The following is a 144,179-nucleotide window of genomic DNA, read 5'->3' as shown; positions in this document are numbered from 1 at the left end:
TGATATCCACAGCCACTAGTAATAACTTGGTAATAACCATGTAAAAACACACACAATCCCCCATCAAATTCTTCTGAATGTCATGCCTATAGTAGCATAGATTGTAACTTTTCATGTGTGTATATGTCTGTAATGTGCTTCTTATAGCTATAGCCTATACTTTGTCCAACATAACATCAAGAGTTAACAGTCCGGGGAACAAGGTGTCCTCCCCTTTTATTTTAAAGACAAAAGCAGATCTTTATTCGCTGCGGGGCTGCAGCTGGGTGCACAACAAGACATATAGGCGTCGCTCGCCGAAAATAGCGGATCTACAAGCTCACAACGCGTCGCTTGTAGATCGGCTATTTTCGGCGAGCGACAACGCCATGGGCTACGATTAGGTTGAGTAGACAGCGGACTGAAGTGGACTCGAGTCAGTGGAGTGGACGGGGCATTCCAGCATTCCAACACAACCTGTTGCATGTTGCTTTGCGCAACTTTCAGTTTGTATTTGTTTTTCTTGAACCTTTTCCTATACAAACTTATAATAAATTCTTCAATCAATCAATCAATCAATTTTCCCCTAAAAAAAATAACTACAAAATAACGGCCAACACTCCTCGGTCCAAAAAAGAATAGCCTACAAACATTAGTTTGAACAGCATCTTAATAATAATCATTATGAGGTGTCATTAGGCTGTAATAATAAGCTGTTAGCCTGTTATGATGATCAATCATCATCACTCACCACAAGCAGCAGGCTGAGACAGAATAGTAACGCTCCGCCCGGGGCCATGAGTGGATGAATGGATGGATGGAATGATGGAAGGATGGGGAAATCAAACGGTTCTTAATCCGAGCCAAGCCTCTTGCCAGCCGGGCACAGCACGTCTCCTGTGTCCCCTCCTCTCTCCTCCAACAATACACCCCTTACCACCACCACAGATCAAGAGTAGGGTCCATATGAGCGGGTCTGTCACTCACTGCTATAGTAGAGGTGGTTATTAGCCTGTCTAGATGCGGTAGGGAAAGGGAAACACAACTGTCCACAACTTTTCACTAATATCTTTCAGTCACTTGCACCGCCCCGCCCCCTCCTGTTGCATGCTCTGTCCTGAGAGAGAGAGAGAGAGAGAGAGAGAGAGAGAGAGAGAGAGAGAGAGAGAGAGAGAGAGAGAGAGAGAGGGGTGGGGAGGGGAGGGGGGTAGTGTGAGTGAGTGGACTCCACCCACACGAGCCAGACACACTTCTGGCCGTGCCTGTGTGTGTGTGTGTGTGTGTGTGTGTGTGTGTGTGTGTGTGTGTGTGTGTGTGTGTGTGTGTGTGTGTGTGTGTTTAATATTAATTACCATATGTTACTTTAAAATATTGATAAATAAATAATGAATGAATGAATACATGAATATAAATGAGTAATACGACCAGCAGGGGCTGACACAGGGGTCATGACCTGTGACCCCACCTCTGTCAGTGGACAGGACAGACAGTAGGAGAGAGAAAGCGTCAGACGTAGCAAACCACTTTTAACCGGCTATTTGAAATCCAGATGCATTGTGAGCTTGTAGATCTGCTATTTTGAAGGGAAAACATTTCTTGAAAGACATGTCTAGAGAGAATTCTTTTTAAACATTCTAACTACTTAACTCTTGTATGGCGGGGTCCCTGGCACAAAATAATTTCGTACGGGGGTCCCCGAACCCCGACCAAATATGTATTAATTTGGGGGTCCTTGACGGACATTTTTGAGAACAACTTCTCGTCAGGTCAACAGGAAGTACTGTGATCAACAGGAAATAGCCTACCACGGCTGCCAAAACAAGGGCGGTCAGACTTCACATAGGGCTGGACTGGAGTCATGAGAGAGACACAAACTTAATCAGGGTGGATTCACTGGCAGTGGAAGTGAAATAAAAACATCAACAGCATCACATTAGACCACACCTACTGTATAGGCTGGACACGCACGCTAGTCTTGCTTTTCCAGACAACTTATTTATTCCACAATCTCTGATTGCTATAGAGTCTGGATCGGGGGGTCAGCGGCTCTTTAGCGCTGCCCTAGTGGCTCCCTGGAGCTTTTTCAAAAATGTATGAAAATGGAAAAAGATGGGGGGGAAAATATATTTGTTGTTTTAATATGGTTTCTGTAGGAGGACAGACACAAACATTCTTAACGTTTTCCAATGCTGTAAAGATGTAGAATAAATATTACATTTCAACATTCTCTCCAGGATGCGCTGCAGGGAAAATAAACATTTAATCATGAATGCTCATTATGTATTTGTAGCCTACTTAGTCATTTTGATAGTAGGCTAATATAGCTAATATACACTTAAAGCATGTGTTGCCTTCATTATAAGGCTTGTATAAGGCTTTTAATTTTTTGCAGCTCCAGACAGATTTATTTTTTGTTTCTTTGGTCCAATATGGCTCTTTCAACATTTTGGGTTGCCGACCCCTGCTCTGGATACACCTCCTGACATCCGAGTAACGGAAGCTGGCATTTCTGAAAATATATTTTAAGATATCTTGAAATGTATTTATTTATTTTTTCCATTTCTGCTAAGCAGAATGATTTAGATTCACACGTACAGTAACAGTACAGCCCATTTAGACATGGAACCACTATAACCATTATTTTATGTTTTAACTATTCTGATCTGCAAAGATTCTGGCAAATCTTTGAATATATATTTTTAAAAGCGAACATTTTTACTCACATATTTGCTTCTGGGGGCCCGGGCCCTGGGGGGTCCCTGGAACAACATACTTTGAGATGGGGGTCAGCAGCCAAATGTAATTTTAGAATACATTTATGTAACTGTAAAGATGGCACTGAAGTGTAGAAGAGGCTTCACATCTGCTTTATATTTGACTCCTGATCAGAGCTTCTGTTGCTCCAGTCCAGACTGTATGACCGTCCTGATCAGAGCTTCTGTTGCTCCAGACTGTATGACCGTCCTGATCAGAGCTTCTGTTGCTCCAGACTGTATGACCGTCCTGATCAGAGCTTCTGTTGCTCCAGACTGTATGACCGTCCGGAAGCATTTTGAGAAGAGTGGGAGCCAACGGTCTGGCCACGCAAGACTACACAAGGGGCGTCAATTGGGTATGGCAGGGGTATGCAGCTGCCATACCCTGGGTCCAGGGGGGGAAATAAAAGTTACTTTGAAATATAAATCCATGTCTCTTTGTCTATCTGCGCAGTAAAATAACTACAAATGCAAAATGGTCACTTTAACAAGGTATTATAATTAGGCTATATTCTCCACACTTGTATTCTCCCTATCTTGACAAAATGGTATATTCCCAGGTTCCGCAGGTCAGCTGCACAGGAGCAATGCATTATTTAATTGTGGCACGTTTACTAACATGCTAAGTTTAGCTGCACTTGAACAACCATTCCAGGCTGCCATTTCCAGCCCAAGAAACCGTAGAAACCTGTGTAAAAAACAGACAAAACTCGCTTTTTTCTTTTTTAGATATTGTGAAAATAGCCAATCTACATGCTCACAACGCCTTGCGCTGCGAGGCGTTGTGAGCATGTAGATCTACTATTTTCACAATAGAACCGTGTCAAAATGTAATGCCTCTTTTCCATGAGGACTCCCATCTTTGCCATACCCTAGCTTTTGCTGAACTGACGCCACGCGAGACTACACGCACGTTAACCGTGTACGTGCACGTCAGTGTGTTCGTGCGGGACACATAGTTAGGTCATGACAGGCCATGTTCAGTAGTTTTGGAATCGGAATTTTTGAGAATCGAGAAAAGGACAATTTAGGGAAATAATTGAAACATGAAAATGTCACACCTTTTTGAAATGTGCTGAAAATGAATGAAAATTACCAAATATTCCAAAATGAAAAATGACTTGCCCAAAATAGCAAAATAGGTCGACAAGGCATGCAGCCGATGGGTGCAACGTTTTGAATGATCTGAGTCATGCATTTCTCTCTATTCTCTATCAGATAAGAGCTGATCATGTCCTGTCCTGTCCTGTCCTGTCCTGTCCTGTCCTGTCCTGTCCTGTCCTGTCCTGTCCTGTCCTGTCCTGTCCTGTTCCTCAATGCTCCATCTCTGCTATCAGGACTCTCAGCCTCAAAGCAAAACCACATCCCTGAAATAATCCTTTCATGTAAACATGGATGTTTAAGTGAGTGCTTCTCACACCTTGTTCACATCGAGTGTCCTTAAAATCAATAATATGCACTTGAGAATATTTTTTTCGCATTTCTTTTTTTGAATGGTGCTCCTGGAAGGAGCTAAGCTTCAACATCTGGCTTTGTCCGGGATGCGAAGCATGGTCTACATCTGGCCTACATCTGGCCTACATCGTGGCACAAAGCGTTTCAGGTTTGTTGTACGCCCACTAAATGTCCGGGCTCTGAAGAAAGTACATCGTGGCACAAAGCGGCAAGCGCTCAAAGTTTGTTCTAAGCCAACTAAATATCTATAAAGTGTGGCCTGCATCTGACCTACAATCCTACATCTTGGCACAAAGCGCAGAAAGCACAAACAGTTTGTTGTACACCCAGGGTCACATTGGACAAGCTTCACAGGACGATTAATGAAATTAATTCATAACCAGCACCGCTCACTTCACACTAGGTGCGATTTTTTTTACGATTATTTTGCAAATAACAGATCTATAGGTATAGGGTTGAAATGGTTAAACTGCATTTTGATGCTCACATTCAGCTGGGGACCCAGCCCTCAAAGACCCCTGGGGGTCCCTGTATCCCTACTTTGAGAACTCCCTTGGTTTGGTTTATGTTAGCCAGTGTTATTGCCCTATCTTTCTCTCTGTCTCTCTGTGAGTTCACTGGCCCGATGGAATTCCATCTGCAACATATTATGGGCCATCACCACATAAATACTGTTCCCTACTACTGCCTTCACTGCGTTTCATGTTTGTTTGTTGCGACCGTCAGGGAGCAGTTTACTATGAAAACCTCCACCGGCCGTCCGTCCGTCCGTCCGTCCGTCCGTCCGTCACACGTCACACGTCACACCTTTGTTTGTGTACGGTGTGATGTCATATATCTTCAGTATGACATCACACCACATGTGTACACAAACCTTTGTGTACGTTGCTGTGGCAACAGTCTGTTGTTGCTGGTCTGTTAGTGTACGTTAGCAACCACCTTAGCAACCATGGTTTTACCCTAGCAACCAACTGTTTACCCTAGCAACCAACTGTTTACCATAGCAACCATGTTTTTTTACCCTAGCAACCAACTGGGCATAAAAGGGATTCTGTTAGGGATCTCCATATATGGGCATAAAAGGGATTCTGTTAGGGATCTCCATATATGGGCATAAAAGGGATTCTGTTAGGGATCTCCATATATGGGCATAAAAGGGATTCTGTTAGCTGTTAGTGATCTCCATATATGGGCATAAAAGGGATGCTGTTAGGGATCTCCATATATGGGCATAAAAGGGATTCTGTTAGGGATCTCCATATATGGGCATGAAAGGGATTATGTTAGGGATCTCCATATATGGGCATAAAAGGGATTGTATCCCAGATGATGCCCTGTACTTGGGATTTGTTGATGTAAATGTTCACATAGAGTGTAATAATTGGTAAAACAAACTTTTGGCCTATTTGTGGAGATAAGCGACCAACGGTCGCTTATCTCCCGATTAGGGAGTCTTACTGGTCTCTCTCTGTGTGTGTGTGTGTGTGTGTGTGTGTGTGTGTGTGTGTGTGTGTGTGTGTGTGTGCGTGCGTGCGTGCGTGCGTGCGTGCGTGCGTGCGTGCGTGCGTGCGTGCGTGCACATGTGCTTGCGTCCAATCTCATCTGGTAGCGAACAGGAGGGGCCAAATTCCACAACAGGACAGAGGCTGAGGAAGCAAATCACACCGTCAGGGGTGTGAAAAAGTACTCCAATTTATTTCTCTTTTTTTTTTAAGTAAAAGTATCAAAACTCTGTTACAAGTAAATTCCGATTATAAAAATGTACTTGAGTAAACGTGCAAAAGTATTGGCATCAAAATGTACTTAAAGGAGTAGTTCACCCCCAAAATGACTTTTTTTCTATTGATTAGTCATGCCATGGAGAGTAGAGTTCAATAATATTTTTTGGTTTTTGTCGCATTCCTAAGACAAAAATGTGATAACAATAAATTTACCCCCATTGATTCCGGATGGTGACCCGTTTCGAAATGGGTCACCATCCAGAATCAATGGGGGTAAATGTACTCGAATCAAAATTTTGGCTTAGGAATGTGACAAAAACCAAAAAATATTATTGAACTCTACTCTCCATGGCCTGAATAATCAATAGAAAAAAAGTCATTTTGGGGGTGAACTACTCCTTTAAAGTAACAAAAGTAAAAGTATTCATTATGCAGAATGCCCCGTTTCACAAGCCATTGTGTATAAAATGTATTCAAATATTTTGAAAATAGCAGACCTACAGTAAAAGATCACAACAATGAGTAAATATACTTTATTGCAGTTATACCGGTACTTTCCACCACATCAGATGTTTGCTTTGCATGCGTGTGCATGCAATCTGCATGCGTGTGCATACATTCTGCATTCTGCATGCGTGTGCGTGTGCACAGCATTCTGCACGTCCAGACATCTTGCTCTGGGTGCAGGGTGTGACTCCACGCACACCAAGAATGATAAGAATGAGGGCCTGGAAGAGTCTCAGTGGAGAGAGGGAGGGAAGAGATGGAGCTGAACAGAGGAGAAAAGAAGATTTACTGCCATGTTTGCTCCCAGTCCCAGCAGAACAGTCTGTTTCACAAACACTGGGTCGGGACCCGTTAGTTTGGTCGCCGATGCATTTCCATGGGTCGCTATACATTACATCCTGTACATTAAATATGTTTTTATTTATTTTATGTTCCCCACATTTTGTTTTTAATTATTATTTATTATTATTATTATTACAATATTCTCAATAATTCATAAATTAAATGCAACTTCAAACATTTATCAATAGAATTTCATAAATGAATGAATGAATGAAAATCTAAGAAATTCCATGAATTAGAAGCAGGTAAGTCAAGGCGAGGCAATTAAGGCAGTTTTATTTGTATATTGTACAACAAGGTAATTTAATGTGCTTTACATAGGACAAGCAAAAGCAACACAATTATAAAATTATAACGTTACATTGTAAAATGCATAAAACGAAAGAAGCAAAAATGTATAGATACATGCAGTTACTGTGCAGAAAATATGTGAACATAGCCAATCTACAAGCTCATGGCTGTATATCACGCTACAATATTCTCTAGTTTTGGGCCCCGCGGGAAGAATAAAACGTTTGGGAACCTAAATAAGATCTTAGTATCAGTGCCACGGCAGTGAGTCTGCAGCGTGTGTGAGCACAGCTCTGGAGGCCTCCGCGAGGCGCACACACACACACACACACACACACACACACACACACACACACACACACACACACACACACACACACACACACACACACACACACACACACAGCGCTCTCTCTGGGAGCATGGAATGTTGCACCGAGATGATGTTGGGTGGAGACCTGCCCCACCCTTCCAGCTCCACCTCTGTCTCCACCTCCCATCTTCATTACTTCATCCTTCTAATCTAAGCCACACAGTGCCTTCACGCTCTACTAGTACGTGTGAATGGAGGCGAGGGAGGAGTAGGAAAGTGGGACTGAGTTACCAGGGCCCAAGGTGGAGGGAGCAAATCTTTGAATATGTATTTTTTAAGCGAACATTTGTAACTCAAATTTTGCTTCTGGGCCGGGGGGTCCCTGGAACTAAATATTTTGAGATGGGGCGTCTGTGGCCAAATACATATCGTCTTTGGGGTCCTCGACATGAAAACGTTTGAGCACCACTGACATAGAAACCTAAGTTTTTTGCACACATTTTTCACGATTTTTCAAAAATAGCAGATCTACAAGCCCCGCAGTGAATCCTTGTACCCAGGGCCCGGAGTTTGGTGTGACGCCCCTGCTCGAGAGAAGCTATATTTGGACGTCTTGTTCTTGTTTTTTCATGTTGCAGGTCTCAGCACTGTGCATTCAATGAACTGAGCACAAAAGACCCCAATGTAAACACGCGATAGAGCTTCCTTTCATGGGTTTAAATCCTATTAGTTGACCTTGTATCTGAACTTTGCTGTTTTGTGCTTTTTCCCTTGCAAACTGCTAATTAAGTATTCACTTACTTGCAATCAATCAATGATACCTAGTATCCATAGTCTTGCGCTATTGGACAGACATATCCATCACTTTATACAATCTGTCTCACAATCTCGAAGCTCATACCTGAGTTCTTTGCACCTGAAAGACTTGATTGATTCTCAATACTCCAAAACAGGTTTTTATCTTTTTCATAACTCACGCCATCAACGTTCAAAACAGCTACTGTACCTCCTCCCTGAAGCAGGTGTGGAACAACAAAGAGACCTCCGCGCGCCTCAAGCACTGCAATACTTTATATACTGTACAGTACTGTATATACAGTATTACCCCCTACCGCAGTCTGTACAAGGTTCAAGGTGCAAAGGCTTTGTGTGTGTGTGTGTGTGTGTGTGTGTGTGTGTGTGTGTGTGTGTGTGTGTGTGTGTGTGTGTGTGTGTGTGTGTGGTGGGGGGTGGGGGGGGAGGTTTACTAGTTCTTGTTGTATGGACTTATTAGTGGGAGAAATATGTGAAAAAGGTGTTCACTTCCGGCAGAAAGCGTGAAAATTTGCACCTAGGGGTATTTTTGTGCGCTGAATTCAAAAATTGACGGTCCCAAGCACTTTTCTCAAATTCACTTTTCTCTAATTCACTTACCATAGGGTTAGGGTTAGGAAAAAAAGACCCCCCAAAAATCTTCTTTAAGTAGCATGTGAGGGGTCTATCTAGGGGGTGTTCATGATTCTGAATCCATTCCAAGCATTAGTTTTGCACAAAAACATTCCTTGGGCAAAAAATGGACCCCACAAAACTATGATTTAGTGATGAGTCATCACTTTTCACAGTTGTGTAGGGTCCATTTCTTGCCCAAGGAATGTTTTTCGTGCAAAACAAATGCTTGGAATGGATTCAGAATCATGAAAACCCCCTAGATAGACACATGCTATTTAAAGAAGATTTTTTGGGTGGTCTTTTTTCCCTAGTATGGTAAGTGAATTAGAGCCACCAGATCCCTATTGTAGATTGAGATTGAGATTAAGGTAATAAAGGTAATAAAAACGCTAGTCTGGAATTCACCTTTAAGGGCCTGGCAGGTCTAAAGGCCAACAGCCAGGATCTTGGGACTGTATGCCGAACTTTCTCTTGACAAAGTGGAGGCGTTGTTCCTTCCTCACCACCCTGTTCAGTGTGCGTGTGTCCCAGGTTTCTCAGTGATGCCAACTCCCAGGAACTTGTAAAACCCTATACTAGTATTACTGTATATACTGTATGCACAATGCCCATATAGCTGAGTCCTGCAGTGATAGGTAGGCTGGCTGCCACTTCATCCATAGCCCTCACTCTGACTGACTGACTCACAGATAGTGTATAATCGTCTCTGTCAGGAGAAAACTGTTTTACTCTTCAGCAAAACACGTCGCTTCACGCTGTGTTTCAAGCTTGCAGATCTGCTACTTTTGTGTGACGCTGTAATATGATCAAGTCGGGCATTAATTGTGTCGACAGGAGGTATTCCACCCTTCCAGAAACGATATACGGGTAAGTGCAAGCCTATAATGACAGGCCCAAAATAGGCACTCCAGGTTCAAAGAGGCTCATACCTTCCTCTCCCCTCCTCTCCTCTCCTCCCTGTCTCTCTCTGTTAGCTGTCACTCATCATCTCCTGGCACTCTCACCTATACATCCTACAATCCTACCTCCTTCTCTCACTTACCTCCTTTCTCCTTGCCTCTCACCAGTGGTGAAACGAATGTGTTCGTGGCAAAGACTTACGCATTGTTATTGTTCTTATTTTGATCATAATACCCAAATTACTGTCAAGTATCTGGATTTTCTTCAGGTGACACTTTTACACATTTATTACGACACTATGGCACATTACATTAGTTAGTTACCTGTTACCTATCCACTTCGTGCCTTATGGCACATATGGCCTTCACAGAGCGCTTCCACCTCTCACGGTCAGCTGCTGCCGTCCTCACTTCAGACCATGATGTCCATCCTGCTTCTACATTACATTAGTACTCCACTTGTACCAGTGGTTTTCATTTCAAGATCTTATTTGCAAGGGCCCCATTACTCTGAGAGTTTACAAACAGAACCAAAGTGTCCCATTTGTACACTCTCAGAGTTACAGACCTGTTATGGCTATTCTCTTCATCTGCTTCTGGTAACAGGCCTATTATTGTTCGCTCATGTTCTATGTCCGTGGCATAAATGGAATTCTGACAAAAATGTCCACCACAAGCCAACATGGCGATGACCCCTGGAAACAAGTAGCCTACTCTGGGATAAATACTCAAGTATACTCAAACTTGACTAAATATACTACTTCCCACAATTGAATTCCAGCCGGAGAGAAGGAAAGGAGTGGAGGAGAAGCTCTCTCTCTCTCTCTCTCTCTCTCTCTCTCTCTCTCTCTCTCTCTCTCTCTCTCTCTCTCTCTTCGCTGCTTCTGTTTTTTATTCCCAGAGGGAGGAAGTCACTTCCAGCCGACAGGAACTTGGCATCGATGCTGAGAGAGAGAGAGAGAGAGAGAGAGAGAGAGAGAGAGAGAGAGAGAGAGAGAGAGAGAGAGAGAGATAGAGAGAGAGAGGGCCCCCAGGGGGAAACCGGAGGACGTGCATGGGTGTGTGTGTGTGTGTGTGTGTGTGTGTGTGTGTGTGTGTGTGTGTGTGTGTGTGTGTGTGTGTGTGTGTGTGTGTGTGTGTGTGTGTGTGTGCGCGTGCGTGCATGTGTGTGTGCGTACGTGCAGCAGAAACTCATTCCTCCACTGTCTGTGTCATTTTTTTGGGTTGTTGTTATGTTTAGTTGTATTCAGAGGAGCTGACAGGCCCGGGGGTAACGAGTTGTCTCCGCTCCTCAGGGTGTGTCTGCCTGTCAGCGACATCGCCCCCATCCCCCCCTCCTCGCCACACCTCCAGACGGTGTGTCTGGAATCGATGTGAGATCATCAGGCCACGTTAATAACGCCTGGTCGCCACCAGGTCGCAGGATTGTCACACTGTAATGTAACGGAGCTGAACGATTATAGACCTGAGCACTGTCACACTCTATGCTGGGACTCTCAAAGCGTTTATAGACCTGAGCACTGTCACACTCTATGCTGGGACTCTCAAAGCGTTTATAGACCTGAGCACTGTCACACTCTATGCTGGGACTCTCAAAGCGTTTATAGACCTGAGCACTGTCACACTCTATGCTGGGACTCTCAAAGCGTTTATAGACCTGAGCACTGTCACACTCTATGCTGGGACTCTCAAAGCGTTTATAGACCTGAGCACTGTCACACTCTATGCTGGGACTCTCAAAGGAGCTGAACGTTTATAGACCTGAGCACTGTCACACTCTATGCTGGGACTCTCAAAGGAGCTGAACGTTTATAGACCTGAGCACTGTCACACTCTATGCTGGGACTCTCAAAGCGGCGTCCATACTGTCTCTGACCACCAAACCTTTCGTGTTCCAACTTTCTGACGTGCAGCTTTCCGAACTCTAATTTGCGGTAATGCTTTTCAGAAGATGCGAGTGACGTCATTTTGTAGTTGAACAGGACCTTTCTGACGAAAAGTTTGGTGGTCGGAGACACTATGGACAGGCCTTAAGTTAAGGCATAAGAGCTGGTACTTAAGACAATCAAAATAGAGCCCTTTGTGTCTCCTTAGGAAACCACTGCTTCCCATCAAATTATTGTCTTAGGAATGCGGCAAAAACAAAACACATCCATGAATTCAAGTTTCCATGGGGTGAGTAATCATAGAAAAAAGTCATTTTGGGGATGAACTATCCCTTTAACCACTTTATCCATTCATACATTCGTTGTTCAAAAATAGCAGATTTACAGTAAGCTTGCAACGCGGCACAAAGTGACGCGATGTGAGATTTGAATTAACTTTTTTAAACACACATTTTCTCTTCAGGGGTTCCTCGGCCAAACACGTCATTTGTGAGTGTATACTGTAATGTAGGCCTACCAGCAATATTGTTAGTAGGCCTACTCTCGACAGACTCAGGCTACCTAGACTTCATATTACATAGCGAGGCACCTCTGCCTGTTTGTCATATTATCTTTTATATTGACATAGGGAACATGTACTGTAACACCATCATACAATAAGGAACACTCCAAAACAAGGAAAAACTAACAAAGTATCAAATATAAAGCAACAGTGTTGTGTTGTTGTTGTTAGAAACATGACAGAGATTCACAAGAACGCTCTGATATCTAAGTCCTCATTAAGGCCTGTAGAGGTCACAGTGTCCGCTTGTCGAGGTCATGTTTTAGAAGGATATTATGATCTCTCCCTCTGTATGTGTGGAACTGTGGATGTAATTAACTCATTCCTCACATATTATCTGACAGTGGATGTGTTTGTCTTTGCCTTGGCAAAGTGTGCTGGACTAGATGCTACAGCGTTTACGATAGTAGATTAAACTGTTCTGTTCAGTGATTTGAGTTTCTAAGTGTTCTCATCTGTTAAATATCCCTATGCTGACACTTTATTTTCTTCAGTATTGTACTAAACGTAATTGCAACAATGACCAATCTTGTGCGAAATGAAAACAGGACCGCCTAAAATTCTAAACTTACCTCCATTGTGCCAATAATCAATCATATTCTTTGAGACACATCCAAGTTTTTGCAGAGCCAAACAATGAATCACATTGTGACATTGATCCTCTTCCCCTATTCGCTCATAGGACATGATGTACAGTATGTGTATCCAGAAGAATAGTGGTCCTATCCATGTTCTCTGTCGTGCAATTATGCCAGCCTACACGGGCATTTGAGCCTGAAAAAATTTTCGTCGTAGTGTTGTGTGGTGAAAAAAGCAGATATACTGTTAAAGCCCAGCAAGCACGGTCAGGACCTGGACCAATCAGTGACGTCTCGAATGGGGCCAGATCAAGTCAAACCATGACTAGTCAGATCTGGCCTAGAATATCAACTGATTTCAACCAACATAAATCCTGCCCATGGAACGGACGTCCTGCCGTCCTGGATTAATCAGAGAGGGTCCAATCGAGGCCAGATAAATATCATAACTAGTCAGATATGTCCTAGAATATAACTTTATATGTTCATATTTCAACCAACATTACAAACAACAACAATAATCCTGTCAAAAAAAAAGTCCATAATGACGTCTTGGTAATGACGTGACGTCAAGATCATCGTCATATGAGGTGTGATCTGGCCGAGTTCTGAACGTCACCAGAGTCACCGGAGGACGTTATCATAACATCATAATGTAAGGCCATGGCTACACGGAGCTGGATTTTTCATATATCCTGGATTTTCAGATATCCACATAGAAAAATATCTAGGTCCACACAGAGCTGGATATTTCATATATCCCGGTTTTTCAGATATCCACATAGAAAAATATCTAGGTCCACACGACAAAGATATCTAGGTCTAACAAGCACACACACAGTAAAGTCTTCAGAGATATCCGGGTTCCCTGTCTACACGGATCCAGTGAATCGGATATTTTTCAATCTCTCCACTTATTTATCCGGTTTAAAAAATATCCAGCTTCACGGCCGAAATATCCAGCTTTGTGTGGCTGCAAGCCCCAACAGCACCAAAAAATGTCTAGATTCAGAAATATCCAGCTCTGTGTAGCCAAGGCATTAATTTGGCCTGCAGGGAGCTCACAAATGCTTCGCGATATTTTGTTAGATCAGCTGTTTTCAAGATGAAGAAAAACAAATCCCCTACTGTAAATATACATTATGATTCTACTGAGCTTTATTCCATTATGTTTAGTATTGACACCCTCTTGTCTGTACTATATGTATTGAGTTATGAATTGACTACAAAGGACCTTTTAGCATAACCTTTACTACTGTACCTGTACTGTCTAAAAACTGCCTAAAATAGGGACACCGGATTGAAAGTGGTCATGCATGACATTAACAGTAGGCCTACATGCTAACTTGGAACTAGACTAAATGTTTATGTTGTATTATGGGGTCAGTTGAATGAATTAGTGTTAATTGGCAGTGGTTGACAACGTCCACATAACGTCCACACTGGTCTCTACGTCATTTCCAGAAGGGAAAGAGTTAAATAAATGTGAGAGCGATACCGGCTGAAAGTCTGCTCTCACCAGCATGAGAGAATACTCCCTCTTCTATCCCTGAGTCTGGCTTTAGGCCAAGTATAGTCTATACTTTTTATTTTATTATTTTCTTTCCATAGTTTCACTGAGCTTTATTTACCTTAAACGGTATGTATCTTCAGTGGTAATCACTGGTAAAAAAAAAAATCTAATTTGATCTTAACTCTGACAAGCCAAAGTCATTTGTGCAGAACAGCCTGTTTTGTGGTTTCGGGGGGAGAGCTGAATAAATAGATTGTGGTTTTGTGATCTCTATAAATAATAGGGCTCAGAGGCGGTGTTACAGTGGTACAATGGCGCCCCCTGTTGACCACACCAGGCTGAATGTAGTCTGTGGTATGGCTGAACACGCTCTAGGGTGGAGTGTGAGTCACTTCACAACTTGCAGTAATTAGGCTACTCACACATTACTGGAACTGATTAACACACTCTCTACTGAAATATTATTCACATATGAATATGATATAAATGCTCAGCTGTTTTGCATACTGTTGATTGCAAAATAATAGAACAGTAGTTATAGCGTTACTGTTTAAGGGTGGGTGACGTGACGTAACGTTTTTGCTGTCCTCGGTGTCAAACATGTATAAATAAAAAATATATTTGTCAAAAACCTTCTGAATATTGTGCAGGACCTTAAGCTTTATGTGAACTTACTCAAGATTAAAACATTTCATTCCTCATTTCTTCAGAATCTTCAACCAAACATGGCAAAACTCATATGGTGTGACTGTCCTGACCTTGTTTCTCAAAGTGGGAACTTGAATAAAACTAAGAAAAAGAATTGCTAAAAATCATTTGAAAATGAATTTAGGCTAAAAACAATGTCTATTTTGAGCCTATATCTTTTCAAAGTCAAAGCATAATGTTTTCAGTCATTTCTGATCAAAAACATTTTGTCCCCCAACCCAAAATCATTTGGTGTGACACTAGTTTGGAAAAATTAAACAGGCAATTATTTGGACACCTATTGGCTAGAGAGGTCCTTCTTCTGTAAGGCTATTCAGCACTCCCAGCACAACTGCAAGACAGGTGTCTGAGGTGAGTTATGATTTTAACATTTTCATGAAATGCCATCTTGTTGAAACGTTGACAAACTCACCATTCTGGATGTCTTTTGGTGTGACACCTTTTCTTTAAAAAAAGCTTAAGTTATTTGAAGTTTTGGTCATATTTCCATGTAGATCTAGGCTGCTTTGTTATAGCTAGCATGCTGTTAGCATGCTAATGTGTACATAGTAGCCTCAAGGTAAACCTAAATGGAGAAAACAGTAATATGGTGTGACACTTAATCATATGGTGTGACATGTCTGCTTGTCACACCATATGACTTGACTGTCACACCATATGATTTATACTGTATTTAACTACAGATATAACAACAAATAACAAAGTTCCATGTTTCTTTTGTACATTTAAACATTTGTTTTAAACATTTTTACATAAAATGTAATTTAGCTTCATTCAGTGATACTTCAAATTCATCAGACAGAGCAGAAACCCCTTCACAGAAACCTTAACATATTGTTTCAATCTAAACAATATTTTCTCTTTGTCTTAAACTATACATTCCATTTTCTTTTGTCAGCTGGAAAATGACAAGTGCTGAGAGAACGAGAAAGTACAGGGAGAAACTAAACAATGACCCAGCAAGGAGAGAGGAGCCAAAGGGGCGAGACTGCATTTTCTACGAAGAGCAGGAGGTTGTCTGTGGCATAGCAGAACCGCAACAAGGCAGCCGGTTTGCTACCCTCACCAAATACGACTGGCTGATGTACAATACAGTCTAAATGTATAATCTAATCTGATCTAATACTTTTGTACTTTCACTCACTGGACTGGACAGTGGACAGTGTTAAGGTAGGACCCGAGACAAAACTAGCGAAAATAGCTGATCTACAAGCTCTCAACACGTTGTGCTGCGAGAGCTTGTAGATCAGCTATTTTCGGAGTTGCGCAACCCAGCACTCTTTAGCTAGTGGAGATGTGGTGTAATGTCATGATTCCTAATTACATTTGTTCAACACAAAAAAATGCTGTGTTCAAGTTCAGGAGACTTTTTTTTTTACCTGAATGCTGAGTTCTGTTTCCACTAATTGGTGTTAATAAAATGTTGCCTTCAATGCCTTGGCTCCAAGTGTGGCTATGCGCCTTATTGTCCCTTTAGGATCCTTCTGCCGTGAAGACTTAGGTGTGCGTAGCATTCCTGTGCACATCCTCATCATCCATCTACTACTACAATTCTTTCTTATCCCATGTTAAAGCCCTACAATAATATCCTGTTCAGAAATATTAAGGCCATGTTATCCTGGGTAATTGTTTAATCAATCAGTAAAGTTCAGTACTCACTAATAGGTAGGTTAAAACACAGTTTGCTTTGACACATGAAGATATGATCATACGGTGTGACACTAAATCATTTGGTGTGACATTCCAAATAGTGAGAAATCATACCTTTATTAATGATTAAACCAAAAACATGTTTATGGATTACATAGAGAATATTATCAGGAAGAGTCACAAATATTTGTGTAATTTTAGAGAAAGTTTTGACAGAATACATTTAAAATATGTTGTAAGATCATGAACATGGGCCTCACACAGAGTGTCGATTATGAAAAAAATATACAGATATAATTAATTTTCAAAAAACTATAGTGGATCACTGGTTAGTTATGATAAAGGACTTTGATAAAGTGAGTAACTTAAGAAAGATGTACTCCATTTTCATTTTATGAACAATTATTTTCATGTCACACCATATGACGATTTTAGGCACAAGTACAACAAACTGCTGAATAAAGTCTGATTCCAATAAAATATCTAAAAACAAAATGTATTTCCATAAGGTTGAGAGTGAGTAGAACAAAAGTAAATAACTTTTATGCCTGCAATTTAAAGTTTTTTTAAAAACACATTTTTTGGGGCGTCACGTCACTGACCCACAATCACTGTTATACACAGTAGTACCCAAAAGGTAGATTGTGACTGAGCTACCTTTTGATTTACTGTAGACCACAAAGGCTGTGATGTTGACCACATGACATGGCCCTAAAGAGAATCACACCTAGTATAAAGTGAGTGGTGCTATATATTATATATATATATATATATATATATATTTTAGCTCATTTCATTAAGCGTCCCGCTGGCCAATCACAGCGTGTCCTGCGAAGCTTGGCCAATAGGACCCTGGGCATACAACAAACTTTGAACCTTTTGTGCCAAGATGTAGGCCATATCTAGGTAGGTAGGTAGGTAGGTAGGTAGGTAGGTAGATAGATAGATAGACAGATAGATAGATAGACAGACAGACAGACAGACAGACAGACAGACAGACAGACAGACAGACAGACAGACAGACAGACAGCAGTGAGTCATAGCATGTGTCACTGTCCTCACCTGCATCACTCTAATATAAGGTGTGTTTGTATCATCATGGTGTGAAAGTGATGACTCATCACCATGTTTCTGATGAAGAGAAGAGAAAACCTGTTTCAGGAGGAAGGTGTGACCACGGTTTACACAAATACTCTGAGGATGTGTTGTTACAACAATGTGAGAATGATAACGGAACAAGTTTTGTTCGCTCAAAATGTACAGGATTGTATTAACAGCAGTAACAAACCTAGAGTAACATACTGATTCGGTGGGAAAACATTCTGCAAAAAATGCCGATCTACAAGCTCACAACGCATCAGGCTGTGACATGTTCTCAGCTTCTAGATTGACTGTTTTCAGAGATAGATATTTTGTTTTTCAAGTGAAAACAGGAGGGGGCTTAGTGTAGCCCACCGGTCAACTAAGTATATAGGGTGTGAGCAGGGGTCATCAACATGTCCGTACATGGACAAATGTGTCTGTGGTAAGACTTGGTTTTGTCCATGGCAAATTCTAGATTTTCCATTATAATGTTCTCATTTTTATCACAAGACCCAATTACTCTCAGTAGAAGTCAGTCTCCAGGTTTTGTTCAGAATATGTATGACACTTATTTACTACGACTCTATGGCACATTAGGAGTCTGTTGTTCTTTTTATACTGTTGTCTGTAATGTGTCTTCCTCATTGCTTAGTCTTAGGGTTTGCTTTACCCTTGTGTACCTTTGTTTTGCCTGCTGTGCTGATTGTCAGTTTAGTTCTCCTGCATGTCTAGTTAGTCATTGTGTATTTATAACCCCCGATTCCCAGCATTAACTCGTAACAATGAACACTAGTTCATTGTGAAATGTTATGTGTGTTCATATGACCAATGCAGACTTAAGGCCCAAAGCACCAGACCTGGTCACATATGTTTCGACTCCAGTTCCTTAGTTCCCTCTTGAACATTTCTCAGTGCTCCCAGTGATTTAGTTGTTTGTATTTCCTATAGTTCCCATTGTGTTTGTGTCATTAATTACTTCTGAATCAACCAGCTCTGCTGTCTCTGCCTCATCCTGCATTTGGGTCCTACACTTTCTCCTGACTTATACCGTGACAAATTGTTCATTGAAGACCAGTGTTTCTCAAACTTCCAAATTTCAAGGTCTCCCCTTAACTCTGACAGAGCACAGATGGAACCAAATGGACCTGTTGGGGTTCATTTGGTTCCATTTGTACACTGTCAGAGTTACAGACTTGTATGGGTCAATTTAGACCATTTCTACAGGAACCCACAGAGTCCCTGGAATCCACTTTGAGAAACACTGCTTTAGACAGTAGACGTTCAACAACAGAAGCTGCTTAATACTGCAGATATGTTGTATCACTGACAGACATTGAGAGTTTTCTCAGCAGGTCAGTAGTACTGGATAGAGAACAGGATGTTTTAGGTCCTGCCTTTTACTAGAATCGACAGCAAAACAACTCCAACAACCACCAGAGGACTCAGTGCATCACTTTGTACCTGTGCTAGTTCCTCTGTTCTCCTGCCAAGGTGTTTGGCACAGAGCCTGTACCACACACAGCATATCATCAAACACCATCAAACTATAATAAAACATGAAAAAAACAGGACGGAACAGGACTGTCTTTATACAGTATGCAGCACACAATCCACCCCACCTGTGTAGGTGGTGGTACAGATGTGCAGGGGATTTGCAGAACACTGCGCTTGTAGATTAGCTATTTTTGCTATTTGTATGGCCTTCTCTGACTTCGAAAGAATGCATTTGCAGGACATTTGCGGGAAAAGAGCAGTAAATGCAGAAGAGTTGAAACGGATAAGACTAGAATGCATTCACACTTCAACCACCATAATGTTATAGAATATATCATATTCATATTGTTGCAATGCATGAATATAGAAATATCCTTCATGAAGGGAAACATTATCATTACAGTACGTCCCTGGCATTTTCTTAACCACTTGGGCCCTACTGTATATACTTTGTCATACAATAAACAGCAACAATAGATGCTCTAGAACAGTGGTTCTCAAACTTTTTAGCCTGTGACCAATGTGACTATGTTGGATTATTTACCGTATTTACAGAGAAAACAAATGGACATTAACCCAACCCCAAGTTTGAGAACCACTGCTTTAGTAGCCTGGGTTTCCGAGGCTACTGCCCTAGAAGCTCACAATGCTGTTTGGGCTGTGTGTGTGTGTGTGCGTGCGTGCGTGCGTGCGTGCGTGTGTGCGCGCATGCGTGCATGCGTGTGTGTGTGTGTGTGTGTGTGTGTGTGTGTGTGTGTGTGCGTGCGTGCGTGTGTGTCAGACGTGTGAGTGCCGTGCATGTGTGAGTAAGTACAATTGTTTGCATTGGTTAAACCAGGTAATAACAAAAAGTTGAAGTTGGCTGCAAATCATTAACATGTTGTATCTTTTAGGTAATTGCAACAAGTAAGAAGGTTTAGCAGTCCTCCTAGATAACGTTGCAGTGTGTCATTCCTTATAGCTGGTCAATGAGGACAAACAGTGCTGCTGAATGTGAACAAGTCCTCTTTATGTCCTCCTCTTCACTCTGACCAGAGGCTCTCACATTACAAGCCTCCAGCTTCACTGTGAGCAGGTTACTGGAGCAACCAGCTAGTGTTACTACTGAGCAGGGACGTGCAGAGAATGTTAGAGAGGCAGGGGCTGACATTTCTAAAAGGGCCTTTTGGTGAAGATATTGAAAAATAGACCTCCAAGCGCACAACTCGCTGCGACGCGTTGTGAGCTTGGAGGTCGACTATTTTCGGTACTCGTTACCATACTGAACTATGCATAATCAAGTCAATACTGGAGATGTGGCGTAAGGGCATGGATTTCTACACAGAGATCATTTATTATTATTTCAACATAAGATGCTGCATTCAAGTTCAGGAGAGGACGAGGCAATTCTCTTGAATGCTGCCTTCAGGCGAGCATTTGCATTTCTTTCACCATTGTGAAAACTGCATTCATGTTCTGGAGAGGGCACTTTTTTACAGACGGACAAAAGGGCAGGGGCTCAAGCCCCCTTTGATGTCAACGTGTACACATGCCTGTTACTGAGAGAGAGAGAGAGAGAGAGAGAGAGAGAGAGAGAGAGAGAGAGAGAGAGAGAGAGATGATTGAATGAGAGCGGGTGGAGAAAAGAGTCTGGAATGTGGCTGAAAAAGGCCAAGGTGAAAGCACACACTACAAGAAAGAAAACAAACTTGGGAGTTACCTCTCTCTCTCTCTCTCTCTCTCTCTCTCTCTCTCTCTCTCTCTCTCTCTCTCTCTCTCTCTCCCTCTCTCTCTGTTCAGGCATTCCATCCCCAAGCATACAACAACTGCCTCTCTTTGCTCTCTCTTATTCTGTCTATAAAGTGTAAAGTACAGCTCTGTGTTGTGCTGCGCTGTTGCTTTCGCTGAAATGCATTTCATGGCTGTACTATTATGTATTTATGCTTTTCAGCTGGGTTTGTACTGTCTGTGTTGCCATAATGCTAAGGTTTTCTTATCTCAACAGTTGAATATCCCTGTACTGAAAAATAAAGTTATACTGTGTATACTTTACCCACTTCATTTCAATTCATCCCAACATAGAGTACGATGTTTATCCTTGTGTGGCGGAGAGAGTCGCAGCCCCAGCCAGAAGCCTCAAAAGTCTAGTATCTGCTCTCGTTCCATAGGGATGTACCTTTGGAGTGATGGTTAAGATATTGGACTTTCACGCGGGACACCCGGGTTTGAAGCCGAGTGGGGAGGTTCGGATCACCTCTGTTACACTCGAATAAAAGACTATATAAGCAAGTAAATATGCAAATATGCGTTTCACTGTGATTCACTGTGCACTCCACTCTGGTAATGGCAAGACAAACAGAAGATGATGAATAAATGGATTCTGCACACTGGTATTGTTTATTGCAATATCAATGTTTCGATCATCTATAAATCTTTCATCGTGTGAACCAGTGGTTCTCAAGGTTTTTTAGCTCAGCTCACCCCTGTAAATAAATACGTTCAACTATTATCAAAGTATTCTGCGGCGCCCCTGGACTTGCATCAGGGCACCCTAGGGTGCCACGGCACCCACTTAGAGAAACCCTGCTCTAGAGCCTGGCAGAGAGTCTATTTTATTCATGTTCTCTCTCCACTATAACTGTCGAATAAAGGCTCCGGAAAGCAGCAAAAATATGTAAATAAAACTGGGAGCAAGTCTGACAGTGGACAAACTCCACTCCATTGTTTTATTTCATGCAATTATACATAAAAAGAATGCCAAACGGTATGCATTATTATCTTATGTCATAAAGGAAACCTGACGCAGGGAAGCAATGGAAATGATCTGAAAAGTACACAGATTACATCAGTGGTTCTCAACCTTTTCAGGCTGCGACCCCCCAAAATAATCATATTTTAACTGGGGACGCCCCCACCCTGCACAAGCACTTGGAACTGTAGGAGTTGGCATTAAATTTAGTTTGACTCAATCTATTTCATTGTGAAAATCGCAGATCTATATGCTCACAATGCCTCGCAACTCGAGGGGTTGTGAGCATGTAGATCTGCTATTTTCACAGTTTCTGCCTCTATTATTTGACAATTTGACCAATGTTTGACCAGAGGTACTAAAATGTATTTAATAATAAGTCCTTAAATTGTCACTTTAGAAATGTGCAGATACCCTCACTTATACGGTATGTTGGTCTGTTTACTGTTGAGTGAGAAAACAATGTTAACATTTAGCTAAAAATAATTTGGGGACCCCTCTGGGGTTCCCGACCCACAGGTTGAGAACCTTTGGATTACATGACAGAGCATGTCTAATTTAAGTGTTTTAGTTTTAGTGACAGAATGACATCATGGGATTAGATCCATTTACAGGAAGGCATTCAGCCAACTGTAATGGGGAAACGTTTGGAAAGTAACCATGACAACCATGTCACGCTTTGCTTATGAACAATCAAAGATACTTGAAAACTGCAAATATTATATTATACAATGGTTGTATCCTGAGTACACAGTTACTCCCAGTTCATGTATTCTATGTGTCAGACTTAAATGAATGAAGGACTGTGGGGCTGTGAGTGTATAGTATAGGGCAGACAGAGGTTAGATATGGGGTGGCAGTGGCTCAGGGGCAGAGTGGCCACTTGGCGCCCGGAAGGTTCCCGGTTCGATCCCGGGCTCTTCCAAAAGGTTAGTGTTGAAGTGTCCTTGAGCAAGACGCTGAACCTCTAAGGCCGGATTTACACTGGCAGTCAAATCGAACCTGAATCAGATCTGTGCCACATCTAGATTGGATTTCCATGTGACTATATAAACCAATTGGATTCCAATCTGAATGTGGCATAGATCTGATTCAGGCTGGATTTGGCGGCCAGTGTAAATGGGGCCCAATTGCTCCCGACGAACATGGTTTCCTCCGCCATTGGGGTGTGAATGTAATACTCTATATGTAAAGCGCCTTGGATAAATGCCATGGCGCTATATAAATGCATCATTTAGCTAAGCTAAATTATTATTATCTAGTTTTTTGAGTTTGGTGTTGTGGGTCAGTTTTAGTTTTAGTTCGAGGAATCGATTTGTTTTTATATTTTCAGTTTTTAAAGAATGTCATGATAATACAAAGACTTATTTACCTTGCAGTTCTATTCAGTTTTAGTTCGTTTTGCATTGTTCATTTTAATATTTGTTTTAGTTTTGTTTCAATAATGTATATTTTTTTAACGTTAGTTTCAGTCTTCAGTCCTCCTAACCCTGGAGCAGCAGGGCGTAGTCACCTGGCTGGCAGGGAGGGAGGAACACATCTGTTCCTCTCACAAGATCATTGTTTCATGTCTGGAGATCAACCACACCTTTCTCTCAAAATACTCTGAGCATGTTTAGGCCGGTGTGTGTGTGTGTGTGTGTGTGTGTGTGTGTGTGTGTGTGTGTGTGTGTGTGTGTGTGTGTGTGTGTGTGTGTGTGTGTGTGTGTGTGTGTGTGTGTGTGTGTGTGTGTGTGTGTGTGTGTGTGTGTGTGTGTGTGGTGGGTGGTTGGGTGGGTGGGTGTGTCATGTGTACAACATGCATGATCTGTGTTTATCGCCTGCCTGACATCGATGTGCAGTGTATATAATAAAATAATACATGCATACGTTCAGGTAGACATGCATGATAGAATCCCTCATTGTCATCGGTGTTGGGTCGGTGACAGTTGTGTGACTTTCCTGAAGAACCCGTTCTGTGTCTCCGCCTCGGGCCACACCCTAAGCAGAGCCTGCACACTCAGCTTTAATGCAGCATTCATATCAAGGACCTGGGCAGTTTGAAAGGACAATGACATGGTATGGTATGGGTTTATTGCTTAGTCCCCGAAGGGAAACATCTTTGACACCAGAGCGAATACAATACACAAAATCAATGACAACATCTATACTATAATTTTGCGAATGTCTGAGTGAGTGAGTGAGTGAGTGAGTGAGTGAGTGAGTGTCTGTCTGTCACAGCGTTTCTCCTCGGTGGCTGGAGCAATTGATCTGAAATCGCATCACCATCAGCATATGAACACACCTGACATAACTGTGAAGCCCGTTTGTCACTTTCACAAATCGTATGCTGTATATTAGCATTTTTATGGTGTATCTACTATCTATTCTGCATCTAGCTTGAGGCGTTTCTCCTCAGTGGCTGGAGCAATTGATCTGAAATCGCATCACCATTAGCATATGAACACACCTAACATAACTGTGAAGCCCGTTTGTCACTTTCACAAATCATATGCTGTATATTAGCATTTTTATGGTGTATCTATATCTATTCTGCATCTAGCTTGAGGCATATCCTAGCATCTAGCATGAGGCAACATGTTTAACCAGTCTGTGTGTGTGTGTGTGTGTGTGTGTGTGTGTGTGTGTGTGTGTGTGTGTGTGTGTGTGTGTGTGTGTGTGTGTGTGCAGGCAGGTGGGTGTGTGTGCAGGCGGGTGGGCGGGCGGGCGGGCTGGGGGGGGGGGGGGGGGGGAACAGTATCTCTGTAGCCATTAAACGAAACGGGTTTCTTACATTGATGCTCCTACATCATGCAAGCACCAGTTAAAGTTACTTTCCATCCCTCATATACTGTGTGCACAGTGCACATCCCATAACCCACACACTGCACATCATTTTGGAGCTCATATCTTTGAACGGGTAAGGGCTAGTATAACAAACATACAAATACACAACAAGTAACAATAACAGACTCTACAAATGACATGCCACCCTCCCAAAACAAAGCTAGCGGTGTACGTTAACGTTAAGGAGTCTAACAGCAGCAGGAACAAAGGATTTCTTCATTCTCTCAGTAGATATTATTAGGCATCAAGAACCTGTTGCTAAACTTACTACGCAGATCCTTAAATACCTTATAGAGAGGATGGCCTTCGAAGGAAAGAATAGTGTTCAATTTGGTCCTCATTCGCTTGGCTATAGTGATATCCAAAGTATCCTGAGGGAGGCCAATCACTGAGCCAGCCTTTTTAATCAATTTATTGATTCGGTTTTTATCATCAACCGTGATGTTGCCCCCCCAGCAGAGCACAGCATAAAAGAGGACACTAGCAAGGATACCTTGGTAGAATACATGAAGGAGTGGCCTACTGATCTCAAAAGATCTGAGCTTTCTCAAGTGGAAAAGTCTAGACTGGGCTTTCTTGAACACAGAATCTGTGTTCATCTTCCAGTCCAGCTTCCTGTCCAAGTGGACACCAAGATACTTATAGGACTGAACTATTTCTACATGTTGGGCTTTTAGTCTCTAGACGGTTGTGTCTAGAGCAGACCTGGGCATTGTGCGGCCCGGGGGCCGTATGCGGTCCTTTGGTTCACTCTGACCGGCCCTTGTAGAGTTAATGGCAAATTACAAAATAAACTTTTTCAAATTTTACCCCATGCATGGATTAAAGCTACAATTCTTTTATTTTTACGTTTTTTTATTCACGTACATATGGACGCAATGCGTATGTCAGCACGTGTGCGTGATCATTGGATGTTGTCTCAATAACAAGCAGGTGCATGGTCAGACACAAGTCAAAATGACCTGCCTTACCTTACCCATCAAAAATGGCTAAAGTGGCTAAAAAAAGAAAAGTCGATGCCGAATGCCGGGTTTTCAACAAAAATTGGACTGCTAAGTATTTATATACTGAAGTCGGAGGTATCCCGGTATAGCCGTGTGTTTAGTTTGCGGGGAGCACTGCCTTTTGGCCTGGCCCTCCACAATATTTTCTGTTGTCCATGTGGCCCCATGGAAAAAATAATTGCCCACCCCTGGTCTAGACTAATAGAGCACACATGGGCAACATACGGCCCGGGGGCCGGACCCGGCCCTTTGACCATCTCAATACGGCCCTCGAATCCTCAAGAAAAACAAAATGACCCCCATAAAATCTACATCTTAAAAAGCAGCATCATGTTTTTAGGGAAATCAATTGAACGTAACTCCAATTAATTATTGGTAATTAATACGTAGGCCTATGTACCATTTGAGTATATTCCATTCGTATGTTCTCAAATGTTAAACGTTTATAACGTAACAGTGAAACAGTCTGCCATGGATCCATATTCATAAAATAATTCATAAGCCTTAAAGACACCACACACAATTGGCAATATGTTTGTCTGTCGTGTCTATCAAATTCATGCAGTTTTAACTTCATTCAGCACTATGTGTTTCAAGTTTCAATTGTCCAACGTGGACAAGTCAGTATGGCCCGTGGAAAGAGATGTTGCCCACCCCTGCAGAGTCATGTGATTAGCTGAGAGGGAGACAGCGTAGGACAAGGGTGTCCAAAGTATGGCCCGGGGGCCAAATGCATCCAGAAGATAAATCTTATATGGCCCGGGGCTTCATTCCTAAAGTGTATTATATTATAAGTATTATAAACGGCCTGCCAGCAACCGTCAAACAAAAATATTTTCCCAGAGTAAAAAATTGTCTCATTCTGATGGGGTTAAAGAACGTACATGTCAGGAGATATTTGGCCCTTGGGTGTTTTCATATTTTCTAACGTGGCCCCCTTTGAAAAAAGGTTTGGACACCCCTGGCATAGGAAGAAAGTTAATATGAAAAAAGCCTGAGAGTGTCGGAGAGAGAGATGGTAGGAAAGCTGAAAGGGAGACAGTGTCGGAGAGACAGCTAGAGCAGGGGTTCCCAAACCTTTTTGTCTCAGGGCACCCCATAAATATATTTTTAAATCCGAGGCACCCCTGCATTATAATTTTCACTCCCAGCACCTTATATTTATAGCATATCGTCGTTGTCGGGTGGAAATCTTGTATGTCCAAAACCGTTCGTTTTGTATTTATCATCTATCTATAAAATGTACTAAACTAGTGAAAACAGCAGATCTACAAGCACACAACGCCTCGCATCGCGAGGCGTTGTGTGCTTGTAGATCGGCAGTCCCCCAAAGTTAACAGGTAGAAGGACCAGTCCTGGAATGTCAGCATTTTAGGCTACTTGACATTTGGAGTGGTAAATGTTTTGAGGGCACAAGGGCCAAATTCCAGGGCAGGAAAGACAATCAAATACTATTATTTTAAGTTAACTGAAATAATGAATTAAATTTGGAAAGTGGTAAAAAGAAAAGAAAAAAAAGAGAGAGAAAAAAATTAATAAATAAATAACAAGATAAAAGGCAGATTGTCACTCATGAGAACAATGCTAAGCAGCATCTCATAAAGCCAGGTAAGGCTTTCTGCTATGAAGCATAGTGTTCTCATTATGTAATAGGTGTTTATGGGAATGTGATTCCTGACAATGCATGTGTGGACAGGACACAGTCTAGGGCTGTGAGAACCTGTGATGGTGGAACCATGTGTTTGTGTTATTTTAACCTCTTTCCGCCTGGCCTCTCTATTTTTTGAATTTCATTATATGCAAAAAAATATTAAAAAGAAAAAGAAAAGAAAAAGTTAAAATTTTCAATGTGGAATTTTGAGTGGATTTTCATAAAACGTGGTGGGAATTACTTTTGAGTCAAAAACATCGAACGCCACTATATCAGCCATATGTATCAAGTGAAGTAGAAGTTTCATATCTTGACAATTGCATAGCATTGGCAGTGGTACAGTATATGTAGGCTATACTCTTCTGAATTACCTTTTTTTTTTCTTTTTCTTTTTCTGCTGTTTTGTTATTAGACATGTTTCACTGCAGAGCATCAGTCACTGTCTGGTGCTGCCTTTTGCTGTCTGTCTGTCTGTCTGTCATACTCTGGATAACATGTACAGTATATAACCTAAAGTAGTGGCACTCAAAGTGGGGTCCAGGTCATCCCCGGGGGGTCCTTAGGGGGGGTTCCCCGGGGGTCCTGGACATATATTATGTCCAAAAGTGTTACTTTTCAAAAACTTCAAAAGTAACTTTTGATGCTTTTGTGTGATGCATTAGGATGATCAAGTAGGGTGTTATTTTACGGGAAAACAGCAAGACAGCAACTCTATCTGAGATGGAGATGAAACTATAGGAACCAGGTTGGTTTTGCTGGCAGTTTCCAGGTTGTTGCACAGGGCGGGGAAAGGATCAGTGATTCATCCAGCACTCCACCCAGACACATGCATGCATGCCTTGATGCCTACCAGCTAGGGCTGAGAAACACACCACACCACACCACACCCTGCACACACGCACGCACACACACACACACACACACACACACACACACACACACACACACACACACACACACACACACACACACACACACACACACACGCGCACGCACGCATGCACGCACATGCACACGCACACATACACACACGCAGCATTTTTAAACAATGCTAAGATGTGTTGTTATAACCAGTAATGAAGACATTAAAGACATTATACAACAACATCAAATTCATGGATGGTTCTATACACTCTTAAAATTGTTGGGTCAAAAACAACCCAAGTTGGTTATTTATGTAACCCAACACGTAACACTGTTTTGGACCAGCCCAACATGGGTTATTGCAGACCAACAGGGTTGGGTTAAGGCTGTGACCCAGCATGTTGGGTTGGGATTGTACAACCAAGTAATGGGTTAAAAGTGACTTTGCTGTTGGGTTAATGTGATACTGCTGATGGGTTGGAATCTAACACCCAAAAATGGCTTAGAAGTGACCTTGTTGTTGGGATTGTACGCTCATTCACATTAAATCTATTCATTTTTTTTTTTTTACAACATTTTCTTCAATGACATTTTTCATGCTTGATCTACTCAAGGAAGAATGCATGCGGAGTAAATTATGCATTTAGTCTTGGCAATATATCACAACTTTGAACACAACAGATTATGTGGTGCTTCACATTAAAAGAACAGCAAACCTGTTTGTATGTGTCAGTCTGGACCATTTTAGTCATGGTTTCTGTTTCTGTAAGCAACTATGTTTTTTTATATATTTTTTAATTAGGGATTATGACTGGGCTACATCCACTGCGATCATCTACAATACAATGTTGTTTTCTCTATCTAAAACCATAAAATAATGGAAAAGTTTGTAAAAGATATCTGTATGGGAGCACAGTTGCATGCTGGGTAACTGCCCACCCACTTAGTTTAACCCAATAGTGGTGCAATTCACAAACCAATGTGTTGATAGACAGAGAGGGCGGGTCTATTTTAACCCAAATTGGTGCAATGCAGTGAACCATGTGTTGGGTAAACTCGAATTCAAAAGCCTATACCAACACTTGGGTTATGAACTCAATGCATTTTATCTGATGATGTGGGCGGGCCATCCATAGCCCAACAGATGGCTTACTAATTTTAAGTATTTTTAATCCAATGTTTGGTCAAACTGACCCAACCTTTGACCCAACAGTGTCAACCCAGCAAAAGGGTTGAACATTTGACCCAACATTTTTAAGAGTGTAGGGTCAAAGCATCGATGTACAAACAGGGATCAACAGGTGTTGCACAACCGGGCGTAGCATACATTCATTCCAACTTGAATCGTTCCCGACATGCATTGATGCACAAGGTTGTGCATCAATGCCTGCAGCGCCCGGGAAACCAAAGTCTTTGGGTTCCGGGGGGAGTATGGTTGCAAAGCTGAAACTTAAAGGAATTGACGGAAGGGCACCACCAGGAGTGGAGCCTGCGGCTTAGTTTGACTCCATCAGCCATGATCATCTGTCATGATCATCTTGTTATGATGTTTCTTTTTTTTTACTTTTCTTTTTCTTTCTCTGCACACCCACTTTAATTGAACACAATTATTGCTCCATGTTCCATCTGCCTGTTTGTGCACAATAATACAAGATAATAATAACTGCCAATGTACTTTACTGTGGCAAGTTGGAACATATATTGCTACAGATACCAACCCAGGTTTTTTGATCCCATGGCCAAGAGGGACGCTCACACTCTGATCATCTTCCAGAGACTCGGCAATATTTCTGTCAAGGAGTTGTGAGCATGTAGATCTGCTATTTTCACAATAGAACCGTGTTATACAAAATGTAATGCCTCAACTCTTAGTGTTCGTCAGGGTGGGGGTTAAAATATGAAAAGGTTGAGAACCACTGACATATAACACTGGTGCTCTTCAGGTTACCCATCGATGCAGAATTGATTTTAAAATCCTTTAAATCACCTACAAGGCATTACACGGTACAGGGCTGTGCTACATCGATACAGAAGCTACTGTATCTAAAATCCATGCACCCCTGGGTTAGCCTTGTGAAGGCAGGAGGAGTCTAGTTTACTAGGCTGCCCCTGGGTAGCCGAGATACTGGGGGTCAACAGTCTAGTTTACTAGGCTAGTTTACTAGGCTACCCCTGGGTAGCCGAGATACTGGGGGTCAACAGCAACAGCACAATGAGCTGTTTGGCATAATTTGGCAGAGAAGATTTGTCACATTTTAAGGGCACAACACATATACTCTGCTGCATTGCCTTTCCCATGTTCCAGGAGTAGTTCACCCCCAAAATGACTTTAAATCTACCCCCATTGATTGCGGATGGCATTTGGGTCCCCAACCGGAATCAATGGGGGTACGTTTTCTATAATCAAATGTTTGTCTTAGAAATGCGACAAATAAACACCTATTATTGAACTCAAGTCTGCATGGCGTGAGTAATGTGGCTGAGACGTACATCAGTGTGTCATTCATTCCTCTCAGTGAAGATGTCACTTCCATGTAAACCCAGTGTGGCCTGGAGCAGTCAGTCATGCCTACAGGCTTATTGGTCATGTGACTGACTGGCAACACCACTCATCCTGCCTTCATCCTGTGTACTGTAGAAACACTTCAGCACAGTACTGGAAGAAATACTCCCATTTCTGAGTAAAAGTAGTAATACCAGTAAGACTCCCTAATCGGGAGATAAGCGACCGCCACGTCGCATACACAAACTTTAGAAGGCAATCGTAGCCAATCAGGAGGGAATATGGGAAATGGGACAGATCCATGTTGATGACATAACTTTAGAGATACTGTGTACCGCTTTGCGTGATTTTAGGGCAAAATCTGTATAGGAGCAGTGTCCATAAATGTGTTTTGCAAAAATCGGCCTGATGGTGGCGCTAGAAGTGGGCCATGTGAGAAATCAGGGGCGGAGGTTGTGATTTGCCAGCCGAGGAGTGTGTGTGCAAAGTTTGGCATGGATAGGGGCAACGGTGCCGGAGATAAAGTAGGCAAAAGTGTGACCTTTCGTTACATTATGGACAGAAGCGGATGCGCTCCGAGCGCACTGGCCTGGGAACGCCTCGGTATACACCCGGAAGGAGTGGAGGAAGTTGCTCAGGATAGGGAACTCTGGAAATCCCAGTTTAAACTGTTACCCCCGCGACCCGATTCCGGACAAGCGGTTGAAGATGGATGGATGGATGGATGGATGGATGGATGGATGGATGGATGGATGGATGGATGGATGGAAGGGACAGCTCATGACACGCTGTGCTTTGTACATTAAGGCAGAGGTTTTCAACTGATTGTGAAGTAAGTTGTCTTAATCCAGCCTAATATACTGTTTGTAACTTATGTATGAGAGAGCAGACACACCCTATTACATTGGGGAAATTTCCTAATAATGATATGGCTATCTGGTATCACTTCCACTTCTTGAGATTCAAACAGCCTTTTCTGTGGAAGTTCTTGACCTCCTACCTCCCAGTAAAAACTGCTGTCAGCTACAACTTACTGTAGGTCACCAGACCCGTCATTGAGTGAACTGTTTCTCAACTTGTGGTCCAAGGAACACTTGTGGACCATGACATGATTAACGGGTGGTCCATGTCTGTCTCTTCTTGGGCTATAATGGATAGTCCAATGGAATAATAAGCCACATAAAAATTCTATTCTATTGTGAAAATAGCCGATCTACATGCTCACACGCATGTGAATCGACTATTTTCACAATTTCTGCCTCTAATATTTGACAATTTGGCCAATGCTTAATTTGTCATTTTAGAAGTCCTGAAATTATCACTTTAGAAATGTGCATATGTACTTAAAGTTAACTGTGTTTACTGTTGAGTGAGAAAACAATGTTGCACATTAAGCTAATCATCTGCATGGGGACCCCCCCAAAACATTTTGGGGACCCCCCTGGGGTGTCTTGAGCCACAGTGATTTAAGCAGTTTGAACTGTGTGGGTCTGCTTGGTGTATGTGTTTCTATAGGAATATGGTAATATGTAGGATAGGCCATGTTTCTATGGAATATGTAGGCTATGTTTCTATAGAATAGTGAGTCAGTGTTACAGTTACATTAACCTACACTTTAAGCCTGCAGGAGATAACATACAAATATGTATTTGAATATGAAATCACCAATATAAACAGAAAACACAGTATCTCTCAGGGGTTTTCAAAATACAGTGTGGCACCCTGGGGTACCGACGTGCCGTGACGGCAGTCCAGGGGTGCCACGCGATTATTTGATAATATTTGAAATTTGAAAAACATGAATATAATATAGGTGTGTAGGCTATTATTACCTTGTAAGAAAAAAATGTATAGGGGTGCCCTGAGCCAAAAAAAAGTTTGGGAACCCCCCCCCCCCTCTCTCTCGCTCACACTCTCTTGAGAACCACACATTTGATTTAGGCTATAGTCAAAGCAGGTGAGAGAGAGAAGAAAGATGTACAATTAAAGATATTTAAGCCTGCTAGATTAAGGTAAACAGAGAGAGATGTGTCAAGTTGCAACAATAATATCAAATCTCACTCTCCCTGTCACACGCCGCGCGCGCACACACACACACACACACACGCACGCACGCACGCACACACACACACACACACACACACACACACACACACACACACACACACACACACACACACACACACACACACACACACACACTCGGGCGCGCCCACACACACACACGCACTTCCTAGGAATAGAGCGACATTCCCCTGCCTGCAGGTGAAGGGTGGAGACGGCAGGTCAGGAGGAGTTTGATGTCACTGTGCGTAATTTGCGTAAAAGTACCGCCTCTTCTTATTATCCTGTTCAAGCATCATCACAGTGTTATCATCATCATACTATCGTCTCAACAGAGTCCGGATTCTTCATTCAAGCACACACACAAGGATTTATTGGGATACGTTGCTGCCGTGGAACTATCTTTGTGGATACATTACACGCACACAGGGCGCTGATCGCTCGTCATGAAAGTTTGTCCTTCTACTGTGGTTCTATTATCGCTGTTTGCTGTGACGGTGAGTTTGTTGTAGTTTTATTTATCGATTTTCTGGATGCGATCATTGTTATTATAGCCTATATCGACAGGGCTAGACCTAGGCGACTTTGTGTAACTCTAAACCATTCTCGAGTTAGCCTACGATGATAAACAATATGCTTTTAAAATGCATACTCGATGCGTTGTTTGGGAATTCTCAAGGCTTGTTGCTTGTGTATGGACAAAGTTGGTAAACTGGTATGGGACGTTCTGTAGGTGTAGGTGACAGTGGACAATGTGTCTGCTTGCCAAAAAGAAGAACCAATAGCTGCGATGTGACTTATTTTAGTTTTTGGACAAGCGACAGCCTTGTACTATGATGGATCCTTTATAACTCTATGTGATGGATTCCTAGGCAGATACACGAGGCTTTACGTTAAAGTGCCTAAAAGTGAGGAAGCGTCGTCTTGGGTGTCACTAGCCTGGGCTGGCTTCCAATTTCGGGCTTTTGATCCGGTCGGGAGCGGAAGAGCTGCTACGTTTTTCTGTAGTCCAAAACGGACTACACTTTGGCCGGAAACAACGACCGGAAACAGTTTTAACCCGTACTTGCGCATGCGCTAGCTACTTGCGCATGCGCTAAACTGGGTTGAAACTGTTTCCGGTCGTTGTTTCCGGCCAAAGTGTAGTCCGTTTTGGACTACAGAAAAACGTAGGAGCTCTTCCGCTCCCGACCGGATCAAACGGCCCGTTTAGTAAACGAAGACCAGGCTTTCTCTCAGGGGAAAGCCTGGTGAGGCGAGGTTAGGGTGTCACAGGTGTCGCATTGAAGCATTGTTGCTGAATGACGACAATGGAACAGGTCTTCCTGGTTCCCAAGGCAACGGTGGGTTGTTGTGGGTGCATGGGCGGGGCTATAGGAGCCTCTCAGGTTTCACTCACACAGAGATGATAGTGATCAATATTATGTCACACAAAAGACATTCCAAATGTATAGATTATAGATACTATTTAGCCTACAATTATTTAGACCATAAATATCATAATTATGTCAATTTGATTCAATTGTATAATAGTGCCAAAACACAAGTTGTCTCAAGGCTAGAGCAGACTGGCACCTGACCAAGTAGGTCACATTAACATTTTAAACCAGATCATAAATCAACTTTATGAAAATGCAGTATTAATTACAGTCTTTGACATTTGATTTTCAACTCAAGCATCAGGATGAGAAGACTCAATCAAGAAGGTTTATTTATGTATTTATTTATGTATTCATTAATTGATTAATTTGCTTGCTTGCTTATTTATTTATGTGTTTTGGCGTCACTACTTTTTAAAGTATAAACACTACAGTAATTATTTTGATTGCCAACTAGATGAAACAAAAGCATGGGAAACTCTACAGCTTACACCATGTTACCATGTTTGCACTGCAGAGCAGATTTGTGATTCATCTTCTTCTTAGTAAAAAGCTGTTCTTTGTCTCTGTTTGGTCATCACACAACCCAACCTGTCCTGACTCATCTGCTACTGCATGCAGGCTTTAGTCTGGTCCCTGGGATAGGTGGGGTGGGTCACACACTCACACACCTCTTCTAGTTCCGCAGTAATTATGGAGGATTTGATCTAAAGCAGTGGTTCCCAGAACCTTTCATTTGAAACACCGCATAATACCTCCATCTGAACATATTCTGTGCCAGGGTCAGGGACCTCAATGCAAGATTTGTGTTGTTAGAACGTTTTAAAAATATTCAAAATAATATTATCTTTCTTCCCACCCCAAGATATTTAGAAATAGCAGATCTACAAAGTTCACAGTGCTTTGCATCACAATGTGTTGTGAGCTTGTAGATCGTCTATTTTCAAATATCCTATGTATATTACAGGGTTAAAGTGGTTACACTGATCTGGATGCTATATTAACTAACTTTACTGGGGACCCCCTTGAGCCCCCTTAACACACAGATGTACTACAGTAGGTCCTGACCCACAATTTGAGAACCACTGACAGTATAGACGCATTTCTGGTCCACGTTACACTGATAAGAACTAGATGCGCACGCAGGTCGGTACCAAAATTAGCCAATGAAACCAGCGCTCCCCAAAACAACAGTTTTGGGGATTGGTGGGAATTGATTACATGATACAGTCACCTGTGCATTTAGTCTCAATGTTTGTAAACAAGAAACGGGTCTATACTGTATGTGAAATACTGTATGGGTGGGTGTGGATATCCTTTCAAGAATGAGAGCTTATTGAGCCCTGTCAGTATCTACCTGACCCCAATACTACAATGACAGGACAGATCACTGTGTATGAAGCAGCATTATAACTTTATCCACAGACTGATATGTAATTACAGAACTGGTACTGTAGCACATTTTACTGCCACAGTTATAAGTTTCAACATGTGAGATCTCCTCTCCATTCTGGCCTGTCTAAACATTACATCATGGCATGAATACCTGGCCTCCACTCCAGTGCACAAACACAAAGTCAACAAGAACGAACAACACTGTTATGATTCTCAGTTGAGATGAGGATCAGAAATAATGACTTGAATTTGTGACAGTGGATTTAAGATTTCACCTGTCACATATATAACAATGACAGAACATAATGTACCCCATAATGATATAGGCCTACCGGGTATGTTTGTTTTGATACATTCAACATATATTGTCCCCTTCAACATTGTCCCCTTCAACTCTGGATTTGAACCTGATTTCCTGTTCAAGTACTGAAACCTTTCATTGAGCTAATAGAGCCTGCCTACTTGCTCAGGGGAGAAATTAAATCTTGATAAATCAAGTTAATAATATGTAACTGCATTATGAAGACCCAGTAGATACCTGAGACAATGCCATATACTGTACCATCTTTAAGAGCAGATTCAAATGTTAACGACTACATTATTCACAACGTTATACCTTTACCAAATGAACCCTCCCTCTGGTCCCTATTCTGGGGCAGAAATGTTGCAAAAATAGCAGATCTAGTGACCTTGTAGATCTGATGTACAGTGGGGAAAAAAGTAGGGGGCTATTATAGAGTCCTGGGAGACCTCAGTCATCTTTAGGAGTTACATGTAAGTGTTTAAGTAGACCTGATTAGTACAGGGACAGTTGCCAGAGTTATGTATGCATCTTTGCAATGATAACATATAGATTATTACATTTGTTTATCTCAAATGTTGTCAAAAACCTTTCCCTGTTATCTTTTATTGTTTACCAATTAAGTACATTAAATAGAATCAAAAGGAATTAAAAAACCACGAAAGAGTAAACATAGCTAATTATCGACGAGAGTAAAGCGAAAGGAAACAGGAGCCTTCTTGTAATGAAAGACAGATGTTTTTATGCTGTACAGTAAGTTGAAAGTCATGGTGAATATTAAACAGTAGTTTGTTATATTATATAGGCTACTGTCTGTGTCTAGAGCAGTGATTCTCAACCCTTTTCATTTCAAGGACCCCCAGTTTCAGGGATTGAAATGGTCCATTTGGTTCCGTGTGTACACTCTTTGAGTTACAGACCCTTGAGGGTCTATTTGGTTCCAATTGTACACTATTTGACTACGGACCTTTGAGGGTCTATTTCAGGGGTGGGCAATTATCTTTTTCCATGGGGCCACATGAACAACAGAAAATATTGTGGAGGCCGGGCCAAAAGGCAGTGATCTCCGCAAGATGTGCTCCCCGCAAACTAAACACACGGCTTTACCTCTGACTTCAGTAAATAAATACTTAGCAGTCCGATTTTTGTTGAAAACCCGGCATTCAGCATCAACTTTTCGTCCATATGTACACCCCCGGGCCGTACAATGCCCAGGTCTGGTCTATTTGGTTCCAATTGTACACTCTTTACAGACCTGTGAGGGTCAATTTGGTTCCATTTGTACACTCTCTTGGAGTTACAGAACTGCGTATGTCCATTTGAGTCCTATAACTATCAGTCATTCAAACTGGGGACCACCTGGAACCTCCTCAAGGACCCCTGGGGGTCCCCAGACCGCACGTTGAGAACCACTGGTCTAGATCACTGATATGCACAGCAACAACATGACCTATTGACCTATTCAAATGTATGGAAATTGGAAACCAAACCAGTCAGACGTTCTGGAGTTTCAGATCAAACTTTTTTTGTTAAAAGGTTAATGCACTATATTCTAACAGTGATCATTGCTACAGAGCAGAGCAGGGTTTCTCAAAGTGGGTGCTATGGCACCCTAGGGTGCAGTGACGCAAGTCCAGAGGTGCCTCAGACTACTTTGATAATATTTGACTTTTTAAAACAGACCTGAGTTGCACTGTACTTGGTGCGTTGCTTTTCAGTCTACACCAAGTCTCTTCGCCAAAAACAGCTGATCTACAAGCTCACAACGTGTCAGGTTCCCCCCAGAATGGGAATGCTGGGGTTCAAGTAGTTTATTTTCAATCTGTTCTAATGGAAATGGATATTCTCTGACGTTTTCCTTGTGACACAGACTGTACTGTATCTAATTTACATATTTATATATTGTTAATTTGACATAAATATAAGGTTCTATAAAGTCACAATGTAGTTCAGGGGTGCATGGATGAAAAAGCTATTTTACAGGGCTGCCATGAGACAATAATGTTTGAGAACGACTGGATTATAGAGTGTTTGTTCAGTAACAAACTAAGTAACTCCCTGTCTCCCCAGATCTTTAATAAACAGAAAATACATTTCAGGAGAGAATACCCATTGATCAGCTTCATGTTTAATTGTTAGAGACAGTTCAAATGTTATCTGCTCATTTATTTATCTCATCACTTATTTCACTTGTTTAATCTGTATACTGTCCTGTGTGAGACAGGGAGAGACTTGTGTCCTTGAGCAAGACTCTGAACCCCTAGTTGGTGCCTTGCATGGTTTCCTCCGTCATCAGGTCTTTTCAGAATGAGAGCTCAGGTCTCTATGACATCACCTGCCGAAATATAAATATTGTTGCTCTTCCCTCCATATTTTAACTTGTTTTTTTTTTTTTTTTTCATAAATTAACGTGTCACACAAAACCATCAAAAAGTAGCAGATCCACAAACTTGATACACAGCGAGAAGAGAGCTTGTCGATCTGCTAGTTTTGCTATTTTTGAATTTGAATCCCAACAGTTTCGGACGATATTTAGTTTAATTATTTGGTCAAAACTCCGCCTGGCTTTTGGACCAACTTGGTTGATTATTGTGTCTGTCTTCTTCTTCTTTCGTGTATCATCGTCCTTGATGATTGGTTGGCGACATTTTATTTCACAAGATTTCTTGTTACTTAGTGGAGGCCATGAGGTGGTTGTCGTCTTCTCCCTCTTGCTGACGTCAGTCTGTGAGTCATGCTGACTGATCCAGTACTTATTAAAACCAGTAAGGGCAAGAAGCGACCTCGGACATATTTTCCCTAATATGGAGATGACTGACATCTGCCATCATAGACCACATGAGACTGACACAATATGTCCATATGACTCAATATGTCCATATATGGGCATATATGGGATTTCCATAAAAGGGACAAGGACGGAATTAATTTGCAAGTGTCATTCGCGTTGTGGTTGGTTGTTTATGTTGAACAAAATGTGGCCATATTTTCCCAAATATGGATATGACTGACGTCTGACGTCATAGACCACATGAGACAGCAACATCATTGTGAAGTCAGAAAAGGTCGGCTATATCCTTCTGCTGAGCTGGGATGAGGTGTCACGCACTGTGACTGACACACGCACACACATGATCTGCAGGTTTTTATGGTAAATGCGACCTGCGCAATAATAAGAGTGGGAGACGTATCGTATAGCCTACATAAGCTATTGAAATACACCTGCCTTCATAATTATATCAAAACTATTTCCCATGAAAACCTTACTGCATAGCAAGACCTTACTGATCTCTGAAAGCTATGATCACCTGAGGGCTGTCATGAAAGAAACCTGATCAATTACAGATATGAATAAATCTTTGGTATTTCCTGTAGCTGACACTCTAAATAGTGACACACAGCTTGGGTCATGCTTAAGGAGGACACATACAGACACTTACGGGATCAAACCTGTGACTTTTCAGTGGGCCACTGTAGCTGTTTTCACATGTGAAGGTAAGATGCTTGAGTGTAAAAGAGTAAAATGATAGTGATAGTGATATTATAGGAACATATCCTACATGCTGATCAGTGTGGGATATGACCAAATGACCATAGGGGACTCCTGCTGGCCTGCTGGCCTAGCGGTCCAAGCGCATACCACATACAGGCACCAGCCTGTGTATGTGAATCCCCATCTTGATGACCTTTGCTGCATGTCAGTCCCCATCTCTCTCTCCCCTTTTCCTGTCCTATTTTCACTGTAATAGGCTACTATCAATAAAAGCAGAACAGTAATACAAAATAGTTAAAATAATCAGGACCATAGGTGCTTATTGGCTATTTTCGCCAAAGAGATTGGTTTAGAGAGAACAAAGGAGGGTGCCAAGTACACTAGACATACTTTAAAGAGTTAAACATGTCATCCATCTATTGTATTGTATTACAATTCAAAGGAGCTTTATTGGCATGAGAAAACATGTCAGTTGCATTGTATGTTGTAATCTGGTCCTGCAGCTCTCTTGCCCATGGCTCTTATAAAAGACATACCTATATCTTAGTGAGAATCAACTGTTTGGATGAAGGAGAAATAAATAAAAACAGGATTTCTCTTCTCACGGGTGTTAACTTGTTTACATACGGGAGGGTAAAGGGTGGAGTTGTGTCCACGCCTTCAGTGAATTCTTCCTAGCATTTAGTTGTTGCATAACAAATGACTGTTGCTTCAGTCAGTTGAGATGAGCAAGTCCTCATCAGCCTTGACAGGTTCATCTTTGGAAAAAAAGAGAGTGAGTCTATATGTCTCTGTGTGCGTTGCGTGGCCACTCGGCTTCCTCTTTCGGGAGAATTGTCGTGTATAACACGCAGTTTCACAGACAGAAGCTTAGTCAGCTGTGGCGATCCTCTCGCAGACTGTGTGTGTCTATGTGGCAATACTCTCACAGACTGTGTCAATCAGCGGCGTGCAACAGACCCATGTGAGTGAGTGTTACTAGCATGACACAGGGATGTGACTCACAGACTCACGGACATGAAGTGGACGTTTTCATACCAATTATCCCTTACTTAATATTTACAGGCCTCACTCCTTGGGTTGTTTTTTTGTCTCGGTACAAAAAAACATACATAAGATCAATCAAAAAATAAATGTGTAATACAGAAATGTCAATCACCTGGAAAGTATGTTAACATAAGCACTCAGTACAATAAATGACTCCATCATTTCAACATGGAGGTGATCAGCCTGTGGCACTGCTGAGGTGTTATGGAAGTCCAGGTTTGCTTTGGTAATCTGTATTGTTGGGTCTCTTCCTCTTGACAATATACTGTAGATTATTTGGGATTCAGGTCAGGCCAGTTGGCTGGTGGTCACTGGTCAGTCAAGCACAGTAATACCATGGTCAGTACACAAGTTACTAGTCGTTTTGGCCACTGTGGGCATGGTGCCAAGTCCTGCAGGAAAAGGAAACAAACAGCACCTCCATGAAGCTTGACAATGTACGGAAGCACACAGTCATCTACTGTTGATGCTTTGGTGTGATGCTGTAGTATGATCTAAAACAACAACAACAGAATATTTAGAATATGGAGATAAGAGGTTTGGCTGTGTTGACTCTGATGCATTGTGTTGTTTGTTTGTTCCAGGTCCTTCCAGTTGTGATAAGAGTCTAGTTTTAGTAGTCTGATGCATTGTGTTAATGTGTTGTGATGTGTTGTTGCGACTGTCTGGTCGCAGTTACTAGCAAAAACCTCCACCGGCTGTCAGTCCGTCCATCAGTCAGTCCGTCGGTCTGTCCGTCACGTCACACTTTTGCCCTACTCATATCTCCGCCATCGTTGCCCCTATCCATGCCAAACTTTGCACACACACTCCTTGGCTGCCAAACCACAACCTCATCTCTCACATGGCCCTCTTCTAGCGCCGCCATGAGGCAGTTTCTTGCAAAACACATTTTTGGGCACTGCTCCTACACATTTTGCCCTAAAATCACACAAATCAGTACACAGACAGTATGTCTAGACTCATTTCATCAACATGGATCTGTCCCATTTATCGCCACCATCAGATTCAGAGACTAGTTTTAGGATTCTGTTGCATTGTGTTAACGTGTTGTGTGTTTGTTCCAGGTTCTTCCAGCTGTGATAGAGGCTAGTTTTAATGTTGTATTGTGTTGTGTGTTTGTTCCAGGTTCTTCCAGCGGTGGTGGAGGCTTGGTTTGGCAGCGGTCTGCTGCGGAGGAGGAGAGAATGGATCATCCCTCCCACCAAACTGGAGGAGAACAAGGATCACACCAAGAAAGACTACATCGCCAAGGTCAGTCTAGAGCAGACAGTGGTTGTCGGCTCAGGTCATCCCTGTAAATAACCTTTTCATCCACGGCATGTCAAACGTGTAAATATTTTCCCCTAAGTATGTGACAGTTTTGCTTTTGAAAAATTAGTTAGGTAGGCCTATATGCATCTTTTAGTCCAACTCGTAGCGACTGGCAAGACTACATTAGGCTACTCGAGCATTTTAATAGGGATTGGGGAAACAAACGGGGGGAACCAAATCAAAGCGACGCCGCTTCTTCGAGTGGTTTCCGCGCTTTAGGCGGAAACCAAACGGCCTGTTGTGAACGAACACCAGGCTTTCCCCCAGAAAGCCTGGTAGGCGAGGTTAATACTACAGTGTCATACAAAAGTAGCAGATCTACAAGCTTGATCTGCTACTTTTGATGCTATTGAATCCTGAAAAGTAACAGTTTTGGACATAATTAGGCTTGTTGTTATTGTCTGCTGTGAATCTGTCTCTGTCTGTCTCTCTCTGATGAAGGTAGGTGGTTCAAGGGTTCTGCCCATTACAGGGGCTTGCTCATGGAGAGATGTCTGGGTTTCTGTTAATTAGAGCAAGTTGTGCTATATACAGTATGTAAAATGTACTTGACTTGTAAGTCAATTCCCTCTCCTCGCTGCATTATCAAACAAAGACAGATATGGCTATACAATGAAGCTAAAGATATAGATGGGATTCACACATGGGGTGGCATAGCTCAGGGTTAGAGAAACTGCCATTAGAGCACAGAAGGTTCCCATAGGGTTCCCAGTTCGAATCTGGGCTCCCCCCAGAGTTAATGGCAAAGAGTCCTTGAACAAGACCTCTAGTTGCTCCCTGTGAGCAGGTTGGTGCATGGTTTCCTCTGCCATCGGTGTATGAATGAATGGGTGAATGTAATGCATGCACATGCACAAATTATGTAAAGTGCCTTGGATAAAAGCGCTATATACAGTAAATGCACCATTTACACTAAAATAAAATAAAACTCCTTAATTGCCATATGTTGGCTTTTTCACTTTTATCTAGTGTTTTAATTAGTTTGTTTCCATAATTACACAAAAAAAAACACAAAAAGGGAAAAACATTATTACTTCAAGGCAGGTGCAGAGCTTACAAACTAAAGCAAACTTCTGAAAGCGTCCGACCTCAAACACAGCAACACATGAACTCACACCGATTCCATTACACCACTGATGGAACAGATGGAATGGAGTTATTGTAGGAAAAAAAAACACAAAGATGACTGTCAAACCGTGCCTGCACCGACATGTCTAGTCTGAGATATGAAGAAATAAAGTCTGAACACTTTAGTTGTATTGCTGAAAAGGCTCAGTTTTATTGCTATCAACGTATGAAGGACTCATCAAGACCTGATGAAAAATAACTGAGTGATCCAACAGCAATACAAACAGTGTGCAGACTTTATCTTCTTGTGATTCTGCTGTTTGTTGTGCATGTGTGAGCATGTTGTGAGCTTTTGGTGGCCAACTAAGTGCTGTCTTCAGGGTTATTGTACAAATATTGTTGGCATTAATTTAAGATCATATTCAACCAAGTATATCGTCGTTGTCGGGTGAAAACCTTGCATGTCCAAAACCGTTCATTTTGCATTTTTCATTTTTAAAATTATTTAAACTACTGAAAACAGCCGATCTACAAGCATACAACGCGTTGTGTGCTTGTAGATCGGCTGTTTTCACTACTTTTGTGCGACAGCCTTGTATGATGAAGCAGGGCTTTACTTTACGAAAGAACGCACACATTTGAAACTTGGAGATACGAGTTTTCTGCCCGACAACGACGATATGTTTTAACTGTTTTTTTATCTGTGGATTATACCAGCGTCAGTTACCTTAAGGAAATAACCACACCGATGGAACTTTGGACAAACACTAAATTCACATTTTTACACCTGTAAACCTGTGATGTGACAATAAAGTCGTTTCTGATTCTGATTGGTGTGATTGTATTGTGTTTCAGTTCTGCTCAGACAATGAGAACCTGGCTGGAGATATTTTTCGTCCATGCCTTACCCCTTAGCCTTAAACTTTTTTTTTTTTTTTTTTTTACTATTTTGAAAAACAGTTTAAAATATTTCAAATAGCCAATCTACACCAACACATTGTGAGCTTGTAGAACAGCTATACAGCCCGTGGAGTAGGGCATTAATGACTTGTGATTTTTGCAAGTCTCGACTCTAAAAAGTTGAGTTGAAGTCGACTTTATTGTTTGATGACGTCATCACATCATACACAACCCCCCAATTATTAACATTGTTTTCTCACGCAACTGTAAACAAACCAACATAAAGTTTAAGTGTATAAAGGGTATCTTCACATTTCTAAAGTGACAATTTAAGAACTTTTGTATACCTCTAAAATGGCAATTTAAACATTGTCCAAATTGTCAAATATATTGAGGCAGAAATTGTGAAAATAGCCGATCTACATGCTCAGAACGCCTCGCATCGCAAGGCGTTGTGGGCATGTGGATCTGCTATTTTCACAATAGAAAGTATTATTTTTATTTATTTTTTCAACTTCGACTTTCGACTTTCTCTGGTGGGAGTCGACTTGTGTAATGAAGTCGACTGAGTCGACTTGTCGACTTTTTCGTTAATGCCCTACCGTGGAGTACTTCCTGACGGGGGTTTTATATTTGTATTAATTATATTAATTATGTTTCAGATCCGCTCGGACAATGAGAACCTGGCGGGGGACGTGGAGTACTCCCTGACCGGGGTGGGGGCAGACAAGTACCCCTTCAACCTGTTCGTGGTGGACCCGGTCACCGGCTGGGTCACCGTCACCGGCATCCTGGACCGCGAGGTCATCTCTCAGTACAACGTAAGCAGTGTTGATTTTTAGTCGACTAAAACTATGACGAAAAATGTTTGTCGACTGCCTTTTTTTTCACTGACGAAAACTAAATAAAAACGAAATAAAAACTAAGCTGTGATGACTAAAAGTAAGACTATCGGTAAATATATTGACAATTTCGTCAACAAAATAAAAACTAGACTAAAACGTTAGGGAGAGACCAGTGGAGAAGAGAGTCATTTTATGTTTGGTTGCTCTCAGGTGTTGCGTGCTGAAAATAGCAGATCTACAAGCTCACAACGCGTCGCAGTGCTATGCGTTGTGAGCTTGTGGATCTGCTACTTTCAGCACACAACCAAGTGTAAAATCAGTCATTACGATGCCATCAAGGCCTGCCAAAATACATTTCAGTTGACTAAATCAACTGTAGATTTAGTCACCTAAAATCCTATGATATTTAGTCAACTAATACTTTTCAGGTGACTATGACTAAAACTAAATGAAAATTTGCTCTCAAAAACAACACTGAACGTAAGTGACTTACAGTATATCATTCTGAAGAAGACTGTGTGTCGAAACATTAAGCTATTATAGAGCCTTGACTGGGAGTTTTTGCAAAGTCACAGTGAGTGTGCAGACTTCAATTGTTTCCCCTTAATTCACTGTTGGTCCTGTACCTGCCGGCCAGTAGATGTGCCAGTTTTATCTTTGAGCAGTGCTAACTACATCTGGCTTTGTCTGTTTGGCCCTGTTTGTCTGGACTGTGATTGGTCAATTGGACTCATTGTTTGTTTGATTGATTGATTGATTGATTGATTGATTGATTGAAGACTTTATTAGAAGTTTGCATAGAAAAAGGTACAGTTTCATGATGGTACAGTTCACTGGTACAAGGTCAACTAAAAGGAGATCCTAGGAAAGCACTTGGCTTATTTACACAGGAAACCATTGAAGTATCTCCTATAACATTGAATGACAGACGGATAGAACACAATACTATGCAGTAGATATAGTAAAAAAAAAAAGTAAATAAAAATTAAATAAACAGTGCAAAAAAATATATACAGTAGGTAAATACAAAGAGGGGTCAGGGGAGGCTGGGCTAGGTTTGTTATTGCCAGTTGCGAATGGCTGCCGCCTGTAAGTGGTTTTTCAGGGCGATTTTAAAGGATGCTAAGGAACCACACTCCTTTAAGGCCTTTGGTAGGGCGTTCCACATTTTGGTTGTATAGCAGAAGAACGAGTATTGGCCAAGCTTTGTGGGACACTTAATGAAAAACTACAATAGTTTTTTAAATAGCACCACTCACTTCACACTGGGTGTGTTTCTTTATTTCGCCTTTAATTCACTGTCGGTCCTGCACCTGCCATCCAGTGGCAGCAGGTACTACTTACTATGATTACTATCAGAACAAAGAGCATGAACTTAGAGCAGCGTTAATAATAAGCAGGACGGAGCCCATTGGGCGGCGGCTTGCCTTGGCATAGACGTCTCACCAAGCTTTGCACAAACGCCACGTGAAAACCGGGCATAAAGATTGGGCGAAGCCCGGAGCAGATGCCATGTGAAGCCCTGCAAAGTCCCCACAACAAGCCAGTTAGGCCTTCAGGAAGCCCCTCAGACCCCAGGTCAAGCCGCTCAGCATGCACGCCTTTTCAGTTCTCGTAAACCGTAGGTTCCCCTCAGCGCTTTTTGAGACCGCTTTGTCTATCGCCCTCCGAGTTATGGCCCTGACAGACTTGACACACAGAGATTTGGTGACTTATAGATAGATATATATAGGTTTACCACAGGTAGTAATGGTGTCGTCCTCTTCTCAGCTGTCAGGTATCGCCAGGTACAGAGATATTAATAATATTTAAAAAATCAAACCTCGGTTCGAAGTGAAGCGGTGAATTTTTATTCTATGTGTTCTAGAGCTATGAAATCTGTGTTCTGGATCTATACTTTCTATGTGCTCTAGTTCTATATTTTTATGAATTCTGAATGAATGAATGATTTTGTCTGGAGGGCCAAATTGGCATGTGAAGCTTGACCAATCCTCAATTGGTCAAGCATGCACGGGACATGTACGGGACAGACAAAACTGACCAATCACAGCGCAGGGATGCACAGGACAGGTACGGGACACACAAAGCCACACCTTGGAAGCGGCTTTCACCGCTTCAATAATGATAATAATTGCCAGACCCATGAAATGGGTAGGCCTACATAAGCAAATGTCGGTCTGTCCGGGTTTTCTATATAAAGGGTATATATGATGATGACATGCCTACAAAAGGCATGATGTCATAAATGATGATGACAGACAGGGGGTCTGGCACAACCAGGTTGACCTGGTCTAGTTAATATAATATCTCTCAGCGGTCAGGTATTGCCAGGTCCAGAGATATTAATAAAATAATAATAATAATAATAATAATTCATATACTATCTCTCAGCTGTCAGGTATTGCCAGGTACAGGGATGGAAGGCCTGCAGAGAAAGACATTGACCTGAGGATCAAGGTTGTGGATGAGAACGACAACGCTCCCGTGTTCAGTGTCATCCAACACCAGACAGTGCCTGAACTCAGCGCTAAAGGTATGGAAATGTAATATACATGTTCACTTCACTATGTCTAGCATAGAGCTCTAAAGGTATGAGAGTACATGTTCACTTCACTATGTCTAGCATAGAGCTCTAAAGGTATGAGAGTACATGTTCACTTCACTATGTCTAGCATAGAGCTCTAAAGGTATGAGAGTACAGGTAGCATAGAGCTCTAAAGGTATGAGAGTACATGTTCACTTCACTATGTCTAGCATAGAGCTCTAAAGGTATGAGAGTACAGGTAGCATAGAGCTCTAAAGGTATGAGAGTACATGTTCACTTCACTATGTCTAGCATAGAGCTCTAAAGGTATGAGAGTACATGTTCACTTCACTATGTCTAGCATAGAGCTCTAAAGGTATGAGAGTACATGTTCACTTCACTATGTCTAGCATAGAGCTCTAAAGCTATGAGAGTACATGTTCACTTCACTATGTCTAGCATAGAGCTCTAAAGGTATGAGAGTACATGTTCACTTCACTATGTCTAGCATAGAGCTCTAAAGGTATGAGAGTACATGTTCACTTCACTATGTCTAGCATAGAGCTCTAAAGGTATGAGAGTACATGTTCACTTCACTATGTCTAGCATAGAGCTCTAAAGCTATGAGAGTACATGTTCACTTCACTATGTCTAGCATAGAGCTCTAAAGGTATGAGAGTACATGTTCACTTCACTATGTCTAGCATAGAGCTCTAAAGCTATGAGAGTACATGTTCACTTCACTATGTCTAGCATAGAGCTCTAAAGGTACGAGAGTACATGTTCACTTCACTATGTCTAGCATAGAGCTCTAAAGGTATGAGAGTACATGTTCACTTCACTATGTCTAGCATAGAGCTCTAAAGGTACGAGAGTACATGTTCACTTCACTATGTCTAGCATAGAGCTCTAAAGGTACGAGAGTACATGTTCACTTCACTATGTCTAGCATAGAGCTCTAAAGGTACGAGAGTACATGTTCACTTCACTATGTCTAGCATAGAGCTCTAAAGCTATGAGAGTACATGTTCACTTCAACATTATGTCTAGCATAGAGCTCTAAAGGTATGAGAGTACACGTTCACTTCATTATGTCTAGCATAGAGCTCTAAAGGTATGAGAGTACATGTTCACTTCACTATGTCTAGCATAGAGCTCTAAAGGTATGAGAGTACATGTTCACTTCACTATGTCTAGCATAGAGCTCTAAAGGTATGAGAGTACATGTTCACTTCACTATGTCTAGCATAGAGCTCTAAAGGTATGAGAGTACATGTTCACTTCAACATTATGTCTAGCATAGAGCTCTAAAGGTATGAGAGTACACGTTCACTTCATTATGTCTAGCATAGAGCTCTAAAGGTATGAGAGTACATGTTCACTTCACTATGTCTAGCATAGAGCTCTAAAGGTATGATAGTACATGTTCACTCCATCATGTCTAGCATAGAGCTCTAAAGGTATGAGAGTACATGTTCACTCCATCATGTCTAGCATAGAGCTCTAAAGGTATGAGAGTACATGTTCACTACATCATGTCTAGCATAGAGCTCTAAAGCTATGAGAGTACATGTTCACTCCATCATGTCTAGCATAGAGCTCTAAAGCTATGAGAGTACATGTTCACTCCATCATGTCTAGCATAGAGCTCTAAAGGTATGAGAGTACATGTTCACTCCATCATGTCTAGCATAGAGCTCTAAAGGTATGAGAGTACATGTTCACTTCACTATGTCTAGCATAGAGCTCTAAAGGTATGAGAGTACATGTTCACTTCACTATGTCTAGCATAGAGCTCTAAAGGTATGAGAGTACATGTTCACTTCAACATTATGTCTAGCATAGAGCTCTAAAGGTATGAGAGTACACGTTCACTTCATTATGTCTAGCATAGAGCTCTAAAGGTATGAGAGTACATGTTCACTTCACTATGTCTAGCATAGAGCTCTAAAGGTATGATAGTACATGTTCACTCCATCATGTCTAGCATAGAGCTCTAAAGGTATGAGAGTACATGTTCACTCCATCATGTCTAGCATAGAGCTCTAAAGCTATGAGAGTACATGTTCACTCCATCATGTCTAGCATAGAGCTCTAAAGGTATGAGAGTACATGTTCACTCCATCATGTCTAGCATAGAGCTCTAAAGGTATGAGAGTACATGTTCACTACATCATGTCTAGCATAGAGCTCTAAAGGTATGAGAGTACATGTTCACTCCATCATGTCTAGCATAGAGCTCTAAAGGTATGAGAGTACATGTTCACTCCATCATGTCTAGCATAGAGCTCTAAAGGTATGAGAGTACATGTTCACTACATCATGTCTAGCATAGAGCTCTAAAGCTATGAGAGTACATGTTCACTCCATCATGTCTAGCATAGAGCTCTAAAGGTATGAGAGTTAGGCCTGGGGCGGTATCGACATTTTGTTACCGCGATTACCGTCTTCCCATTTACCGACGGTACTGCGGTAATTACCGCACCCCCGTATCTATTAATTAAGGTTCGGCGATAAGCCAAAATATTGCAATCATCTTCCCTAAAGTCGCCTCTCCACAGTGGAGAGGCGACACAGCCTGACCGCCCGAGTTATACTTCTCCGTACAGCACAGCGGGTATGGCTTTGAAAGGAGCAGATCTACAAGCTCACAACACATTGCATCCGCGACGCGTTCTGAGCTTTTAGATCTGCACTGTCGGGTTACCATAGTAACGTAGGCTAGCTAGTAGGCTTTTCAGACACAAACAGCTGTGTGAACAAACCAGAAGAGGACGGGTAGTCAGATCGTGTACAGTGATTCTGTAAACTCACGTCACGTCTCAACTCTCAAATCCCAGTGATTGAGTGCTGCTATACAGGTTTTAGTTACAAGACTTGACAGAAAAGGTTATAAAATCTCCGACGCGCCGCCGAACGGGCACAACGTGCGACGCGATGGAAAAAGTAAAATAGTTTCATTTTCGGTTTTAGTCCACGCGGCCCGCGCTCCGCGCTCCGCCAGTAATCCGTATGAATAAAAAAAGATATGCCACAACACAAGGTATATATTAACATCCTTGTGTCGTGTGGATTACAAAGAAAGTTTACGCTGCTCTGTACTCCTCTACGCAGGCAGCAGCAGTGACTGTCTGTGTCTCTGAGAGTGAGAGTGACGTATGTGGCTTCCAAACTGTGGTACACGGCCCAGAGCAGAGCGGCATGGAGCGCATGCGGTCCTCGCTTCTCCCCTGTTTTAAAACTCGCTTGTTTTCCAATAAAAAATAGACTTTTTTTTTGTCTTTTTTTACCGCGGTAAGCACACTGACACCGCGGTAGACCTCGGTTTACCGCGGTACGGCGGTACGGCGGTTACCATGTCCAACCCTAATGAGAGTACATGTTCACTCCATCATGTCTAGCATAGAGCTCTAAAGGTATGAGAGTACATGTTCACTTCACTATGTCTAGCATAGAGCTCTAAAGGTATGAGAGTACATGTTCACTTCACTATGTCTAGCATAGAGCTCTAAAGGTACGAGAGTACATGTTCACTTCATCATGTCTAGCATAGAGCTCTAAAGCTATGAGAGTACATGTTCACTTCATCATGGCTAGCATAGAGCTCTAAAGCTATGAGTACACCTTCATTTCACACATGTCTATCCTATTCTTATAGACTCCTGACTGTCATAAACTGTGAGGCAATCTTTGATGGAATACGTTAAATTCAATGAATGTCAGCTGTACAAGCTTCATGAATAGAAATTATTTCTGAATGATTTTGACTGTAAAATGTTGGCTTCAGACAAATTAAAGGAAACCGTTTCAACCATAGACAGCCTGTCAACCAATTCTCATGATGACCCAAACTGCCCAAGCAGAAACTATGCTCTTTAAATACCGCAATAAAAACATTATTAAAAGACATTATTAAAAGATAGTGTTTATTCATACGCTTGTCCACCTGGCTCTCATTGACTTGCAATGCATTCCATCACACTTGGGGTTCCAGTTTGTCTACCAGGTGTGTGTCAGTGGAGCAATGCTAGGTGTAGAGCTTTCTGATCCTTCTGTACGTTGCCTTGGTTTGGCATGCGGATATTTGAGCTCATACACCCTAGAAACACCCTGGAACACCCTGAAGCATCTGCTGTTTTTGCTGAATGTTTGCCTATTATGAAATGCACAGCATACGGAGCCGACATGTGCTTAAATTATGACAATACAACCTTTTAGTGTTTGGTATCTTCTGACCTGTCTGACTTATGTTGAGTTTTTCAACTGTTCATTGTAGTTGTGGATGTTAATGGCTTGTTTAACTCAGTGATTCAGTATTAATGGTTTTGCGTGTGCATGTGTGTGTGTGTGTGTGTGTGTGTGTGTGTGTGTGTGTGTGTGTGTGTGTGTGTGTGTGTGTGTGTGCGCGTGCATGCAGATACATTCATAATGCAGCTCCAGGCTACAGACGCAGACGAGCCAGGCAACAACAACTCCATCATCGCCTACAGCATCGTAGACCAGCAGCCCCCTGGTGGTGAAGACATGTTCTACGTCACCAAGGATGGAAAGCTCTACGTCAGGAAACCCACACTGGACAGAGAGGTAGGACCAATAAGGTTGAACCTTGAACCTTGAGCTACAAGCTCACAACGTGTCGCAGTGCGTTGTGAGCTTGTAGATTGGCTATTTTCAACATGCAGCTAAGTGAAAATCTGCCATATTACGACACCATCAAGGCCCCTCCAAAATACATTGTAGTCAATCTAAATCTGTGGATTTAGTCGACTAAAATGTGATGGTGTTTAGTCCAGGAGTCTTCAACGTTTTCAGGCCAAGGACCCATTAGTTGAGAGAGAGATGAAGCAGGGACCCCCACAACCGTTTCAGAAATTCCATATAGTTTCATCGTTTGACAGCACAATCATCATCGTGTATTTTGGATTCATGTCAATTTGTGTTTTCAGATATTTAACCACTTGAACCGTCAGTACGTAATAAACTTGACCTTTCACTCTGTACTCAGTCTGCTCTTTTTCCCCTCTACACCAAAGCTCTTTGCCAAAAATAGCCGATCTACAAGCACACAACACCTTGCAGCGCGAGGCGCTGTGAGCTTGTAGATCTGCTATTTTTGGCTAAAGTTCTCAGAATATGGACGCTAGGGTTCAAGTGGTTAATATAAAAAAAGGAGAAAAAAGGTTTCTATCTCTCAAAGATTTGGAGGACCCCCTCTAGTAACTCTGGGGAACCCCTAGGGGTCCCGGACCCCCTGTTGAAGACCCCTGTTTTAGTCGATTAAAACTAGAAGAAACGCATACCATTTCAGCTAAACAGAATGTTATTTATTCAAAAGACTATGCCTAAAACTAAATCAAAATTTGTTTTCAAAATCTACACTGCTTTGTTTAAAACTCATGTTGTTTCTGCTATTCAAACATCTTTGAATATAGGAGGCTTTGCTTGGATCCTTATTATTTCAGACATGCTTCTGGTAAAACAGATTCTGCACTTTTTCAGACATGCCTGCCTGGTTAGCTCAGTCGGTGGAGCATAAGAGTCTAAGGGCTCTATTATGATCCAGGACTTATGCCTTATGCCTTAACTTCTTTGCCTTTTTTTACTATATAGACATATTTTGTTATATATATTTCAAATAGCTGATCTGCAAGCTCACAACGTGCATATGTAGATCAGCATTTGAAGTATTTAAAAATGTTTTTCAAAATAGTAAAAAAAAGGCAAAGAAGTTAAGGCATAAGGCATATAGAGCCCTTAATCTCAGGGTCATGGTTTTGAGCCCCATGCACTTAGGGGCAGTCGTTGCCTTTTAAGAGAATGGGAGTGTTGGTCCGAAACATCATTTCCATCTCTAGATAAGGTGCTCTTCAGCTACACAGAAATGACCAAGTGCAGATAATTGGTGGTGCACTGCCCTCTACAGGTTGAAAATGGCAACACTCCAATCCTATAGAGCATAGCAGCAGAAGTGGTTTACTGGGGTCACTTAAAAATCGCCCATTCATTTTTCCCATAGACTTTTACAAAAATATTTATAACAATTATGTTATTAAAGCCTCGAACAAAGCCATCCAGGATGGCAGTGAATCATGACCATACAACCTTTGATCCTATGTGAAAACTTATTTTAATATTTCATTATTTGATATACTACATTTAATAAATACCCTTTGTTTAGCGATTTTCAAAACGTTCTTTTCATAGAAACAAAGGTCTCATTTTCCATGATTCACTGCCATCCTCGATGGCTTTGTTTGAGGCTTAACACAATTGTTATAAATATTTTTGTAAAAGTTTATGGGAAAAATTAATGGGCGATTTTTAAGTGACCCCAGTAAACCACTTCCGCTGCGATGCTCTATTGGCAAGAAAACTACTATTTACTTTAGGTGTCAAAGGTTAGGTGCATCACAAACTGGACTGTGGTCACACACTGGGTGATGATCGTCTATTTTCGAAAGATAAAAACATTTAATAAAAATCAAACTCAAGAAATAGTACATTATGCATAACGAGTAGGGCCTACTTTAAATATGCCCTGATGCCAATACTTTTACTCAAGTTGAGCACAGGCATTTTTACTACATTGTGGGTCATTACATTACACTATAAATGTATGTGAGTAGAAGGTTTTTCTTCGACCATAATGAACAGTTTCTTTCTCCACGCAATCAGGCATGCATTGCTATGCACTAAAGTAGAGGCGATGAACTCTAATTAATTCAGTTTCAATACTGTTTTTATATGGGTAGGGTTATACTTTTTTCTACGACTTTATATAGGATTTATTTATTCAGATCGGTTATTTAGAATATATATATATATATATATATATATATATATATATATTTTTTTTTTAATATATATATATATATATATATATACGGTATATATATATATATATATATATATATATATATATATATATATATATATATATAGTATATATAGTATATAGTAGAGTATTTTTCTGGACTGTTTCTTTTATTCTTTTATTGGGTTTTGCTGTCTGGAAATGGGAGAAACATAATCTTTTATTTTATTTTTATTTTTTTTCAAACGCTGCTTGCAGATGGAAACATAACAACAAATAAAGCAATCTTGAATCTTGTGTTGTTTGAATTCCAGCTCCATGACACGTATACCCTGACGATGCAAGGAGCCGACCTGAACGGCCGCCCCGGCGGCCACACGGGGAGAGGGAGCGTCACCATCCACATCTCTGACGTCAACGACAACCTGCCCACCCTGGAGAAAGAACAGGTACGTTTGGTTGATCATAATGTCCTTATGGTCGGGCATAGATAACCTCCTATCCCCATATTTCAACCTTTTTTATGTAGCCTGGCAGGGCCAGACTATTAGAACTGTGTAGATATTAGTCTGGAATCTCTGTGTGTAGCCTGTAATTCAAGGGCCCGGATTAGAAAAGATGCCTCTGGTGATAAAGCCGCCCCATATTTGCATACAGGGACCTGATTGGTTCCTCACTACTTTGGAGGGAATGAAATCCAATCACAACTGAGCGGTGCCAGACCAAATCTTCCGAGGGCAATGTGTTTTGTTGCAATGGCAGATTGGTCTGGTTTCCAGGCTATTTTTTAATGGTCTTTGTGTAATGCCTTACTTCATTATACTTCAGTGTCACACGAAAGTTCAAATCTACACATCTACAAGACAAGTTGCTTGTGTTTGTACATGCATTGGCCAGAACCGAAGGTTTCACATGCCAGTTTAACAATTTTGTAAGCCTTTAAAATTGACAGCAATAACGATGCGCTCACACTGGCAGATACAAAAGATGCAAAGCTACACAAGTTGAAACCAGCTCAACTTTTTTGTACCCTAACTTTGTAGCAGTTGTAAACGTCATATATAGCTTGTCACTGACTTCCATTGTAAAAGAATGGTAGCCTGTGTTTTTTATAGCTACCAGTGTGAACGCGGCATCAGATAGATTAGTCTAGATACAAAAACCTTTGAAACCTATTCATCATGTATTGTAGGGTATTAACGACTTGTGATTTTTGCAAGTCGACTCGACTCAGTAAAAAGTTGAGTTGAAGTCGACTTTATCGTTTGCTGATGTCATCACATCACACACGACCCCCCAATTATTTTGGGGGGTCTCCAGATGATTAACTTAATGTGAAACATTGTTTTCTCACTCAACTGTAAACAAAACAACATAAAGTTTAAGTGTATAGAGGGTATCTTCACATTTCTAAAGTGCCAATTTAAGGACTTTTTAATACCTCTAAAATGGCAAGTTAAACATTGTCCAAATTGTCAAATATATAGTGGCAGAAATTGTGAAAATAGCCGATCTACATGCTCACAACGTCTCGCATCGCGAGGCGTTGTGAGCATGTAGATCTGCTATATTCACAATAGAAAGTTTTTTTTTTCAACTTCGACTTTCGACTTTCTCTGGTGGGAGTCGACTTGTGTAATGAAGTCGACTGAGTCGACTTGTCGACTTTTTCGTTAATGCCCTAATGTATTGTGTACCTACAGTATGAGGGCAGTATATTTATAATGTATTATATTTATTATACAGTATGAGGGCAGTATATTTATAATGTATTATATTTATTATACAGTATGAAGGCAGTATATTTATAATGTATTATATTTATTATACAGTATGAAGGCAGTATATTTATAATGTATTATATTTATTATACAGTATGAGGGCAGTATATTTATAATGTATTATATTTATTATACAGTATGAAGGCAGTATATTTATAATGTATTATATTTATTATACAGTATGAGGGCAGTATATTTATAATGTATTATATTTATTATACAGTATGAGGGCAGTATATTTATTATGTATTATATTTATTATACAGTATGAGGGCAGTATATTTATGATGTATTATATTTATTATACAGTATGAGGGCAGTATCGTGGAGAACACCCAGGGAGTGGAGGTGATGAGGCTCAAAGCTGTGGATCTGGACCAGGTGGGGACAGACAACTGGGCGCCCGTCTACATGATCCTCAAGGGCAACGAGGCGGGCTACTTCAGCATCACCACCGACCCCGTCACGCACGAGGGCGTGCTGATGCTCGACAAGGTGCACACGCAACACACACTCACTGTAATGTTTCTATAAACAATGAATGAGACAGTTACTGCACACACACATATACGGTAGTGTCATATGGAGTGATGATTTTATATTGGAAATATAAGCACTCTAAAACTGAAGTTGATCAAAATGATCTTTGTGGGGTGTTCTAATAATAGTTACCTACTTCCTCCCGAGGGGGAAATTCAGTATTTTCAGCCCAACCCAGCTGCTTCGCTGCCCACAAGGAGCGTGTGAGCAATTAGGGGTTAAGAGTCTTTCTCAGGGACACACATCGTCATTGCTACCCTGGCCTGGAATCGATCCCCAAAATGCAAATTAAAGCATGATTTATGATTTATGGCTATAAAATATTACAAAAACATTATTATTTTTTTAAAATTACATTTTCCTGTGATTAGGACTCCTACAACACCATCTGATTTTTTTTTTTGGCCAGTAGAAATTAATTTGGGTCTTGCGGGGTTAATGGATGATGTCAGGGCATTCCACATTATGATGGCATAGACAGAGTAGTAGAATGAATTGTGTGAATACACTCAATTCAAACACTCTACTATAGTAATGAATACTCACAATATTAGCTAGATTAGATTTGATTGTATTGACTTTAATTGATTCCTCCATAATTAAATGGTCCCTGTCTGTCCTCGACCCCCAGGCTGTAGACTACGAGGACGTGAAGGACTTGGAGCTGGGCCTGGCCGTTAAGAACGTTGCTGCAGCGTACGGAGGAGGGGGGGTGGTGTTCGGACCGGACGGAACGGTCCTCACAGGTACGCACGCATTAGTTTATTAGAGGTTACTGTTTAGATCAGTGGTCTTCAATGTTTTCAGGCCAAGGACCCCTTAGTTGAGAGAGAGATGAAGCAGGGACCCCCCACAGCCTTATCATAGATTCCATATAGTTTCATTGTTTGACAGCACAATCGTCAGTGTATTTTGGATTCATGTCAATTTGTGTTTTCAGATATTCAACCACTTGAACCGTCAAAACGTAATAAACCTGACCTTTCACTCTTGCACTTAGTCTGCTCTTTTTCCCCTCTGCACCAAAGCTCGTTGCCGAATAATAGCCAATCTACAAGCTTGTAGATCTGCTATTTTCGGCTACTCAGAATATGGACACTAAGGGTTCAAGTGGTTAATACAAAAAAAGGAGAAAACAACTTTCTATCACTCAAAGATTTGGAGGACCCCCTGTAGTAACTCTGAGGACCCCGACCCCCTGTTGAAGACCCATGGTTTAGATTAATCGAAAAATCGAGAAGCAACAAATGAATGCAAAAACATTCGGATAGATTATTTTGTTGGTCCGTTGAACAGTTGAGCTCATTAATCACTTAAGTCACTATTTTAAACGTCATCATACAACAGATCTGCAAAAAATCTACAAAACTGGTGCCAGCCATTTTGTTTAATTTCACCTTTTTATGGGGGCCAAAATCATATTTTGTACTTAAATGACATATATAAATCTATGCTTCTATCGAAAGCCACACTACCCCTCTTACAAAGGAAAAAATGTATATTTATATATATATATATATATATATATATATATATATATATATATATATATCCTATCATTAGATTTGGGCTTCAATAGAACATGTGTAAGATGTCTTGATCATTATGATATGTTTATGCTGTCATTGGGACTGTGTGTTCTCTAGAGTGCAATGGCCTTTGAAAACCACCAGGTGGTGCTCTCCTACTATCTGATCGTCAAATAGAAGAAGAAAGAGACACTTACATTTTTTTGGACTGGGGCCTGTTTACATTTTGGCCAGGCCTTTTTGCTAACATGCTATAACACGTTCCGAGCCTGCGATCTTTCGAATGAGTACTCATATTTCGTCTGGGAAGCACGGGAAGTGTATAAACGAACGTGTATAGTTAACATTAAGGTGGTAGGAACCAATGTTCGGTACCTACCATCCGGACTGTGTTTCCCGTCGGACTGTGTTTCCCGGTGCTACAGTCAAATCGGTCCGGTCGCAGAGCCAAACGGCATGAGTTTAGAGCGGACTTTTGAAATTACAATTAGATTATGAAATATAAAACTTTTGATTAATTAAAAAGACGTAAATTGCGTAATTGGCACTACAGATCAAAGACGTGTAGTACGTTTTTGGCGTTCAGTGAGTTAATGAATTCATTCTTTCATCTATCCATCTATTCTTTCCCAGACGGTGGTACCATCACGTACAAGAACTACCCCATAAAGATCTCAGTGCAGAACGAGCCCGAGGGTCCGCGCTTCGACCCCAAGGTCAAAGCCATCCCCATCTCAGAGGGGGGCGTGGTGGACACCAACCAGGTCATCACCACCTACCAGGCTCTGGACGGAGACACAGGCAAACCTGCCACCAACGTCAGGTCAGCAACTTGTAGTCAAGGTTATTAGGGTTCAAACTAAAATTGAAAAAACATTTTAGTTAACTGAACTAAATCAAAACTTTAATAAAAAAAGATAACTAACTGAAACGGTATTGTGTTTACAAAACTAGCTAAAACAAACTGAAATTATAGACACAAGTCCTTAGTTTTAGCTTTTCTCGTTACCAACAGTATGTGTATCTTTTTAGAGAATAAGCTTACTTACTCTGAGCTTTTTGAATCCTGAACCTGACAAATAACTCGAAGTATGAAAACAAACTAAAAAAATTATAAAAACAAGCAAATCCACGAAAAACCAATTAAAGCTAACTGAATTAGAAAAAAAGTCAAAACTGAGTAAAACTAAACCATGATGAAAAATTCAAAACTAATGTATTATAACCTTGCTTGTAGTACACGTAATGCATGCACATGCTTGCTCACGCCTGGGGCTGGGGTAGGCAACCTTAGGCAGCACAGGTGCTAACATTGGCACAGGGGAGGGTGATCACTTCTGGCACCCTGGCATAAGAGAGGATTTTATTTTTTTAAATAAAATATTTTATTAAAATGTAGTCGATTAAACCAAGTCCCCCTCACATCTGTATGGAAATAACTGCACCAGGGCATTCACGACGAATAGTGATTTTTAGTATTCTAATTATTCTACCTCAAAGTATTCGAATATTCGACTGGACTGGCCAAACTGTCAAATATTAAGTAAGCAAGAGGCAAACATTGTGAAATTGCTCACAACGCGAGGCGTTGTGAGCATGTAGATCAGCTATTTTCACAATATTTATCTGCAGAACCGAGTCACATTAAATGTAATACCTACAATTCCAAGTGCTTGTCAGGGTGGGGGTCCCCAGTTCAAATATGTTTATTTGGGGGGTCACAGCCTAAAAAGGTTTGAGAACCCCTGGTATAGAGCATTAACAAATTCATCCACCAGGGGCATTGACGACTCATTCTTATGACTTCCTATCTAGCCAAGCTTTATAAACTATATATTTTTTTAAAGAGAAAACAATAAAAAAATAAAAAAGCGAATATTCGACTTCGGTGAACAACGTCGAATAGTGACTTTGATATTTGAATATTAGAATATTTGGTGAATGCCCTACCCTGCACATATAATTATACTTTCATTCAAACTCTGACTGGGAAGGGATTACAGTCTGTACAACCTCTGACTGCTCTCTTGTGCTCTCTCTTATAGCAGCAAACTGCTGGGTCAAATGCAGTGAGGTAATCTGATCCTTGAGGGTTCACATTCACTCACTACACATTCCTCTCCCACGTTCAAACTCACTGCTGTGCTGACATACAGTACAGTACGTGTCGGTTCAGCACCTTTAACACGTTCCCTGTTATGGGGATAAGCTATAAGCCAGAAATTAGATATTTGTCCGTGACCCAAACTAGTGAAAACAGCAGATCTACCAGCTTGTAGATCAGGTATTTTCACTGCTTCTTAAACATTTGTGCTCTGATGAATGGAATTTCTTAGATTTGTCTTGCTGGGAAAAAAAAGAAAAAAAAAAAATCATTGAATAGTAACTCATTGAGAACTAGTTCGGCTTTATTAGCGTATCGCAGAGTGCCGATCCCGAACTAGTTCGGCTTTAAAAAAAAAAAAAAAAAAAAAAATGTTTTTGATTTTTTTTTTGGACCCCATCAAATCTGGTGAACATGATTTCAATCGCGATTTTGCATGTTCCACCCCCATACAACCCCATCTAACATATAGGGCAGCCATTTTTGTTTACATAACATGTAAAACATAATGGCTATTATCTCAAGAATGCCTGAACGGATTTCCAATCGGATTTTTTTGTTTGAAAGCTGTGAACAAACTGCACAAATCCACTCCAATGCAATCCAGGATTGCATTGGATTTTTTAGAGCTCATTCTTCTCTGTTTTTTTCCCATGCATGAGGTGTGCAAGGTTTAATCGAGGCTAAATTGCAGAAAATAGATCTTCTAAAATGCTTGGTAGCCAATAGCTAACTTCAAGCTAACTTCATCCTCTTCCTGTACATGCACAAAGGAAAGTGTTCAGGCATGTCATGGCTGCAGGGCTTTTGCATATACCAGCACTGTCTAAGTAGAATTCTCTGGTCATTGGGGCCCTCTAGTGGTGAAAAAGGGGGCACTCAAAGAGTTAAAATAAATAATTATTGTTGTTGTTTTGGAACCAGCGCTATAGGCAATGCTAGGACATTTAAAGGTGAGGTTAGGGCTAGCCTGTCACGATTATGACATTTTACATTACGATTAATTGTCACTCAAATAATTGCGATTAACGATTTAATTGTGTTTTTGTCGTTGACAATTACATTTCTGTTTGGCTTTTAGGCTTTGAAGTTGCACATGGTAGATATGACACATAACCTAAATATACAAAGAAATTACTGACATATTTGACATACTTAAAAAAGAACATTGATGGTGGAAATAGACGATCTACAAGCTCACAACGCGTCGCAGATCTGATATTTCCACTATTTTTTACATGGAAACGATTATGACGATTGTGAAAAATAATCACGATTATGTCAAATAACCGTGATTAGACGATTATGTAATAATTGTGACAGCCCTAGGTGAGGTAATAATATTTTATCAGCCACACTGCTGAAAATAGAGGTTTCTAAACTGCATCTAGGGGGCGCAACACAGCACGCTTTACAGTAGTGTTTCTCAAACCTTTTCATGGCAAGGACCCCCACATTGATACTTATTAACCCGCAGACCCCACATTTAAAAAGATATGCCACAGACCCCCATAATAGAAAATCTTTACGGCTCTAGCAGGGATCCCCAACCGTTCTAATTTCAAGGACCCCCAGTTTGACATGCATTAGGCTACGGACCCCCATTTAATGGCATTTCTATCTCTGAGACCCCAATTTATATTGTAAAATCAATGTTAATTTAACTGTGAGAGTGTGCAAATGGAACCCTGGTTCCATTTGTACACTCAGAGTTAAATTAACATTGACACTCTCTGAGTTACACCCATAATGGTCCATTTGGTTCCTAACTATCATTTAGCTGGGGACCCCCTGGACCTCCCTCAAGGACCACCGGGGGTCCCCGGACCCCACTTTGAGAACCAATGCTTTAACAGCATAATGTGGAAAGCGTCCTTCTAGTGTGAGGTCATGTGATTACTCTGCTCTAGCTGACTCAGCGTTTGTTTTGCCCGTGGAATGCGGACGGACACACGCGCTAATCTGTGTCAACAAGAAAGCCGCGTCTCCAGCATAATGCGACGAGGATGGGATTCGAACCCACGCGTGCAGAGCACAATGGATTAGCAGTCCATCGCCTTAACCACTCGGCCACCTCGTCTACTGTAACTGTAACTGTACTCCGGTACAGTCTGTACTGCTGCTGATGTAACAGTGTGACAGTCAGCTGTGATAGGCTGCCGTGAACAGCAAGCCCTGACATGACATGACCCAGACATGTATCACCTCTATATCAGTATCAATATCTCTAACTTTTTCTCACTGTGTGCCGCGCTGAGAGCTTGTAGATCTGCTCTTTTTGAAAAATCAAGTAAATGTGTGCAAATCTTGAATATATTATTTTTCAAAGCAAACTTTAATAAATAAAATCTCTTCTTCTGGGGGGGTCCCTGGAACAGGACAGGACGGGGGTCCGCAGCCAAATACATGGGGGTCCTTGACGTGAAAAAGTTTGAGTACCACTGATTTAGAGGAAGGATTTAGAAGGCATTCATAGAATCGGGTCGAAATATTCAAAGATCCACATATCTACAAACATTTTTTGAAAATTCTTTGAATGTATCTTTTTAAAGCGAAACATTTGTAACTCAAATAGTTGCTTCTGGGAGGTCCCTGATACAGTACATGATATTTTGAGACAGGTGTCACTGGCCAAATAGCCTACATATAATTCTTGAGAACCACTGACATAGAAACACGTGTTTTTCAAAAAAACATAGAAGGATTTAGAAGGCATTTATGGAAGCGTGACACTCGGTGCCGCACTGTGAGCTTGTAGATCTGCTATTATTATTAAAAAACTATGATTTAAAAATGATTGAATTATTATTAAAATGATGGTTAAAGGTTTTAATGTGTTAGATAACATGGTTTTGGTTGTGTTGTGTGTGGTTGTGGTGCAGGTATGCTAAAGGCTCAGACCCTGACAACTGGCTGACCATCGACCCCAAGACGGCCGAAATCAAACTCAACAAGAACCCTGACCGAGAGTCTCCGTTCCTGACCAACGGGACTTACTACGCCAAGATACTGTGCATGACCGAAGGTAAATAAAAGACTTACTACGCCAAGATACTGTGCATGACTGAAGGTAAATAAAAGACTTACTACACCAAGATACTGTGCATGACTGAAGGTAAATAAAAGACTTACTACGCTAAGATACTGTGCATGACTGAAGGTAATTAAAAGACTAGCCCCTCTCGGGACCCTTAAATTACCTTTTTTTGTATTTGGAAGACGGTATTTAGGGTCCCTTGCTCCTTAGTTCACTCTTCCTGATACGCAACGCTACCACTGTCTGGTCTCGGACGAATACAGCGTCGCTCAGATGCTGTTGAGATTCTTTAAAGATACCAAGAACTGCACTAGGAGACCGCAGAAACGTGTGCAAAGCGGCGCTAATCGGCGATGCCGTTATGTATTTTTTATCAATTTGTGAAAATTTTGCAGCTTTTTCCAAACTGTCTCTCGCTTCCACATTACGTCACATGTCCCGCCTCCCCGCGGTGTGGTTGGCTACGTTCCTGCCTCTGATCTATCAGAGACAGGCTGACACTACCAGCTAGCCAAAAGACGCCGCGGGGAGGCGGGACATGTGACGTAATGAGGAAGCGAGAGACAGTTTGGAAAAAGCAGCAAAACATTCACAAATAGATAAAAAATACATAATGGCATCACCGATTAGCGCCGCTTCGCACACGTTTCCGCGGTCTCCTGGTGCAGTTCTGGGTATCTTTAAAGAATCTCAACAACATCTGAGCGACGCTGTATTCGTCCGAGACCAGACAGTGGTAGCGTTGCGTATCAGAGCTACCCAACCAAGGAGCAAGTGACTGTATTTACCAATATAAAATATCAAAATATAAAAAATTGTAAATTCAGAAACGTAAGGGGCTAATAAAAGACTTACTACGCCAAGATACTGTGCATGACAGAAGGTAAATGCTGTCGCTGTTTTTACTTGTGAGTGCCATGTTACTTCACAAAACATTCACAACATCTTTAAATCATCTATATCATACAGTGCAATGTAACAGTATCTACCTTCCGTACACTGCACTGTGTGTTTTTTTAAGGTGATAGACTGTGTGTAGGCTATACGGTATGTGCGTTGGCTCTCGCCAACGTGTACAACACAGGAAACATCATCTCATAACACATACAAGTAGTGTGTGATAAGGGTTCCATAACAACGCTATGTTGAATAGTGATTGTTTGATTGAAACCTTTATTTATTCTCGAAAAGAGCATTGAGGTTCACCCTCATTTGCTATGCTGACGAGATTACACACACAAAGATCAACAATTAAGACATATACAAATATACAACAAGAAATAAAATGAAACATCATAGGGTATTTCCCTAATCCCTATGATGTTTCATTGTATTTCTTGCATACTGAGGTAGGGATATTTAAGAGCATATTATTAAATTGACCATAGGATATTGGAGCATTAATTTTTAGCATGCATTGTAGAGTGTTCCATGAAACGGGAGAATAGTAAGCCTGGCTGTCAGTTGTTATGGACTGCTCATCTCTGATCTCAACAGCAGAGGGCAGTATACTGTAGGACAACACATTAACTCTTACAAATGAATACATACTTTTGATAGCAAATACAGTATGTCCTTTCATATACTTCTGGGGGTGCAACAAATAATTGATTTTAATTATTAATTAACGTTATCATAACTAAAACCCAGAAACAATCTACAGTATAACAATGTATTATTGTTCTCAGATGCACATCATTATTTTACTCTGCAGTCATCAGCGGGTAAATTCCTGTTCTGTTCATGTACAACCAATGTTAAACAAAGAACAGGTCATTACAAAGCAGATCCCACTATAATATTTAGTTTGACATTTAATGTCGAGTTAAGAGATTCATCAATTATGTTGAAGATGACATTTTAATGCTATGGTATTTACAGGTTATGAGTTAGTGTCTTTGTGTTAGTACTGTATGTTGTGATGAGTCTGTAATGATTTAAATGATGTTGGTTGAGAACCCGGGAAGAGTAGCTGCTGTAACAGTGCAGTAAGCTAATGGGGATCTAATAAATTAATCAAAAATCTGTACTTTAGTGCAGTGGTTCTCAACCTGTGGGTCGGGACCCCCAGGGGGGGTCCTCAAATTATTTTGGGGGGTCCCCAGATGATTAACTTAATGTGCAATGTTGTTTTCTTCACTCAACAGTAAACAAACCAACATAAGGTTTAAGTGTATAGAGGATATCTGCACATTTCTAAAGTGACAATTGAAGGACTTTTTAATACCTCTGAAATGACAAATGAAACATGGGACAAATTGTCAAAAATTAGAGGCAGTAATTGTGAAAATAGCCGATCTACATGCTCACAACGCCTCGCGCTGCGAGGCGTTGTGAGCATGTAGATCGGCTATTTTCACAATAGAACCGTGTTATGCCAAATGTAATGCCTCAAGTCTTAGCGCTCGTCAGGGTGGGGGTCCGGGTCCCCAGTTAAAATATGATTATTTTGGGGGTCACAGCCTGAAAAGGTTGAGAACCACTGCTTTAGTGAAATTGGCAATGTTTGGGGGAAGCGAAATGTAAAAGTACTCCTCTCTCTCCCTGTCCAGACGTGCCCTCTCAGACGGCTACGGGCACCATAGCCATCCAGGTGCAGGACTTCAACGACCACTGTCCCTCTCTGACCAGCGGCCTGCACACCATGTGTGCCGACGCCGACGCCGTCACCGTCAGCGCCACGGACCAGGACGCCTTCCCTAACGGCGCCCCCTTCAGCTTCACCGTCATGGAGGAGGGCACCAAGGGCAAGTGGACCACCGAGCATCTCAACGGTGAGCAGTGTTGTTTTTGACAGCAAACTTTTATTTAGTTTTAGTCATAGTCTTTTGAATAAAATGTCTTTTAGTTTTAGTCATATTTTAGTCACCTGGGAAGTTTTAGTTTTAGTCATAGTCTTTTGAATAAAATGTCTTTTAGTTTTAGTCATATTTTAGTCACCTGGGAAGTTTTAGTTTTAGTCATAGTCTTTTGAATAAAATGTATTTTAGTTTTAGTCATATTTTAGTCACCTGGGAAGTTTTAGTTTTAGTCATAGTCTTTTGAATAAAATGTCTTTTAGTTTTAGTCATATTTTAGTCACCTGGGAAGTTTTAGTTTTAGTCTAATATTTAGTCGACTAAATATCATAAGATTTTAGGTGACTAAATCTACAGTTGATTTAGTCAACTGAAATGTATTTTGGCAGGCCTTGATGGCATCGTAATGACTGATTTTACACTTGGTTTGCGCGCGACGCGTTGTGAGCTTGTAGATCGGCTATTTTCAGCACGCAACACCTGAGAGCAACCAAATTACTTTCTCGTCCACTAGTCCCTCCCTAACGTTTTAGTCTAGTTTTTATTTTGTTGGCGAAATTGCCAATATATTTAGTCTTAGTTTTAGTCATCACAGCTTAGTTTTTATTTAGTTTCTATTTAGTTTTCATCAGTGAAAAAAACGCAGACGACAAACATTTTTCGTCATAGTTTTAGTCGACGAAACCAACACTGACGGTGAGTTAGGGGCAGAGGTGGGACAAAAGTAATCGTTTTGCAAGTAAAAATAAGTGTGAGTCAGGTCCCAAGTCAAGACTGACGAGCCCCAAGTCAGGTCCAACTCCTAAACGTTTTTGTCCCAAACAATTCCTAAGCTTGTTGGAAGGTGTCATGTGACTTGAAAAGATTTGAAGTTTCAAGTCAAGTCACGAGTCATGGGCGTTGAAGTCCACGTCAAGTCTGAATTATTTATTTTATTTGATCAAGTCATAACCTTTGGGACTCGAGTCTGAGTCCAAGCCTTGAGGACCCAACTCTGGATAATCACCTAATGACAATTATTTATAGATAATAGAAAAAAAAGGACTTTTGTTTCTATTGATGGAAACTTGGAAACTATGGAGACTTGTTATTTATTTAATAATATTGTAATAATATATAAAGACAAAAATTCGATTTTTGTACATTTACCCCCATTGATTCCGGATGGGGACGGATGCGACGAAAACCCAAAAAAGTTTTATTGAACTCAAGTCATGAGTAATCTATAGAAACAAAAGTGAGGGTGAACTACTCCTACACTTTTTTTGGAAGCCAAATCAACAAGTTACAAAGACAAAACCAAATACTTTCACATTTACTATTAACGTATCTTGTTACTAAGCTATTAAATCCAGCCATGTGTCATTCTCTCCTCTCCCCCTCACCCTGCAGACAGCTCAGCCATCCTGCGGGCGCAGCAGAGCATGTGGCCTGGCTCCTACGAGGTGATGGTGGAGGTGATGGACCAGCAGGGCCTGGGCTGCCCTGAGCCCCAGCGGCTCACCGTGGAGGTGTGCACGTGCGACGCGGGCGGGACCTGCAGCATGCGCGGCGCGCACGGCAAGGCGGACAAAGGGGCGGAGCTAGGGGCCGCTGCCATCGGACTGATGCTGCTGGGGGCGCTGTTGCTACTGCGTGAGTACCAAGACATACCTGGTTTTCCAAGGAGTAGTTCACCGCCAAAATGACCTCTTTTCTATTGATTACTCATGCCATGGAGACTTGAGTTCAATAACATTTGTTTGAGTCCCCATCTGGAGTCGATGGGGGTACATTTATTGTAATGAAATTATTGTCTTAGGAATGCGACTAAAACATTATATAAAGGGTAATAATAATAATAATAATAATAAATACATATATACGTATATATATTGAACCCAAGTCTCCATGCCATGAGTAATCAATAGAAAATAAGTAATTTTGGGGGCAAACTACTCCTTTAAAGGTAGAATATGTAACTTTGTCCTACAAAGCAATAAATATATATTGTTGCTTTCTGGCAGAAACCTTTTATCTCCATGTTTTAAATTAATGTCCTACTTGATCATACTATAGTGTCACACAAAAGCATCAAAAGTATCAGATCTACAAGCTTTGAGCCACCTTAAGCTAGTTCTGCTACTTTTGCTATTGCTGAATCCTGAAAAGTAACAGTTTTGGACATATGAGGTTTCCACCAGACAGAGACGTTATATATATTTTCCTCTACAGGGAATTGATGCGTACAGGAGAATGTGGGAGATCAAATTCATACCGCTAAATCGAGACATATTCCCCACATATTACGTTTTGAGCTTCAGGCAGTTGTAGTAAGTAGCCATGGGAACCAAAGGTTGATAGGGCAGGATCTCCTGTTTCTGTAGCATGAGGCAGCTTGATTGAAGTCCAAAATGAATCAGTTTACAAACATACACAGTTCTCCTTAGAAAAACACATGATTGCAGTTGCCATTTTCTGCCACTAGATGGTGTTGTTTTACTGGACACGTGTCTATAACAATTCATTCATTTGTGTAAGCATTCCAGCACTGCCACTTTATGAAGTTTACTTTGAAGAGCTTAGGAGGAGAGAGGAGATTATGTTATGATGAGCCAGGAGGAGGTGGTATGTGTGCTAACTGGTTAAACACCCAAAACAAGTGTAATTAAAGAGAAATCCAGAGAATGCATGGCTGAGAGTCCTCATTTAACTTTCATTCTGCAAAGCTGTGGTTCTGTTTAAAAACAGTTTTACCACTGCGCTCTGCCTCCGCTGGTGCGACATCCTCTTAGACCAATAATAACATGTACTGTAAATAATTCACAGGTCGCACTCAGATTGACAAGAGTGAGTTCACTTAGTTATTTTATTTCTTCTCCATGTCTTTTTACAATAAAGGACAAACTTTTCGGCTATCTAGATGGATACCTTTATTATCCCAAGGGGGGAAATCAGTCGCCCAGAGGCAGCACAGCAGTTTAAGGTTACAAAGTTAAAGAGAAGTATGAAAAAGAAAGTACTGTTGTGTACAGTAAAAAGAGCAAGGCACAAAAAAGAAGAATATATACCGGTACATAAAGTGTCGAAAAGCAGTCAACGACAAGTGTCACATCACAACACAAATTAAAGCACAATCAATGCAGTGCCAAACAAAAAGTGTCCAAACAGTCAATGCTAGTCAGTGCTATCAAGTGTGACAGTAACAAAGTTAACTCACTATTGTCATTCTGAATGTGACCCATCACTTATCTCAATGTTGTCAGTTGAAACCCCCTCTGAAGCTGTTGTTAAGTGTAAACATGCCCTTCCATGTCGTGTCCACAGTGGTCCCTCTGCTGCTGCTGTTCTGTTACTGCGGGGGTCCCGGGGGTCTGCCGGGGGGCTTCACTGAAATGCCCTTCGACACCAAGTCCCACCTGATCGCCTACCACACCGAGGGCCAGGGGGAGAACACGGTAAGACTGGCTAACCTATTATTATTATTCTCTGCCTACACATACCAGTACGTAATGTCCTAGTATGAGCCAATAGCGGAAGGGGTTCAACGTCACATGATTCATTTGTTTGACTCGGCCAAAACCCGGACGTGTGTCTCAAAGAATATGATCATTGGCAGAATCGTGGAAACTTTACAATATGTGGCTGTCCCGTTTGAATTCTTCACAAGATCGGTGTTCGTTTTAATTAACTCCACTACAATACTTATGCGCTTTGACAAAAAAAAAAAGAAAAAAAAAAAATCCAATGGTGAAAGATGTGTTTTTTTTTTTAGTAGACACTCGTTTATCCACAGTGAACATTAAGCAAGGTAAACACAGAGAGAACCTGTAGTGCTATTATCCCTTTTATTATACAGCAACTTGTATCAAGTTGTATGAATGTATTAATTATTGATTTGATTATGTTTTTTTCTTCTTCCCTGTAATAACTACCCTCTGATCCAAGTTCAAGCTTGTAGATGTGTTATTCTTTTGCCAGAAAGGCTAAGACATGCCCAGAGAAGGCAGAAATAAAAGGAGGCTGGTGTTCATGTAGTTAAACATCTAGCAGCAGAGTTCTGATGACTGCTGTGTTCAGGGTTTATCCTTTAAAACCCATTTAGAACGGGTACATATTATTGTGTATCATTATTTTATGCTTTAACTATTGAAAAACAGCAGATATACAAGCTCACAGCGCGGCACCGAGTGCCGCGCTGCGAGCTTGTAGATCTGCCATTTTTGAAAAATCGTGAAAATTAGAATTTTGACCCGAAGTGTCTTTTGAATCCCTCTAAGGTTTTTTGAAAAACCTCTGTTTCTATGTCAGCAATCTGGCAAGCCATCGTCAAAGAAAAGGTCCTTTTCACTTAACTGGAGCTCAGTTAGTCTGTTCTTGAGAGACTACTATGTCAGTGGTTCTCAAACCTTTTCATGTGAAGGACCCCCAAAATGATATTTATTTGGCCACGGACCCCCATCTCAAAATATTTAGTTCCAGGGACCACCCAGAAGCAAAATTTGATTTACAAACGTTCGCTTTAAAAGTACATATTCAAAGATTTGCACACATTTTCACGACTTTTTCAAAAAAACTCTGTGCCGCGCTGTGAGCTTGTATATCTGCTATTTTTCACTGGTTAAAGCATTCATTAATTCTAGGCCTAAATGGATTAAGACATGTTAAGACACAACAGCAGTAGAAATAAAAAGCCTGTGTGATTATTACAGCGTTATTTTTTTTTATAATCCTGAGATGATAAAAAGACATGTCTGAACCAACTTGTTTAATGTGACTTTCAAGGTTTTAGCCTGAGATCAAATAATGCTGTGATGTTTTTTTCTGGCATCAGACAGAATGTGGGAGTTGTGTTATCTATGTATTATATAATAGTTGTATTGTAATGCATCGTAATAATTTGTGCTGTCTTATTGGTGCTGTACGTGATAAGTGTAAGTGAACAAAGTTTCTTTGTTAAAATAAGTGTTTAAAGGGATATTCCACTTTCAACAGGGAAACAGTGGAAGGGCTTCTCTCCCCCCACACACCCATTGTAACTTCAAACTTCATTTTTGATAGATTCATTAAAAACACCCATTATTTTTTCTGGTGACTCATACTACCCTCCTAATACGTGAGCAGGCCGTGTTTTATCCATAACTTTTTCATTTATTTTTAATAATTATTTGGGAAAATGGAAAAAAATGTAATACAAAAAATAATTATTAAAAATAAACGAAACAAGTTATTGAAAAAGCACGGCCTGCTCACGTATTAGGAGGGTAGTATGAGTCACCAGAAAAATATAATGGGTGTTTTTAATGAATCTCTCATGGTTAAAATGAAGTTTGAAGTTACAATGGGTGTGTGTGGGGAGCGGCCCTGATAACATTTACATCAAATATCTAAATATTGAATCAAGCAAATTAAAGACTGTTCGGGGTGTTCATAAAAGCCTGATTAGATGATAAAATTACCAAAAGTTGTTTTTGAAACTATCCCTTTAATATCTCTATATTCCCACATCAATCATTGCATTGTTATTGTTCAGTAACAGGGCTCTCCCTGTCTGTCCAGCTCTTACGTAAACGGTTTCAGGTCAAATCCATCCATTCAGGAGGGAGAACTCACACAGGATGCAGGATAAACATGTTGATCAAATTGATAAAAGTAAATGAGCAGACAAAACTCCAGCTGATCTTCTCTGGGTTCTGATTGGATGAGATTTGTAACCCACCTGAACATTTATTTTATGTTTACTAAAGACCAGGAGAGATGTTACTGAAACAGACACTATTGCAATGATTATGATAATTCAATTTTATTGAATCATTTATTAGAAGTTTGCAGATTAAAAAAAAGTGCGTAAGTAGTTTCATGACAGCACAAATCACTGGTACACGGTCAACTAAAAAGATATCCTTGTAAGCTTTGTGGCTTATTTACACAGGAACCACTTTATGTATCTCATATAACATTGAAAGGCAGACGGATAGAACAGAATACTTTGCATAGGATAACATCATTTACAAAAGCAGAAAAATTGGGGGAAAAGGGGGGGGGGGGGGGGGTGGAAACATGGGGGCTTAATCTATTTACAAGTATCGAGTAGCAGCCGTCTGAAGGTGACTTTTCAGACCAATTTTGAAGGAGGCTTTAACAAAATACTGCACCTTTGAGCCTTTTTTCACCCCTGTCTTTGCCACAGGAAGTGCCGCTGGTCCAGATCGTCCAGACAGACGCGGTGCAGTCGCAGTCCACCATGGGTGGCATGGGTGGCATGGGTGGCATGCAACAGACCGTCAACATGTCCGAGGTGCAGAACTGCATGGCGGATGCCTACAACAACGGCTACATGGTCGACTATGGAATGCAGCAGAGCACGGGAATGGGAATGGGCATGGCCAACGGGATGGGCATGGGCATGGCCAACGGGATGGGAATGGGCATGGCCAACGGGATGGGCATGGGCATGGGCAGCCATGACAGGTGGCAAGGTGGTCAGAGTGGTGTCTACTCGGAGTGGAGCGGAGAGGCCAGGGGAGTGTACGAGGGCATCGCCCTGCCCGACTTCTACCTGAGACAGTACTACGACCAGGTGAGGAATGATGATTGATTGATTGATTGATTGATTGATTGATTGATTGAAGACTTTATTAGAGTTTGCATAGGAAAGTTTCATGACAGTACAGTTCACTGGTACAAGGTCAACTAAAAGGATATCTCAAAAAAGCTTTTGAGCTTGTTTCAATTGGGGTCCTTTTTTAACTCATATAACACTGAATGACAGACAGACAGAACACAGTATGCAGAAGATATCATCAGAAAAAAAAACAGTTGTAAAACACAATGCTAAATAGAAAGGTCAGGATAGGCTTTGTTTTCTTTTACCATAGAGTTATAATATATCTAGACTTCTACCTGGGGCAGTACCACGACCGGGCGAGGAATGCACCAGGCTTCAAATACTTTCTACTCCACGCACGCCCTAAAGCGGCTCTCACATTTACAAACAGTAAACACAGTAGTAAATTCTGTAGAGTTTTTTCGTAACAGGTGTGACTTTTCTGCGGGGATTATTAGATTTACGAACTGAGAGTTAAAGTTCTGCTCTTGTTGAATAAGTACACGTGGTTCTCAAAGTGATATGGGCTCGGGGGACCCCCAGGGGGTCCTTGAGGCAGTTACAGGGGGGTCCCCCAGCAAAAGTTTGGTTTGACGTTCCTTTATTATTTCTCTTTTCCTTCCCTCACACAGAAGTCCAGCATGGCGGCGGACGGCGCGGCGGCCAAGGACAGCCTGCTGATGTACGACTACGAAGGCCAGGGCTCCCTGGCCGGCTCCGTGGGCTGCCACAGCTTCATGGAGGTAAGGATGAAAATGTCATGTTACTATTATTGTGACCAAAATAAATTGCGATTTACGATATTATAGTTTATTATTACCCGGCTTGTTTGGGAGCTTGATTCTGATTGGTCGAGCGCTGAAATCAGCGGTGAATTATGAGCGTATAATGACCGCTCCGCTCTATAATTCACCGCTGCCTAATCAAAGGCTCAGAGCAGCTGCTGCAGTCTGGATGTACTGCGTGGATTTAGTGCCGTATCCAACATGGCAGCCATGTAAACAAACACACAGCGACATTTACAACCAAACGTTGCTCTGAAAAATGTTTTAAAAACCATTTGAGGCGATAAATAGACGGAAAATGGATTCTATTTGACCAGCACATCCTTTTTTTCCAAGGCGACCGTGTTGCGCTCAGGGGGACGCACTTTCAGCCGTCTGTAAACAAGGAAATACTTTGTTTTGATTTTAGTTTTGAGTCAAATTATGAATTGTATGTATTAGCCGGGTAATAAGTGCTATAAGGTCTTGCTGCTTGGTCATTATGGCTTATATGGACACTTCGGGCTGATAATTCCCCTCGGCTCCGCCTCGTGGAATTATCACCCCGTCGTGTCCATATAAGACCTTATCGCATACTTATAACGCCCATTATCCTGGGGAAACATTTTCCAAAAAAATGCAGATCTACGCGTTGTGAGCTTGTAGATCGGCTATTTTATTGGCAAAGAGATTTGGTAGAGAGTGGAAAAAAGACTCTATTGAGTCTGTTATTTCCAGGTTTGTTTTACCAATTATAGAGGGTTAAAATGGTACCGGATATGCAGCTCGGCAAATAAAGAGGTGAATTGATCCCCGTGCACGACGGAGGACGATTTCACGATAATAATATAATAATAATAATAATCTTTATTTGTATAGCACTTTTTAAGAGCAGAGTCACAAAGTGCTTGACAGAGGAAACATTAATACAAAGAATCAGCAATACAAATGCAATAAAAACACAACATTATAACACATCACAGGGTCGTAGTGATACTAGTAATCGTAATAAAACTAATAGTAATAATAAAAGAAGTAGTATAGAAAATTTGTAATAAGGCAGAGATTAAAATCAGGAGTGCTAAGGGTTGAAGGCAATTCTGTAGAGGTGGGTTTTCAGCAGGGATTTAAACCGGGGGAGAGATTCAGCGAACCTTATCTCTACGGGTAGGGAGTTCCAGATAGTTGGGGCTCTGAAGGAAAACGCACGTTCACCCCTTGTAACGTAATTGCAGGTAGGCACGATTAACAGACCTTTGTCTGAAGATCTGAGTGTACGTGAAGGCACATAAGGCTCGAGTAGTTCTGAGATGTAGGACGGTGCGAGGCCGGATATGGCCTTGTAGGTGATTAGTGCAATTTTAAATTCAATTCTAAACGAGATGGGCAACCAGTGCAGGGAGGCTAAAACGGGTGTTATGTGGTCAAATTTTCTAGTGCCAGTTAGAAGCCGTGCAGCTGCATTTTGAATGAGCTGCAGGCGGTGGATTGATTTATTGGAGAGACAGGAAAAAAGGGCATTGCAGTAATCGAGGCGTGAGTATATGAAGGCATGTATGACCTTTGTGAGATCGGGGGTGGACAAGAAGGATTTGATCTTGACTATGTTCCTAAGGTGATAGAAGGAGGTTTGGACAACCTTCTTAACATGGGTTTCGAGGGAGAGGTCAGGATCTAGGACTACGCCTAGATTTCTGACTGTGGTTTGTAGGTTAGGAAGTAATGGTCCAAGGATGTTCTTTATGGGGGTTAAGTCTTGGGGCGGATTAAATACCAGGACTTCACATTTTGCATCGTTGAGCTGGAGAAAATTATCAGACATCCAACTTTTAATGTCGGCTAGACAGGAATGGAGGTTGGCTATACTGCTGAGGTTGTCTTCTGGGCTGATGGGCAGATACAGCTGAGTATCATCAGCATAGCAGTGGAAATTTATGTTGTGGCCACGTATTATGTTTCCCAGGGGTAATAGGTACAGGGAGAAGAGGATGGGGCCTAGAATAGAGCCCTGGGGGACTCCGCAGTGTAATGGGGCTTGGGATGAGGTGGACTCGCCGATCCGGACAGAAAAATATCTGTCGGTCAGGTAAGATTTAAACCATTTAAGGGCGGTGCCTGAAATGCCCACGCACTTCTCCAGGCGGTCAATAAGGACAGCATGGTCAAGGGTGTCAAAGGCTGCTGTCAGGTCCAATAGGACGAGGATGGACGACTTACCAATATCGGCAGCCACAAGGAGGTCATTAACGACCCTCACGAGGGCAGTTTCCGTGCTGTGAAGGGCACGGAAACCTGATTGAAATTTCTCAAAAAGGTTGTCGCCACTAAGATGGCTGATGAGCTGAGTAAAGACAACCTTCTCCAGCACCTTCGAAAGAAAGGGTAATTTTGAGATCGGCCTGTAGCTGCTCAGAGCGGAGGTGTCAAGGTTGGATTTTTTGAGAATCGGGGAGACCAGAGCCATTTTGAAGTATGGAGGAACCGAGCCAGAGGACAGGGAGCTATTAACAACTGACAGGATGTGAGGGGCGACAGTGGGCAGAATCTCTTTGAGGAGGGTGGTGGGGATAATATCTAGGGGACAGGAGGACGATTTAATTTGTCCGATGATGTTCAGGATAGTAGGAAGGGATATTTGAGAGAAGGAGGGAAAGGAGAATGAAGTTGCTATGCAATTAGGATTGGGCACTGATGGTATGGTCTGTGTGGTCATCAGCTGCGACCGGATGGAGTTGATTTTGTCAGTAAAGAAATTTAGAAATTGTTCACATCGTTCAGGGGAGGCTAGTAGGTTAGGGTTTTGAGGGGGTCCAACTACCTGTTCTATGGTTTTGAATAGGGTGCGGGAGTTCTGGTAGTTTTCGGAAATTAGTTTGGAGAAATATTGTGAACGTGCAGTTGAGACTGCCTCATTATAGCCCTTCAGAAGGTCTTTCAGGCTTTCATAAAAAACAAGTAGTTTGGAGGTCCTCCATCTCCGTTCAGTTTTCCTTAGTTCCCTTCGTAGGGCCCTAGTCTGGTCATTTAGCCAAGGGGAGACTTTTTTGGACGAGTGAGTCTGTTTTTTAAATGGGGCTACTACATCGAGTGTGGTTTGACAGATGGTGTTAAAGTGAGTAAGCTGATGGTTGGTGGAGTCATATGCAACTGGGACATTTGTGGAGGAGCTAAAAAGAGAACTAAATTTATTGGCAGTTAAGGGGTTGATGATGCGAGAGCGGGTAGGGGCTGGGGGTGCCGTGGGGGGAGGGAGGGTAAGTGCATTAAAAACAACGGTATAATGGTCCGATACGCCCAATCGGCTCGTATCCACATTTGTGATGTTAGCCCCAGAGGTCAATACCAGGTCCAGTGTATGTCCCCTATCATGTGTGGGTCCAGTCGGGTGAACATAAAAATCGAAGGATTCCACAAGAGTGGTGAATTCCCTTGCGAAAACATTACTGGGGCAACATATATGAGTGTTGAAATCACCCAGGAGAATGACGCTCTCGTATTTAGGCATGGCGGTTAATAGTAGCTCAGAGAATTCAGTAATAAATGAAGCATTTGGTTTGGGAGGGCGGTACACTAAAATAAACAGGGTAGACTGCTGCTTGATGGAGAAGGCCAGGTGCTCAAATGAATTAAACTCTCCAAATGAGACAGAAGTACACGTAAAAATAGAATTGTAAATAATAGCAACTCCTCCCCCGCGACTGGAGAGTCTGGATTTCTGTAAATAGGAGTGGGTGGGAGGAGAAGCTGCATTTAATAGGCTAAAATCATTTTTTAACCATGTCTCTGTGAGTAGGAGAATATCAATGTGATTCGAGGTTATGTAGTCATTGCAAGTGAATTGTTTGTTATTGAGTGACCTGATATTCAATAGTGCAAGTTTAACATTGTTGGAGAGTCTTTGTGGTGAGGGGGGGGCAAAAGTCAGCTTTCGAAGGTTACGGGGATCTGCTCCATCTTGATGGTGGGATTGTGTTTTCCTAGGTCGCTGAGTAGTTAAAACAGGGATGAATGGGAGAATCGGGTCTATAAAGGTACTATGAGGGGAGATGACAGTGGTGGGTAATATGGAAACAATAGCAGACGGTCCGCCCGGCCAGTAGGGGGCAGTAGAGGGGCAATGAACGCTTGCTTGGATCTGACCGGAAGTGGTCATGGTGTGGATGGCCGGGTCAGACGGAGTAGCGAGTCAGTTCTATCGGTTAGAACTGATAACACTTAAAGGAGTAGTTCACCCTCAAAATGACTTTTTTTCTTTTGATTACTCAACCCATGGAGACTTGAGTTCAATAACATGTTTTTGTTTTTGCCACATTCCTAAGCCAATAATTTGATTATAATAAATGTACCCCCATTGTTTCCGGATGGAGACCTGGATGCATTTGGGTCCCTATCCGGATTCAATGGGCCAACAAAGAGTCTCCTCAAATTATTGGCTTAGGAATGCGACAAAAACTAAATAATGATATTGAATTCAAGTCTCCATGGGGTGTGTAACCGATAGAAAATACGTCATTTTGGGGGTGAACTACTCCTTTAAACTCCACGATACGATTATTGTGAGTGTTTTTCTTTTAAAATCACAATATACGATATTAAAACCTATTTAGGCCTAGAATTATTGAATGCTTTAACCAGTGAAAAATAACAGATATACAAGCTCACAGCGCGGCACCGAGTGCCGCGCTGCGAGCTTGTATATCTGCTATTTTTGAAAAAGTCGTGAAAATGTGTGCAAATCTTTGAATATATATTGTATATATTGTATTTTCAAAGCAAACGTTTGTAACTCAAATTTTTCTTTCGGGCCGGTCCCTGGAACTAAATATTTTGAGATGGGGGTCCGTGGCCAAATAGATATCATTTTGTATTTGGGGGACATGAAAAGGTTTGAGAACCACTGACATACAGTAGTAGTCTCTCAAGAACAGACTAACTGAGCTCCAGTTAAGTGAAAAGGACCTTTTCTTTGACGACGGCCGGCCAGATTGCTGACATAGAAACATAGGGTTTTTCAAAAAATCGTTGAAGGATTCAAAAGACACTTATAGAATCGGGTCAAAATTCTAATTTTCACGATTTTTCAAAAATAGCAGATCTACAAGCTCACAGCGCGGCACTCGGTGCCGCGCTGTGAGCTTGTATATCTGCTATTTTTCAATAGTTAAAGCATAAAATAATGATACACAATAATGTGTACCCGTTCTATTTAACGATTATCACCCCATCCCTCTATGAAGGCTGACGACGACCTCCGCTTCCTGGACGACCTGGGGCCCAAGTTCAAGACCCTGGCCGAGGTGTGTAACAGCGGAGGAGGCGGGGTGAAGACGCAGACCAGGACCAGCGAGGTGCGGCGGAACGTCAGCTTCCCGGACCTCCTGGACCGCGACGCCGTGTCCTCGGCCACCACGGCTGCCTCCGTGGCCACCGCGTCGTCCAGCGTGGGGTCCAGCAGCCAGCCGGACCTCAGCCGCCCCACGGCCCCCCAGCAGCAGCACAGCACCTTCACCCAGCAGCGCACTGAGAGGACGCTGCTCAGCGACTACGCCGACGGTTTTGCCCACGGTTAGTATAGTTTGTTTTTAAAACAATAATAACTTTTATAATAAGCACTTATTGTAAAAGTTTGTGCATCAAAGCACTTTTCAAAACATGAGTTACAAAGTGCTGAACAAGTGATTTGTTTTTTTTATCTTTGTTTCATTTCAACTTTAAAATTTCAGTTTAATTTAATTCCCTTTTAAAGGGCTAGTTTTTATTTGAGTTTTTGAAGGCTTGGTTTTAGATTTAATATGGATTAGTCAGGGGTGAAATTCTAAAAATTGTGTGAAACACTGTGTAAATAGCAGATCTACAATCTTGATCAATTGAGAGTTTAATTTAACAATCCACAAAATGGTGATACATAACAATACAAAAGCCTTGTTTCCATTTCAAACAAGTGGACAAAGCAAAATGAAAAAAAAAAAAAATAATAATAATATTGTCAAAGTCAAGTTTAAGTTATTTAGTTTTAGTTTGTGTTGCAAAAAAAACACAATACAGCTTTAGTTAGTTCTCGTTTCTTAGCAAAACTTTCAGTTGTTTCAGTTGTGTTTCAAAATGTTTTATTTTTCAATTCTAGTTTTTCATTATTTCGCTAATTTCAGTTAAAGGAGCTATAGTCAACTTTTTCATTGTAGGGCCGACACGTTGTTTACATCCTAGTCTATAGACTACAATGTAAACAAAGTGTCGGTCTGACAATGGCCAAAATGATTATTTTATCATTAGTTTACGCTTTTTGTGGTCATTTTTGAATAGAAAACACATATATGAAGCTTATTTTTATTTTAGCATCAGTTTTTCAAGAAAAAGTTGACTATAGCTCCTTTAACTACAACAATAACCCCGGTACTTCTGCCGACAGCCTCGACGACGATGAAGAAGCAAGAGGTCAACTTGGCGCCCCCTAGCGGCCAGACCCTGCTCCTGCACCAGCACCAGCAGCAGCAGCCCGTCTACTACGCCGTGCAGCAGCCCATGCACTACATCGTGCAGCCGCAGATGCAGCTGCAGAACCAGACCATTCTGCTGGCCGAGGCTCCTCCCAACGCCACCGCCAACATGCAGGGGATGTTCCTGGTCAACGGCCCCGCCCCCACCGTCCTGGGACAGCAGCAGCAGGGGGGCGTGGTTTACCTGGATAGCAGCGGAGGCCAGGTACTGGTACTGCACTGACGAGTAGTATTATAAACCAGCAATACTGCAATGCAGAAACACTCACTCAATTTGAAATGAGTACAAAAGTATTGGTATACCTATTGGTATAAGTAGGCCTACTTAAAGGAGCTATAGTCAACTTTTTCTTGAAAAACGGATGCTAAAATAAAAATAATGTTTCGAAAGTATTTTATAAATAGATAAGCTTTATATATGTGTTTCAATTAAAAAATGACCACAAAAAGCGTAAAATAATGATAAAATAATCATTTTGGCCATTGTCGGGCCGACACTTTGTTTACATCCTAGTGTAACACTATCAAAGAATAGACTAGAATGTAAACAAAGTATCGGTTCGACAATGTCCAAAATGATTATTTGATCATTATTTTACGCTTTTTGTGGTCATTTTTTAATTGAAACACATATATGAAGTTTTGATTATGAAATATTTTCGAAACAGTATTTCTATTTTAGCATCCGTTTTTCAAGAAAAAGTTGACTATAGCTCCTTTAACTATAAAATAATAGCAGATCTACAAGCTCACAGCTCCTTTAAAGTACAAAAGTAGAAAGTACTCATGTGCAGAATGCCCCATTTCAGAAGTTTTCAAATGTATACAAATAGAGAAACGAAGCCATGTCGTCATTTGTGCGTAATGGCGCCCTCTAGGGGGTTCATGCTGGTATTGTTTTGTATTCAAATCGCCATTGAGAGATTTGCGTTTGCTGCATATAAGAACTGTGTTAAAAATATAAACACACCATGTGCGCGTTTCTGTCAGCGGGGGGGGTTCTGCATAGTTTATGATATTCATTCATATCTGATATAGCCTGTTGTCAGAGAAAATGTAATCAATGCTGTCCTAAATGTTGGAAACTACAGAGAGACACTCGTGTCTGGGACAGACTGTCGCTGAGAGCATGTCCGCGCACATGGTGTGTTTATATTTTTAACACAGACCTTATATGCGGCGTTCGCAGAATCCCCTATGGCGATTTGAATACAAAACAATACCAGCATGAACCCCGTAGAGGGCGACATTTCACGCCATTTCACGGAAGTGACATCACACTTCGCTGCTGAATAGTAACTCGTTTGAAAAGAGCGGATTTTGAGCAGAAGCTCAAAATCTTTTTTGTGTAATAATAATCAACCTGCAAAGTAACTAGTAACTAAAGTTTTCAAATAAATGTAGTGGAGTGAAAGTACAATATTTGGGTTCCAAGATGTAGTGGAGTAGAAGTAAAAGTTTTGGCAATTGGAAATACTCAATACTCAGTACAATTTTTTATATTTTATTTAATATTGTATGCTTTCACTATTGAAAAATAGCAGATATACAAGCTCACAGATCTGCTATTTTTGAAAAATCGTGTAAATTAGAATTTTGACCCGATTCTATAAGTGTCTTTTGAATCCTTCTAAGATTTTTTGAAAAACCTATGTTTCTATGTCAGCAATCTGGCCAGCCATCGTCAAAGAAAAGGTCCTTTTCACTTAAATGGAGCTCAGTTAGTCTGTTGTTGAGAGACTACTATGTCAGTGGTTCTCAAACCTTTTCATGCGAAGGACCCCCAAAATGATATTTATTTGGACCCGCATCTCAAAATATCTAGTTCCAGGGACCACCCAGAAGCAAAATTTGAATTACAAACGTTCGCTTTGAAAATACACTGTATATTCAAAGATTTGCACACATTTTCAAAACTTTTTCAAAAATAGCAGATCTACAAGCTCGCAGCGCGGCATTCGGTGCCGCGCTGTGAGCTTGTATATCTGCTGTTTTTCACCGGTCAAAGCATTCAATAATTCTAGGCCTAAATGGTTTGTTAAGACTAAATCAAAATGAATACTGTCATCTATCTCTCCATCTCTCCAGGTCCCCATGCAGGTGATCCACCAGGGCGCCACGCTGCAGCGAGGAGGCACTCTTTCGGGCTCGCAGGGCGTGCTGATCATGGAGGGTCATCCTCAGCAGGGAGGAGGGGGAGGGGTCTCTCAGCTCATCCAGGAGGCGGGGGGAGGAGCTACCCTGCAGCAGCAGAGGAGTGCCGGAGGAGGCTCCTCCTCCTCACACAGGGTCACCATGACCACCAGCTCCTTCAGCGCCGGCTCGCAGGGCCTCGGCGGCGGCGGCGGCCCGGCGGCGCCATCGGCAGGGTTCTCCGCGAGCAGCCTAGGCCCCGCCCCCCTCCCTGTCCCCTCCCCCCGCAAGGTGGTGGTGCAGGAGAAACGGGTGGTGAGGCAGCAGGAGTTCACAGAATGAACCAAACAGGATTCTTCCTCTTTTCCTCTCGACGCGACCGGTTTAAAAACAACGACACAGAAAAAGACATAATAGAGGGTATGTGCGTGACATCATCATCATCATACCCGGAAGTTGTGCGGCAACGCCTACCGAGTGGCAAAATACTACTTTCTGGCCTTGACAGCACATACATCCAAACAGAAAAGTCCTATCTGACCCGACTTTGCCACTCGATTTGCGACTGGTCGCATGCCCCGAGCATTTGGTGTTAACATTGGGTGCTTTAATAGTTCATTATTTAGATACCTTCTGTCTGGGTTTTTCCATTGATTGTACCTTATTATGAAGACCCACGGAAGCCACGACTGTGTACATGTTGTGGAAACTCACTATGTTGTAATATCGATCAACATGATTTCTTTCAAACGGAAAAGAAAAATTGTTACCGCGACTGTCTGTCACTTAGATACGGGCCGGTGAAAAAAAAAGAGTTTCTCGGATTTTGAGGTTGTCGGGGGTGTTGTTGTTGTTGTTGTTGGGGTTTTTAGTTAAATTTGTATTTTTTTCAGTCAAATGTTTCTGGATGCTGGCTGGTCTTCTGCCTGCTGGCACGGCGTTCTGTCTGTGACTTTTTGGACGTTAGAAAAGCTGTTAAACTCAGCGTGTCTCAGTCTGTTCTTTTTTTTTCTTATAATTTTTATCCCACGATTTTTGTAACCCATTTTCACCCAGTGTCAATTGCCTATGTAATCCTGGGCTCGCCTGGGGAGACAACGGACTGACCTCATGCTTCCTTCTATGCATGAGGAGTCCAAGTTGCTTCTTTCCATCTGACAGGGGAGATTTCCCCGGTTTGGACGTAGCGCGTGGAAGGAACACGTTATTCCAACCAGTTCCTTTTCCCCTCCATCAGGCGCCTCGGCTGGCCAGGGGGAGGCATTATTGAGACCAGGATTACTGCATGTTTTTGTGAGGGTATCAACCCTAGGAGACACGGGGAGAACATGCAAACTCCTCTCTCAGTCTGTTCTGTTTGTGTTGGTGGTGGGCGCCTTGAAGCCGCTCGGCGGAGAATGCAGCCTCTTGTGTGCGTGCACGCACGAACGCACGCACTCACTCACTCACTCACTCACTCACTCACTCACTCACTCACTCACTCACTCACTCACTCACTCACTCACACACACACACACACACACACACACACACACACACACACACACACACACACACACACACACACTGCTGAATCATAAGGGACCGCTCAGATCTGCTTTTAATCCTCTGTGGTTATAATCACTCAAGTCCTATTTTATAATGTGGCTTTGTTGTTTTTTGTTCTGTTTTTTTAAACTGTGTAACATTTTTGAGAAGATTTGGGACCTCAGGGTGAAAGTGGTTTAACCATGAATTGTTGTTCTCTTAGCGTTTTGTCTCTGTACGATGGAAACCTCATGTCTGAAACTGTTACAAACATAGCAGATCTTCAAGCTCAAAACTCAATAAATATGGAGATTCTTGATTCATCTGTAAGCTTGCTTTTCTTTATAAATACAAAAGGTTGTACATTTGAACATAATTGAGCAAACAAGCAATTAAAAATCCTGATATTAGTATCACTACTGTCTTCCTGAAACCCCACGACAGATTGTAAAGATAATTAGTAGTGGTCATCATGTATACCAAATATACGAATTTTAGTATGATGGTTATGAATCATGGCTCTCGTTTTGAATTACAGAGAGTATAGGGAGCGGATCCTAACCGCTCTACAAACTCAAATCCCTACACTTTCATCCATGTCGGGTTTCAGTATGTCTGTGGATTTTGTAAATATTGAACTAGTGCAAAAGTATTAACGAGTGACAATGACTAAATAATAACTACATTGGAATCCAGATTTTGACATACGGTACAAGGTTTGCATCCGTAAAGTAGTAAAGTAATACTAACTTTTTGCTGTTTGAGAGTGCATGATGTCTGTCTGTCTGTCTGTCTGACTGTCTGTCTGTCTGCCTGCCTGTCTGTTGTATTGCTGGTTACTATTTTATATATTTTTTATTTAAATGTGACTTTAGAGCAGTATCGTGTAATCTATAAAAAAAAGAAAAACATGATTCATACTGTTATGCAATGTTTTCTAATAAATTTGAAGGTTGGAGGTTGTGAAAGCAAGAGTATTTTATTTTTATGCCCTTCATTTGTTAAATTGTGAACTTGAACTTGTTTCCCAAGCATGCCTGCATGCAGAAGCACTGAAGATTTGACAGTGTAGATTGGGGACCCAGACATAAAAGATTTGAATAAAATGGAGGTCTGTGGCCACAGTGGGGGTCCTTGTAATTAGACTTGAGGCCAATTCTAAAAATCCTAAGTAGATGTACAGTATAGGTCAGGTGTATTCAACAACAGGGGGTCCGGGACTCCTAGGGGGTCCTCGGAGTTACTACAGGGGGTCCGCCAAATCATTGCGTGTTGTTGTTGGGGAACATCAGCCGAATGTAGCAGATCTACAAGCTCACTGCTCGCCCCGGATCGGATCGATGTGCGTGTGTAGACCTTTAATTCCTTCCAAAGTTTGTGTGCGCGACCTGACGGTCGCTTATCTCCCGATATAGGGTGTCATACTGGTAATCAGTGGTTCTGAAGTTGTATTTTGTTCCTTTTAACCAGGCAGGAATCAAACAATTATCCCTTTATCGACATCCTTCGACTGACTTTTAGGCCCAGTCAGAACATGCCAGAGCTGCACTGTTAGGCGCCTGCCTGCTATGAAGCATGATCTCACGCTTCTGGGGCGTGTTCGCTGACAGGGGGAGAGTCCAGGAATTTCATTGCTTAAAGGGGCATGAAAAAAAGAACTAGGCTGATTTTTTATTCAGGCTTGTTTTCAGGTTCAGGTTAAAATTAAGGTTATTAAAATAGCAAGAAAGCAATACAGCTGCAGCTAATAAAACTAATTCTGGGTGTGATAGATTTAGGTGTGCCCAGAGACATGGGTGTGGCACTGGGCGGGGGTGCAAGCATAATTCAAGGTTTCTTTTATTGTTACTTTGTGTGCCTACATTAGAGCACAGTTATTGGTTTTAGTTCCTTACAACCAAAGCAAAAATGAAACATGGACAATAGCCTTTTTTCCTATTTTGAGAGATGCCAATGCCGTGTGATACTGGAAATCTGTTTAGCTATAGATAAAGGGTGGGGTTTAGACGACGACTACTACGCAACCATAAATGCTTCCAACTATGAATTCGGTTAAATTTGTAACATTCAATGTCAAAGGCATAAACGGTCCAATAAAAAGAAAAAGGATCTACTCTTATTTGAAAAAAATTAATGCGGACATTGTATTCTTACAAGAAACACACCTTTCTGATGCAGAGCACAAAAAACTCAAGAGAGAATGGGTGGGTCAAGTGGTTGCATCCTCCTTTAATACAAGATCACGGGGAACTGCAATCCTTATAAATAAAAATGTTCCTTTTACGATCACAAAACAGATACTTGACCCCACAGGCAGATTTGTGTTTGTGGAGGGACAAATGTACTCTGAACATTGGTCATTATTGAACATTTACGCCCCTAACTTCGATGACCCCTCCTTTATCCAAAATATTTTTCTTCATATAGCACAAGCATCTGGCGTGCTCTTAATTGGAGGAGATTGGAATTTCTGTTTGGATAATGTACTGGACCGTTCCTCTGATAAGCCACTACCCCTCACTAAAGCCGCTAAATCAACAATTTCCTTTATGAGTGACTTTAATCTGATTGACATTTGGAGAAGGTTACACCCAGGTGATAGGGATTACTCTTTTTACTCACCACCTCATGGCACTCATTCACGTATCGATAATTTTTTGCTATCTTCCCTCCAATGACACAGAGTGTTAGATGCTCAGTACCTTCCCCGATTACTGAGCGACCACTCCCCTTTGACTCTGTCCATCTCTATGCCCAACAAGGCTAAAATATCTTATAGATGGAGATTTAATGCCACACTTCTTAAGCAACCAGACTTTAAAGACTTTATTAAGGAACAAATAACCTTTTTTACATTAACAAATAAAGACACTGCCCCTAATAGTTTTATCTATTGGGACACGCTTAAGGCCTACCTACGGGGGCAAATCATTTCTTATACAAAGGCATTGAAGAAGAAAAGCGGTGCTGAACTAAATTCCATTGAATCAGAAATTCAGAAACTTGAGAAAATTTACCAGAGAACTCCAAGTAAAGACTTGTATAGAAAATTGATAAACGAAAAGGTTAAATATAACAACTTGAATACATACCAAATTGAAAAATCTATGATAAAATCAAAACAAAGATATTATGAACTAGGGGAAAAAGCCGGTAAAGTGCTGGCTTGGCAGTTAAAAAGGGAAGAAAGCAAGAGATTAATCAACGAAATTGAGTTAACAACCGGCAGAATATCAAACAACCCTGATGAGATTAATCAAGCCTTTAAAATTTTCTATACAGACCTATATACAGCTCAACCAAATGGTGATACACCGGAAATAGATTCGTTTCTTTCCCCACTTAATCTTCCATGTTTATCTGATAGAGAGAGAGAGTTCATGAGTAGCCCTTTCTCAAGCAATGAAATAATCAAAGCCATTAACTCCCTACCTTCAAATAAATCTCCAGGAGAAGATGGTTTCCCCCCCGAGTTCTATAAAGAATTTCAAGACCTTTTAATTTCACCATTATTGGATGTTCTTAACTTGGCTAGGGAAGAGAAACGGTTTCCGGACTCATTCTCACAAGCTATTATATCAGTCATCCATAAACCTGGGAAAGACCCATTGAAATGCGCTTCCTACAGGCCAATTTCTCTTCTGAATACAGATTACAAAATAGTAACAAAAATGACCTCTAAGCGACTCGAGAAAATTCTTCCAAATCTTATTAACCCAGATCAAACAGGATTTATTCCTAATAGGCTCTCTTCTAATAACTTCAGACGCTTCTTCAATGTCTTGCATTTTGCCCAAAAGCGCAATATACCCAGTATTGCACTAGCACTTGATGCGGAAAAAGCATTTGATAGGTTAGAATGGCCTTATCTCTTTAAAGTACTGGAAAAATTTGGTTTTGACAGCTTATTTGTTGACTTGATAAAATCACTGTATAGATCTCCTAAGGCCAAGATTACAGTTAATGGGACTACTTCAGACTCCTTTTCAATATTCAGAGGTAATAGACAGGGCTGCCCGGCTAGTCCAGCCCTCTTCACGCTCGCTCTCGAGCCATTGGCAGAAGCTATAAGAGCTAACCCAAATATATGTGGTTTTGAAATAGGTCCTCATACGCACAAAATATCACTCTTTGCAGATGACATTCTCCTCTTTTTAACAAATATGGAAAGTTCACTCTCCCACTTAGTACAAACGCTAGATATATATAGTTCCATCTCCGGATATAAGATTAACCTGGAGAAGAGTGAAATGTTACCCTTATCAGATTCTAACTACGATACTATTCAACAGAGATTTCCTTTTAGGTGGTCACCTACAGGGATTAAATACTTGGGAATATTGGTGAACAAGGATCTGGGGAACCTATATAAATTAAATATACAGCCACTTTTTCATAAAGTTGAGGAAGACCTAAAAAGATGGATGAATCTCCCCCTTACCTTATTAGGCCGAATTAACGCTATTAAAATGAATATATTACCAAAGTTTATGTATATTTTCCAATCCCTCCCAATTCATGTTCCTTCTGCTTTCTTTTCTTCATTAGATAAATTGATCAGACGCTACATTTGGCAAGGTAAATCTCCAAGAGTAGCTTTAGATAAACTTACTCTAGAATACGCAGAAGGAGGACTGAAACTTCCGAATTTCAGATTGTATTATTTGGCGGCTCAAACAAGATATTTGGCCCAGATGTTCAATAATGACCCTTCACTTTCATGGCTGAGCATGGAGAAATGGGATCTCAATGAAGAAAATTTATCTGAGATGGTATACAAATGGGATGAAAAAAACATCAAAACTACCACAAAAAACCCCTTCATTATCCATACGCTTCAAATCTGGTCTAAAATACAAAAAATTAGTGGGAGAAAGGGTTTCCTATCCCCCAAAACCCCCTTATGGGGCAATAGATCCATCCCTATTCTATACCAAAATAGACACTTTGAAACCTGGCCCGAACAGGGTATTACTCATTTGGAACATTGTTACTTAGATGGAACATTTATGACTTTCCAACAATTAAAACAGAAATATAACCTGCCCGATAGAGACTTTTTTAAATACCTACAATTACGAAATTTTATAAGAACCAATTGTCAAGAACAATGGAAACTCCCGGAGATGTCACCAATTGAGGCCCTCTTTCACAACGCTCAAATAATGATTGGAACCATTTCTAAGGTGTACAGTGCTCTGTTAGCGTCCCAGCCAATTATAGGACTGGATAGGTCAAGAAATAGATGGGAGAGGGACTTGGATAAAGAGATCGACCCAGATGTATGGAGAAGTCTATGTAAAAAGGGTACCACATGTACACTTAACTCTAGATATAGACTAACTCAGTTCAATTTTATACACCAAACATATCTGACCCCGTCAAAATTACACAGATACAACCCCACCATTTCACATCTCTGCTTCAGATGCGGGACAGCAGAAGGCACTTTCCTACATTCCACCTGGTACTGCCATAAATTACAGCCCTTTTGGCAGAAAATATGTGATGTATTATCAGCAATCCATGGGATCACATTCCCAGCAGAGCCAGAGGTATGCCTGCTGGGAAACTTTTCAAACATCAATCTTTCAATATATGCTACTAAGCTCACAGAAATTTTATTGGCCATTGCCAAAAAATGCATAACAATGAATTGGAAATCTGAACAATCCTTGCCAATCGGGCTGTGGTTTACACAAGTAAATAGCTGTATACCCTTAGAGAAAATAACGTACTCCTCAAGAAACAATATACTCATGTTCTACAGGATCTGGCAACCCTTTCTCACCTACCTGGAAAATTTACCACCCCATATGATTGACCACTTGTAGTATGCCTTTCCCCACCCCTTTAATAATAATATTCTTAATAATATTATATATTACCACGAAACAGATAAAGTGCCACAATGGCAAAGACGGTATCTCTCTCTCTCAAAAAATAAAAAGAACACATTTTTCTTTTCAACAACTTATTATTATTTTTGTATTGTTTTGTTTTTAGTTCTGTATGTCAAGTCAATTTAATTTATTTCATGATTTGAATTTTTATTTTTCCCTACTTTTAAGTGTATGTTACATGTATGTCAATGTTTACTATGTGTACTGTTTGTATATTGTCTTCTGTGTTTGTGTGTCAAAAAATGGAAAAAACCCCAAAAATAAAATATTAAAAAAAAAAAAATAGTCTTAATCTAACAAAGCAATTTGATTATTTGCATTTGTGTTGCTTACATCGATGTACTATAAGGTCAGCCTTATGTGGCCTGTCTCCCATGTTTTTACCCTGCTGTAGTTTTAACATGAGCTGGAAAAACAAACTACAAAAGCAGCCTATACACGTCCATCCCCCCCCCCCCCCCAAAAGGGCTCAATACACTCTGCTGTGAGGGTTGTTGTCGCACACTGAAAATAGCAGATCTACAAGGTCACAACGTATGTGCCGCACACTGAAAATAGCAGATCTACAAGGTCACAACGTATGTGCTGCACTGCAACTCTATGAGCATTTAGTGGTTAAATGATGAGTGGCTGAGTCGGATAGAAAGGCCGCCTGGGACATAGAAAGGCCGCCTGGGACATGAAAGGTCCCGTGTTCAATTGCCGCCCGGCCCCGGCAACGTGTCCCTGAGCAAGACACGTAAACCCCTAACCGCTCCCCTCCTGAGTCCTGTGCTCAAGTCTGATCAGATCAAAATGTATTAACCTTGTAGATCGTCTAGTTTTGGTTTGGTGAGAAGCATCCTGTATAGAGCATCGCAGTGGAAGTGGTTTACTGGTGCCACTTAAAAATCGTCATTCATTTTCCCCATAGACTTTTACAAAAATATTTATTACAATTATGTTAAGCCTAGAACCAAGCCATCCAGGATGGCAGTGAATCATGACCATACAACCTTTGTTTCTATGAAAAGAACATTTTGAAAATCGCTAAACAAAGGGTAGTTATTAAATGTAGTATATCAAATAATGTAATATTAAAATATATTTTCACATAGGATCAAAGGTTTTATGGTCATGATTCACTGCCATCCTGGATGACTTGGTTCTAAGCTTAACATAAATGTTTTTGTAAAAGTCTATGGGGAAAATGAATGGCGATTTTTAAGTGGCACCAGTAAACCACTTCTGCTGCGATGCTCTATAGGATTCTAATAGAAAAAAATCCTATAGTATTCTATTTGAAATGTGGAAAATCCCATAGGATTGTTATAGGGGTAACTCCCCCATGAGAGTCTGTTCCAACGTGTGTTACTGCTACAGTAGTTGGGACAGAAAACCACTCTACTTCTCTGTTCCTACGAACTTCCTGGTGCTCAGTAACAGTGTAAATAAATCACACAGGAATCATCTGCCTTCTGAAACTCTCCCACTGTGTTTATAAATAAAGACATTAAATGTCCCACAACGGTGACCTAACCACAGCTTTATATGAAACCACCGGTTCAGCCTGTCCTGTAGCTTCTGTGTATGTCAGCCTCTCTCTCTCTCTCTCTCTCTCTCTCTCCCTCTCTCTCTCTCTCTCTCTCTCTCAGACTTAGTTCTCAAATGGCACATGCACCTCTCAGGTGGCATGCATGCACACACAAGCATGCACGCACACCAGCATGACACACACACGCACGCACGCACGCACGCACGCACGCACACACACACACACACACACACACACACACACACACACACACACACACACACACACACACACACACACACACCACGCATGACAGAGAAATCTGCTTTGTGATCTGTGGATGACGTCGAGTTGACCTTTGTTGGTCTGTCAAACATAGATATGTTTGCTTTATGATACTGTAGCAATAATCATTGCTGTAGAGCAGTGTTTACCAACCACTGTGCCACGGACCTTTGAGCCTTTGAGATGCTTTTGGGTTCTCTTTGAACTGTAAAATAATATAAGAAAGAGGCACACATTTTAGGCATGTATAGGCCTATATAGCTGACAAAATTGGAACTGGAGCACAGGCTGATAAATGATGAAGAGATTTAAACTTTAAACTCTTTGGTACAGTAAACTGATCACTGCCTACTATACTAGAACTGTTTGTTGTGATCAGTCATAACCACATGAACACTATATCGTCCCTATTCTGGGGTGAGCGTTGTGACGTGTTCTGAGCTTGTAGATCGGCTGTTCGCCTGGTACAGAGCCCCAAGGTATTCTGGTCACCAACTGTAGTTATAGGGTCTAATTGCTGTTGTTGTCTGTTATTGATAATACAGAATTCTTATCTCTTTTCTCATCTGTATTTGTCTTTGTGCACCTTATTTTTTGGCTCTTTTTGGGTCTTACATGGACATTCCTTGCCTTGGTGAAATAGGCTACTGCATGTGGTGTTCATTTCATTCCACTATCCAGCCTTTTTAACGGTTCCCCGGTGGGTCGGTAAAGTTCTTATCGTCGCAGTCCTCCTCTAAGTGATAACAGACGCTGTCGATAATGTTGCACCATCAGCACGAAAATAAACAGCGCTGCTGCATTTGAATGCAGTGTTAAAAACAACTCAACTGTTAGACAGTGATGATGTGTTATTATGGTGAAATGAGATTTTTTCTGCATGTATTCACAATGTACTCCACAGATATACCAGACATGATCCATGATGCCCATTTAGACAGAATTAAGTTAGACACTAAAAAGTCCAATATTTTATTTTCCCTTCACAACACCTAAAAACAACTAAAAAGATGCAATTCTGGGAAATCGCAAGTGTGGTTGCCGTGACGTGAGTCACACTTGCAAATCAATTATGTCCTTTTCCCTTTACATATGCCCATATGGAGATCCCCAATATGTCATCAACATTAAGCCCATAGTAAATGGTATTCTCTTTCCATTAACATCCACTTTTCTTTTGGAGCCTGGTTTGCAAGGTTTAGCTTGTACAATCATGTACTGTAATGGTGTTGTTGTTATTAGTTTTTCCCCTCACTGCTCAAATAAAGGATATTTTTTGTAAATAATGCCCACAGTTAGTTGTGAAATGTGGTCTTTCATCTTCAAGATCCTTCTTTGACTTTTGCCCTCGTCAGAAATTCAAAGATTATAATAATTACTGTGGCATGAGGGACAGACTCACCCTGCAGGAACACATAATAATATGACAAAATACTTTCACAAAGAGCAGCTGTCAGGTCAGGTCAAGTCAAATACCTGTGAACAATGTGCACTTACAGTATAGACAGTAGAACCAGCTAGGATTCATGTGGATTTACATAAGGAACTATGTTATGAATGAAGAATGAAACTTCATCTCAGAAAGTGGTGAACATTCAGTGAAACTAGCAGAGCCACAAGCATATGAGCTTGTAGATCAGCTGTGTGTGTGTGTGTGTGTGTGTGTGTGTGTGTGTGTGTGTGTGTGTGTGTGTGTGTGTGTGTGTGTGTGTGTGTGTGTGTGTGTGTGTGTGTGTGTGTGTGTGTGTGTGTGCGCGTGCTTTGACAGTGTACAAATGGAACCAAATATTTGGTTCCATTTGTACACTGTCAAAGTTATACACTTGTAAGGGTCAATTTAGACCCCCCTAAAGGAACCTAGAGATTCCCTGAAATCCACTTTGAGAAGCACTGGTGTAGAGGGAAAAGGGAGAGGGTCAAGGGTCACTAGGACCCTGGCCAGCAAAGTAGGGTTTTTGAATGGAAGTGATTCTAACCATTATTCAATATAATCGCGATGATCTCAAATTATTTGTGACCAGGTGATTATGTAATGTTTATGACAGGTCCGCCATCATGTCCCCACCCAGTCCCTCGGGTCCCTCGGGTCCCTCAGGTCCCTCTGGTCCCTCGGGTCCCTCAGGTCCGGTGATGCCATCCTCCTTTGTCCCCATTCAGGGCCATGCACCCAGCCTGAGGTGACAGCGCTGTGTCAGTGTCCCGTCCCCTCCCTGTGGAACACAGTCCCTAAACCACATCAAAACCATCCTCTTCAGGATGCTGCTTTTTTACCCCAGCTAACCCTATTATTACTATTATTTTCTGGAGATGAACCCTTAGTTTAGTTCCTCCTATTTCGCCCCGATGATGCAATTTCCCCACAGTGATAAAGTTTCATCTGGTCTCATTTGTCATCCCGTGGGGAGTAGCAGTTGCTGTAGCCTGTAGAGTATAAACTACTTTCCCTTTTCATATGAGCGCAAAACATCAAACCTATGTCAGCTCACCACTCACACAATGAGATGGCTACATCCAAAATGTGAAATAATCAGTAACACATTTTGTGTGTATAATGGCCCTGACCAATGCAGCTGGTCACAACTCCTTGGAACAAAACAGTTTTAAGGTCAGTCCAAACCAATGCACTGCCATTTGGGATAATGGTCGCAAGGGGTTGCCATTAACCATTAACTGTCTGCTCTTGAAGAGCAAGCCAGGTGACTGGTATACTGTATGACTGTTGCTGATGTACAAGGCTTAATGAGATCAGGTGTACATTGTAAAGCACTAAACGGTCAAACTCCACTCTGAGAAAATTGTATGTGTGTGTGTGTGTGTGTGTGTGTGTGTGTGTGTGTGTGTGTGTGTGTGTGTGTGTGTGTGTGTGTGTGTGTGTGTGTGTGTGTGTGTGTGTGTGTGTGTGTGTGTGTGTGTGTGTGTGTGTGTGTGTGTGTGTGTGTGTGTGTGTGTGCGCGCGCGTGCGTGCGTGCGTGCGTGTGTGTGTGTGTGTGTTTGAACTTTGCAACATGCAGGTCTGTCAAAGCTCCACCTCCTTGCCAGATTAATCTGAAACGATAAGATTGACGTTCAGATCAAACACAACTTCCAGTGAAGGACAGACGTCTGCTACCGGAGAGAATACTGACCCAGACCACTGGAACCTGCTGCTGACTCTGTCATCTGAATGGACTTTAACAACAACCACCATTCACAACGGATATAAACTCCAGGGAGGGAGAGTTGGCACGAGTTGGCACGATTGACTGGCTGATTTCCTGTCTTGAGTGTTTAGCTTCACTCAAAAGACAAAATGGCTTCCAAGATGTCTCTCTCAGAAGAGGATTTTTCCTGTCCTGTGTGTCACGACGTCTTTAAAGATCCTGTTCTCCTGTCGTGTAGCCACAGCTTCTGCAAAGCCTGTCTGCAGAAATGGTGGAGAGAGAAGATAATAAAGGAATGTCCAGTTTGTAAGGAGAGACATTCAGTGGATCCACCCAGAAACCTGGCTCTGAAGAACCTGTGTGAGGCCTTCATACAGGAGAGACAGCAGAGAGCTTCAACAGGATCAGAGGTTGAGGTTCTCTGCAGTCTGCATGCTGAGAAACTCAAACTGTTTTGTCTGGAATGTCAACAGCCAGTGTGTGTTGTGTGTCGAGATTCTAAAAAACACACCAACCACCGTTTCAGACCCATCGATGAAGCTGCTCTGGATCACAAGGAGGAAGTCCAGGCATTACTGAAGCCTCTACAGGAGAAGCTAGAAGTCTTCAATAAAGTGAAAACAAACTATGATCAAACAGCAGAACACATTCAGGTCCAGACCAGACACACAGAGATGCAGATGAAGGACCAGTTCAAGAAGCTTCATCAGTTTCTACATGATGAAGAGGAGGTCAGGATCACTGCACTGAGGGAGCAAGAGCAGCAGAAGAGTCAGATGATGAAGGAGAAGATTGAGGGTCTGGACAGAGACATATCAACCCTTTCAAACAACATCAGAGCCATAGAGGAGGAGCTGAGAGCTGAACACATCTCATTCCTGCAGAACTACAAGGCCACAATGGAAAGAGTCCAGTTCACACTGCAGGACCCACAGCCGGTCTCAGGACCACTGATAGACGTGAACAAACACCTGGACAACCTGACCTTCGGAGTCTGGAACAAGATGAAGGACATTGTCTCCTACACTCCTGTCATCCTGGACCCCAACACTGCCCATCCAGTATACACCCTGTCTGATGATCTGACCAGTGTGAGACGTGGAGGGATACAGCAGCTTCCTGACAACCCAGAGAGGTTTGACCAACACCGGTATGTCCTGGGTTCTGAGGGCTTTAACTCAGGGACTCACAGCTGGGATGTTGAGGTTGGAGACAATACAGACTGGGTACTGGGTGTTTTATCAGAGTCTTATCAGAGGAAGGGAGACAGTGAGGGTCAATACTGGAAAATACAGTTTTATCAAGGTAAATACGCAGCATTCTCCTCATCAGGGCCAAACCCTTATCTCTCAGTGGAACAGAAACCCCAGAGGATCAGAGTCCAGCTGGACTGGAACAGAGGAACGCTGTCCTTCTCTGATCCTGATACCAACACACACCTACACACCTACACACACACCTTCACTGAGAAACTCTTTCCATCCATTTGGACTAAGGACACTCTCCCTCTGACGATATTACCAGGGAAGGTCAGTGTAACTGTAGAATAACTTAGTATGATGATGATGATGATGATGATGATGATCTAAAAACACTTTAAAGGGGGATTCATCTATTTCAATGGCTATTGTTATGGTATTGGGGGTCCATCCATCCTTCCATCTTCAACCGCTTATCCGGAATCGGGTCGCGGGGGTAACAGTTCCAACTGAGACCTCCGGATTTCCTTATCCCTGAAAAGGTTTTATTGAACAATTTCATTCAATATCTTTTTTTTTTTTTTTGGTTGTTGCTGTTGTTGTTTGTTGTTGTTTGTTTGTTTGTTTGTTGTTTTTTTGTTTGTTTATAGGTAATCATTGTGAGCAAATTAACTAACCGGTGCCTATTCACCAACTAGTGAGTATTATCAGGGATGGATTACCCAACGGGCACAATGGGCCCAGGCCCAGGGGCCCCTGAGCTAGGGGGGCCCCTCAGCTTGAGCCACCGTGTGACCGTGTCCCTGTTATTAACGTTGCGCTATTTGCCAGACACTATTTTATTTGTTCATGTAAAAAATAACCCCAAATATTCCTAAAACACCATGATACATATTATACTGTAAGTGTTTAGCTCCTCAGTTTATCTATAAGACTTCAAAACAACAACATTACATTTTCTTACATTTTCTCATTTTTTTTCTTTTAAGTTGCTTTAGCAGCTAACATAAGCATGATGAAGAATGTTATCACACAGCATAGAATAACTTTGAACCTGGCACCACTGTTTTTAGGGCAGAGAAGAGGGGAAATAAACCCATCCAAAATGTTTTCAAGAATAGCTACTATGTTATCTACACAATATTGTGTGTTATAGTTACGGTATAACTATTCTATACATTTCAGTGGCTCTTTTTTTTGGGACTTTAAAAACTCTATTTTTTTTCTGCCGCGGCTGTGTTCCGCACACACGGAACACAGACCATCGCTATGTCGCTGTGCGGTCGTAAGAAGGGGGCCCTTTTGCATTTTGGGGCCCAGGGGCCCATTTTTTCATAGTCCGTCAACTACTGCCCATCCTGGGCATGATATGACTTCCGGATGGTTCTAGCCCAAGTGGCGGAAGTGCTGCGTTTATGTGGTGCGGGTCTGTTTACGTTCCCCAGCGAAACAAACACGAATAGATTGTAGCTCTTAAATCGCTATTAATAGTTGTAACGTTGTCCGAATCCATGTTTTTGTTTGTATATTGTTTATTGCGAGTGCACCTGACGGAGCGGGAGAAGTAGAACAGATTCTTTTCAGCAGGGAATACGTTTGCAGGAACACTGCATTGTGAAAAATGACAACTTCTGGGAAAATTCTGCCCCACCTCCTAGAACTCTCTGCTTCATATCTCTCCCAGGCTTTTCTCTTCACAGATGAGTAAGCCTGGCTACACAAGGCTAAGTACTGCCTATCCACCAACAATGACTATTTACCAACCAGTGCAGTCCATTATCATTTGGACATTATTCTTCTGTAAATAAATGTGTATTTTGCTTTGATTTGTATTGAACCTGTAGATCTGAAAAAAGAAAAAGAAAATCTGTGTTTAGAAATGTTTAAAAAAATAAAATAGACATCTACCACCCAACAGCGGTGTTATTTGAGTTCATTTGCATCACATACAGTAGCAAATATTGGTTCCTCATTTAAGACATCATAAGGTATGACATTTTATATGATGTTGAGCACAGGTCAGTATGTTAAATATTACACATGTTTATTTCTGCCCCAGGTTTCTTCCAGTTAAAGCTACACTATGTAACTTTCCCCTTTCTACCCTGGATTTGAACCTGGTTTCCTGTGCAAGTTTTGCTGACAGTTTTACCATTTATCTAATGTCTGCTTGCTCAGGAGATGAATTGAATCTTGAGGTCAAAATGTGTTTCAGATCCATGAATACTTGGTACGACTTGTTGTGATTCATCACTATAATAAAATCTAGTTTAATTTTATGGAACCACGATTGGAGACGTAGACTATGAACTCTGTAATTAGATCAAAGTGTGTGTGTTAGCCTATCACTGATAATACAATATCATAACACCATAATAAAATACTAGAACAGGTTAAGCTGTAGAGCAGTGGTTCCCAAACTGGGGTTCAGGACCCCCAGGGCGGTCCCCAGATGATTAGCTGAATTTGCAAATTGGCCAAATTGGCAAATATTATGTAAGGAAGAGCAAACATTGTGAAAATAGCCGATCTACAAGTACATAGTTTGGCCATTTTCACAATATTTACCGTATGTGGAACCGAGTCAAACTAAATGTAATGCCTATATTTCCAAGTGCTTGTCAGGGTGGGTGGGGGGTCCTCAGTTCAAATATGATTATTTTGGGGGTCCTTGGTGTAGGGTTTCAGTGTGTTTGTGGTATGCTGACTTCTGGAGGTACTGTGGGTCTAAAAAGCACACGTGGGGAAACATGCGGCCTGAGGGCCTGACCCGGCCCCTGGACCATCTCAATCCGGCCTGTGAAATGATAAAAGGCAGCAGATTTTGAGGCAAATTCATTTCACTCGTTTCCAAATATTAGCAATTAATATTTACAATTTGAGTCCACACCTGCATGCCACTGATACAGGTAAACTGTATACTGAAATGGTAAAGATGAAATTGTTAAACAGTCTGCATTTAATGTAGGTGCAATGATGACTCATCAGTGACCTACTGTATGAAGTGGTGCATGTAAGACAACTGGCTGATTTAATTTTTTCTTTTTCTTTTCTTTTTTTTTATCCCACTGTTTTTGCAACCCATTTTCTCACCCAGTGCCAACTACCTAACCTGTAGTTCTGGTTTCCGCTCTCCCGCTGCCGTGCCAGGGGAATTGTGGAGCACCTGGCTGGCTAGGGGGAGGTAGTATAGAAACCAGGACTACTGCATGTTTTTGTGAGGGCATCTACCCAAGGAGACACGGGGAGAACATGCAAACTCCACACAGAAAGGCCCTATCGCCAACCCCACCTAGGGTGTGGGCGCTGATGACGCGGAGGGAGGAACACGCCCCCAGCACCCACAGCGTCCCCTGGCCGGAATCGAACCCAGGACCTTCTAGCTGTGAGGCTAAGTGCTAACCACTGCGCCACCGTGTCCCCACAACTGGCTGATTTAAAAGTTGATAATGTATTGAGGTGGATTGTTTTATGTACACCCAGGTGACCCTCAATCCCAGATAAAAATAAGATTGTACATACATTAACTCTTACATACTATACCAAATAAAGTTCATTTAATTGTTTTCCCCACGTAAAGCTACATTGAGTATGTAAAAGAGTGCTATATAAATCCAAGGTGTTAAAGAGTGCTATATAAATCCAAGGTGTAAAAGAGTGCTATATGAATCCAAGGTGTTAAAGAGTGCTATATGAATCCGAGGTGTAGCAGCTATACAGTACAAACGGTACATACTATGTGACAATGTTTGGAACTCATTAGTTGTTCCTTATCTGTATACCTTTACTTTATATTAGCTCTGCAACGGTTACCCGCTATTAATAATGGTGACATTTTAAGCATACTTTTGCAACATTGCAACATTTCGAGGGCTTCACATACCAAAGTTTGTGGGCATGGGTGGCACGTTAAAAAAAAAAAAATCTATCTATAAATGCGAGAAGTCTCTGCGTGCGTGCGTGTCTGTCTGCGTGTCTGTCTGTAATCCGCGTATCTCGAGAACCGTTCGTCCCACCGGCTTCAGATTCGGCACGCACGTTCCCCGCCGCGGCACGGAGTGCAGTGCCGGGCCTCGACCCGACCCGACGCGCGGTTTTCCCTAACCGGCGCGAAACGTTCGGAATCTCCTTATGCGGGCTGATTGTTGACATCAGGCTGTTCCGGAGGAAATCGGCGCAAGCGCTGACTCATTGTGACATCACTGCAGTGCCGGGCCTTGCCTCGACCCTACAGATATCTCCGTATATGGGCATAAAAGGGACACAGGCAGATATATGGGCATAAAAGGGACAAATCGGCGCAAGCGCTGGGCATAAAAGGGACACAGACAGATCTCCATATATGGGCGTTTGGAATCTCCTTATGCGGGCTGATTGTTGACATCAGGCTGTTCCGGAGGAAATCGGCGCAAGCGCTGACTCATTGTGACATCACTGCAGTGCCGGGCCTTGCCTCGACCCGACAGATATCTCCGTATATGGGCATAAAAGGGACACAGGCAGATATATGGGCATAAAAGGGACAAATTGGCGCAAGCGCTGGGCATAAAAGACAAATCGGCGCAAGCGCTGGGCATAAAAGGGACACAGACAGATCTCCATATATGAGCATATATATGGGCATATGGGCAGATACAGAGCATAAAAGGGACACAGGCAGATATACAGAGATCTCCATATATGGGCATATGGGCAGATACAGATATCTCCATATATGGGTATATCTGCGTGTCTGTCTGTAATCCGCGTATCTCGAGAACCGTTCGTCCCACCGGCTTCAGATTCGGCACGCACGTTCCCCGCCGCGGCACGGAGTGCAGTGCCGGGCCTCGACCCGACCCGACGCGCGGTTTTCCCTAACCGGCGCGAAACGTTCGGAATCTCCTTATGCGGGCTGATTGTTGACATCAGGCTGTTCCGGAGGAAATCGGCGCAAGCGCTGACTCATTGTGACATCACTGCAGTGCCGGGCCTTGCCTCGACCCGACAGATATCTCCGTACAGGCGCGGATTTAGGCGGAGGCTTTTGGTGCTTAAGCACCACTATTTTCCTGACTAGCACCAGTAGTTTTCGGGGCTAGCAAAATCGGGAGAGAGACGGTCAGACGGAGAAAAAACGGCACTTCTCTGAGTTCTCTCTCTCTCTCTGTTTCTCAATGTCTCTCTCTCTCTCACCCTCATCACTCTCTCTCCCATGCACGCTTGGTTGCACAAAAACACACGGGTTAAGCTACACTGTTTCCTGTTAATAATAACCTGCGTGAAATAAGCTGCATTGGGAAGTAAGCGGGATACACTTTATTGTGAAAGTAAGACAGGAAACGATAGTTGTTGCTGGGTTGGCCCTAGTTGTCGGTTTGTTATGTTAAGCTGCATTGGTTTGGAATAGCCTACTAGCGCGCAGTTTAAGTTATAAATGATGAATGAATGGACAGCCAAAACAATTTGTATTATCAGAACAGTTTAGCCTACACATTAATTTGCGAACAGGGGCGCTGGGGGGAGAGAGAGAGAAGACAGTCTGCAGTCCATTTCAGCGTCATCTTGCAATGCGCACTGACTGGTCCATGGGAAGTATGAAAATAGCCGATCTACATGCTCACAACGCCTCGAAGGCACGCAGGAGGACAACTTACAACCCATATAAAAGAAACATTATACACTCAATTGCAGTTCTTTATGAGGAGATGTTATGGAAACTGTACAAGATCACCACCAAAGCCTTTACAACTTTCCCAAAGTTGCATATAAGAGAGAGGGGCTTTTCATCAATCTTTTTCCAAAAACTGGGACAAATGGATAAACATGGATTATGATGGATACATGGATAAACATATGCTGCTCTGCTGTTGATTGTTGTCAACTGGTTTTGGAATCTAATTCTTCTGGATGGTGAGTAGGCCTACACTTGACTGCTGCTGCAGCTTGCCTATGCCGAACTCTTTTCTTGATGTCAAAAGTTGTCCACTGAGACAAATGTTAATTAAATCGAAAATAGCAGATCTAGAAGTTCACAACGCAGCGCGAAGCGACTCGTTGTGAGCTTGTAGATTGGCTATTTTCACTTCTACTTGTTTGGGTTTAGTTTCTCTTGGTTCACGGGCTAAAACGTTTGGGAAGCAATACCATCATGCTTGCTGTAGTAGACAGAGTGGTGTAAAATTAAGTAGATTAACTGAAAAGCTTTTGGAACTGAATGATTATATGACACTGGTGTTGTCTGTCTGTTGGAGTGTTGGTACCAAGAATTCCATCTACTATAGACTATCTTGCTGGCTGGTGCATGTGGAGAGGCAAAGGGAAAGTGTAGTGTGCCGTTCCCGATTGTTTAGCAAAGAAATAAACCGCGGAAACCCGAATAAAACGCGATCAAATCCGCGAAAAACCGCCAATTTTCGCGCGCGCGAAAATTGGACGTGCACGCGCAAATTGGACGTGCACGCGAAAATTGGACGTGCACGTGCACGCGCTGCGCGTGCAGGTCTCGCTGTGTGCGCGAGAGACGTGCACGCGCACGCGCACGCGCTGCGCGCGTGCACGTGGAGCGGCCGCCCGTGGCAAAAGCTCCCTATAGCACCCCCTACTGCTCAGGGCTAGAACCGCGCCTGTCTCCGTATATGGGCATAAAAGGGACACAGGCAGATATATGGCCAAAAAAGAAAAAGAAAATAAAAGAGACAAAGACAAACATAAGATATATGGACATAAAATGGACGCCGACAGACAGATACAGATATCTCCATATATGGGCATAAATGGACACAGGCAAACAGATGGTCAAAACGGGTCCTATGACAACAGTATAATGGGGTTTGCATTAAAGGGCGGGGCATTCATTCCCTATTTACATCGTTCCCGAGTTGGCCAGGTCGCCGACTAGAAGGGCGGCCCAGCATCTAGTAATAATTAATGGAGCAAATCATGAACTTACGATCTGTCCCAAACTTTTGGTCACACATCGAGGGGCCTCTAAACAACGCAAAGGCAAAACAATTTAACTTCCACTCATATGAAGCCCGGAGGCGCCACAAATGCTACAAATGTCACTGTTTGTTGCTGAAAATCCTCTCTCAGAAGAGGATTTTTAATGTCAAGTGGAGTCTGCTGTCATATTATGATTACATTATGACATTAGGCCTGATTTGTGCTCCCATTCTGACCCTGTGCAAAGTACAACTGGCACAAAACATTAATGATCATAGCCTTTCCTCCATCGCCCTGTGCCTTGCATCCAAAATGTGAAATAAATAAAACACAAGAGCAGGCAGGTGACTGCTATAAGACTGTCTCTGTTGATGATGTGTACAAGGATTAATGAGATCAGGTGTGCATCGAAAGGCATTTCAAAAATTCCACTCTGAGACAATAGTGTGTGTGTGTGTGTGTGTGTGTGTGTGTGTGTGTGTGTGTGTGTGTGTGTGTGTGTGTGTGTGTGTGTGTGTGTGTGTGTGTGTGTGAGAGGTTTGTTTGCGGTTGAGTGAGAAAACAACGTTGCACATTCAGACTTGACAGACTGGTCTGTCAAAGCTCCACCCCTTCCCGGACAGATCTGAGACGATAAGATTGACGTTCCGATCAAACACAACTTCCAGTGAGGGAGGACAGACGTCTGCTACTGGAGGGAATACTGACCCAGACCACCGGAACTTGCTGCTGACTCTGTCACTGAACGGACTTTAACAACAACCACCATTCACAACGAAAATAAACTTCAGGAAACATTCTAGAAGAGGGAGTGTTACCACGACTGACTGGCTGATTTCCTGTATCGAGCAGAGTATTGAATAGCTTCACTACAAGACAAAATGGCTTCCAAGGTGTGTCTCTCAGAAGAGGATTTTTCCTGTCCTGTGTGTCATGACGTCTTTAAAGATCCTGTTCTCCTGTCGTGTAGCCACAGCTTCTGCAAAGCCTGCCTGCAGGAATGGTGGAGAGAGAAGGAAATAAAGGAGTGTCCAATGTGTAAGAAGAGACAATCAATAGATATACCCTTAAACCTGGCTCTGAAGAACCTGTGTGAGTCCTTCTTACAGGAGAGACAGCAGAGAGCTTCAACAGGGTCCGAGGTTGAGGATCTCTGCAGTCTGCACACTGAGAAACTCAAACTGTTCTGTCTGGAATGTCAACAGCCAGTGTGTGTCGTGTGTCGAGATTCTAAAAAACACACCAAACACAGTTTCAGACCCATCGACGAAGCTGCTCTGGATCACAAGGAGGAAGTCCAGAAATCACTGAAGCCTTTACAGGAGAAGCTAGAGGTTTTCAATAAAGTGAAAACAAACTATGACCAAACAGCAGAACACATTCAGGTCCAGACCCGACACGCAGAGATGAAGATGAAGGACCAGTTTAAGAAGCTTCATCAGTTTCTACATGATGAAGAGGAGGCCAGGATCACTGCCCTGAGGGAGGAAGAGCAGCAGAAGAGTCAGATGATGAAGGAGAAGATTGAGGGTCTGGACAGAGACATATTAACCCTTTCAAACAACATCAGAGCCATAGAGGAGGAGCTGAGAGCTGAACACATCTCATTCCTGCAGAACTACAAGGCCACAATGGAAAGAGTCCAGTTCACACTGCCGGACCCACAGCCGGTCTCAGGACCACTGATAGACGTGAACAAACACCTGGACAACCTGACCTTCAGAGTCTGGGACAAGATGAAGGACATTGTCTCCTACACTCCTGTCATCCTGGACCCCAACACTGCCCATCCAGTATACACCCTTTCTGATGATCTGACCAGTGTGAGACGTGGAGAGGAACAGCAGCTTCCTGACAACCCAGAGAGGTTTGACTCCAGTATGTTTGTCCTGGGTTCTGAGGGCTTTAACTCAGGGACTCACAGCTGGGATGTCGAGGTTAGAGACAATACAGACTGGATACTGGGTGTTTTATCAGAGTCTTATCAGAGGAAGGGAGACAGAAAGGGTCAATACTGGCAAATACAGTTTCATGAAGGTAAATACGCAGCATTCTCCACATCAAGGTCAGGCACTGGTCTCTCAGTAGAGCAGAAACCCCAGAGGATCAGAGTCCAGCTGGACTGGAACAGAGGAAAGCTGTCCTTCTCTGATCCTGATACCAACACACACCTACACACCTACACACACACTTTCACTGAAACACTCTGTCCATACATTTGTAATAAGGACACTCTCCCTCTGATGATGGTACCAGGGAAGATCAGTGTTACTGTGGAATAATGTAGTTAGACAAGATGATGATGATGATGATGATGATGATGATGATGATGATGATGATGATGATGATGATGATGATTCTAAAGGGGGTTTAATCAATTACAATGGTTATTATTATGGTATTGGGGGTTTAAGTTATGAATTCAAACTGTATCATTAATGTTGAGGAGTTGGGGCACTTTACTTTACTTCACTTTTAAAATGTACCAGACTGATATGATACTTTTACTGCTATACTTCTACATAGTTTTATAAAATATAGAATCACCACTTTGGATGAATCTGTAAAGGTTTTATTGAACAATTTCATTAATTATCTTATTATATTTTTACATTTGTTTTTAGGTCATTACTGTTTTATTTAGTGTGTGAGCCAATTAACTAACCGGTGACTATTTACCAACTAGTAGTGACTATTCTGACCAACTGCCTATTTACCAACCATCATTGTGAAATATTCTTTTGAAAATAAAACAATGTTTTTGTTGTTGTTATTTTCTCATAGATCTGAAGAAAATAAAAAAAACATGTATCTGTATCTGTATCTATATAGACATGATTTAAAAAACCATTAAACATCTACCACTCAACGGCAGTGTTATTTGAGTGTTCATTTGCATCACAAATATCGGTCTCTCGTTTAAGACATTAAAAGGTATGACATTTTATATGATGTTAAGCACAGGTTAGTATGTTAAATATTACACAAATGTTATAGTCTTATTTCTTCCAGTTAAATTCAGGCCGGGAACACATTTTGCTGTTTGGGAGGGGCTTACAGTACATGTACAGTACGTAGCAACATATTTGTTTTGTAGGCTAATTTCTGATTTATCGCTATTCTATAGGTTAGGCCTAAATGGGTTAAAGTTTAGCTACAAGAAGTGTTTACTAGTGCGTGCAATCTTGCTTCTGTGTAGTCACTCTGGTCCATAGTGTTAGAAGGAGTTCTCCTTAACTCCCTCTAACGCTATGGACCAGAGCTACTTCTTTGTTCACAGGTGTCAAATAAATCATGTGACCTTGGGTGTAACATTGCCTTACAGTGTTCTTTACCACAGTGGTTCTCAAGGTATGGTCTTTGGGACCCCAGGGGTCCTTGGGGAGGTCACTAGCTAAACTAACTATTTGTCAGGAGCCAAATGGAGCTTAACTGGTTCTTTTACACTCTCTCTGAGAGCACAAATGGAATCAAATGGAACTAAATGGTCAATTTGGTTCCATTTGTACCCTCTCAGAGTTATGGGGGCTAATTCTGCTGGTCCTTGAATGGGAGGACAGTGCACTTTGGCAAAGAAGGTAGAACGGCCACTTGGAATGTCCCCGGTGCGATTCCAGGCTCCCCACTGTGTTCTTGAGCAAGTCGATGTGTCCCTGAGCAATACAATGGCCCCCAAACTGCAGGTTGAGTGGTGCCTTGCATAGTTTCCTCCACCATCGGTGTGTAAATGGTTGAATGTAATGCACATTGTTAAAGCGCTTTGGAGAGAGGCTGCACCGTTTATAGGTTGTAAACTGAGAACCACTGCTTCACCTCAGCCTACCTTTCATTCATGTGTCAGCCTGAGGACACAGTACGTAAGGGAAGGGAGTAGGAGAGAGAGAGAGAGGGTGGGGGTCAATATAAGAAGCTTTAGAGGAAGAGAGAGGGAGGAATAAACATTTGCCAGAGAGGAGAGAGCACTTATTGGACGCTCCGAGCTCCGTAAAGAGGAGAATGCTGTCTGGAATGCTGTGTCTGGTTGTTGCGGGCAAACTCTAGCAGCGCCTGGCTGGCGTCAGGACCTGTACTATCCTGGAACATTATTATAGCCTCCTGTTACAGTTGTTACGGAGGAGGAGGAGGAGGAGGAGGAGGAGGAGTGGCACTGGATTCCACCTGGCGGTGTGTGTACAGTACCTGACCTGCACTGATCTGTCTGCCTGCAAGCCTGGAGGAGCACAGCAGGAGAGGAATATAGCCCTGAGCTGTGTGTGTTCACACATACAACTGCTGCTGCTGCTGCTGCTGCTGCTGCTGCTGGCAGCGCTGCAATGGATTCTATTATCCTGCTACTGAATCTGAGTGTGATGGTGAGTTACTGTCTCTGTTTGTTCATGACAATAATACTAGTAATGCTAAATACTCATTGTAGCACCATACTCATGTTCATACTGAACATGCGGCATGAAGTGCTTAATACAATAAAAAACAGGCAACAGATTTAAAGGGAGGCAAACAAGAAAAACTAACTGCTTTGCATAGAAAAAAACAAACGGACAACACATCTCAAATTATTAAATAAAGGCAAAGCACATGTGCCGCGATCACTCAAATATGAAAGTTTAATGGAAAATAACATTTCATAAATTGTCATAAATAGGTGATGGAAAGTGTGCTATAGAAATAAGCAAGCCATGTGTGTCCCATTCAGTAGGTTTTCCTAGCATGAGGCAGCATGGTGTACAAGTAGGCCTATTACACCCCCTGGACATGACGCTAATATGTCACCGGGACTTACCATCAATCCAACCTGAGCCAAGCAGAGAGGCATGTTTATAGTCTTTGGTACGACCCGGCCAGGGCAGACAAATTATTCATCAATCATTTAATCATTAAACCTAGCATCCTAGCATTGGGGTAGAGTCGTCCAAATTGGTAAAAAATATTTCAAAATTGTTCTAAATGGCTGGCAGATGTACAAGCTCACAACACGTTGCATATATAGATTGGATATATTCTCCATTTGTCATACAACAGTAAGTAGAGTGTAAGTGCCAGTGGTTAAGAAAAAGTCCCCCCTCTATTTAAAAAAATAAAAATCAAACCCTGATGTCAATGCACACGATTGTATTAAGTGCGTAATTACTGTTCGATTCAATTCAAAGGAGCTTTATTGGCATGACAAAAAATGTGTTTATTTACATTGTCAAAGCAAGTGTCAAAAACATAATACAACAATAAGAGAAAATGTGGGAAAATGTGTAGGGTTGGCGGGGGTACAGGCAGCATTGTGTGAACACAGCATGTCATGTTGCAACTTGGCAAAAGTGGCTTACAAACCACTAATGTTCATGTGCTGTTATTAAAGTTATACATGTTGACAAGGTTAGCTTAGTATAAAGCAAACAAATGGCAGCAATCTTTCAGGTTTTTGCAGTCACCTTTGGGACAATTAGCAGTATCTTTTTCCCCTGTTCGCTGGTATTTTGTTCATTCTTTTGAGTGAATGTTGCTCTCTTAATCCAGAGATGCAAAGCAGTAAAACCTGATATTTGATTTCAGAGTTTAGGTGACTTTCACTAAACAAAATGCTCATAGATTAAGTAACTGATATGATATATGCCCCTGAGACCAGCATAACTGTAGGATCTCATGACTGACCCGCCCCCGGCTCACCTATCCACTTCCTTCAAAAATATACTTCTCTCTCTGTGAACTCAAATATACAGTTGTTGTCATTCTGCATTTTAATGACCTGTTCGATTAATATTACAGTGTCACGCAAAAGTATGATAAATAGCAGATCTGCAAGCTCGAAACATGGTGCGAAGCGACATGTTTCGAGCTTGTAGATCTGCTACATTTGAGTACCTGAGACGAATAACAGTCTAAGTCCATAATTAGATGTTTTTTTAATCATTTTGTCCAATTGTCTGTTTTAATGTTATCTGCTCACTTTGTCTGCTGAATATTGCTTACGGACTTATACTGTTGTTCCACAAACTGCTGGAGATATACTGTTTTTCCACTTTCCATAAGTATAATGTCTTATAATTCCTAATGAGTTAAGTAAAAAAAATCATTAAGAATTTAACAGAGTAAAAACTTCTAGTTTGTGGTTTACAGTCTGGTAAATCAAAAAAATATCTATCCAAAATTTTAAAATACGGACTTATGCCTCATTCACACTACGAAAAGCCAAGCTAATGGTTTGCTTGGTAATTCAATGTATTCTCTATGCAAACCAGCTTTTAAAATTTCCAAGCTGGAAAAAAAGCTTGGAAATGTTTAAAGCTGGTTTGCATAGAGAATACATTGAATTACCAAGCAAACCATTAGCTTGGCTTTTCGTAGTGTGAATGAGGCATAAGACTGTTTTTCGTCTCAGGTACTCATTTGATACTTTTGAATTTGAATCGTGAAAAGTAACAGCTTTGGACATAATTATGAGCTTTCCAACTGACAGAGACAATATCATTATTAGAAGGGATTTTCTGGGACAATGGTAAACGGTGCGTTTATTTAGCGCCTTTATCCAAAGCGCTTTACAGTTTGCATTACATTCACCCATTCATACACTGTAAAGGAAACCATGCATGCAAGACATCAACCAACCTGCTCATCAGGAGCAGTTAGGGGTTCAGTGTCTTGCTCAAGGACACTTTGACACTAACTGAGGGAGGAGCGAACTGGGAACCTTCAATTATGTGGAATCCACCCCTCTGAACAACGATGCTAAATGTTTAAACGGATAGTTGCTGCTCTGACTAATAATAACAATAATATATTTTATTTATAACAAGCTTTACCTGCTAAAGGTTTAAAACAAGGCAAAAAAAAACAGCATATAGTCCATTACATGGGATCCAATTTAGCAAGACTAATGGGTCAAAGAAAAACTAGGCTAAAACAGGGCAAAGACACAAATAACTAGGATCATTAAGAAAATGCTTTGTTAAAAAGGTGTGTTTTTAAACTTCAACTTTAATGTCCAACTCTCAACGTGTCACCCAGCGAATGGTCCTCCCCACGTTGTGAGTTGCACATTACAACAGCTTCTTTTATTCTGGTTACATTTTTACATATATTATTTTTGTCCTGTGCAGCCTTCACATGGATGGTATTTGGTATGGTATTTACAATCTGATCCATGCTCAGCCCTGCACCAATCGAAGTCCCTGGATTGGTTAATCTCAACAAAAGACACCGGTGTCTACTGTTGACATATTGACAAGAAAGAGACAGAGGAGAAAGTGGTACAGTCAGCTGGGGCGGGCACTGTGGCCTCAGGTCATGCCAGGTCAAGGTCTCAGGTCATGCCATGGCCTTCATGAAATTCCTGCCCTGGTGTGCAGTACTGTTCACTCTGTTTGTGCTTGTTCACTCTTTTGAGTGAATAATTCAGAGATACGATCCATTAGGCGTGTAACGATATAGTAACTGCATCAAAATATCATTTTTAACTTAAAAAAAAAAAAGTATATCGAAATGATCGTTTGAATTTGTATTGTATCGAATCGGCAGTGCAAAGAATCGATTGTATCGATACTACCTACTTGTGCCTTGTATTTAGCATTTTTAAGAAGAAAAAATGAAAAGGAGGGGTTTAATTACTTTTCCTTTCCATATAGCTACACTGGTCTATCGATAAATGTGTGTAATCTCTGGGTTCATGTCAAGGTGCAGGTTTGTCAATATACAATGTCCATGTATTTGGCAGATAATCACTGTGTTTACTTATTTATATCCATAATAATACATGTTTCGCTTAAAAACCTGCGCTATTCACACCTTTCACACAGATTTAATTTCTTTGCTAAATAGTTACTATACCGATTTTAAATCATTGAATCGAATCGTATCGTATTGCCATGAATGAACCGTCCATGTATCGTCAACCATGTATCGTGGTATCGAATTAAAATGTATCGTCGTTACACCCCTACGATCCATTGATTCACCTGCGTACCGTATATGCACTTCCCTAAAGATTCATTTCTCTTTGAACTGAAATATGTGGAAGGATTACTTCCTATTAAATTCTCATAATCAACTGTATATTGAACTACAGTGTTGTTATGGTTACGGTAGGCTATGTGTGAATAAAGCGTCCCAGTCTAGAGAGATTTATTAAACCCCAGGGAGAGGAATAAGGAACATGTTGTTCTTGCGCGACCCATTTAGACCTGAGGCTTATAAAAACGCCTTCTAAATCTAAAGAGTCTTCTGAAAAACATCTTCTGAAAAACCTCTTCTGGAAAACTTCAAAAATTTTGCTCGAACATAATCTCTGTCGGGTGTAAACCTCACTATATCCAAAGCTGTGACTTTAGGACTTTAGGATTCAAATTAAAATATATTGATAAAAATAGATAAAAAAAAAATAGCAGGTCCACAAGCTCAAAACACTTTGCGCCGCATTTCAAGCTTGTGGATCTGCTACTTTTGATGCTTTTGCATGACGATACAGTAGTTCAATCTCGGTTTGTGCTTGTTTAACAGTTTTTGATGTGAGTACAGCTACACCATGATCATGGTGATGACATCGGGGATCTCTAATATATGGACATAAAAGGGACACAGGCAGAAAGATAGACAGACAGACAGACAGACAGACAGACAGACAGACAGACAGACAGACAGACATAGATTTGTGGATTGTCGATTCTGGACAATCACTGTGACTTCCCCATCGGCAGGTCACACCCTCCTCAGAGTTAACATATGAAGCCTATAATGAGTTCTGTGCGCTTTGTTCTGTGACATTATTCATAACCATTGTCAGGTTTTTACAAATTCATTCTACTGCTGTACAGGAAATTGGACACTTATTATGGTGGACTGTAATTACATGATTTAATTATGTGTGGCCTAGTTACACCCAAGACCCAACCCCACCTTAGACACAACAGCCCTCTATTGTAGCGTGGCGTACATTTATGGCTAACAGTAATTCACCTCAGGAAACAATCTGATCCGATATAGGTGTGAACGAGTGTGAATCATAATTATTAATTAATACACACGCAACTGTCACTCGTCGTGAGAAAAGTCTAACAGCACATGGAACAGCAACAAAAAGAACAAATTGCTTTTATAGAATGGAGTTCTCATATGACTTTAATTGGTTCTCACAGACACACAACTGTCAGATTAAAACATTAGTGCTAGAAGGCAAATTGGCGAGACAGCTTTATTTGTGCGGCGCGTTTTCAACGACAAAGAAAGTAATACAAAAAGTGCTCAAAACATTCAGATAGGACTAGATAAAGATAAGAGTGGAAGCAGGAAGGTGTTCAGCTTTGATTTGAAACAAGTGAGATTGTAAAAATCCATACCGTTACGCCACATCTCCAGCTTGACATGATAATGCTTAGTTCAGTGTGGTATCAAGCACCAAAAATAGCCAAGCTCACAACGCAACGCAGCGTGACGTGTTATGAGCTTGGAGGTCGGATATAGGCCTATTCGATATTTTCACCAAAGGACTTTTTCGAAATTTCAGTCCCTGCCCCTCTAACATTCTCTGCACGTCCCTGTTCTGTTTGGATTCTGGGTTCAGAAAACATGATCATGATCTACAGCAGTGAGCAGCACCAGAAATCACAAATGTATTTTGGCTCTAAACCACTGGTTCCCAAACAGTGGGTCGGCACCCACTGTAAGGGACCCATTTTTATGGGTCTCTTAGTTTTTGGTTTTCTACATTTTGTTTTTAATTATTATTATTCCAAAACATAAATAAAAAAAATTAAAAAATCTTTACCAAAAAGCTAACATGTTCATGAAAAATAAATAAAATAACAATCTAAGAAATTCCCTAAATTAGAAAACAAATGTCTAAGAAGTAGTGAAATGGCCGAAGCTGAGCTTGAAGATCTGCTGTTTTCACCGGGTCCAGGGCAAAGGTTTAATTTCTCTTTTGGGTCACGGGCAAAAATGTTTGGGAACCACTGCTCCAAAGAATAATATTTAGAGCACTGGCACACATTGTGTGAACCACTGAGCTCCAGAATGTTACCCTTTCGTGATGTCTGTCTGTTTGACACATGCTCATCCAGCAATTAATAATGAATGATATGGTATAAAAACAGCCCTAAGCACAGGTATTATTGACTAAGAACACAGCTGAAATGTTCAGTGTCTGTGCAGTTAAATTCCTCTCATCACATCACAACCATGGTAAATTCACAACAACGACAACCACATTCAAAAGCATGACAGAGGATTTAGTCACAGAGAGTACATGTGACTCTTTGTGACTTTTTGTTGTTAATCGGTGATTGTTAATTGATTTGTTGACAGTGTAAAGATCTCAGAACTATATGATCCACTTAAGGGACTTAAGGACTCGCGCACCAGTGTTCTGAATCAACAGCAGTTATCTGATCGATTTCAGGGAAACTTGTAAAGACATCTTTAGTTACCATTGTTTTGTTTGCTGTTTCATTTAGTTTTTCCAAATCCTGCTGACACATACGTCATTTAATCCTGGATATATTCTTAAGGCGATAACAGACTGACTTGTGTTGAAGTGGTGTTAATGTGGCTGTTGAAATTCAGCTCTGAGTTCATGACTACACCAAGGTTTCTGGCTTGGGGTGTGGTTTTTAACCTTACCAATTCAATTAATTCTCTGCCAATGCCGATTGAAAGGGGTTTCATTTTGTTGTCTGTCTGTCTGTCTGCCTGTCTGCCTGTCTGTCTGTCTGTCTATTTGTTATAACTGGAATGGGATGGGTGCGGTTAATTAAGGAGGTAGAAGGTCAATAATAAAACATCAACCCAAAAACTAGGTTAAGCTTCTTGACAATAACTTTTAGACCATCAGAAAGCTTGTTTAATTCCATCTTCAATGGAGCCCCACTTGTAAAGGCCCGTCCAAACCAATGCAACAAGTCGCAACTCCTTGCAACCAAACCATTTACGGAACGTGCATTTTGTGATGAGCAGCACAGGTGCTCATGTGTGGTCAGGTGTGGGCTGCGGCCATGATGCCAAACAGCTTACTCTACTGTTGCTATTGGCTTTTGTTTGAAGTTGGATGGATTAAGCAGTGTGGAAAAATAACTATTTTTTATTATTATGACGAGAGAGTGCAGTCTAGCCAACACCAACTCAAACTCTTGAATCGCCACCTATACACCCTCCTGTCGAGCATCAAGGACTTGAGCTCCTTGATGCTAAAAGTCCGGTATAAAAAAATAAAATCTTGAGTAAAAGTACAAAAGTATTGACATCGAAATATACTCATAATACTTAAATGTTCAAATAATTGTAGTGGAGTTAAAAGTAAAAATGTTGAAGTACAGTAAGTGAGTACTTTACACCACTGGCATCAAGGAAGAAACAAGAAATTAGACATAATCTACCAAGATCAACTTTCCCAACAGTTTGTTGAGTGTTTATATAAGGTCGTTGTACCACGCCTGTGGTGGCATTATCACGGCATTATGCATAATTACCTGTGCACTAATGCAGTTTATTACCCGGCTTATTTGGATGCTTGATTCTGATTGGTCGAGCGCTGAAATCAGCGGTGAATTATGAGCGTATAATGACCGCTCCGCTCTATAATTTACCGCTGCCTAATCAACGTCTCAGAGCAGCTACTGCAGTCAAGCTGCAATGCGTGGATTTAGTGCCGTATCCAACATGTCTTCTATGTAAACAAACACCCAGCGTCATTTACAACCAAACGTTGCCCTGAAGAATGTTTTAAAAAAACATTTGAGGCGAGAAATAGACGACGCAGTAACAGAAAATGGATTCTATTTGACCAGCACTACCTTGTTTTCCAAGGCGACCGTGTTACGCTGGGGGGATGCACTTTCAGCCGTCTGTAAACAAGGAAATACTTTGTTTTGTTTTTAGTTTTAAGTCATTGCGACCGAAGGTCGCATATACTCTGAAGAATCGTGTCGCTTGAGTGTCCGAAGCCTCGTGACCGTCCTTCCGAAGCCTCTGTGATGTCAGTGTGATGTCAGCGAGTTGTGACATCACTTCCTGTACAGGGCAGCTACACGAAATGTGGATAACACTATATATGGAGATAGTCCAGTCCATCATGTCATATGGGACTACCGTCATAGAAAGTAGCCATTGTTAGGCCGGAGTCAATGGCTGTCTGTCTGACTGCCAAGTCTGCCATTGACTTGCAGCGCATGAACGCCGCACTGGAGCGTGAAAACCAACAGGCCTGATGGAAAATGATACATGGCCGCAGGCTTTGTGACGTCCCACATCTTATGTGCTGGGCATACTACTAACCGACGCCAAGGACCTCCAGAGGCCATACAAAGAGTATCTAACCCGAGGCCCCTTACTAAGTAGCATACATTTACAACATACCTTCTCCAAAAACATCAATATTGAACTCCATATGTATATGGATACATACATGTATTTTTATTAATAAAGGATAAAATAAAATAAAAATGCCATAGATGGGCATTCCCAAAAGCAAAATCCCTTTATGCCCATATATGGGGATTTCTGATGTCATCAATCTCTGACCCTAACTAGCTCAAAAGCCTGCTTTACTCTGATTTACACCCTACCTTTCCAGATGATGACCTATTGGGTACACACTTATGTCCAAATATAGAAATCCCAAGGCATCAAACCTAAGCTTGGCTTTACTAATTAACATATGTTTCATGCCCATATATGGAGATCCCTGTCCCAATGTTATCAATATTAAGGACATATCTGGAAATGCCCATATTTGGTAATGTCCACATATGGGCATGTTTTGACATAACATAGTCAGGGAACTCCATGTATGGGCATAACATTGATTCTGTGAGTGTGCCATGATTCTGTGAGTGTGCTGAGCTCCTAGGGTTGATACCCTCACAAAAACATGAACAAACTCCCCCCAGAATGACAACAACTAGAATCGTCAGAGAAACGCTGTGGTTGGCCAGATTGTCAAGAATTGGCGCGACCTCGCCCTTTAGGGCGAGGTTGCATGTCACCCTGAGGTCGCATTCCACCCTTGGGTGTCTTACTAGTTGTATTTAGTATCCGGGTAATAAGCGGGATAACATCTCGCTCAGCAGTCATATCAACCTGTCGGCTATCACTCGATAATGACTGCTGAGCGAGATGTTATCCCTTGCAAAGCTCCTGCTAAACTCAGAGTAATGGTCCACTCTGTCAGTCACTGAAACTGCTGTCTGCCGTTCACACTGCAAACCAAAAGCATTTGATTATGTTTTTTCCACGTTTTCGCACAAACATATGGGTCATTAAAGCAGCACTATATAACTTTCTCCTTCTACCCCCGGATGAACCTGGTTTTCTACGCAAGTGCTGATTTCTTTTTTTGTTTTATTTTTTACCATTGAGCTAATAGTGCCTGCCTGCTCGCTCAGGGGATAAATTGAATCTCCACTATCAGGTCAAAATTCATGTCAGATCCTGTGTATAGGTGAGACTTTTGACTTTGATTGATTGATTGATTGATTGATTATTTTATGAGACAAAAATTGAGAACAGTACAAGTATAGTCAATACAATTGAAATGTAGTACAGTACAAGTACAGTTAAACACCCTGCCTAAAAGGAACATCTCTTTACGTTGAAAGCCCTCTGTGACACAATCTAAATGTCTCAATAGAAGATCAGGGAGACACATATACAGTACAACCACCCCAATTGTATAAGTTATATTGTATTAACATGCTCTGCCATACAGATTAAGTAATTGTTTTAAATTCCGGTGAGCCTTCATTGCATGGTCTCCTCTGCCATCGGTGTATGAATGTGTGTGTGAATGGGAGAACATGTAAAGCACGATCATTGTAAAGCGCCTTGGGTAAAAGCGCTATATAAATACACCATTTACCAGTTTCTTTTCCATTTTCTTTATAATTATCTTTAGAACAATGGTGCTCAAACCATTTTGGCACAGGTAATCTTTTTAGAAAATATCCATTTCCATTATAGGACACTGAGATTGAAAATAACGTTACACTTTATACTGGAACCACTTGAACTCCCATATTCTGGGGGGAACAGCAGATCTACAAGCTTGGTGTAGATAAAAAAAAAAGAACGTACCAAGTACAGCTCCCTTTTATTAAGTACAGAGGGACTAAGAAAGTGGTTAAACTGAAGCAATACTGATGAATTCCAAATAAGTATTCTGCAGGACCCCTGGAATCCATAAATCCCATAGACCGTGGCAACAGCTTAAATTTTGGAAAAGTAAAAAATCTGCTTTAAACATTTTCAAGTTAAAATACCAACACAACAAGGAGAAAAAAAGGCAGGAGAATGGCCACCTAATCTAAGAAGGGACGATGGAGATACTTATTTTACTCTGAGAGAGTACAAATGGAATCAACCTGTAAGGGTCCATTTGGTAGCATCTTCACTGTGTACAACTGTGATGTAGGCTACTGTAGGCCTACTGTAGTACTGTATGTTTTAGGTTGTATTCACCATGCTCTTTCACACACTTCACACAGCTCTCTTTTCACACACTTTTAGCAACTCAAGCATTTTCTTTTGGCAAAAACAAGCGCATTCCTGTGATACCACACCCTCCATATTCACGCCATCTCATGCCATTTGACTTATTTCTGTTCCCTAAAACCAAATGGGACTGAATTGAAAACTGAACTTACAGCCACCCATAATACAAGGATGTGAAGGCAGAACTGGGATGAACGAAATGCATTATTATTGTCACTGTAGGGTGGAAATGTACCCCATAACCTTTGTGCAGCACTCTGATGAACTAGGGTGATAATTTACGAAAAATATGGAGAGATTAGTTTTCATTTACGAATTTGGCCAGGTGTGCTGTCATGCTTGTTTAAGCACGGCTCGAGAGTCCTTTTCTTGGTCGGAACTTGTATAATTTAAGTTAAGATAAGATACTATAAGATAAATTGTTACGTATCTTATATACATAACATAAACCTTTACTGATCCCTAGGTTAATATTGTACAGTTGTCATAGCAGCCACAGCAACAAGTATGAAACAAGGGAGAGAGCAAAACAAGCCAAGATAAATAGTAATAATACGATAGCTCAGAGTAGATTCTCATCTGTAATGAGTATGAACTGAACAGCACAGTACGTCATTCTTTGTAAAACTGTAATGGCTTTGAGCAGCCCTTGTAGGAATTGTATTCAGTAAACAGAACCATGAATATTCAGCCACTGAATTAACCACATGAACCCTAAATAGCCTAAAAGCTCACACAACATGTCACGTTTGAACCAGAAACACATACAGTATGACACTGTATGTGTTTCTGGATTATCTGCTGCCGCTGCATTCAAGACAAGCTAAAACTAAAACTGGTACACCACGTACATTTAGGAAACCCGGGACTATATAATTAAGTTAAGGTGCAGAGCCTATTTCTGAACTACACTTTCTCGTTTGTGCCACCTCTAGCTGTCACTCAGTGACTCCTACAAGGTCCGACTCCCACATACACCAGTAAGACTCCCTAATTGGGAGATAAGCAAACGTCAGGTCACATACACAAACTTTAGAAGGCAATGGTAGCGAATCAGAAGGGAATATGGGAAATGGGACAGATCCATGTTGATTACATGAATTCTGTGTTCCTGCTTTGCGTGATTTTCAGCCAAAAATGTGTTTAGCAAAAATCTGCCTGATGGTGGCGCAAAATGGGACAGATGCATGTTGATGACATAACTCTAGACTAGAGATACTGTGTACCGCTTTGCAGGATTTTATGGCAAATCTGTAGGAGCAGTGTCCATAAATGTGTTTTGCAAGAATCGGCCTCATGGTCGGTGGCGCTAGAAGAGGGCCATGTGAGAAATGAAAACGGTTTGGCAGCCAAGGAGTGTGTTCGGGGCAACGGTGGTGGAGATATGAGCAGGGCAAAAGTGTGTTGTGACGGACGGACAGACAGACAGACTGACTGACGGACAGACTGACAGCCGGTGGAGGTTTTGATAGTAACTGCAACCTAGTGGTCGCAATAATACCTGACGACCCGGAAAGCATGAGAGTTGATGTGAATTTGGGCCTTAGCATTAACGTTGTTTTGGAATACATACCTGACCTGAGTGAAGACTAATGATCAGAAATCACTTATTGCTGATTTAAATGTACCGTAAAGTGGTTTGCTTAATTGATCATAATCAGAACTGTATTGTGAAAGAAATGTGCATAATACTGGTAGTAAGTTACCCATACAGTACTGATTGATTGATTGATTGGTTGATTGATTGATTGATTGATTGATTGATTGATTGATTACTTTATTAGAAGTACAGGACAGGACAGAACAGAACAGTTCAGATACAAGGTCTACTAATAGGATTTAAACCCAAGAAAGCACAATGGCTTGTTTACATTGGGGTCCTTTTGTACTTTATGTGTATGAGGATTATGTGGATTATGTGATTATGTTGCAATAACAATCTGTGACTGTCACAAGATCCCAAGGCAAATGTCGACTGGTCTCAAGGCATACCAGTGTGTCCTGGCATTCTGTGTGTGAACCAGTGAACTAGAGACTTCTACTCTTACGTGACTGTACTGTCTCATCCAGCAATGTTTGCAGGTCGTAAAAGTTGATGGGAAAAAGAGCATAAACAGGGCATAAAACATGGAGAGAAATGCAGATCAATGTTTTTGAGATGCTCCATTTGATTTAAAACCACTCTAAAGCACTTAATTGTTTGATAATGACACAGTATAAAAACAGCCGTAAGCACAGGTATTATTGGCTAAGATCATGGCTGAAATGTTCGGCGTCTGTGCTGTTGAATTCCTGTCATCGCATCACACCCATCGTAAATTCACAACATCAACAATTTCAAATGCATGAGGATTTAGTCACCGAGAGTACATGTGACTCTTTGTTGTTAATTGGTGGTTTGGCTTTTGTTTGGCCCAGAGTTCAACACCCACCACATCCGTGAGGCAGCCTGGTGTAACACATTGCTTGGCTTTCACTACAGCACTTGTGTCGCAAGCATAGCAAATTCCTGATGAATTTTGAGCCTACGGCAGAATCTTCTTCTTCTTGAATGTTCTCTTCTGTCTCAACATAACATGAACCCTATCCTTAATTGGATCCCAGGCATGCTTAGTCAGAACGAAAGCGGGGGAAATGGTTGAAGTGTGGCCAAAGTCATGATGGAGAAAAAAAAAACACGGCCCTTCCTGGGTCACAAAGTGTTTTCCACACTTTCCAAAAATTCTATAGACTATATATTAAAATCACATAGGGAGGTGGCTCTGTGTCTGTGAAATGTAGTTGTGGGCTCGCCTGGAAGGCGAGCACACGTATGTTATCTTCATTATTTATAGTCAGTCAGTCAGTCAGTCAGTCAGTCAGTCAGTATCTCCTCAAAACTTTGGCGCGATTCATCTCCTAAACGCTTACACCTTTAAACACCATTCAAATTTTTATGTGTTCAGCTTACTGAGGACACGTGTGCTTGTACTTTTGGTTTTGAAATGTTTTGTAGTTTAATTATAAAAAAATAAAAATGTTTAACTTTAAGCACCCAATGCATTTTCAATGGGTTTAGTGAGTGGGGAGAGAGTGAGACAGGGGAAAGGGACCCATGTTTATATTAAGTCGCTGTGGCTGCAATATTCACACTTCAGATATGCTATTCATATCAATGTGTTCACACAGGTCTGCTGTCTGATTTGATCCAAATGTCTAAGCTGTGTGATGTATAAAACTATAGTTATAGTTAAAACTATAAATAAATGTCCCTCTACACTCTACTGATTTACACAGCTGTGATTAAAGGCTTGGCTGTCATTGGCTGTTCTGTGGTGATGTAGCCTTACATAAGTCGGCCCTGCAGTGACAATGCGAAAGTCTCGGCAGAGACGTCTTAATGTAAGGCTAGTGGTGCTGCAAAGTAACCAAGTACATTTACTCAAGTATATACAAGTACTTGTACCTACAGTACAATTTTGAGGTACTTTTATTCTACTTTCCATTTTTGTTACATATACTCTACTATAAATACAGCATTTGACAGCTTCAGTTACTTGTTATTTTGCAGCTTTTATTATTAATAAAAAAACATAGATGGACCACTTAATACTGCTATGAAGTTGATCTACAATGTGCACGCACACGCACGCACGCACGCACGCACGCACGCACGCACGCACGCACGCACGCACGCACGCACACACACACACACACACACACACACACACACACACACACACACACACAAACAACTGTTACTGTGGAGACGTTTGCTTGTATTTGTCTTTGAGACATGTTTTGTAGTGTTTTAGAAATTTTACTTAAAAAGAATAAGGGATTATTCTAAGTTATAGTTTTGCTTAGGCTTGCACCCCAATTGTTTGGCTACAAATCGGGAAAAATGGTCTACATTTTTTGTGCTGGATGTGCTCTAATTTGTGCAGTTGAAATCATCAATTGTGCTTTTATATATATTTATATATATAAATATTTATATGGTTATGAATTAGCAGATTTAGCAGCAGTATACTGATTGCCGGTGCAGCAGTATTTCATTGTAGAAGATAGCAGCAGAACAGTGGTGTCGTGTAGAATATCTCAATAATGATAGCAGCACAAATTATAAAATTTACGGCACAATTCAGCACTAAAGAATGACACCATTTTTATTATGTTTTCATCATATCTTACTTTCCATTTTTGTTACTTATACTCCACTACAATTACAGTATTTGACTGCTTCAGTTACTTGTTACTTTGCAGATTTTAGAATTAATACAAAACATAGGGAAACCTGGAGGTCCTTGAGGGTCCATTGCTGGTTCCCAAAGTGTGGTTCGGTTACCCCCGAGGGTCCCTGAAAGGTTTCCAGGGGGTCCATGGCTGGTTACCAAAGTGTGGTTCGGGGACCTCTGGTGGGTCCCTGAGCTGTTTCCAGGGGGAGCATTGCGAATTCCCAAATGGCCGGGCTTTAAAGAGCCATAACTTCAGTTCTCAACATGCTACTGGTCTCGAACTTGTTTGTTTACCCGTCCACATTGTTTTTATTGTTATCTTAATTATTTCTTTCTTCTTCTTCGAGTCCGTAGCAATCTCAGATGTCGTTCTGCCAATATCGAGCACAGGCCACAGCTGATGGGGTAGGCTCTGCCAGGTCCTCTGGACGGCACTGGGGGGCATCGGCACATTCCAGTAGGTGGGACATTGTCTGCACTGATCCACAGCTGCATGTGTCTTCTGTAGTATAGTTCCAGACTTTCATCAGTGCTTTGCACCTCCCCTGTTCCACACGCAGTCTGTTTAGTGACTTCCAGGTGATCCAGCCAAGGTCGTGGCCACTTGCAAGGCTTTCCGTTGGTGTAATTCCTCTATTCAACCAGTCAAGAGCTCGTGTGTCATAGCTTTGCCATTCATCTTCCCAGATGTTGGCCCTTGCTGCTTGTTTGGTTGTCTGGAGGGGCAGGACTGTCTGCAGGAAGCTGGCTCTGGATGGGAGCCTCGGTGGGGGTGCTACATGGCCATGTAAAGGGTGTCTACTGTCCATCTCCTGTGTCCTGCGTTCATCTTGAGCGATACCCAATCGTCTGATGTGCGGGGGAGAGATGCCGGCTAGCGCATAGAGGCACGGGACAGGTGTTGTTTTGATGCATCCCGTGATGATGCGGCAGGTGTCGTTTAAAGCTGTGTCGACCAGCTTGGTATGGCATGATCGACTCCAGCTCGAGCTGGCATATTCTGCAGTAGAGAAGCACAGGGCCATGGCAGTTGTGCGGATTGTTGGTGGATCTGCGCCCCACTTGGAATTTACTAATTTGCGCAGGATGTTGTTTCGGGTGTTGACCTTAGCTTTGGTGTTCTCCAGATGTTTTTTGAAAGATAATGTCCTGTCCAGTGTAACGCCAAGATACATGGGATGCGTATGGTTGGACAGTTTGTGGCCATCCCAAGTGACGCTCAGTTCTTTTTTAGCGTCACGGTTCCTGAGGTGAAAACTGCATAGTTGGGTTTTTGATGGGTTTGGTTTCAGGTGGTTGTTATTGTAGTAGCTTGACATTTCTTGGAGAGCACTTTCAAGGACATGCTCGATCTTTTGGAAGTCAACTTGTTGGGTGGTAATGCAGAGGTCATCAGCGTAGATGAAACGTTGGCATTCTGGGGGTAAAGGCTGGTCGTTTGTATAAATATTGAAAAGGAGGGGGGCCAGTACGCTACCTTGTGGGAGGCCATTCTTTTGGGCTTTCCATTTGCTCCTCTGGTCATTTAACTGGACGTAGAAGCGCCTGTTGTTAAGGAGGCTCTTGATGACTTGACACAGGTTCAGGTCACCAGTCATGTCCAGTAGTTTCCTGACCATTGTTCGGGCTCGCCATTATTTCTTTATTTATCTATCATAGTAGTATCTCCTGCAGATTGTATTAATACAAAACATACAGTAACCACACACTGTGCATCTGACATACAATGTGACACGTTATGAGCTTGTAGATGTGCTATTTTCAGAAAATGAGAATAAATTTTATTCGGTAAGTTAAGTAAACCTTGCTGAGCATGTGCCTCCTGCTTGGCACTTAACATGGTAGTATCCACACGTTTCCAACGTCCCATCGTGCATTGTGCAGGTGGTGTGAGGTTGTATGTCTGCTGTTCTCCGGATGTGTCCCACACATAATGCTACAGTAAATTCTCGCGGAAACAGGTGGATATTTTCATGCTAAAACGTACCCCCCCCCCCCCCCCCCCCCATACCGTTAAAGGACCAGGTCACCTCTGGGACAACAACCAGATCTTATTTTATTGTTGTGTGGGACACGATCAACACAATCCTGTAATTTCTTGTGTTCAATCTGTGTTTTTAGATATTTTAGTATTTCAGCATGCTACAACTGGTCATATGATGCTTTGTAGCATGATATTGCATCATCTCATGCATCATATGATGCAAAATGCATCATATGACCAGTTGTAGCATACTGAAATACTAAAATATCTAAAAACACAGATTGAACACAAAAAATAACTCAACATTGTGTTGATCGTGTCCCCACACAACAATAAAATAAGATCTGGTTGTCCCAAAGGTGACCTGGTCCTTTAAGTTCATGTAATAACACTGCTTGTCTACATTGTATTTGCATTACCATTTTACGTCAGTAAAATGAAAGAGAGCATTGCCTGGGAACTTGACACTTTTACTATTATTGTTTTGGGTTGGAAGCGAGCCCACACTGTTTCGAAGGAACAGTCTTTCTAGTTATATTTGATACTGTCTGTGTTTGTATAAAACTGAATTGATTTGAAAACAATACTCACAATACTAGGTAATTTCTAAGCCTGAGATTGTTGATTGTTGATGTTGATTTGTAGGCGGCCCTTTATTTTCATACTCTTATATCTTCCTTCCTTTCTTTCTTTCTTTCTTTCTTTCTTTCTTTCTTGCTGTTTCTGTGCTGTATCCATCTCTCACCTCATCACAGCATCGTGCAGATTCCACTGCTGCGTGACAGACCTTCCCAACCCATCAATTGAGCGGCTAATAAAGTTCTAACGTTGCCGCCCATTAAACCGGTCAAAACACCACCAGCAGCAGCAGCATGTGGAAGCCTGTGTGATGAATGCCGGTTGCAACACAGAGCATGTGTGTCGCAGGTTTAACGATTTGTACAGTCAACGTTACCTGTTTCTAAGAAATGCTTATTACTATATGTTCTCCACCCATGTTCCAATACTCCGCACCATTGATTTTCAACAGGCCAAAATAGATTCTATTTATGAATAAGTATTATCCATCCATTATTTCCATCCATGGTGTTGTTTAAGAGAAGCCCGACTTGAGCCACGTGAGACACCGGCGAGTGAGCTAAAGCGAGCGAGTCGCTGTGTCGAGCGTTGCGAAGTCCGCTTCAGCTGACTCAGCGGTGTGCGACAAGCGACACAAGGTTTGAATCACCACTCAGCATATCAGGGTTTTGCCAGACAAAAACTCAGATAAGCACCTTATGGTTGGTTAAGGAGGTATATTGACATCGTTAAGGTGACGGTCATACTATGTGTAGTGATGCGTGGGTGCGGGAATTGAACACCACTCTTCCACTCGCCAGTCCGACACGCAAACCACTGTGCCAAAAGAGCTGAGCTCAATTGTCAGGGCTGTTGCGGGTCGGTTTATTGGCTGGGGCTACATATGCATGCACTTCATTATTGCCAACCCAAGGCTTTAGAGGCATCAGTCAGTCTCCCATGTTGACTTGCAGGGCTGTGGGCAGAGCAGACATGAGTGTCACTTTTCTGCTGTGTAGTTTGTTTGACTTGTCTTGGTGTGTCTGGCTTACAGAAAGAAAAGTACATGAACTACTGTATAAGTGAAATGAAATGAAATGAAATGAATAGTAGCATGGAGCTCCAATATACATGGCATGTGGAATGCAGGAGGTACAGAGGTAGGAAAAGTAGATACTGATAACAAATAAAACATTCCTCCCCTGACCCCATTAACGCATGATTCTACAAGACAATTTAAACCTAGATCTATTCTAGATTGTAGGTTAACTTCATATGACAGTAATGTGGGCCCAGCGCCAGCGGTAAGAAAGATGTTTACTTTCAAAGTGCAGTCCATTGCAGAAACCAGCTTCCACGGAACTTCAGTCAATTACAGATGACGTATTTACTAGGGGTGTAACGATATAGTAACTGCATCGAAATATCGTTTTTAACTTAAAAAATCGAAGTAGATCGAAATGAAAACAGCTAAAATCGAATCGTATCGTTTGATTTTGTATCGTATCGAATCGACAGTGCAAAGAATCGATTGTATCGATACTACCTACTTGTGCATTGTATTTAGCATTTTTAAGAAGAAAAAATGAAAAGGAGGGGTTTAATTACTTTTCCTTTCCATATAGCTACACTGGTCTATCGATAAATGTGTGTAAAGTCTGTGTTCATGTCAAGGTGCAGGTTTGTCCATATGTGTTCAAATACAATGTCCATGTATTTGCCTGATAATCGCTGTTTACTTATTTATATACATAATAAATAATGTTCCCCTTAAAAACCTGCACTATCCATACCTTTCACACAGATTTAATTTCTTTGCTAAATAGTTACTATATCAATTTTAAATCGAATCGTATCGCCATGAATGAACCAATATCGTCCATGTATCGTATTGCCAACCATGTATCATGATATGTATCGAATCACTATTAAAATGTATTGTTACACCCCTAGTAATGTGGGCACAGCACCAGCGGTAAGACAGATGTTTACTTTCAAAATGCAGTCCATTGCAGAAACCAGCTTCCACGGAACTTCAGTCAATTACAGATGACAGATTACCAGCTTCCACAGAACTTTAAAGCAGGTTGTGCTGAAAGGTAAAACATATCAGCAAAACATATCAGTACCCTGGCTCTATTTGGCCAGAGTGGAACAGAGCTCCTGTCAAGGAAGTAAGGGATGGGCCCAATAGGGCTGTGCTGTGCATTATCAACTATTTGTGTCATTGGGGCTCCTGTGAAAAAGGGCCTTTTCATGTGTGTTGCATTGTTTTCCTTTGTCTTATCAGGGCGGTCCTTCACAACTCTTCAATAGCTGTGCACTATTAGGCTAGACATTAGATATCTATCTAATCACTAGTGGCTCCACTTACAAAGGAGGGAGCTCAGACAAACTTTAACACTTTTAACCCATTTAGGCCTAGAATTATTGAATGCTTTAACCAGTGAAAAATAGCAAATATACAAGCTCACAGCTGCGAGCTTGTAGATCTGCTATTTTTGAAAAAGTCGTGAAAATGTGTGCAAATCTTTGAATATATGTATTTTCAAAGCGAACGTTTGTAACTAAAATTTTGCTTCTGGGTGGTCCCTGGAACTAAATATTTTGAGATGGGGCTCCGTGGCCAAATAAATATCATTTTGTGGGTCCTCCACATGAAAAGGTTTGAGAACCACTGACATAGTAGTCTCTCAAGAACAGACTAACTGAGCTCCAGTTAAGTGAAAAGGACCGTTTCTTTGACGAGGTCTAGCCAGATTGCTGACATAGAAACATAGGTTTTTCAAAAAAAATCTTAGAAGGATTCAAAAGACACTTCAGAACACACAGAATCGGGTCAAAATTCTAATTGTCACGATTTTTCAAAAATAGCAGATCTACACGCTCGCAGCGCGGCACTCGGTGCCACGCTGTGAGCTTGTATATCTGCTATTTTTCAATAGTTAAAGCATAAAATAATGATACACAATATGTGTACCCGTTCTGAATGGGTTTTAACAAAAGGATCCGCCACAATATCCTGAAATGTAGTAGTAGTAGTAGTAGTAGTAGTAATCTTTATTTCGGTCCATTAAAGAAAAAAATTAAAATACATTATTACAATGTAGTCCACTGACAATAGTGGCACCGAAAGGGAATAGGCTGAAGCCTGGGCTTATTATGCCTACCCTTATTGAATGAATGAAGCTACTTAAGGCGTTAATAAAGTGACCATCATGAATGGTGCTCTCTCCCTTTGATCTCTACTCTGCCCTGCAGGAGTTAATGAGCACAGTGTTTTTCCTATGAAAATCCACCAAACTACAAAATAGGATAGGAAAGCTTTTCCCAGCTGAGATCTAGTTAAGATGACCCCTCCCAACCCCCCATCCCAAACCATACTTCAACATTTTAGTTCCTCTCCCAGTCTCGGCAGAGTAGTTCCGGAGCGGATGGTCCTGTCTTACCCTGGCCTCGTAACCACAGGCTTATTTTGGCGATCAGAAGAAAAATAAGCCTGGGCAAGCTTAAGCCCCCCTATAACTGTGCTGGTTCATTACATTTTGATTGTATAAATAAATGTCGCTGTTCAGATATCTTATTTTACATCAGTATTGTTCATGTGAACCGGTTTGTTTAGGCTTATCCATTATAATGATAAAATCGCTATGATTTATCACTCGTTTTCACCGCGGATTACTTCCTCATTTACTCAAAGCGGACAGCAGTATCTCTCTGCCAACATGAATCATCGTGAATCACACATAGGCCAAGTCAGTCACGTCAGTATTATAAGGTCAGCTTAAGTGTTTGAGAAAGGAATGTATAGTCAAACAAAAGAATTAAGAGCTGCAGTGATGTGTTGTGAGAGAGGAGAGGCAGAATGGACCTGCAGGCTCTGACTTTATTATGGTTGCTGCTGTCGGCCAGAAACCTCTTATCTCCATATTCTAACATACTGTATTATTCTCATTATAAACTAACGTCCTACTTGATCATACTACACACAAAAGCATCAAGCAGATCTACAAGCTCGAAACGTGACGCGGAGCGACGTGTTTCGAGCTTGTAGATCTGCTACTTTTGCCTTTGAATTAGGGATGGAAATCGGAATCGGCCAATATCAAAACTCGGCAGGTATGTTATCAAACCAGCCGAATCGGTGACCGACAGGTCACTGACATAAATACCGGTTTTATGCCAATTGTGTCTATATGGCACTGCACAGCATGATGCTCCCGTCCTGTGACTAAAATAAACATTAGCAAGTAGCAGCCAGTCTACTTAGTGGCAGCCTACAGAACACAGATGGTGATGATTACCTTTGCAATGTAAGGATATATTCCATAATCCTGTGTCAATGTCGTCTCCAAAAAGAAGGGGGTAAAAAAGCATGTGTCACCTGCTTTCCTCTTGCCTAGTCCAGACGGTCACATTAGACTGGATATTGTTTGTGATTTTCGATATTGTACTATTGTGATTGATTTGGCATTAGTGTTCTTCTAGCTTATTGGTACTCAAATTGAAGTATGTCTTGTAGGCCTACTTGGCCTTAAAAAAAGGGTATCGGAGCAACCCTATTTTCTAAATGAGTTCTTAGCTAAAGAAATCGGTATCGGAAAAATCGGTTTTGGCAGGTCAGACGTTCATAAAACCGGTGGATCGGTATCGGCCAAGAATGTTGCAATCGGTCCATCTCTACTTTGAATCCTGAAACGTGAACAGTTTTTTTTGACATATGAGGTTTCCACCTGACAGACAGAGATGATCTACTGCACAGGAGAGGCGTGGCGGATCACCTCTGATGACCTTAACTCCACCTTCACACTGCCTGAAGCTCTCTGGCACAGGATCACACACACACACACGAACATAACGCACACACACACGCACGCACTCACACAGACCAACATCAAGGACAACGCAAGTGGTGTCACCCTATGTCACCGTACATGAATCTAATCATCTGCATTAACCCATTTAGGCCTAGAATTATTGAATGCTTTAACCAGTGAAAACTAGCGAGCTTGTAGATCTGCAATTTTTTGAAAAAGTCATGAAAATGTGTGCAAATCTTTGAATATATGTATTTTTTAAAGCAAACGTTTGTAACTCAAATTTTGCTTCTGGGTGGTCCCTGGAACTAAATGTTTTGAGATGGGGGTCCGTGGCCAAATATATATCATTTTGGGGGTCCTTCACATGAAAACCACTGACATAGTAGTCTCTCAAGAACAGACTAACTGAGCTCCAGTTGAAGTGAAAAGGACCTTTTCTTTGACGATGGCTGGCCAGATTGCTGACATAGAACATTAGATGGATTCAAAAGACACTTATAGTCAAAATTCAAATTTTCACGATTTTTCAAAAATAGCAGATCTACAAGCTCGCAGCGCTGTGAGCTTGTATATCTGCTATTTTTCAAAGCGTAATGAAAAGACTTGTTTCCAATTTGGTCCAACAGCATAACTAACAATAAACAGTCCATTAGATAAATGACAAGGCACCAATACATTTTAGCACGCAGTACGTCACATGAGTTCACACTTCACACAATAACACGATCATTGAAAACAACAGCCTAAAATCCCTAACACATATCAAACCATAAAAGCCCAAATTAAAATGCATCACTCTAGTTTTTGCCATAACATGTGTGTTGTTTATGTTTAACATTTAAAGTTTAAAATTCACTACATTCAGACAGCCGTTTGTATCAGCCCACTTCAAGAGGTGTTGAGTGTGTGTGACTATCAGTTCACGCCTGGCGAGGGCCACCCATAGAGCTCCAGTGCCCTGGGCAGAGCAGCTGGTCTGACTCACTCACAGCAAGAAAAGAAGTCAGAGAGATGGAGGAAAATATGATGTTCTCCCTGGTGGGTGGAGAAATGGGGAGAGGAGGAGATTGATAAATTGACGCTTAGTACTGTCACGATAGATTCAGGGACAGGTGCATGTAAGGTCCCATAATGCAGGAACGCACAGGAAACCAAGTGTACCAGACATTACTTACATAAACATAGCTACAGTACGTTTCTCGGGTTTGATGCTATACATTTTGCTGTTGACTACAGAGGAATAGTTACTTAATGTTACAGTATGAGCCTGCTGTTTGTGTAGTGCTCCGGACAAGACCGGGTCACAACAGCTTTGCCAATCGAGCTCAGCTCTATTGGCCACAGTGTGAGAGTGGGGTTCGATCCCAGCTCGGTGCAAATCACTACAGCTGGTGTAGTTATGGCACATGGATCATGAGGGACAGCGTGAAGTGTGAGGCGTGATTATGTGTTCCACAAACCAAGGGGGTGGATGTAGTGCCCTGGACAAGACATGGTCACAACAGCTCTATTGAAACAGTGGGGTGTGTGTCGGTTTGCTGAGTGGGAAAGTGGTGTTCGATCCCAGCTCGGCACAAATTACTACACTTGATTACAAAGGGATACATGTAGCTATGTAATAACTACACAGAAGCTGGGACCTATGCATTCAGAGCATACAGTCATGTACGAATATAACTGAAGTGAGATTAATAACACGTCAATAATCAATACATCAATAATCAAAAAGGAATATGAATTCAAAAAGGAATTTAAATTGTATTTTCTCATTGCTCTGTCCCTCCCTGTCCAGGTGTGTGTGGCTGTAAGCAGAGCAGAGTCCTGGACTGAAGGTCACCTCCAGCGTCAGAAGAGGGACTGGGTGGTCCCCCCAAAGTTTATCAAAGAGAACAAAGATTACACCAAGGAGCGCTACATCGCCAAAGTAAGACAACCTCGTGTCATGTTTTTATTGTGAAATCGAGGTCATGAAATATTGTGAAAAGAACATTTTAATACGTTTGAATACTTAGGCTGCAGTGCTTCAACTCAAATGCAAATTTGACGGTGCAACTTTCAGGAGTATCTATGCTTTGACTCAAGTGGGGCTGAGTACCTGAATGTGTCTGTATGTGATTGGTTCAGATCAGGTCAGACTAGGGTTGCCAACTCCCAGAGCTTCAAATACGGGACACCTTCTAATAAAACTTGCGGTGCCAAAGGCGCCGCCAAAAAATCGGGTATTATCGGTTATAAAGTTTGCTAAAACGGGTATTTTCCTATATTAAATCATATTTTTCCTTTCACAATATTAATTTGGGTGTCTTTGGGCCACCTAACCACCTAACCTATTACAAAATCATGTAGTGTAGTCCTATATTTTATTTCTCTCAATTTTCCAAAACATATAGGTCTACCATGTTCTTATGTGCCCACTCTCTGGTTACCCAACACTAGTTTAATCATATTGGCATACAGTAATAACCATTAAGTTTTAAAAAACAAAATCAACGCATGCTTATGTTATTTCACATACCAGCCAGTCTGGGGTCGCTTTAGTTGGCAGACAAGACTACTGTAATGCTCCCAGGAATACCATCCCATGGCTTATTTTGTGCTTGCTTGCCTGCTTTTTCACCTTGTTGTTTAGGCAATCACCTATCATGGATTCATGTCTAATCTGTTTGTACACAATCTTCTGTCACGTGTTTTTCTTTTAAATTAAACAATGTTCTGAGCCGAGCACTGTCGTATGCTCGCTCGCACTCGTCTCTCGTAGGCAACTTGTGGACTGAACCTACAGCCCATGGGACTGTGTCTTAGCAACACTGTGTTAATGAGCCAATGAGCTGCCTACAAACAGTGCAGCGCCTCACCCAGTAATGGGATGCAGCACTTGTCTCAGAGGAGAGCAGAGTGGAAGTGGAAGCTCACTGACAGGCAGAATCACTGTCATTTCTCAATTAAATCATCCCGTCATTCATATTTATCCCCCAACCTTAAAATACGGGACAAAGAGCGTCCTGTAGCTGTTCAATACGGGACATGTCTTTTAGTTTCCAAAAGCGGGACGATCCCGTATTTTACGGGACGGTTGGTAACCCTAGGTCAGACATGTATATGTGAATTGTGATTGGTCTAGATCAGGTCAGACATGTTATAACTGTACTGTATAATGATTGGTCCAGATCAGGTCAGACATGTGTTGTGATTGGTTCAGATCAGTTCAGACCAGACATGTATAACTGTTTAATGATTGGTCCAGATCAGGTCAGACATGTGTTGTGATTGGTCCAGATCAGGTCAGACATGGATGAGAAGGCCACCCTGTACTACGCCCTGACGGGGCCGGGGGCCACGGAGCCTCCCATCAACCTGTTCACCGTGGAGGAGAACACGGGCCATGTGAGAGTGACCGGCATCCTGGACCGAGAGGAGAGGGAGGAATATGTGGTGAGTACAAGACAAGTTTATTTAGCATGTTTAAAGGGGATCTAGGCAATTCTGTGTGTATACAAACACATTCCCCCCTCCCCATCCCCTCTTTGACAGGCATCAAACAGGTCGTTGTCTTTGATGCTTTCATTGATAAGAGAGATCACTAACGAGCAAACGCCCCCACCAAAATAATATAGTGATAAAGGGAAACGACTGCTAAATGTAATGTTTGTATATACATATACAGTATATAAAAATAGTCTTAAAGTTACCTAGTTTCCCTTTAAAAACAACATCAGTCAACCCAAAAGGAGACAATGGCAACTTAAAGACCGTAGTCCAGAGGTAGGCAACCATCTCATTCCCAGCCAAATATTATTTTATCATCTTTTCTAGGAAGTCCCAGTCAGCCAGATCATCTTTCATCATCTTTTATCACATCCTGTTAACACCTGTGCAGAGGGATTAATTCAGTAGGTACATCAAAAAGATGATGAAAGATGATCTGGCTGGCTGGGAGTAACAGGAAATTAAAATTGTCTGGGAATGAGTTGAGGCCAAACTCCAACAACTTGCAGCAAAACAGCTTTAAGGACACTCCATACCAATGCAACTCCTTGCAACTGCCACTAGGGATAATGAAGTTGCATGTTGCGAGTAGTTGCATTGGTACTGGATTGGCCTTGGGCACGGGTGCCGACATTGGCACAGAGGAGCTTGGGATATTCACTGGCACACTGGCATAAGTATGTTTTAAATGTAGTCAGTAAAATAAGTCCTCTCGCATCTATATGCAAATTAATTCTACATTCATTCCAACTCTGAACTCTGACCAGGGAGGGAGTCTGGGGGACAGGCTTTAGTCTAATGATCGTTACAAGTTTCTGAGTGGATGATTTAAGTAATCTGGTTGCAGAAGGTGAGGTTAACAGTTCGCACACATAGGCTACTAGTTGTATGCATGCTTTGAAATAATTGTGTGTGTGTGTGTGTGTGTGTGTGTGTGTGTGTGTGTGTGTGTGTGTGTGTGTGTGTGTGTGTGTGTGTGTGTGTGTGTGTGTGTGTGTGTGTGTGTGTGTGTGTGTGCTTTGTGGTGGCTCATAGCTGACAGGAATAGCCCGTTATCGTGACGGCCGGACAGCGGAGGAGCAGATCGAGCTGACCATCGCGGTGGAGGATGAAAACGACAACCCACCCGTGTTTCAGCCCATGCCCCCTGCTGGAGTGAAGGAGAACAGCACATCAGGTATGACAAATGCTCTGGGTGAAGGACGTGTTCCACCATTTGATACATTTGAATTTCAATAAATAGTAGAAATATAGAAATCTTGTTAAAGGATGAGGGGTCTTTTAACAATATTTCTATATTTCGACTTTTTACTTCCTCCCACTGGGAAACCCGATCCGGGTCACGGCACCATTGTAACGCCCGGGATTCGAACCCGGGTCTCCTGTGGAAGTCTAATATCTTAACCACTAGACCAAAAGGATATCCCTATGGACGGGGGAGATAGTAGACTTTTGAGGCAGTGAGTCACTCTGTTACACAAGCACAGAGTGCACAAGCGCGGAGTGCATCATAGGTGGTTAAATAAGGAACCTATGATTATGAACGTGATTATTAGGTTCATGAATCAAGATAGTTGTCTCTTGGACACAATAGAGGACCCATTACAGGAGGAGGGCGTAGTTCTGAACTGCATGCCCAAAATATGCCACCCTGCAGCAGCATTGCGACAGAGGGTACATACAGTATTCACCACCCACTTCCCGTAGATATGATGAATATGCCTTTCACCTTTCATAGAATTCATACTCTACATACTCTGAAATTATGTTACAACCCTAAGGAGTTCTAGCTGCAAAATCTGTAATATCAGCGATGAGAGATTTCTGACATTTGGGACGTGAATAATAATGCAACCGGTTTGCACATGCAGCATGTACTGTAGGCACGGGTACAGAACTGGTCGTAACCCTCCTCAGTTGAGATCCTCATCGAGGGGTGTGATGCACTGAGAGACGCAGGTATCAGCATGTGCCACACCTCAGTATAAACGCCCCGCAGTCATGACTTAGCACATGTTTGTAGTGTCTGCTGACTGTGATGCCAGACGGAATAATTACGCTTCAGCGTGCATACTGTTCAACAAGCCGTTGATGGATCGTGTTTAGAGAACTCACTGAACTTTGATACACACGGATAGTAGCCAATTAATAAGTGATAGCAACAGCACAAAATGTAAACCCCACGTACAAATGTGCCATTTCAAAACTGCCATTGGCAAGACAGTAGATTGTCAGGGGATTTGCAGAACATTGAGCTTGTAGATCATCTATTTTTGCTCTTTGTATGACCTTCTCTGACTTAAATCTACCCATGAAGGTGGATTCTTCATTTCAATGGGAATGGAGTGGTTTCTTGCCATTTGCAAGTTTCTGCAAAAATATCCTCCATTCTCCATACAAATTAGAAAGGCAAAATGGGGAAAGAAACTTGTGGAAAAAATGCATTTGCATGAAATATTCAGTAAAATAGCAGTAAATATCAAAGAGCATGAAACGGCACATCTGTATGGGTTCACATGTCATATATCTTATTAATGTAGAAGAATTGTTATTTTGATCAACATCGAAATCTCATCGAATGTTAGTATGTGGCTCAAATGATGAATACATAATGGACCTTGCTATGAAAAGGATTGAAAACCACCACACATGTTCTAGAAATGCTCATAAATCTATCATGGGTTACTGTTGAGAATGGATTACATTCATGTATTCTCACCTTCTTCAGAAATGTTTTAGTTGACAAAAATCCCCAGTATTTCTTTGACCAGGTTGGATACATAAGAGATTAACATGACCATATGACTGGACAAGCTACATAGTTCAGGTGATCTTGTAACACTTAAACCAAGAACAAATCTTCTGAGATTTACGTTTTTCTATAGAGCTGTAATAAGATGGAACACATTTCCTAATTGCATAACTAATACTGACTCAAAATTGACCTTTAAGAGAAAGTTAAAAGAACATCTAATTCAAAGAAGCCTGTACTAATCCTCAGAGGCACAACGTTTAATGTATTGTAACTTTTATTTATTTTCTATTTTTTACTTTTAGATTATAGTGACTGTAAAGTTGATTACCTGTAATGTTTTTATTAATGTTTGTCTGTGTCGGACCCCAGGAAGACTAGCTTTTGTCATGGCAAAAGCTAATGGGGATCCTATTAAACAATAAACTCTAAATGATCAGATTGTAACATGTAATGTTTTGTATTCTTCCAGGCACTCTGGTGGTCAAGGTGAACGCTACGGACAGAGACAAGCCTGGCACGGCCCACACTAAGATCTCCTACACCCTGGAGCAGCAGGAGCCTCCTGATGGAGCCAACTTCTTCTACATGGACCGGAGGACAGGCTGCATCTACGTCAAGGAGCCCACCCTGGACAGAGAGGTGCGTTCGCTGCCTTGGAGCTGTGCTATACTGGTAGTGGTTGTCAAGGACCTCCAAATTAAGCTGTGCTATGCTGGTAGTGGTTGTCAAGGACCTCCAAATTAAGCTGTGCTATGCTGGTTGGTAGTGGTTGTCAAGGACCCCCAAATTAATCTGTATTTGGCCACAGAACCCTGTTCAAGATTTGTGTTGTTAAATTTGTCATATCTTTGACGATTTTTCAAGAATAGCCAATGTATAGTATAGTGGTTAAACATATATATATATATTTTTTCTCTCTCTATAGTTTTTTTCCCACACTTTTGTAACCCATTTTTCACCCTGTGCCAATTGCCTAAACTGTAATCCTGGGTGTTACTCTCTCTCTGTCAACCTGGGGAGAGACCCGAACTGAGCTCATGCTTCCTTCAGTGCATGAGGAGTGACTAGGTCGCTTCTGATCACCTAACAGGGTGAAGTGTCCCCAGTAGGATGTGGCACATCGAAGGAACACGTTATTCCAACCAGTTCCTTTCCCCTTCATCAGGCTGCCTCCTCCAGGCAGTATAGAGACCAGGATTACTGAATGTTTTTAACTAATACCCTAAGGAGACACAGGGAGAACATTACAAACTCCACACAGAAAGGCCCTTTCGCGGGAATGGAACCCCAGACCTTCTAGCTGTGAGGCGACAGCTCTACCGACTGTCTCCACCGTGCCCCCAGTTAAACTGATTTTGATGGGGACCCCCTCAAGGACCCCTGGGGTTCACCAAACCCCACTTTGAGAAACACCGAACTATCCACAAGTTTTCAAAGTTCCATCGTGCATTGCGCAGAAAGTGTACGGCATTTTTCGGCGTCGCAGCCGAGAGTGATCTACAAGCTCACAACCGTTGCATTTGCGAGACGACGCGAGCTTGTATGTCTGCTGTTCTCCGGAAGTGTCCCACAGATAATTCTACAGTAAATTATCACGGAAACAGGTGGATACAATATGTCTGATGAGTGATGAGCGACGTGATTGGTCCGCTGTGCTATTCCTTCCCATACATTTAAATTATTGGTGTTCAGAGCTATAGAAATGGAAAGTTAAGAATTCCCACTCATAAAATATTCCTATATGCAATCATTTGGAATGTGTCTTTGTGCTCAGAGATATCAAGAACAAGAGGAATGTGGAAGTATCACTTGCCTTCGGGCGAATGATATGATAGTTCCAAACGCTGCTGTATAATTTTGTTCCAGGCATTGAATCTCATAATGGGTTTTGATGGAGCACATGTGACATGATACATGAACCACGTGACTGTGTTGCAGTGAGAGTAGAAGTAGTCACCATCCTTCAATGGGACTAGTTGTGTTTAAAACTCATTTAAACACAATAATTTACTTGGAAGTTGGAGGTGAGGAAATTCAACAGAAAAAGGGAGTTTGAATTTCAAGAAGGGGAAGTGTCCCTGATTTCCTGGTTGAGTGATCATTATTGGGAAATGTATATCACATGTTTGTGCTCGGCGATCATATCAGTATACAGTATCAGTTAACATGAGTTTACCACCACAAGTAACAAAAAGAACACCTAGTCTTAGCCCATTACACCACCCAACACAACAAGCTCAGGTTGATTGTTAGTCAGGTTTGTGGTCCATGGTTCATTATCAGTGGAAAACCCCTGCTCTAGATAGCCATGGGCATCAAGCTGTCTCCAGTAACTACACAGGATAATCCAGAGCTAAAGACGTAGTGAAATCAAAGATATGTTTTTCACACTTTCATATCTGTAGTGAAGTGAAAAAATCCTGTGTTTGAGTATTATAACAAGACAATTACAGCCCTAAGCTCATGCAGCCCCTAAACAAAAATGTAATGTTTTATGACGTTCGTTAACGATTTAATAATTCACAAGGTCAGAATGACTGACAGGTGCCCGTGTCAATCAACTTCAACTATTTCAACTTCAGCTACTCCCCGCAAGTCACTTGTTCCCCCGCCTACCCGTTCGTCCTCCCCGCACAGCTGAGCCAGTATTTTGCGCTGGCTTACCTCCGGTTCAGCCAATCACAAGCCTCGGCCGACATCTGCCTCGTCAGTCTATGTGAGCGACGCTTTGACACTGAGCGTCGCTCGTCAGCCTGCCTACCTTTACATATTAATGTCTTCAATGAGTTATGGCCCGCCTACTTTTTGACCATCAAATCACATTCCTCCGAGCGCTATGTCCTGCCTTCCTGGACCGTTTCACAAGGAAATGCCTCACCATAAGGAAGTGGAGCAAGCGGAGAACTTCCGTTGCAGTCCGTCTTTAAATAAACACTGAGCATTTTACAGTGTAGAGAGGGGTCCGAAGAGATAAAAAAAAAGGCATCAAATTCGTATCATATTTCAAATGAAAATGGTTGAGAATGTCAGTATGATGTGAATGTGTTTACCTGTCTTGTTCCAGAGGGTGAGTTCTTACGCTCTGACCATCAAAGCAGCGGACATGGACGGAGCTCCCGGAGGTCTCACAGCAACCACCACCGTCCAGGTCAACGTGCAGGACATCAACGACAACGCTCCCACGCTGGAAAAAGATGAGGTATTCTTTACAACATGTCTGCAACCGAGAGGAGCTCAATTCAATTACATTTGTTGATTGAATACAACAATCGTACTTTATGTTTCTATGTGTTTCTGCCGGCGACAACCGTGGTCGGAGGCATTATCTTTCTGGGTTGTTCCTCCATGTTTTGTTTTATTCTTTTTTAGAAAAGAGAATAAATAACTAAACATTAGCAATGCTCTCATACAATTAAAAGCAAGGGTTAATAAGTGCAGGTTTTGAGCTGGGATTAAAAAACAACTGTGCTGATCTAAATGGAAGGGGCACCTTAGGTGGGGTTGGCGAAAGGGCCTTTATGTGTGGAGTTTTCATGTTCTCCCCTTGTCCCCTAGGGTAGCTACCCTCACACAAGGGGGGGGGGGCATCAGCAAAAGCGTGGTCACCCCTACATTTTACAGTCTTGGGTACAACTATAGCAATAGCTTGTCAGCAGATCTCAGAGCTCTGGCCGGGAAATAGGACTGTAGAAGATCTAGACGGTGACAGCAGGCCGTGAAGTGTTTAAAAAATGAATACAGAAATCTTAAAATACATTCTAAAATGAACAGGGAACCAATGAAGAGAAGCCAGAAGATGTAGTCTATTCAGATGAAGCCTTAATGCTGTATATCACTCACACACACACACACACACACACACACACACACACACACACACACACACACACACACACACACACACACACACACGTCTTGCGACATGCAGTGATGCGTACAGACACATACACAATTACACATACTGCACGCATGCCATTACATGTAACCACAAGCATGCATATCCAATTGTAAAACATGCAAATAATGCATGCACATATAGGTCCAGAATCTCCAGATCAATGACACATGCACACACATACCCCATGTACACATATACCCCACGGCCATTCATGTACCCAGGCAGGAGCTGAAGTAGTTGTCAGATTAAGAACATCAGATCCTTTACGCAGGTACAGTACTCTCTCCACCCATGAGTCATTACCCTGACCTATGTAATAACTCATGGGTGAAAGGTACCTACCTGGGGGTTAGGTAAGGATAAGGTGTGTCTAAACACTCAGAAGTATAAGTCATGCTGGTGGTGTGGCTGTAGTTCAAACATCTTAAGAACCGTCCACCAAACTGACTTCAAACTCGGTCGGATATATACAATAGGTTGTATTATTGAAGATTTTTGGCAAAGACTAAAATTTAAGTTGTATTCTCTATGATTTTAGTTAGATTTAGCTAGTTTTGTAAGCACACTTTCTTTAGTTACATAGCCTATTGATTGATTGATTGATTGATTGATTGAACATTTGATTAGACAGAAATGCAAACAGCACAACTTTGATTGATTGACTGGTGTGGCAATTTACCTTACCTTGACATACTTTTAACCAACTTAAAGTTATACCATGTAACTTTTTTTATAAAACAAATCTTAAAATTGTCCTAACTGTTAAATCGCTAAAGTTCTAGAACCCCCACTCCGTTAATTTCAGCTTCTAAAGCCTTCTCTTTATATGTTTTCTATGAGCCGTGAGGGGGGGAGAATTTCGCGGCAAAATGACGTCATCTGCATCATCTGTATACGTTGGCCAATCATATCGCCGATCATAAACACATGGTACACTACCGGCCAATCACAGGCGCATCTTGTAGACTTCTCAGGAAGTAGCTTGCCTCAACATAACAACAACATACTCGGGTGAAGGAGTGTGTTTCTCCGGAATGCCTGAACCTGTCAGGAACCAGGGACCCCTCTAAAGATAGATCTCGGCGAGGTGGAGGCAGACGCGGTGGCGAGAGGCCCGGTCCGCGGCGAAAAACGGCCGAAAGACGTGGACGCGACCGCGGTTTGCTATACAGCTCTGACCACTAGTTGAGCAACTTACACAGTATAGCTTTAAGTATGTTTCCGATGTTTCCCCACATGTTTTAACGGACACTATTTGAATTTGAGAAGTTTGGGTTGCACTGTATTAGTTTAATTGACTCCATAGTAGGGAGCCTGTTCAAGCTCACAGTGTTGATTGAGCACACACCAAATGTGCTCAATCAAAAGGTGAATGCTAACCCTAACCCTGATTTGTTCAGTACTCTGGCAGAATCATGTTCATTGTTTTATGCAGTATACCAGGGTTCCCCAATTAGTTTTCCCCAAGGGCCGAATTTTGTCTAGGGTACCAAAGCCGAGGGCCACAACATTGCAGGGGGCGATGGTGGAGTTCCCACTACTCCAGCGACAGTTTTCGTCGTTGTCGGGTGAAAATCTTGTATGTCCAAAACCGTTCGTTTTGAATTTATCATTTTAAAAATGATTTAAACTAGTGAAAACAGACGATCTACAAGCACACAACGCCTCGCACCACGAGGCGTTGTGTGCTTGTAGATTTTGTGCGACGGCCTTGTATGATTTGCGAAAGAACGTACACATTTGGAGATACGAGATTTCCACCCGACAACGACAATATACTAGTGTTGTTGCTGCTCTTATACCACCATTATTACTAGGGTTGGTGTGGGCCAGACAGTAGCCCCCCGCGGGCCGCAAATGGCCCGCGGGCCACCTCTTGGGGAACACTGCAGTATACACTAACATCATGTGTGTTCATTGTTTTATGTAGTATACACTAACATCATGTGTGTTCATTGTTTTATGCAGTATACACTAACATCATGTTGTTCATTGTTTTATGTAGTATACACTAACATCATGTGTGTTCATTGTTTTATGTAGTATACACTAACATCATGTTGTTCATTGTTTTATGTAGTATACACTAACATCATGTTGTTCATTGTTTTATGCAGTATACACTAACATCATGTTGTTCATTGTTTTATGCAGTATACCGGTACACTAACATCATGTTGTTCATTGTTTTATGCAGTATACACTAACATCATGTGTGTTCATTGTTTTATGTAGTATACACTAACATCATGTTGTTCATTGTTTTATGTAGTATACACTAACATCATGTGTGTTCATTGTTTTATGTAGTATACACTAACATCACGTTGTTCATTGTTTTATGTAGTATACACTAACATCATGTTGTTCATTGTTTTATGCAGTATACACTAACATCATGTTGTTCATTGTTTCATGCAGTATACACTAACATCATGTTGTTCATTGTTTTATGTAGTATACACTAACATCATGTTGTTCATTGTTTTATGTAGTATACACTAACATCATGTTGTTCATTGTTTTATGCAGTATACACTAACATCATGTGTGTTCATTGTTTTATGCAGTATACACTAACATCATGTGTGTTCATTGTTTTATGTAGTATACACTAACATCATGTGTGCTCATTGTTTTATGTAGTATACACTAACATCATGTTGTTCATTGTTTTATGCAGTATACACTAACATCATGTGTGTTCATTGTTTTATGTAGTATACACTAACATCATGTTGTTCATTGTTTTATGTAGTATACACTAACATCATGTTGTTCATTGTTTTATGTAGTATACACTAACATCATGTTGTTCATTGTTTTATGTAGTATACACTAACATCATGTGTGTTCATTGTTTTATGCAGATACACTAACATCATGTTGTTCATTGTTTTATGTAGTATACACCAACATCATGTTGTTCATTGTTTTATGTAGTATACACTAACATCATGTGTGCTCATTGTTTTATGCAGTAACACTAACATCATGTTGTTCATTGTTTTATGTAGTATACACTAACATCATGTTGTTCATTGTTTTATGTAGTATACACTAACATCATGTTGTTCATTGTTTTATGTAGTATACACTAACATCATGTTGTTCATTGTTTTATGCAGTATACACTAACATCATGTTGTTCATTGTTTTATGCAGTATACACTAACATCATGTTGTTCATTGTTTTATGCAGTATACACTAACATCATGTTGTTCATTGTTTTATGCAGTATACACTAACATCATGTTGTTCATTGTTTTATGCAGTATACACTAACATCATGTTGTTCATTGTTTTATGCAGTATACACTAACATCATGTTGTTCTTTTGTTTTATGCAGTATACACTAACATCATGTTGTTCATTGTTTTATGTAGTATACACTAAAATCATGTTGTTCATTGTTTTATGCAGTATACACTAACATCATGTTGTTCATTGTTTTATGCAGTATACACTAACATCATATTGTTCATTGTTTTATGTAGTATACACTAACATCATGTTGTTCATTGTTTTATGTAGTATACACTAACATCATGTTGTTCATTGTTTTATGTAGTATACACTAACATCATGTTGTTCATTGTTTTATGCAGTATACACTAACATCATGTTGTTCATTGTTTTATGCAGTATACCGGTACACTAACATCATGTTGTTCATTGTTTTATGCAGTATACACTAACATCATGTGTGTTCATTGTTTTATGTAGTATACACTAACATCATGTTGTTCATTGTTTTATGTAGTATACACTAACATCATGTGTGTTCATTGTTTTATGTAGTATACACTAACATCACGTTGTTCATTGTTTTATGTAGTATACACTAACATCATGTTGTTCATTGTTTCCTCAGTACTCGGGCAGCATCGATGAGAACGTGGCCAACGTGGAGGTGATGAGGTTCAAGGTGCTTGACCCAGACGAGCCCAACTCAAACAACAGCGCGGCGGTGTTCCACATCATCTCTGGAAACGATGAGGGCATCTTCAGCGTCAAGACCGACCCCAAGACCAACGAAGGCGTCCTCATGCTTGAAAAGGTAAAATAGACTATGAACACAACTATGTGTTCTAACATATCGGTTTTAGCCAATATATTATTTTATAATGTACATGTTTGAATGTGAAGCTGAAAAAAAACAACTAAAAATAATAAGAAGACGACACGTGTGACATGCATGATCTGGGAAGATTGCCCCAGGAAATGTGCCAATCTCAACCCAAAACAACGGCGCGAACTCACTTACACTGTAGGAAACCATACTCACTTACACTGTAGGAAAGGGGTCTTCAACAAGGAGTCCGGGACCCCTAGGAAGTAGTACTCAAAGTTACTACAGGGCGTCCGCCAAATCTTTATGTGATTGGGAACATTAGATGGAAGTACCAGATTGAGTAGAGAGCCAAGGGTCAAGATGACTATACATAATCAAGGGATGTCAAGTTTACTAAATATTAAGGGCTTAAAAGGTTAACTTTGTATTGTTTTTTTCTTTATTATACATTTGCATGAATCCAACTATCTATGGAAACAATAAAAATCAAACCTCGGTTCGAAGTGAAGCAGTGATTTTTTATTCTGTGTTCTAGAGCTTTGAAATCTGTGTTCTAGATCTATACATTCTGTGTTCTAGATCTATGTGCTTTAGTTCTATACTTTTATGAATTCTGAATGAATGAATGATTTTGTCATGGAGGGCCAAATTGTCATGTGAAGCTTGACCGATCCTCAATTCTGCAAAACATGTACGGGACAGACATTCTCACTCCTTGAGAATCTATGGGAATCCTCAAAAAAACATGTACGGGACAGACAAAGCCACTCCTTGGAAGCGGCTTTCACTGCTTCAAAAAACAAACAAACATTTAAGTCAGGGTCCTCGCTTCATTCTGCTCAGCTAATGGGTCCTTGGGCAGAAAACGCTGAAGACCCCTGCTGTACGCTATTAAACCTACATGCAGATAGTTGGCCTCGGGTTCGGTTATAGGGTTGGGCTAATAACCGCACCGCACCGCACCGTGTGTGTGTGTGTGTGTGTGTGTGTGTGTGTGTGTGTGTGTGTGTGTGTGTGTGTGTGTGTGTGTGTGTGTGTGTGTGTTTCGTCCCACAGCCCTTGGACTTTGAAGCGAATCCCGACATCAACCTGGGTCTGATCGTGGACAACGTGGCTCCGCCGGCCGGCGAAGGTGACGGAGATGGAGCAGGGGGAGGTGGAGGGGGAGGTGGCGGGGGAGGAGGTGGAGCTGGGGGTGGGGCAGGTGGAGGAGGAGGGGGTGGTGGGGGTGGTGGAGGAGGAGGTGGTGATGGAGAGGGAGATGGGGACTTAGACTTGGATGTGGATGTAGATGTAGACGCAGAAGGTGGAGGTGGGGGTGGGGGAGGTGGGGCTGGGGGTGGAGCAGGGGGAGGTGCCGGGGGCGGAGCTGGGGCGGGCGGAGGCGGAGCTGGGCCCGGCAAAAGGAAGCCACCCAGGAAGAAGAGGAAGAGCTACCCGGTGAGCATCGCGGTGCAGAACGTGAACGAGGGGCCGGCCTTCAAGCCCGCCACCAAGCCCGTGGCCGTGTCCGAGACCCCCGGCGAGACCCCGCTGAAGAAGGTCATCGCCGTCTACAAGGCCACCGACCCCGACACCGGACAACCTGCCGACAACGTCAGGTGAGAGCAGCGAGACACCGGAAGCCAAGAGCATTAAAGGGGTATTTCACTTTCAAAAAAACTTTTTGTCATTTCACCATCTAATCAGGCTTTTGCGAACACCCAGGACAGTTTTTGAATTTCTTCATTCATTATTTAGATATTCGATATTCATTTCCCCACATTTTCCCCC

At 41.6% G+C, this 144,179-nt stretch overlaps 2 protein-coding genes across 2 annotated transcripts; both read left to right on the top strand.

Moving 5' to 3' along the window:
- Positions 1-33,179: 33,179 nt before the first annotated feature.
- Positions 33,180-82,698, top strand: dsg2.1 (desmoglein 2, tandem duplicate 1). Its single transcript, XM_080726600.1, has 18 exons — positions 33,180-33,302; positions 41,549-41,674; positions 44,365-44,523; positions 46,939-47,080; positions 51,489-51,655; positions 54,200-54,334; positions 55,976-56,161; positions 56,838-56,952; positions 58,369-58,558; positions 62,722-62,864; positions 65,429-65,650; positions 67,067-67,309; positions 68,981-69,111; positions 71,844-72,233; positions 72,893-73,003; positions 78,262-78,589; positions 79,434-79,726; positions 81,610-82,698. The coding sequence occupies exons 1-18, from the start codon at positions 33,252-33,254 to the stop codon at positions 81,994-81,996; spliced, it is 3,519 nt and encodes a 1,172-aa protein (XP_080582726.1). The 5' UTR covers positions 33,180-33,251; the 3' UTR covers positions 81,997-82,698.
- An 11,292-nt stretch (positions 82,699-93,990) lies between these two features.
- On the top strand, positions 93,991-104,427 carry LOC308285740 (uncharacterized protein; the record flags this gene model as incomplete). Its single annotated transcript, XM_080726589.1, has 2 exons — positions 93,991-95,570; positions 103,022-104,427. Exons 1-2 carry the CDS (start codon positions 94,172-94,174, stop codon positions 104,425-104,427), a joined length of 2,805 nt encoding a protein of 934 aa, XP_080582715.1. The 5' UTR covers positions 93,991-94,171.
- Positions 104,428-144,179: the final 39,752 nt, after the last annotated feature.

This window comes from Nannobrachium achirus, assembly GCF_963921795.1.
Source record: "Nannobrachium achirus genome assembly, chromosome: 1".
Lineage (NCBI taxonomy): Eukaryota > Metazoa > Chordata > Actinopteri > Myctophiformes > Myctophidae > Nannobrachium > Nannobrachium achirus.
This window is presented reverse-complemented; position numbering and strand designations above follow the sequence as displayed.

Bases quoted from the DNA above. Each gene is read 5' to 3' on its own strand.
- dsg2.1 (XM_080726600.1), top strand. From the start codon at position 33,252: ATGAAAGTTTGTCCTTCTACTGTGGTTCTATTATCGCTGTTTGCTGTG. The intron at 54,335-55,975 runs GTACGTTTGGTT...TTTATTATACAG, and splicing joins CCACCCTGGAGAAAGAACAG to TATGAGGGCAGTATCGTGGA. The intron at 72,234-72,892 runs GTGAGGAATGAT...TCCCTCACACAG, and splicing joins TGAGACAGTACTACGACCAG to AAGTCCAGCATGGCGGCGGA.